Source organism: Pinus tabuliformis, chromosome 6 (assembly GCF_031772625.1).
Source record: "Pinus tabuliformis cultivar Carrire ecotype Pingquan chromosome 6, CPIR1, whole genome shotgun sequence".
Classification (NCBI taxonomy): domain Eukaryota; kingdom Viridiplantae; phylum Streptophyta; class Pinopsida; order Pinales; family Pinaceae; genus Pinus; species Pinus tabuliformis.
In genome coordinates, this window is record NC_142292.1 from 269,725,287 (window position 1) to 269,869,465 (window position 144,179).

Here is a 144,179-nt window from a genome sequence, read left to right on the forward strand (position 1 = left end):
AACTGCAAATAAACATTGTATACCTCCAGATCTTAAAAATGACGCAGCTAGGGCTACCGGAAACCTTTTCGCGTGAAACGAAAGGGGTTCCTCACTGGAACAGATGCTCCCAACACAACAGAGCAGTCCTCTCGGCCCGAAAGCAGTCAGAAACAGTAGATCTAGGAAACGGTAGTCAGATGCAGTTCTACCGGCTTCAGATTTGGATCACCAACAGACACAGCCCTCAAATAGCTCTGATACCATGTAGGAATTTACAGGGTAAGTTCCTCAGACAGAACACCAAAGGACACCGCTCACAAACAGATCACAATTCAATACACCAGTACTTTTGACGTGGTTAAAACCCTCAAAGAGGGAAACAGTCCACGGCCTGAGCCAACACAGCCACTTTAGGCATTTATTAATAAAAGAATGAAAATTTACATAAGCTTCTCTCATGAACGGTTAACCTACAAATGACCCTCCATGCTCTTTAAATAGAGGTCATGGACCAATCGGGTGTTAAGCCACGGATCAAGTGTCGATAATACCGAGGAGAGAATGGACCGTCGGATCACTACATATCGTGACCGTCTGATTGTAAGTTACAAAATGTACATAGTAAAGAAACACACTTTACCTAACTCTATACTAGACTAAGTTGTACTTAACTATTTCCTATGTGTCGGAATATCCTAACACTTCCAACTTATTTCAACAGTAGACACCTGACTAGGTTTGGATTATACCCAATACCACTATACTTTTACAATAACCTGAAATGACTGAAACATTCTCTATTTCATGACATAACCAAAGCTTAAATCATCCACTGCATGATATGATATTATTGATGCTAGTAGTCACAATTATTTTGCAAAGCAAATTTAAATAAATAAATAAAAACTGCTAACAAAAAAAAAAATTGTGAATTAACCTAAATAAATGTATAAACATTGATAGCATGAGATGTACTCATCTTAAAATCTAAAACCCACACAACATCATACATGAAAGAAAGTTACAATGAGCAAACTACACAAAAGAAAACCAGAGAGAAAACAAAAGTACAAATACTGTAGCAAGCCATACCTTCAATCAGTTGCACATATGCTACAAGTGTTCTTTCGTAACCAATTCCTACTACCTCTATTTTTCTGGTGATTTCGCTCAATGCCAGTTCTTCTACCTGCTACAAGAGTTCTTTAGCAACAGGTTCCTGCTACCTCTGTTCTTCTAGTGATTTCCATTAACAAAAGGTGGAAGAGTGTAAAGTCGATATGTATTTAATTACCGAATTGATTAAACCAGTGTACTGTCACAAAAAACAATATAGACAGATCTCCTCATAAATTCAATTGCTTCAAGGCATTAAAGCCGAGACAAGAAAGGAAGTAAGGGTGGGCTCCTTAATGAACATTACACTCGTTAATTAATGAATGCTCTGTAAAGTGTTTCCAAAGATGGGAAAGTTAGGCAGAAACTCAAGGAAAAATCAAATCAACGAAGCAGGCCAGAAAGGAAACGGAGGTTATGGAGGTTTGTAGTTGCTAGATGCAACCCACTTGGCTTTCGATCCTCCTCCCTACTTCAAAGGGTTCCAAATAAACCCCCAAGGTTCTTGCTCTTGATTCTACATGAAATTTTTTCTTCAACTTATAAATGTAGTCAAAACATAACCTGCATCTGAAATCCATCTGGATGCTTGAAACCTAACGATATGTTGGAATGACCCATACTATGTGGAATATTGGCCAAGGGGTCGCCTTCGGGGTTGCCACTATAAGAGATAGGTTGCAATTTGCAAGAAAGGTAATGTTAAATTCCCCTCGTATAAGAATGAGAAGATTTCTATGAGAATTAGGGCCTAGAATTCAAGGAGTGCTTACTATGGTTTTGATGGGGTGTATTGCTCAATTGACCTGGCTTCTTGAACCATAGTTGATGTAGCTTCAACGGGAATGTGCCCCACTAAGACCTAGAATTGGTAGAAATAGTCATGGTCTATTACATTTTCAGGGGTTTTCTGAGTGTTGGCGTTTGAACAAATTGATATGCATATAATTACAAAATTCATTACACTAGTGTATTTTCACAAGAAAATGATATAGACATATCACATCATAAATTCAATTGCTTCAGGGCATTATGCTGGCAATACATGCCCACGCATGGAGGAGCTTCACAATATATGGTGGCACGTCATTCCAAAGGATGGACGACAATGAGAATAGTGTTACAAAAGTTATGAATTAATTTACAATAACACGTCATGTCACCTATCATTTTCCACGTGATGCAAATAAGTTGTCATTATTTAATGAGAAATCTGAAATAATAATTACTAAATAAGAGTCCCTCTCTTTTGCACCAATCAGAAATTAAATAAATTTAATTCAATAATTATAAAAAGTAAATTATTTGTAAATTCTAACATCCACTTTATATATTTTTTATAAATTTTTGGTTAACATAAAATTAATTAAAAAGTCAACCTATTTTTGAATACCTTATACCTACCCTAACTTGAATAAGGGGATAACATCTTGGTTTATATTATTTTTAAAATTGTAAACGGGTTGAAGTAAGAGAATATACAAATTGATCGAAATTTGGAGCAGTATCATGGTATGGGTTTATATTATTTTCAAATTTGTAAACGGGTTGAAGTAAGAGAATATACAAATTGATCCAAAAAAGGGTCGGAGCAGTATCATGGTATTTGGATAATAAATGAACACAGTGGGTCGGATCACTATCAGTATTACCATTGCTCATTTAATGAACGTAATATAAGACCAACTGAGAGCCATTAATGGGAGGATTAATTTCTTATGAGACACTCAACTGAGAGCCATTAATTGGAGGATTAAATTTTTATGAGACGCTTCTGCAATAGAGTAAGGAAAGAAAAAATAAATTAAATTTAAAAGTTAAAATCATAATAAAATCTTCATTTTATATATAAAATAATTGAAATTCAATATTACTTTCACATGACTATAGTGTGACGACATTTTTATTTTTCTATAAATATAAAATGTATGATAATTTAATTACCAATTTCAGTTATAGAATTATTAGTAATTATTATATATCGATGTAATGTATGGACTTGTCATCAGAACTTAATGATTATTATATATCGATGTAATGTATGGACTTATCAGCAGAACTTAATGATTATTATATATCGATGTAATGTATGGGCTTATCATCAGAACTATTATAATAGTTAAACTAATTAGTTGCGATTCATGAGGAATAGACTTTCACTATCTAGACAAATAATATGCAATAAAAAATCTATTCTTTTAACATATTAGTGGATTTTTATGGGTGCTAGATGGTGAACATTAATAAGGAAAGAGCAGTCATCAGAAATTTATATAAATATTTCTCTATCATCTATTAATTAAATATTTTTCTTTCTCAACCATACAGATATCTATGATGTTGTAAAGATATCTATGATGTTGTAATTAATAGTAAAGTAATTAAAATTTTAATAATTAAATTATTAAAATAAAATAAAAACACAATAACACTCCACGTTATTTCCAAAAAGATGGATACATACCACTCCCTCAACAGCAAATGTAAGTGATCTTCCTCTGTTACCAAACAATATATCACATCTCAGATAACTAGAAATCACATTGAATCCAAGAAGCTGGTTTAGTATTATCGTGTTTGTCTGGGCAATCCATCTGTGGAAACCACTTCACCCGGAGCTCTGGATCTTTTAATATAGAGCTTTTAATTTTCGGTATATTTATGGTTTTTTTTTATATGGGACGATATTTAAATTGATCATGTATATCCTGTCAGATTTGCTGTTACATTAAAATCCTCAGGTGTTAGTAATTTACTGTTACATTAAAATCCGTAGGTGTTGGTAATTTGATAATTAAGATTTTTAAGATGGAAATTAAAAATTCCATAGAATTGATGTAATTCCTCAGACAAATTTTCAGAATGAAAACAACAACAATGTGAAGAAGCCAAACCCAATTTAGCAGTACACATTTTTGACAAAAAGAATCATGGATGGAAGGAGTGGATGAGTTTTGTTAACTCGTTTTTGTGCGAAGGATGAATGCTGCGCAGGAAGAGGAATGGCAAAAAGCACAGGAGATAGGCATCAGCGCAGATGTGGATCTCATCACTGCGGCGAAACAGCAACTACTGTTTCTTGGTTCAGTCGATCGGTATCGGTGCCTTTACGATGGACCAGCTTTACAGCGAGCCATTTACAGGTACATATTCCTTTTTCAAAACTTCAGCTTTTACAAATAACTTATTTGTTCCTTTTCAAATATAACTTCGTATATTAAATGTGATAAAAATGGCATTAACATAAAAACCAGACTCTGTGAATTTTCTTTTGTTGAATTTTTATATTAATTATTAAAGTTTGTATCGATTTTAAATTTTTGTTGTAACAATCCCCATATTTCTATGGAATTTGTAATTTCCATTCTCGGCATCCTAGTTACTGGTTTGGAATGTTTACCAATTTTGCTGGTTTTGGTGTAATGAAAACCTCTTCATGGTATCAGACCCTGGACCCAGGTTCAATTCCCCCAAATTGGATTTGAGGGGGTGTTGGAAGATTCATTGCACCTCTATAGAATCCGTAATTTCCACTAGTTTGAAAGCTTTACCAACACCTGCCAGTTTTAGTGTAACCAGAAACCTCTCCGATTTTATTTTGGAGAGTGAATTTTGTTTTATTAAATTTCAAAAAAAATCAATATAAATATTTTATTTAACACAAAAATTGTAGAGTGTGAAGTTTCTTTAGTTGAATTCTATATCATTCATCAGTTTTTCAGTCAATTTCAGTATTTGTTACATTCATCGCATTTTCTTTGATTGAGTTTTACACTAATTATGTTGTAAATTATAATTCAGATTTTCATATGTTTGACACTCAGTTTGAAATATTTGAAATTATAATATTTCTGTTTATTCAAAACTTGTCGCACATATTGAATTTTCTTTCGTTGAAATTATATTGTTATATGCTTGACACTTAAATCTGAGATTCGAAATTTTAATATTTTGAAAAGGATAACTTATCCTCTTTATCATTTTATCTTCATCACACTAATATACATATAATAATTATTATTATAATATATTTTATCTACATCACACTAATATACATATAATAATAATTATTATAATAACATTAATTTAATTTTGAAGTTACTAATTTTTAGCATATATCTAATATTTTAAAATATATATATTTTAAAATAAATTTATAATGTAATTATTTAACATATTTAAAATTAAAATTGAATTTTAATTTCTTAATATTATGTTATTTTATATATGTTATGTATATTAAATTTTAAACATAATAATTAAAATATATAATTTATCTTAATATTATATTTTTATTATTTATAAAGATTATTATATATTTATTAAATTTATATAGAATATCTTTACTAAGTTATTCAAAAAATAGCAATGATTCCAGGAAATTGGTATTGAGGGACAAGCTCATAAACATCTAATTACAGAAAAATGAAACTATTCCACATTACCTCTCCAGATTCACTCGGTGTCAAGATGAGATTAGAGGATTTGGAGAAAATTTTCCCTCATTCGAGTTAGTGAGCCTAGCTCTCCTCGGCCTTCGAAAATCCTGGCACAACTACTAGGAATTTGTAAGTGGGAGAGACAAGTTGCCAAATTGGGAGAGATGTTAGTCCATTTGGTGCAGGAACAAATTTGATCGAACACTGGAGATGGAATAACATCCAAAGCTAAGGAGGAAGATAATTTTTCTTTGGTTGGGAAGGGAAAGAAATCTAAGGGAGAGAAGGACCAACACAAGCCAAAGTCCAACCAGAACAATGGCAAGAAGAAGGACCTAAGCAAGATAAAATGTTTTCATTGCCATGAATATGAGCATTGTGCCACAGTGTCTACACAAGAAATATAACAATAAGCCTTCAGGTGGAGCAGGATGCAAATCAATTTCCCCACAATTTGAATTAGACTTCACCCTAATTGCATGTATGGCCATCACTGTAATGGGGAGTATGTGGTACCTAGATTCAAGTTCCTTGTTCCATATGAAAGGATGCAAAGAATGATTCATTAGCCTAGAAGAGAAAGATCTCTAGATGCACGTAGAACTTGGGGATGATGGGAGGTACAGTAACAAAGGAATTAGAACCACAACCTTTAAGAGAGATTCAGGTTCCCATCATCATCTAAAAGATGTCATGTATATACATGGGTTGAAGAAGAATTTGATATCTATATTTGTATTGGACGATAGAGGTTATGATGTTGTTTTTAGTAAGGGGAAAGCCTTTCTAAGACATGTAGTTGCCTAGAAAGTGAAATAGATTGGACTTAGAGTGAAAAATATATACAAACTTGAGGTGGAAACTTGCGCTACATTGATTAGCAAGGTAGAAAATGTGGAGAGTCGAGATGTTAGAGAACTTTGGCATAGGCACATGGGGCAGTTACACCACAGTGCTTTAAAAATCATGTTGTAGATTGCCACCGGTCTTTCTAAATGCACCCTTTACTAGCATGATGTTTGCAAGGGATGCACATTGGGGAAATATGTCAAATCCACCTTCCAAGGCCAAGATAACAGAGAGGCAACAACCCTGGAGTGAGTCCACTCTGAAGTATGTGGACCATTTTCTACAGCTCTACAATAAAACATAGGTATTATGTAATTTTTGTTGATGACTTTTCTCGAAAATACTAGATCTTTTTCATGAGGAAAAAGGATGAAGTGTTTTCAAAATTTGTTGAGTTCAAAGAATTCATTGAAAAGGATATTGGACAGAAATTGAAAGCCCTGATAAGTTATAATGGAGGAGAACTTGTTTCTAAAACCTTCAAGGAATTTCTGCCAAAGAAGGGATTAGAAGAGAACTGATAGCACTCAATAACCCACAACAAAATGGGGTGGATGAAAGGAAAAATAAAAGCACAGTGGGAGTAGCAAGAGCCATGTTGCATGATCAAGGGCTGTCATTACATCTATGGGAAAAATCATGCAACATTACAGTTTATTTGCAGAACAAGAGCCCTCACATAAATACTTGGCATGATCACACCCGAAAAAATCTTTCTCTGGGAGGAAGCTAGATGTATCTCATTTTTTAATTTTTGGAGCTACTTTGTATTGTCATGTCTCCATGGATAATGGGAAGAAATTGGAGCCTACAACTAAGATGGGAGTCTTTGTAGGATACACAGAGACTCCACATAGTTACCGGGTGTATTTTCCCTCACTCAGGGTGACACTAGTGAGGAGAGATGTCAAATTTAATAAGGAAAAGGCTATGAGATGCTCTCTAGAGCAAGAATTGAGTATCCCACCAGAGGAGGAGCTTTTGGCTCTAAAGGTGGAGCCTCATTCAGAGCTTCAGGATGTTATGCAGTAGCCACATATAAAGTAGCAGATAGGAGGCCAAGTGGAGGAACTTACTCAACCAAAACCTTCCAAAGAGGGGAGGTAGAGAACTACAGAAGCTTATAGATTGGTGCAAGATGCACAGGAGCATGTGGGAGCTCCTACATCTTTCGAAAGGCAAAGGAATTCACCAGACAGATACACTAGTTATATGGCTCTCATTATGGAACCCATTGAGTCAGGGCCTTCTTAATTTGAGGAAGTATTTTCCCAACCAGTGTGGGTTGATGTCATGGTGGAGGAGTATGAATCCACCGTGAAGAACAGTGTATGGGAGGTGGTGTCGAGGCTAGAGAAAAATTCAATGATTGGTTCTAGATGGATTTACAAAGTGAAGCATGCAGTTGATGGGAGAATCGAGAAGTGCAAGGCCATATTTATGGACAAAGGATTCTCACAAGTAGAGGGAGTGGACTATGAGAAAAAAATTCCTCAATGGCAAGATATTCCTTGATTAGAACCATTCTATCATTAGTTGCATAGATGATCAGGTGCTCAAAATTACGCTCAAAACTCAAAGTGGCATAATCTCGATAAACTTAGCTTCAGATCGAAGTGCTTGTCATCTTGATTCGAATAGTGTGAATGACACTCGAATCTGAGCTCATATGAAGAAGTTAGAGCAAGTCAAAGTTCAGGTTTGACTTGGACAGATGGTAGGAGAAGATGACGTGGCAAGACTCTTCAGCGAATGGGGAAGCACCAAGTGGCAGGCCACCATTGGCCCTTCATTTCGCAAATCGCATATCGCAGGTAGGTCAGCATTAAAGAATCAACCCCAAAACAAGTTGGGGTGCAATGTAATAATCGCAATCGCACATCGCATAAGAAGTACTAAAGAAACCAACCCCCAGTGTACCGAGTTGTGATGTGATAATCACAATCAAAGATCCCATAGTGAAGAGTCTTGTATATATCTTACCCCCTGACTCCACCGATTACAATTTGCGATGGATCTTGGATGCGATAAGATTATGGATTTCAGTTGATAATTTTGTCAGGTCCATCGTTTATTGCAATCGCATATCACCCACGCCGTGTTCCATAAGACCCATCGGTTCTCTTCGATTGTGATTTTCGATGGAGTTGTTGATGTCGATAATTTATGGCTTCCGCAAGGCCAAATTTTCGCCTGGTTAGCGCTTTTTGGAGAGAAATTGTAGGATCATGCCGGAAATGCTGCAATTTGTGGAGCGAATATTGGGAAAACTAGGAGAGGTCATAACTTCTTTAGTTTTCCACCAAATTGGATGGAAAAAGAGGCTAGGTAGCCATTTTTGGACATTTTGGACTCATTGGAGCATGTTTCGGAAGAATTTGAGCATTTTAAACACATCTTTTACATTTTTTAGCATAATAGAGAGGCCCAAGCCATTGGAAGTTGGACCAAGGAGACGTAGCCCAGGATGGGTGAACTCCTTTATCATGTTCCTATTGTAATGTGTTTTTGATGATGTTCTGTACATGTTTATGTTGTTGATCAGTCTCTTATTTATGTTTAATTATTCATAAAATTAACATAAAAACTTCATTTTTCACTTGCAAAAATTTATGAATCCATAAGCACAATGAAAACATTTTATAACTAATCTGAGGAGGATCTTAGCAGAGCAACCTAATATTCCAAATTAGATCATTTTGGTATCAGAGCACTAGGTTTTCTTTGTGAAAGAAGGATTTAACTGTTTGGAATTTTGTGTCATGCTTACAAGGTTAAAACTCAAAAGAGGAGAAGGGAAGCTGGGTGGAAGCCATGAAATTGGATCAAGGGGAAGGAGAGCAAGGTTTCCACAATCTCCAACACCAGTTCAACCTCAAGTTGTAATTGAGACTCCAGAGATCAGTTCTCATGAAGGAGAACCTACAAACATGACAGAAGATGAGAAGACCTTCAGAAAGGGTTTCTTTGATATGACAGAGATGGTGAATGTCGTCTATGAAGAGAGGAATACTAGGTTGCAAGGGGAAATTTCCAAACCTCCCAAAGGAGATGGTTCTTCAAGAGGAGGTAATGGAAATGGATACAAACTTCCACCCTCTCCACCATCTTCTTCATCTTCTTCCTCACAAGCATCTTCACCCTCTTCCACTAACACAACCCTTAATCATACTCGTCATCATACTTCAAAAGGAACTAGTAAATCACCTTTTTAAAACTTGATGTTAAATTTGAGCTGCCCATGTATAATGGTGAAGTGAATGCAAAGAAGCTTGATAATTGGATTCATCAATTAGAGGTTTTTTGTAGGATTCAAAACCTTCAAGAGGATGACATAAAGATTTTGTTAGCTTCCTTGAGAATGGAGGGTCTAACACTGGTATGGTGGGAATCAAATACCAAAGAGGAGATTCAAAAACATGATAAGATCTCAATTTCGTGGAATGATTTCATTGCCGCAATCAAAAGACAATTCTACCCTCTAGCTTATATACAGAAAGCCATCATGAATTGGCAGAACGTTAGACAACTTAAAGGTCAAAGTGTGCACGATCACACCTAATAATTCAGAAAAAAGGTCTTTGATGTTAGGTGTAGATTTGCAATCACAGGACACATTGCTGAAGTACATAGGGGGTTTACACAGTTACTTTAGGCATACTATCTTAATGTTTAATCCCAATAATCTAGATGATATGTGTGTGCAAGCCACTCATCTTGAGGCAAGAGGGAAAAACACCCTAGAAGAAGGTAGTAAAAAGCCATTTAAGAGTAAAGGAAAGGAAAATACTTTCGAAGGGAAGGCAAAGAAAAATCCATCTATCGAAAAAGAAGAGAGAAAGTTACATGCAAACATTGTTCCAGGGAGGGTCACAATGAAGCTGATTGTTGGAAGCTTCATTTTGAAATGAGACCAAAGGGAAAACAAAAGACAACGGAAACCACTCAACAGGATTTGGGATCAGATTCGAGTGATGAAACTAAAATCACAGCCATGGGGTTAAAAGGAAAAGAATCCATTGCTGGCACTAATTCTTCAAAATCACAAAATGAAACTCGAAATGAAAAGAGGAGAATATAACTTTTTCACATAATGGTGATCTCAAAACACAACAAGATTGATACACTTTTTGATAGTGGCTCTCAAGCTAACCTTATCTCTGAAAACATTATCAAAAGTTTAAACTTAGAAACTGTTCCACATCATAAACCATATCCACTTAGATGGGTGTGTGATAATGCGAAATTGCAGGTTACTAGAAAGTGTAAACTGAAATTCGCCATTACTGCAAATTCCATAAATGAAGTGGAGCTTGATGTTGTGCCAATAGATATTTGTGGCATATTTTTGGGCAGCCCATACCTTTATGACAGAAAATCTATCTTCCATAGGCATGAAAACAAATATCATTTATTCAAAGATGGAGTAGAATATATTGTGAGAGCTCATAGCAAGAAAATAAATATTTCACTTGTTAATGCAGGGCAGATGAAAAGACTAGTGAATTCGAGCAAGAATTTTGTTCTTCTAATGATCAAACCCAAGAATGATGTTGATAATGAAGATTTTAAAGGTTGTGATTCAAATTTGAACACTAAATTGGTTGACGTATTTAACCAATATGATGAGATGTTTCAGGAACCAAAGGGATTACCTCCAAGAGAGGAATCCAACATGAGATACAGTTGCAGCAAGATTGTCCTCTTCCTAACATTGGCATGTACATGATGTCACTGATGGAAAGGAAAAAAATTAAGAAGAAAATTTAAGAGTTTTTGAATAAATGGATCATCAGACCATCTTCCTCGTCATGTGATTCACCTATTGTCCTGGTGTAGAAATTCTGAAAATTCTCTACAAATCTCGCTCTGAGACCTATGTAGAAAATCTGACTGTAGATTAACTCGATAATGCAATATAACCAAAGCAAAATACTATAACCTACTTCTACTATCAATTTGCAGAAGCTTAAAATATTTGAGCAAGATCAAGTTGAACACATATAACCAAAAGAAGAATCAATGCACATGAAACGCGGAAAATACTCAGGGGAAAGCCTCAGCTAAAAACCCCACTATCTGTATTATCATACAAGTTGGAAATATATCAGAATTACACAAAGCCTTAGCTCTCACATCTAGCCATCTCTCAGTACAATCCTCACAGATTCTCACAGGCAAAATAGACTTCTCATAAGCCTTCTCCTCTTCCCTCCAAGCTCCTATTTTCTTGCGCAGTTTCTCCTGGGTGATCCTCCTATTACCAAGTGTAATACTGATCTCACACATTGCTCTAACACACTGTCAGAACTGCGCAATATTCAAGGAATGATGCCTTGACTGCATGCATGAGTTTTCTTTATAAGAGAACACATGCAAATGATAGTACATTTTCCCTATCTTTAATCTCAACTAGGTCTTTCTCATAATAGACATGCATGAGTTAATGATGAGAGAATATTCAGTTATCTGGAGTACACTAGTTGAGTGCATGCATGCATCAATTGACTGATAACTCACAATTAGTTCCTCAAACAGTTTGGAACTAATTTAACTGGACTTAACTCAATAAACTGAGCTAACTAATTACAACTCAAATATAACTCAATCTTATCTCCTTAATTAATGGATAATCTCCTTAATTTAAGGGACACTTGTTGCATGACTTCAGAAATAATTCTAACTTGAATTTGTCCAACTAATTAACTCAAGATGAATTAATTAATTATTTTTCAAGCTGCTTGTGAGACTAAATTTGAATTTTAATTCACAATTTTAATTCAAGGACAAATTAAAATTGGAATAGTCTTGTTGCCACATTTCAACACTCCCTCTCCACAAGAAAGGGATTATCTACCACCCTGATCCTGTCTCTATGGAACTCGAATTTACACTTTGACAATGCCTTTGTCAAAATGTTAGCATCTTGCTCCTCTATCAAAATATACTGCAGCAACATGATCCTCATCACTACATGTCTCTGAGATGATGATACCGGATATCGATGTGATTGGACCTATCATGAAATATAGGATTCTCAGAGAGTTTGATACAACTCTGATTATCACAATAGATCATAGTTGGATCCATCCTCTGATTAAACAAACCAACTAGGATCTTCCACATCCAGATGGCCTCACATGTTGCCTGACTTGCAGCCATGTATTCAGCCTCTACCGAGCTGAGTGCAACTGACCTCTGTTTCCTACTGTACCAAGAAATTTCAACTAACCTAAGGTTGAAAATCCCTCTTAATGTCCTCTTCCGATCTGATCGACTCCCTGCCCAATTTGCATCAGTGAAGCCCTGTTGCTTCACTCCCTTTGTCCTTTTGTATCATAATCCAAACTGAGATGTGCCTTTGAAGTATCTCAATACATGCTTTTCCGCCTTCCAAAACATCTTGGTAGGCTAAACCATCGCTTGACTCAGCTGGTTCACAACATAGCACAAATCTGGTCATGTGTTCACTAAGTACATCAGTAAACCCACAAGTTTTCTGTACATAGTAGCCTCTACAACTTCTCCTGAAGTAGCATCCTCCTTCCTCCAATTACCTGCTAGAGGAGTCTGCATGGGCTTGCACTTCTCCATGTGGAATCTCCTGAGTCTCTCATTGGCATACTTGCCCTAAGACACAAATAACTCCCCATCCTTCTGCCACACTTCCATGCCAAGGAAGTAATGCATGAGACCCATGTCCTTCATCTCGAATTCTCTTGCAAGATCCTCCTTGCAAGACATGATCAATTGATCATCACCTGTCAATATGAGATCATCAACATAAAGTACAATGATCAATGGATTACCTTTCACCATGATGTGGTATAGGTTTGCATCTGCTTCACTCTTTATGAAGCCCAACCTAGTGAAGTAGTTGTCTATCCTGGTGTAACAAGCATGAGGTGCTTGCTTTAGCCTGTACAAATCTCTCTTGAGTCGGCACATATGCAAATCACGATCAAAGGTCTCAAAACTTTCTGACTGCTCTATGTACACCTCTTCCTCAATCTTTCCATTGAGGAATGCAGTCTTCACATCCATATGATGAATATTCCAACCCATCTGTGCTAATAGTGCCAACATCGATCTGATAGATGAGTACCTTGCGACAGGAGCAAAAGTCTCATCATAGTCAATCCCCTCAACCTATGAAAATCCATGGGCAACAAATCTTGCCTTATGCTTCTCCACACTACCATCAACAGCTTGTTTTACCTCATAAAGCCAACAGAAACTCGCAACTAACTTGTTCTCCAGTCTCGGAACCACATCCCAAAAACTATTACGAACTATCGAGTCATACTCCTCCACCATAACATCAACCCAAATTGGTTGTTGCACTGCTTCGCCTCAAAGGAAGATGGCTTGGTCTCAACACATTGCCCAACAAGGGCCATGTATCATGTGTACCTCTCAGGTGGCCTCCTCTATCTGCACTGAGAAGATGGTGCTCCCACATTCTCTCTCGCATCCTCCAACAATCTATCATCTTCTCTTGTGCATTTCTATCCATCTCTGGAAGACTCTGCTTGAGTGGATGTCTCCACTCCTGGAACCTCTGCATGCTGCTGCTCCGCATCAGTGTGAGGCTCCTCCTCCTTAGGAACCAACAATTCCTCCATAGCCTGTAGTTGGAGCTCCCTCTCAAGGGAAACTCGCATGGCCTTTTGCTCATCAAACTTGAGATCTATGCGAACCATTGTCCTCCGACCATGGAAAATTTTAGGGGCTAATATTCGCAGGTGGGCTAATATTCCATGCTTTTTCCCAAAAAAGGATTCGCCAATTTCCATTTTTTATAAAAATGAATTCGCCTAATTTTTATAGTATCTTAAAAATTGCCAATATAATATATTGTCTAATATAAAATAATTAGAAATATAAACAATTTTACAAAATTATCATCAAACATATTAAAATTTGGATATTAGGGACTAGTAAGATTCGCCAAGATTGCTAAACTTTAAGATAAAGTTCCATCCTTAAAATTTTCCCTACCTCCGACTGGTAGGCAAGTACACCCGATAGTTGTGAGGTGTATCAGTGTACCCCACAAGTATCCCCAACTCTATTATTGGCTCAAGCTTCTTCCGTGCATCCTTTGTCACATGGCAATATACCGATGAGCTAAAGATCCTGAAGTGACCCACATCTGGTCTCTTACCAGAGAAAGCTTCCTTTGGTGTCTTCATCCCAAGTATGTGATGAAGGCTTCTATTCTGCAAATAGACCATTGTGTTGCATGCCTCATCCCACAAGTGAAGTGGTAGGCCTTGGTCATGCAGCATCAACCGTGCTGCCCCTACAATAGTTATGTTCTTCCTCTTGGCCACCCCCAACTGCTGTGGGTTATAAGGTGCCATTAACTCTCGTTTAATTCCTTCTGCTGCACAGAAGTCCTTAAACTCTTGAGAGACATATTCTCCACCTTTGTCACTTCTCAAGGCCTTGATCTTCTTCCCTAACTCTTTCTCGACCAAATCTTTGAACTCACAAAACTTTGTGAAGGTTTGGTCCTTCTTCTAAATGAAATAAATCCAGCATTTACGAGAAAAATCATCAGTGAAAATCACATAATACCTTTGCTTCACTATGGATGCCATCGAGAATGTTCCACACAAATCAGTATGAACTCGCTCTAAGATAGCCTCTGCTCGACTGTCTCGATCATGAAAAGAAGACTTTGTGTACTTTCCCAAGGTACAACTTTTGCATGTGTCAACTTGCTTAAGTTTACCTTTGGGAAGTCCTGTAGATATCTGATGCATTATCTTCAAAGCCCCATGATGCAAATGGCCCAACCGCTTGTGCCAAAACTCGCCAATATATTGGCTTTGCACAAATTCTGCTTTCGTACTCAATGCTACATAATCATCTACCTCTAGTTTATAGAGATTCTTCACCTGAATCCCTATCCTCTTGGTCTGGCCCATGGCTATGTGTCTTAGGAACGCCTTTCCTTTACTAAAGACAACATCATAGCCTTTGTCCTCCAACATCACAACCGATACCAAGTTCTTCTTCAGTCTAGGCACATACTTCACATCTATCAAGGTGAGAGGAGCTCCATGCTCCCTCTGAAAAGCAACCGTGCCCACTCCTAAAACACTATACTTTCCGTCATCACCCATCTCTATGCGCATCTTGAGGTCTTTCTCCTCCAAGGTACTAAATAAAATTTTATTTCCAGTCATGTGGAATGAGGCTCCACTGTCAAAATACCAAACACAACCCACCATCAATGACACCATGCATTCGATGAGGGTAAAGTCCATTTCGAATTGAGAGGCTAATGCCTCACCTTTCGATCCTTTTGTGGATCCCTTCTTGGACTTCTTCGATGGGCAATTAGTCACATAATGTCCCATCTCGTGACAATTAAAGAATCTCACTTTAGACGTGTCACCCTTCTTCCCTCCATGAGAAGCATTCGATTTGGAATGGGAAGCCTTCCCCTTTCCTTTTCTTGCCTTACTTGCTAAGGCCAGATTTTCTTCATCATCATTCTTTGAAGAAGAACCATCTCGTGTGCTCCTCCTGATTTCCTCCTACATAAGATCTGGCCATAGTCATTCCCAATCCGACAGTTTCTCCCTTCCATTCACAAAGTCCTGGTAGCTATTCCAGCTCTTTAGAAGGCTAAGGAGAGCGAGGCTCACCATATCATCATCGATAGTAGTTATTCCCACACTGCTAAGCTCATCTCTGCAGGTGGTGAGCTTGTTTAGATATGTAGAAATAGTATCACCCTTCTCCATCTTAATTCTTCGAAGATTATCCTTGAGTGCCAATTTCCTTTGGTTGCTACTATTCTGGTAGAGGTCCTTCAATGTCTTCCACATTGAAAATGGAGTATCCTTCCCATGGATTCTCGAGACAATATGGTCTCGAGTTCCCTCAAGGATGATCCATCTCGCCTTCACCACACACTTCTTCCACTCAGCCAACTCTTGTGCATTAGTTGAAGCTAGCTTTTGGATTTCTTGATCAATGAATTCCTTCAAGCTGTTGTCCTCTAATACAACCTCCATGCGCTCTTTCCATGCTATGTAATTCGAGCTACCATCCAAGGCATACTCAAGTCTCAAGCCATTGAACGCCATTGGCCAACCTGAAGTATGATATGAATTCGATTTGCACCTGCAACCCTGAACTTCAAACTTCACATTCTCTTCTTAGTATATTGTTCACAACTTTGATAAACTTGGCTCCAATACCATGTAGAAATTCTGCAAATTCTCTACAAATCTCGCTCTCAGACCTATGTAGAAAATCTGAGTGTAGATTAAATTGATAATGCAATATAACCAAAGTAAAATACTATGACCTACTTCTACTATCAATTTGTGGAAGCTTAAAATATTTGAGCATGATCAAGCTGAACACATATAACCAGAAGAAGAATGAATGCACATGAAACACAGAAAATACTTAGGGGAAAGCCTCAACTAAAAACCCCACTATCTGTATTATAATACAAGTTGGAAATATATCAGAATTACACAAAGCCTTAGATCTCACAGCTAGCCAGCTCTCAGTAAAATCCTCACAGATGCTCACAGGAAAAATAGACTTCTCATAAGCATTCTCCTCTGCCCTCCAAGCTCCTATTTCCTTGTGCATTTTCTCTTGGGTGATCCTCCTGTTACCAAGTGTAACACTGATCTCACACATTGCTCTAACACACTGTCAGAACTGCGCAATCTTCAAGAAATGTTGCCTTGATTGCATGCATGAGTTTTCTTTATAAGAGAACACATGCAACTAATAGTACATTGTCCTTATATTTAATCTCAACTGGGTCTTTCTCAGAATAGACATGCATGAGTTAATGATGAGAGAATCTTCAGTTATCTGGAGTACACTAGTTGAGTGCATGCATGCATCAACTGACTGATAACTTACAATTAGTTCCTCAAATAGTTTGGAACTAATTTAACTAGACCTAACTCAGTAAACGAAGCTAACTAATTACAACTCAAATATAACTCAACCTTATCTCCTTAATTGAGGGATAATATCCTTAATTTAAGGGATAACTGTTGCATGACTTTAGAAAGACTTCTAATTTGAATTTCTTCAACTAATTAACTCAAGATGAATTAATTAATTATTTTTCAAGCAGCTGGTAAGACTAAATTCAAATTTTAATTCACAATTTTAATTCAAGGACAAATTAAAATTGGAATATTCTTGTTGCCACATTTCAACACTTGGTTCCAAAGAAGGATGAAATATGGCACATGTGTGTGGACTTTCGTGCATTAAACAAACTTATGGTAAAGAACTGTTACCCACTGCCTAGAATAGATGATTTACTTGATCAATTGAAAGATCCAAAGTATTTTACTAAGCTAGACTTGAGATTTGGCTGCCGTCAAATTAGAATAGTTGAAAGAGACATTTGGAAGACAACATTCAAAACAAAACAAGGTTTGCTTGAATGGCTAGTTATGTCTTTTGGTTTATGTAATGCTCCCGCTACATTCATGTGTGTGATGAATGATGTGTTGAAGCCATTTCTTGATGAGTTTGCCATAGTATGCTTAGATGGCATCTTGATTTTTAGTAAATCTCATGATGAACATGTCATGCATGTAACAAAAGTACTTGATGTCTTGAAAAAAGAAAGTTGTATCTTAAGATGTCAAAGTGCGAGTTTGGAAAAACTTCTTTAGTTTACTTGGGTCATATTATTGGAGGAGGTGAGTTGAAAATATATCCCTCCAAGGCTGATGTCATTGTGAATTGACCAAGGCACATGACAGTTTCTGAGGTAAGAATTGTTTTGGGAGCAGCCCAATATTGGAGGAAATTCATTGCTAATTTTTCTCTTGTAGGAGGTCTTCCATTGTCAAAAGGAGGTCATGATTATTTGTATGTAGTTGTAGATAGGTTCAGCAAAATGTGTATTTTGATGCCATGTAAAAAGAAATTTACAGTTGAACAAATTGCTCAGTTATTATTTTAGAATGTTTGTGTGCATTTTGTATTGCCCACATCCATTGTTAGTGATCGATATTCTCGCTTTGTTGGGAATTTTTGGTCAAGCTTGTGGGGATTCATGGACACCAAATTGAAAAAGAGTACAACTTTTCATCCACAAACAGATGGTCAAACAGAAGTGGTGAACAAAACAGTGATACATCTTCTTCGTGGGTATTGCAGCAAGCATCCTAAGTTGTGGGATGAACATTTGCACTATATTCAGCATGCTTACAACTGAGCCAAGCACTCTTCAACTCAAACTTTTCCATTTGAGGCATGCTTGGGATACTTGCCTAAATCTCCTTTGGATTTTATTTTTGGCAAAGATGTTGCTATTGAAGTCATAATGAGATAGAAAAAGCAAGAAAGTTCATTGAACAAATCCAATTAGTACACCAAAAGGTTCAAGGACAGCTTAAGAAAATCCAAGGCAAGTACAAAGCAAGGCACAACAAGCATCATTAAGATCACAAGTTCCAAGTTGGTGACAAAGTTTGGCTTCACATTAACAAAGAGAGCTCCAAGGAGAAGGTAAAAATCTAAAACCAATTAGACATGGTTCATTCATAATTTTGGATAAGATTGGTAACAATGCCTTCAGGTTGGATTTGCCTTCATATATGAAAATTTATGTTATTGTTAATGTTGATAATTTAAGGTTGTATGAGCCTCCTTTGATTGAAGATAAAGAAGAGAATATTCAAATTCCATCTGTTGAAGAATTTTCTCTAGAATTCCTTGATGAGCTTCAACAAGACACTATACTTGACAAAATAACAAGGATATAAAAAAGAGAAAGTGTCAATTATCTTCGAGTGGGGCTCAAGGGTACAAATCCTTTAAAATATAAATGGATAAAGGTTGGAAAGGTGACGAAACTGTACCCTCACCTGTTGGACAAATGAAAGTAATATTTTGGGGTCCAAAAGGCTTCCAATGGGGAGGAGTGATCAGGTGCTCAAAATTAGGCTCAAAACTCAAATTGGTAGAATCTCGATAAACTTAGCTTCAGATCAAAGTTCTCATCATCCTGATTCCAATGGTGTGAATGGTACTCGAATCCGAGCTCATATGAAGAAGTTAGAGCAATTCAAAGTGCATGTTTGACTTGGACAAATGGCAAGAGAAGATGATGTGGCAGGACTCTTCAGCAAATGGGGAACTGTCAAGTGGTAGGCCACTATTGGCCCCGCATTTTTCAAATCGCATATCATAGGCAGGTCGGCGTTAAAGAATTGGCCCCAGAACAAGCCAGGGTACGATGCGATAATCGCGATCACACATCGTAGAAGGGAAGTACTGCAGAAATCAATCACCAACGTACCAAGTTGTGATGCGATAATTGCAATCATAGATCGCATAGTGTAGAGTCTTGTATATATGTTACCCCCTGACTCCACCAATTTTTATTTTGCGATGGATGCTAGATGCGATAATATTATGGGTTCCAGTTGATAGTTCTGTCAGGTCTGTTGCTTATCGCAATTGCATATCACCCACATCGTGTTCACAAAACATAAGACCCGTCGGTTCTCACCAATTTTGATTTGCGATGGAGCTATTGGTGTCGATAATTTATGGCCACTGTGTGGTGAACTTTTTTCCCAGTTAGCACTTTTTGGAGCGAAATTGTAGGATCATGCCAGAAATGGTGCAATTTGTGGAGAGAATATTGAGAAAACTAGGAGAGGTCATAAATTCTTCATTTTTCCACCAAATTGAATGGAAAAAGAGGCTAGGTATCCATTTTTGGATATTTTGGACTCATTGGAGTAGGTTTTAGAAGCATTTGAGCATTGTAAACACATATTTTTACACTTTTGAGCATAATAGAGAGGTCCAAGCCATTGGAAGTTGGACCAAGGAGACGTAGCTTAGGAGGGGTGAACTCCTTTATCATGTTCCTGTTGTAATTTGCTTTTGATGATGTTATGTACATGTTTATGATGTTGTTCAATCTCTTATTTATGTTTAATTGTTCATAAAATTAACATAAAAACTCATTTTTCACTTGCAAAAATTCATGAATCCTTAACCACAATGAAAGCATTGTATTTCTAATATGAGGAGGACCTTAGCACAACAATCTAATATTCTAAATTAGATCAATAGATGGGATGGAAGATCCATTAGATGGATGTGAAGACTGCCTTCCTCAATGGAATTGTTGAGGAAACGATTTACATAGAGCAACCAAAGGGATTTGAGACATATGATAGGGAGACAGATGTGCATACTTAGGAGAGCTCTGTACGGTCTCAAGCAGGCACCCTGAGCATGGTACACTTGGATTGATACATATCTTAGTGGATTGGGCTTCACCAAAAGTGAAGCATATGCTAATATCTATCACAATGTGGTAGATGGAAATTTTCTTATCTTTATATTGTATGTTGATGACTTGATACCCATATGGGATAAGTAGTTGATCAAATCTTGCAAGGAGGACCTTACAAGAGAAATCAAGATGAAAGACATCATCTTAATCCATTACTTCCTTGGGTTGGAAGTATGGCAAGGAGATGGACAGTTGTTTGTGATCCAAGGGAAGTATTCCTCTGAAATACTTCAAAGATTTCATATGGAGAACTGTAAGCCTATGGACACACCTCTAACTACAAACTAGAGGAAGGAGCATAGTTCTTCAGGAGACATTGTAGATGCTACCATCTATAGAAGGCTTGTGGGGTCCTTGATTTATATAGTTAACACAAGGCTTGACATATGTTATGAAGTTAATCAGTTGAGTCAAACCATGGTGAAGGCTACCAAGTTGTCTTGGAAGGCAATAAAGCATGTATTAAGATACCTCAGAGGCACAACGAAGAATGGTTTACGGTATAGGGGGATAGAGGGAGTGAAGCTCCAAGGCTTCACTAATGTGGATTGGGTAGGGAGTCCATTAGATAGGAAAAGTACTTCAGGTGATATCTTTAGTGTTGGGTCTACAGCTATTTCCTGGTATAGAAAAAAATAGAGGTTTGTGGCACTCAACTCAGTAGAGGCTAAATACATGGCAGCAAGTCATGCAGCATGTGAGGCCATATGGATGGGGAAAATACTTATGGGTATTTTCAATTAGGATATGGATCTGACAGTTATTTACTGTGATAATCAGAGTTGTATTAAACTCTCTTAGAATCCAGTATTTCATGACAGGTCCAAGCACATTAATATTAAGTACCATCACTTGTAGGTTTGTGTGTAGATGATAATTATGATGCTACAATACATTCCAACTTAGTAGAAGGATGCAGATATCTTGATAAAGGCATTGTTAAGGGGAAAATTCAAATTCCATCGGTGCAAGATAAGGGTGGTGCGAAATTCCTTTCTTGCTAAGAGGGATTGTTAGAAATTTTAGCAAGAAAGACTCAATTTGACTTGTGCCTTAATCAAATTGAGTAATTTTAATTTCCACATTAGTAGCAGGACTTGGATTGCAGTTAGCTAGAGTGACATGGCCTTGTCTTCTAGTCAATTCAGTAAATTCGAGTTATAAGTTTGGAGTAGATTTGTGCATGTAGTGATTGTTAAAATTTAGCAATCTAGTTCATTTATTTTTAGTTGAACTCAGTTAAATGAGCTCAAGTAATTAATTGAGTTAGTTGAATGTCATTTGAGTAGTAGAATTGTTGTTAACTCAATGATCTCTTAGTTAAACTAGTCAATTAGCTAAAAATATCCCAAACATGAATGGAATTTTAATTTCATAGCTAGAGTGGAGGAAAAGGCACATTGTAATATTCATCAAATACTAGTTGAGTGTACATGCTTAGAAATTAAGTAGGTGATAAATTCCTTGGGAATTTCACAAGGAAATAGGGAATTACCCTATTATTTAGGAGCTCAATTTCTCGTGAATTACTTAAGGAAATAGGAGGAAGTTGGAGGCTTTAGTTGGCTAAGTGTTGGCTAGAGAAGGATTGTCAGAAGGAGAACAGGTTTACAGTGTGGAGTGTGCTTCAGAGTTGAAGCAAGACATTGTAATAGTTTCTCATTCTCAACTGATTAATGGAAAACAACATAGGGGTTTTTCCTAGCTAGGATCCCCTGTAAATCATTGTGTTCTTGTGGTCTTCATGGTTGCATGTGTTTCTAAATTGTGATTTCCATTCCATGGAATAATAGAGGAAATTTATAATATCTTGATTTTAGTTTGAATTCATTGGTAGTAGAAAATTTCTGTTAATTTCTACAAAGTCCACAACTCCTAAAGTATTGAATAAAGTTGCACCACCTAATCGATCAGCATAGCCTGTTAACATGGAAAGTATCTATTATAATGTAGTCGATGATATGAAAATATCTCGAGCCAACATTTCAATCTTTGACCTCATAAATATAATGGGTTAGCGAGATCTGATTATCCATGCACTTTCATCTCACTCTTCTACAGGTAAAGAAGTTTATGCTTCTCAGGAAAGGTCTGGTAACTTTCGTGATATTATCAAATATGTATTCAATGTTGTCAATTTAAGTTCTCACACTCTCTACGCTCCATTTCTTTTAACTCTTGAAATATTTAATTATAATGTCCATAACTATTTGGTTGATTTCGTTGCATCCGCGAATGTTATGCCATTATCTATCACTAAGAAAATTAGCGCTAAATGGGATAAAATTGATGCATGAATCATACATATGGACAGATCATTTATCTATGGCATTGGTGAATAGCAATGTTATCATTCACTTTCATCTAACCATAGATTTCACCAGTGCATAAACATCATAATTTTGGACAGTCCTGAAACCTACAGTTTACTATTGACTGGAGATTGGTCCAACAAATTACAAGGGTACTTTTCAATACATTGGACACATTTGTGGCTTTTGTATAAGGGCATAAACAACCAAATTTAAGTTGAAAGTGAGACTTACATGAACCAATGTACTTTGCAGATGTGATTTTTGGAAATTATTTTTGGAAGTAGATCATGGATGTTATCTAGCACAACCTTAACCTATCCCGCCAGATACACAACTGGAACTCGTTCCTCAAAATCCAACTGGTTCCAATGACCTCTGTACAATATATGTAAATAGTATTAGTATAGGACATAGCCCTAGTATCACTAATATATGGATATTGTACTTTGATGGTTCAAAAACGCGAGAGAGATCTGGAGTTGGTTGCATTTTAATATACCTGCAACAGATAAAACATTTGATCTCTTTCCACTTGCAATTTGAGTGTACTAACAACATTTCCGAATACGAGGAACTCATTCAAGGTTTGAAGAAAACCATCGACCTAAAATTTGAAGTGCTCAAAGAAATAGGTGACTCAGAAATTATCGCACGATAGGTATAGAATACAATACATTGTTTTCCACCTAATCTCAAAAAACATCAGCAAGAGGTATTGCATTTGATTTTAAAATTCCAATCTTTCAATATTATTTATGTTACTTGAATTCGCAATGTTGTTGCTGATATGTTAGAAAATGTTGTTGCTAGGTTGTCACCTCTAAAGGATAGATTTTCTTTTGAAATTATTCATAGTCCGTATGTTCCTAATAATATTACTATATTTCTTGTTTTTAATGACAAACAACAGATATAGGACTTTATGGTGAATGCTCATGTATTCAAGGATGCAACTATTTATGAATATGAGCACCAAAACACATTTCATGGGTCAACACGAGCAAGCAAAGGAAATCCCATGCCCAACCATGTGGTATCACTTGAAAAGTTGTATGACCTGCAGAATCACTTCAAGGGACCAGTCAACGCAAAGACACATAGCTCCACTCTCTTGTATGAACAAGTAAATATTTCCACAAAATAAAACCCAAAGTTTGTGAATCTTGGTACTTGTTGTACACCTCAAGAGCGGCAAGCTTTTATCTGCCTCTTTGATCAGTACCAATATGTTTTCACATGGACGCACGATGATCTTAAGACTTATGATACACAAATAATCTAGCAAGTTATTCATATTAAGTATGGGGGAAATTCTTTTCAACATAAACTATGGAAAGTTCATCCTACTCTTGAGACCTTCATTTGGAATGAGCTTAGAAGAGTACTAGATGCTTAGATCATATTTAAAGTTTGTCATTCAACATGGGTCTCCAATTTGGTTCCAATAAGGAAGAAGTCTAGGGAGATACGACTATGTGTCCATTTTCACAATTTTAATAATGGTTTGTACAAAGATAACTATCCAGTGTCATCAATGGAATAGATCTTACAAATAGTACCGAAGTCTGAAATGTTTCCATTGATGGATAACTTCTCAAGACACAACTAGGTTCTAGTGGCAAAACTCGATTAGCACAAAACTACATTTACAACCAAGTGGGGTACATTATCCTTCAAAAGAATTCCATTTTGACTTATCAATGTAGGTGCTACTTTTCAACATGCTATGGACATGCATTCCATTGTTTAAATGGACAAATCATAGTGGTTTACATAGATGATGTGACTATGCTTTTCTAAGAAGAGGGTTGATCATTTGCGTCATCTAAAGCAAATTTTCGAGTGATGTCACAAATACGGTATATCTCTTAATCCTAAGAAGAGAATTTTCGCAGTGTCAGAGGGAAATATCTTGGGACCATATCATCACAAAGGATGGGATTAAAGTGGGCCCTAAATGGGTTGAAACTATCACTCAGATTCCCTTCCTAGTGGACAAGAATGTTATGCCATTCTTCTTAGGGAAAATCAATTTCCTTCACAATTTCATCTTAGACTACACACAAATAGTGAAACTGTTACAGGAGATGATAAATAAGGATGAAACCTACAAGTGGGATAAAATGGAAAAGGATGCCTTCACTTATATTAAGCAAGAAATTGTAGAAGCTCCAACACTATACAGTCCAAAATTCAACAAAGATTTCACGTTGCACACTTTCGCTTATGATACTTATATTGTTGTTGTTCTTATGCAAAAGGATGATAAAGATAATGAATGGCCTATATCAATCATGAGTTTCTTCTTGCAAGGACCTGAAATAAAATATCATGCTATTGATAAAAAATCTTATGTAGTGTACAAGGCGGTGAAATACTTCGTGCCTCACCCAACCATTAGATCATTGATTTTTCAACAAGTGCTAGGTGAAATAAGAGCAAACTATATGATAAGTTTGCAAGAGTACGATCTTGAGTTTGAACTAGTTCACATGATAAAATGCCATGGTATATGCTAGCTAGTAGCAGAAGCGATAATTTCACCAGAAGATGACTCTTCTGGATGGGAGCAAGATATTGAAATTTATAACATCGAACAAACTCCCCCAATTTCGCATCCACCTCTTGGTACATATATGTGCAATAGTATCTTGAGCATGGTACCTTTCCCTCAATCAGTTGGTACACAAAGTGCTTTTCAAGAAGCACCATAATGGTGTCCTTCTTATATGCATGTAAACACTTGATTCAGAAAGGGTATTGCATGACCTCCATGATGGACCAATCGGAAGGAATTTCGCGTGTGACACTACTATGCACAAGATTATGTAGTTTGAATTCTATTGTCCCAGGGTTTTCAAGGATGACCATGCTTATGCCTGCAAATTTCCAATGTGTCATAAATGAGTTGCCTAAGATAAAAAGTCAGTTTCCCCATTGCAACCTATTGTTGTCAAATAACCTTTTCAACAATGGGGATTGGACGTCATCGATGAAATTTTTCCTCTCTCATCAAAACAACACCACTACATCCTCACTACTACAGATTACTTCACATGGTGGACAGAATTAGTTCCTCTCAAGCTAGTGAATGATCAGAAAGTCATCAATTTCCTTAAACAAAATATCATTACCAGGTCTGGCATTCCAACATCACTTGTTTTCGATAATACAAATTAATTCTGATCATTCAAACTATATGATTTTGCACTATAAAATAGTATTGTATTTAAACAATCATCTAACTATTATCCACAAGGTAACAGTCTTGGTGAGTCAACCAATAAAAATTTTATCCACATTATCAAGAAAACTGTGTACTCTGAACAAAGGAATTGGCACAATGATTTGGTGAATGCTTTATGGTCTGACTGAGTTACGCATAAACCGTCTATGAGAACCTCCCCTTACTTTCTAGTGTATGGAAAAGAAGCCATCGTATCTTTGAACATTTACCTACCCGCCCTTCAACTTTCACAAGAATCTCAGTGTAAGCCTTGTCTTTTCGTTCAGACTAGGATAGATACCCTCTTGAAGTTACAAGAAGAAAGGAGGAAATAAATATAAAAAAATTCTTCATCGAAACCATATCAAGAGATGGTTTGACAAGAATTATATGGGGAGGAAGGACTTTAGTGTGGGAGACCTGGTTTTGAAGTGGGATAAAGCCCACGAAGAGAAGGGGAAACACACTAAGTTCCAATCCTTATGGATTGGACCCTATCTTGTTTATGAGAAACTTCACAACCACACCTATCATCTCCAACCTTCAGATGGGAAGATGGATTCACTTCCTATCAATGGCCAAGATATTAAACAATAATTCCAATATCGGTTTAGGGTTGCGCCCTACCCTATGTATATAGACTTTCTTCTTTGCCTTTTTTTTCATGTTGATTATTTTCCATTGTCTTTTCATTCTTGCCAATAAGCCTCGTGTGAAAGCGTGTATTTAGTTCCAATGTATGTGGAAAAATGGAAAAGGGCCTTGTGACACTTATAAAATTTAGCTAACCTTTTTCCCTTCTTCTTTGTCTTGGTTCATATCTTTTGGTCGATGATGTTTGGATGGAAAATACAATCCTTACATAAGGAGATATTTTTGTATAACCATGATACCTGTATCTGTTCTAGGAACTTAATTCCTATGCTTGATTCTTTGTGTTTCGGTGTTTTGCACTCTAATCCAATGAAGTAACGAAGGACAAGGGGAAAATATTAACGAGCATGCTAATATATATATATATATATATATTCTTCTATGAAGGAACAACCTCTTATGCTCTCAATAAGTCAGGATCCCCCTTCCACCCCATGAAATAAATAAGTGCCTTTTCACAGTTATATAAATAAAAGAATAAAAAAAGGTGAAAGAAGAGAAAGGATTCTTACAGAGAGAGGTGAAGCAAGTAATTTTTGAGGTACTTACCAGGATCGCTGGTGTTGGGCCGTACAATGGGTATAAGTTTACTCTTGATTACATTGTCTTTTTCCTTCTTTCTTTATACATTTGTGCCCTGATATAGTAAGATGTCGATAAAATTTCAATGAGAAATGAATAAAATCAATTTTGATACGATTCGACTAAGAAAAGCTAAATTTTGTTGTTTTTATGCAAAAATTGGCAAAGGGAACAATTGTTGTTCAAAAGATGGAACAACAAATACTAAACAAAATAAAAGGATCGCGTCTTATGCGGAAGAATCAAGGAATAGATCAAGAGGATCAGCGCAAGTTAAAATGTTATCTGATAATAACATTTAGTTGCAAATCCCTCAGGATCTCCTGATCCCGAGGGATCACATTTATCTCTTTTACTTCTTGATTATAAAAGGAAATTCTCGCCCTTTTGAAGGGGAGTAATTTCATATATACAAAGTGTAATTTTGAAGAAGACAATGCATTGTAATGACATTTGAATTCGATGATTAATACATGAATTGAGTTGTTGTTCCCTCGTGATATTCTGAAGTAGTTAAGCAGTATTCACTAGCGGCCTGGGCTTGGTCACTGGTGGATTCCACTATTGTTCCCTGTGTTTTTATTTTTCCTTTACCACAACTTTAATTACTTTTCTTTACAGTTTTACAGACAATTTACTTTCATTAGTGTGGAATTCATGTATGTATTTCATTGCTTCTTAATTCTGCCAATCGATTTCATTTACTTATGTTGTGGATTGAATTAATCATTAGGAGAGGGTTATTTCCAGTTCATTAAAAGATATAAGCATTATTGATTGAATTGAATGCTTTATTCTTCCACAATAGTTTAGAATCAGCTAGAAGAGCTCTGTTATTGCTACAGGCACTCAGTTGATGCGATTGTAATTAGAATCTCTTGATTAAGATTGAGTCTTGTTTTTTATTAAGGTTGAGTTTTGATGCTTAGATAGATTATTTTTCCTGAAGTTACAAGCTTGAGATTTATGATTTAATCCGTTTACTCTTGTATTGAATTTAATAAATTATCTCAATTCATTACTCTCCATAGATATAGCATTTGCACATATTGTGTACACTCTTGGAATAGAAAGATGTACTCAGGTTGATGATTAATGTGAGGAAATTAGGAGTTTTTAAAGACACCTTATAGCACCCAACATTTTGGCATCGTTGCCAGGGAGAGTGTTGCCATTTCACAGAAGAGTGATGTATGTTTGATAGTTGGTGTTGGGAAATAATTGGGTATTAAAAACAGAAGGTAAGAACTTGCATACGAGTAACTAAAATACTTGCTCCCTCGCCTGCTTTTCAGCACAATTAGCTAGGAATTGAAAGTAGATATAGAAATTTGATGTTATTTGCTATGAAAGAATTAGGTATTAAAAATGGAAGGTAAGAACCTGCGTACGAGTAAGTAAATTTCTTGCTCCCTTTCCTGCTTTTTAGCAAAAATTGCTTAGGAATTCAAGTAGAAATGAATTTTTTTATTTTTTTATGAATGACTAAGAAGAAAAGAGTAGAAAAAAGATATAATTCCTCCATCCAAATCCAAAAAATTCAAGGGACCAATGACCCTTGGATGATCAACCTTCATTGACGAAATCATAAGAAAAGCTGAGTCTCAGTCATCAATAGGACCCCGAATCGTTTCCACCAAAAATCCTACTGTAACCCTTCAGGCCGCAGGATCACCATCTGCAGCTAATGCTGAGATTCACAACAAAACTAAAGGGTCTGAACAGAGTTTTCATAATACTGAAAATTTGCAGTTTAGCCCTTTACAAGAAGGGAATTCTTGCAACCTCCGTGAAGGAGGAGGAGAAACAAGTAGTACTAAATTATCAGAACCCAAATCTCCTCAAACAGTGGTTGAACGAAGGACCCCAAGTATTCTGGACCAAGGAAGTGCTGTTAAAATCATTTTACATGTCTCTTCTAGCCCTCCCAGGAACAAATCTCTAGCTCTAGAAATCCCTGAAGAGTATTGACATATTTTTTACCAAATGGCCAATAATCAGCGATAGCCTCAAACCTATACACTACAATATCCTATCGTTGGCACAACTGTCAATGTTCCCATGAAAGCCATCCCGCTATAGAATATTCCTACCTTTCATGGGCTAACTTCAAAGGATCCCAATGCATTCCTTTTTGAATTCAATGTTTTATGTAGAGGTTATGATTACACTATTGACCCCCAGAAACTGAAGTTGCTACCTTATACTCTGAAGGGAGAAATTTTGCATTGGTTTATGGGGCTTGGTGGAGGTACCATTAACAACTGGGAACAAATGAAAACAACCTTTCTGAAAAAATACCAAGATTTTTGCCGAAGTAGAGAACTGAAGGATGAAATCTTTCAAATGGTAGCTAAGACTAACGAGACTCTTGAAGAATATGTAGAATGTTTTCAATATAATCTGCAAAGATCTCCTTATGCAAATCTACCCCCTGAAGTTCTTAAAACCACAATGATTAAAGGTATGAAAGACCAATGGGTAGAAACATTAAACTTAATGGGGAAAGGGGATATTTATCAAGAGGATTTTGACAATATTGTACAATTGTGTATCAAGTGTTCCAGAGGCAGTACAAGGCTGAAACCAACCGGGCGCGATGCGATCACTAGAGATAATAGAACCTCAGAAGGGAGCATTACACGAGTTGAAATTGGTAATTTGCTCGAAGATTTCAAGACTGATATCTTGGGGACCCTGACAACACAATTGGATATCATGCAAGCCAAACAGAAGTAGGCCGAAGCAGAATAGAACCTGGCTATTTTCTGTCCACGATGTAGGAAGAAACACCATCATAGAGAATGTTCGCTAGATATGATACAGACATGTGCCATTTTCACTAAGGATCATACTACAGAAAGTTGTCCATCACTTCTTGGGTTAAAAGCAGTCTTCAAGGAAGCCGAGGAGGAAGTGGAACTAGTATATCTGATGAACCAGTGCCGTCAATGGCAAGCACGACCAACAGGTATGCCTACAGACCCTTCTTCGTTCTTTCCTCCCTCACAATATAATTCTTAGCAGTATCCAGGGACAACATGGTAAAACCAACCACCCTTCTCTAATTTTCCACCTCAAGCCTTTTCTATGCCATCATGGCCCAATCAATCAAATTGGTCAAATCCCTCTTATCCTCCACCATTCTATTAGAGTAACCCCTATCCCTCATAATGGTCCCCTTCTACCTCGCAAAATCAGAACTAGCAACCGAATTGGAAACGATACACAAACCAGCCTACTGGAATAGCTCCTCCATCTCAACCAACCTTACCAACACGTTACACATTGCAGCAAAATCCTCAATCTAATATACTCCCACAACTCCCAGCCCAACTGAATCCAAATCCTAACAACAGACCCATCTAGTCCATACAAATTATTGAGAGTCTTGACCCTAAAGTTGAGACGAGAGAATGAAATGAACTTAAGTTAAGATTTGGATCCATAATTACCCCAAACGAGGATAAAAGTCTGCAACCTAAAACCAAAGAGACATCCGGGTAAGCCTTCAACTCTAGATAGCCAGCAAATAATGCAGGGAGAAGATACAGTCAGGCAGAAGGATCCCAAGCAAATGGTAACTTATTCTCCCCCATTCCCAAAAAGATTGATAATACCTCGACCAGTTGAATATCTTGATTTTGATCTTCTGGGTGAACTCAAGAATATCTGTATAAAAATACCCCTCCTCCAAGCTATTCAAGACATTCCAATGTATGCCAAAACTTTTAAAGAATTGTGTATAAAGAAGTCTGTGAGGAAAACAAAAATAACCCCGACTGTCCATGTTTTCGGGACATTATCTGATTTATTACTAAGCAAATAGACACCTGTAAAATATGAAGACCCAGGAAACTCCATTGTCACAATCCAAATAAATGGTTGTTCTTTTCCCAATGCTTTAGTTGATTTAGGGGCAGCCATTAACATTCTCACAAAAACAACTTGCGAAATGCTTGGCATCACAGCTTTGGAACCAACAACTAACTTGCTGGAACTTGTCGACCGCTCAGTCATTAAGACAGAAGGAACATTACTGGATGTGATGGTTTTTGTAGACATTTGGGAATATCCAGCAGATTTTTTTATTATTAACCCTAGGAACCAGCTAGATGGACATCCATTAATATTAGGAAGGCCTTGGCTAGAAACTGCTTATGCTTATATCAGCTGTCGGACAAGCAGTATGACCATAACCTGAGGAAATGATGTAAAGAATCTAGTCTTATACCCTCCTTCTTAGCCAAGCCTAACCATTACTTGGAAACAACCTGTAACATATTCAACAGAAAATATTCGTTCACCATTGACTATGGCAGATGCCCTTGAATTCAAAAACCAAACAGAAGACGATGTCATTAATACTTTTATCAATCACCCTGCTACAGTGTCTAATTTGAGATGTCACATGATTAAAATAGTCCTTGACAATGAAATTGAAGAAGATTCCCTGAGAAGTATCAATGACCAACCAATACCAACAACCATTGTCTATAATAGAAAACCTATCGAAATCAAGCCAGGGAAGATCATGAACATGAACAGTAATCTGAGTAGTGACCAGCAACAGAAAATTATCCAAGTCCTTAAGAAATACAAAGGGAATTTTGCATGGGACTACCCAGACATGAAAGGGATTAACCCTCAATTATGCATGCACCACATCTACAGTAAAGAGGATACAAGACCCATTTGAAAACCGGAGCGTAGATTAAATCCTCATCTAAAGGATATTATGAAAGAAGAACTTCAAAAATTATTATATGTCAATTTTATTTATCCTCTATCTAACAGTAAATGGGTCTCACCATTAGTCGTTGTCCCCAAAAAGAATGGAAAATGGAGGATATGCGTTGACTACAGAGAACTCAACAAAGCAACACAAAAAGACCATTTTCTCCTTCCATTTATTGATCAGGTCCTAGATACACTGGTAGGGAAGAAATTCCTCTCTTTCCTGGATGGCTTCAGCGGCTACAACCAAATTCATATTGCCCCTGAATACTAGGATAAAACTACTTTTACCTGCCCGTGGGGAACATTTGCTTACAGAGTATTTCCTTTTCGATTATGCAACGCACCTACTACATTCCAAAGAGCCATACTCAGTATTTTTGTATTCTTGATAAATGAAGGATTGGAGGTGTACATGGATGATTTTACACCCTACGAGGATGACTTTGATCAGGCATTACAGACATTGGAGAAAGTCCTAGGATGGTGTATTGCTACTAGGCTATGCTTGAGTCATGAGAAATGTCATATGATGATGACAGAGGGCCTAATTCTAGGTCATTACATTTCAGCAGCTGGAATTCAGATAGATCCAGCAAAGATATAGGTAATCCTTTTATTAGCTACTCCCTACACTCAAACAAAGGTACGTAGGTTTTCTGAATTTGTTGGATATTATCGTAGATTTATAAAGAATTTTTTGCAAATTGTTGCACCTTTATATGTCTTGATAGGGAATGTTGATTTTATATGGACTGATAAATGTGACACTGCATTCGCAGATCTTAAATGGGTAGTATCTACAGCGCCAATAATACAAGGGCCGAACTAGGATATACCTTTCCAAATTTCATCAAACACATCAGATACAGCTATTGGATTTTTTCTTGGCCAAGAAAAGGACAAGAAACCCTACGCTATATATTACATTAGAAAAAAACCCATCTCCTGCTGAGTTGAACTATACAGTTAAGAAAAAGAATTTCTAGTTGTTATTTATGCTATAAACAAATTTAGACACTATATAACTAGATATCCTATCTTTCTGTATACTGACCACTCTGCTATTAAATATTTAGCCAAAAAACCTATCACAAATGCAAGAGTGACACGTTGGTTACTACTTTTGCAGGAATTTGACATAACTATAAGGGATCGACCAGGGAAGGAGAACCTTGTGGCAGACTTCCTCTCCTGAGTACCAAGAACAGACGATACAGTGACGATGGAGGATCAGCTCCCCGATGAACATTTGTTTATTGTGGCCGTAAAAACAACATGGTATGCAGATGTGGTGAATTACTTAGCAGTGGGAAAATTGCCTAAACCTCTGACATCCAGAGAAAGGAAATTGATTATGCAACGCAACACTTGTTTCTCCTGGATTGGGGGATATCTTTTCCACATAGGAGCTGACATGCACATCCGCAGGTGCATCAGAGAGGACGAAATTTATGGTATCTTAAAAGCATTCCATGAAGGACCTTGTGGTGGACACTTTGCAGACCGCGGAACTGGAGATAAAATTCTACAAATGGGCTACTACTGGCCCACTATTTTTAAGGATGCTAAGAAATTTGTTCAGGCATACGATAGTTTTCAAAGGATGGGCCGCCCTGGGCAATCTGATGAAATGCCCCTACATCCACAGCTGGTGATAGAACCTTTTGAGCATTGGGCATTAGATTTCATTGGGTTGATCAAACCATCATCCAATCAAAAATCATATATATTGGTTGCAATAGAATATGTAACTAAGTGGGTGGAAGCAGTGGTGTTACCAAGAGCAACAGAGCAAAGTGTTATTAGCTTTCTTTTCGAATTTTTTGTGCAATATGGTTTATCCATAGAAGTGATTACTAATGGGGGGCCACAATTTGTGGGTCATAAGATTGCTGCTACACTAAAAAATCATCACATTACACATAGAATTACCGCTCCGTATCACCCGCAGGCAATCGGGCAGGTAGAGAGCACCAACAAAGTTATCGAAGTTATTTTAACAAAGACAGTCTCATCACATAGATTCAACTGGACTGCTCGACTGTCAGAGGCCTTGTGGGTGTATTTCACTACTTGGAGAAACACTACTGGATACTCTCCATATCAACTGGTATTTGGTAAGGAACCCATTTTCCCCATAGAATTTGAACTACAAACACTAAGGACAACCTAGGACGTAGGGCTGGACTTAACTAAAGCCCAAGTTAATAGGTTACAGTAAATGACCGAATTGGATGAAATTCGATTATTGGCTCTATAGCATACTGCACTTATTCAACAGAAAAGAGCTAAATGGCTGATGCCCTTATTAAGAAAAGGACATTTCATGAGGGCAACTGGGCACTTCTATATGATTCCAGGTTCAAAGACTTCCTAGGCAAGCTGCAGACTAGATGGCTAGGCCCTTACGAAATAAAGAAAGTACATGACAATGGCACCCTTACGTTGGCCACCATTGATGGGTCTGGCTCTTATTTTAAAGCAAATGGGCATTGGGTATGTCTCTACCAAAAACCACTTACTAGAGAATCTTTCTACCAGCAGATATGTGAGGACACCACCATGCAAGTTTTAGCTGAAGAGGGCAATCCCTCAGCAGCCTCATAATGATAAAAGTTATTCTTCATTATAAAATATGTAAATATGATTGTTGATTTGATTTGATTTTCTTTCTTTTTCTTTTTTTCTTTTTCTGTTGTTCAAACTTTTGAACAGCACTTTATTCCGTGTGTTGCTATTCAAACTTTTGAACAACACTTTTTGCGCATTTTTTTTGTTCAAACTTTCGAACAGTTGTTGTTCAAACTTTTTAACGACACTTTTTTCCACGTTTTTTACTATTCAAACTTTCGAACAACAATTTTTTCCGCATTTTTTCTATTCAAACTTTTGAACGACACTTTCTTTTGTGTGTAGCTGTTCAAACTTTTGAACAGCACTCTTTGCGAATTTTTGCTTTTCAAACTTTTGAACAACACTTTTTTCCGCATTTTTGTTGTTCAAACTTTTGAACAACACTTTTCTTCGTGTTTTTGCTAGTCAAACTTTTGAACAGCTGTTGTTCAAACTTTTGAACAACACTTTTTCCCGCATTTCTATTATTCAAACTTTTGAACAACACTTTTTCCCGCATTTTTATTATTCAATCTTTTGAACAACACTTTTTCTCGTGTTTTTACTGTTCAAACTTTTGAACATCACTTTTTTTCGCATTCTTGTTGTTCAAACTTTTGAACAGCTTTTGTTCAAACTTTTGAACAGCACTTTTTTCTGCATTTTTCTATTCAAACTTTTGAACAACACTTTTCTTCGAGTTTTTTGTTTTTCAAACTTTTGAACAGCGACTTTTCGCGCATTTTTTTGTTGTTCAAACTTTTGAACAACACTTTTCTCCGTGTCTTTGTTGTTCAAACTTTTGAACAGTTGTTTTTCAAACCTTTGAACATCACTTTTTGTGTGTTTAGCTGTTGTTCAAACTTTTGAACAACACTTTTTTGTTGTTCAAACTTTTGAAAAGCACCTTTTTTCGCGTATTTTTGTTGTTCAAGCTTTTGAACAGCACTTTCTTCCGTGTGTTGTTGTTCAAACTTTTGAACAGCACCTTTTTATTTTTGTTGTTAAACAATACTTTTTGTGTATTTGGCACTGTTGTTCAAACTTTTGAACAACACTTCTTTTCCTTTTGATTGCTCTTAGCTTATCTCAGCCCCATTTTGTTTTCTTTTCATGGCAGGAAGTACACTACTTTCATGAGGGCAAGAAGTATGGATCCTATTGAAGGGAGTTAATACTATTAATGTTATGATCTTTAACAGGACAACCTCTTGATGATAGATTCTTTTCAAGAAAAGGGACATGGTTATTTATATACTACTATACTGCATTCTTCTGTTGTACTTGATATTGATAGATCATCTTGAATACCATGTTGGTTCTACTTCTCCTGGTTATAAATTTCTCTTTCTATAATAAATAAGACTATGGGCATATTTTTTTCTATTGACATATTCAACTTTTTCCACTATCCCTGCTCTTAAGGAGTATTGAGCCTCCCTCTATCTATCATAAAAATATGTAACAATAGAAAAATTTTGTTTGCAGATAGAGGATAGGGGGTCTCATTAAGAGCCAACCTACCATGTTCATAAGGATGTAGCAAAGTGGCATTCCCACTATGGCCACCACACCAGGGTTATGATCCATTGGACAACTAGAATATCCTTGGAACAGGAGGTCTCATCAAGAGCTGGCCTAAGCACTTTTGCTACATCCCAGTGAATGGCAGTGTGGTCATCTGGTTACCATGCCAGCACACTGATCTCTTCTGTAGAATAGAAATGGAATTTTCCACTTATAAATTGAGGATCCTGGCTCATAAGGGTTAAAAGGCAACCCTACCAAGGCTATGGATGCCTGTTGGAAGAAGAGGCTCTACTTATGCCATTTAAGTGATATTTTAACGTCAGTAATCATTATAATACCCTCTTCTTATTCTTTATTTTTCAGAGAAATTATTTCCTTAATTTTCTTTTAAAACATTTATGCATGAGATAATGTTTTTTTGATCAATCATATCATTCCTAGCTAAGATACTGTTAGCAGAGCATATTTTTGCCATATTGATGTCCTTTTTCGCTAACCTATCATCAACCCAAAGCGTCTTATCTTTTATTTCATAACTACCTTTCTACACTCCACTCTCATTATAACCATACCTCTTGTCGTCCCGTCATTGATATTTGTACTCTGTCTCATTTACTGTCATACCCTTCACCCTCTTGCCTTGCCGTCAGAACAGCACATCCCTGTCTATTCGGTCGTAGGCGACCTCTCACTTGAAGGAGGGGGAGGACTCTGATTACACCCTTGCATGCGCTATATTTATTTTATTGGATTTCATATGTTGCTACAGTATCCCATGATTAAACGGCATGTGGCAATATGATATTCCTCGAATTAATAATATTAATTTTCATGGAAATGCCGCTTAATGAAACTTAGCCATTACATCTGCTTGTTGTTCTATCTCACCATTGTTATTCTCTATTGTATGTTTCTTACTATTGTTGTTCTCTGCTGTGTTTTTCTTGCCCGCTAATATTTTTGAAATTGTAGGAAGAATTCAAGCATTATGGGTGGAAAATCAGTGCGTCGAGAACCTTTAGTGTTGGAAATTTCGAACAGAACCAAGGAGATTCTGGTATGCACAGGTTGGATGTCATACTTCACTAGGCTTCAGGCCCCTAACAGTGAAGTTGCTATCGAATTCTTACAGCATTTAGAGAATGGATAGTCCATGGTGAAAGGAGGGAGAATCATAGTATCAGAAACTGTGATCGCTGAAGTATCTGGGCTTCTGGCAGAAGGAACTGTATGGCCTAAAAAACACGTAATGTTGCAAGACGTGGTGGAGATTTTCAGAGATGCAGGAGAGGAATTAACTAGAAAAGGCAAGGGCATCCAATCGTCTTCTCTAGGAGAACCATGGCGTGAGTTGGCAAGTGTTGTCCAGAGGTACATTACCTGTGATGGATGACGAGATGTGGTAATACCATGACAACTCAAACTCTTAGCTATTTTAAAACAAAAGCTCATTGCTAATCTGCCATCTTTCTTGAATTCATTGTTGCATGATACCGCTGATAGAATAAGACGGGCTAGGCACCCTGAAACCATAGTTAGCCACCATGGTTTGATTAGATTAATTGTTAGCCATGATCTTGTTCAACAAAACTTAACTTGGCATGGTCTCATAGTGCCCCTAGAGATTAGTCAAGACCCTGTAATCCAAAATTCTGCAATCTTGGAGATGAGCAAACAGAACCCAATTCCAAAGAGGAAAAGTATTGCTCACTCAAAAATTGAACCCCATAAGCACAGGCGGTCTGCAAGGTTAAAACTAGCCTAGAAGATGTCTGTAAATCCTTAGGGTAGCGTCGAAAAACCTGCGGAGCAATCCATAACAATTAGTATACAGGACTCTAAGTCAACATTAGAGGAACAATGAAATTCTAAGCCAAAACCAGAAGAAAAGGATAATTCAGAGCCTGAGCCCGAGGAAGAGTACAATTCTGAACCTGAATAGGGGATAGAATGTCATTCTAAATCAGAACCTAAAGAAGAAGCCAATTCAGAACAAGAACTCGAGGAAGAACATAAGTCAGACTCAGAACAAGAGGGAGTACAACATTTTGATGATGAACCAAGTCATGAAGCAGGACCTCCTAGGACACCACCTATGAACCCCCAAGATGATCTTTTGCAGGATTTTGAGGAAGGGATGGCACAGGTCCTGGCAAATTTGAATGCATACATGCAACCTGGAAGATCAGTTGATCCTAACCTTATGGAAGCTCAATCCTCAGGAGATTTTGGTCATACAGAAATTTTTCCTTCTCCAAAAGTTGCAGACCAAGAAGAGGGACCGAGCATTGAAATTATTCACGAATCCGATAACCAGTCTAGCGACACAATTATATTGTAGCACAACCATGACAAGCACCAGGAACCCTTAGATACAGAGGGTATTGACAAACCCGTTCTTTCAAAGAAGGCACCTCAGAAAAAGTGGGTAGCTGAAACAAAACTAAAGTAGTTGAGGAAGAAATACCAAAAGCTCCATAACACAGTTAGAAGGATACATCAGAAATTGAACAAAACTGCAAATAGAGAATCCCAGAGCACTTCTCCTGAGGTAGTCATGGTGGCCACACAAATAGAAATATGTGAGGGCAGGGCAACTGAAACCCAGACCGAGCCTATTTTTACTCAAATGGTAGCCACTCAAACAAATTTGCATGTAGACTTAATGGATACATCTGTTCAAACAGAAGGTTGGTCCTCCCACAATAAAAGAACTCAAACAGAGGGTTGGTCCTCCCATAATAAGAGAATTCAGATCGAGAGAATACCCTCTCATAGCACAAGCACCTAAACTAAAGAAAAATGTAAGGACACCCCTTCAAGCAATGATCCTACTCTTTGGAGGTTACAGGAGGAACTGGTACAAGCCCAACTTGCTTTAAAGTAATATAGGAATGAGACAGTTCCTCTGCAGAATTATCAGGAGTTGCAAAAGAGATTCAGACAGCTGACTATAATAGCGGATGAAACTTTTGCTAGGTTTAGATAGGTGGAAGAAGGATTGAAGAAGGTAAAGACTAAGCTGGACAAGGTCATGGATCAGATTGACACCATTTGCTTGCTATATTCGGATGTCTTATCTTGCAGGTCACCTGCTACAAACTATGCCCTGTTTCTATTGGAAAGATACTTATTATTGAATATTAAAGCCGTAAAGGCTGGCAAACCAATAAAATTAAAAACAACTGAAGAATTTATAAGTTGTTGTAAAGAACATGGGGTAAAAGTTCAGCGACTTCTTTGTGAATTTTATTTACAGAATTTTGTATTAGAAGAAGAGGTAGAAAAGAATCCTAGCCTTTTTTTTGGGGACGTCTAGTTTCAAGCTTTTATTTCCTTCACAGTTAATCAACTTAAGTGGTTTATGACACAAGAGGGTGTAATTAAAACTTTGGGGCCTATACATAAGGAAATCATGCAAACTGGAAGAACATATTTCCTCTCCATTCAGGAAAGATTTTTGATTGCATCCAAGATGAGATGGACAATCTCAACTAATAGTGTCAAGAAAAGAGAACCATTTAACTACAGGAACTTCAAAGATGCTACAAGTCATTTGGTCACATACAGCAATATTATCCTAAGAGAAGGACCATATTGGTTGAGATGTCGATACAGGAGCCCTATTATTTGGTACCCTCCTGAAGGATGTCCTTCTGACAATGAGTTGCCTGAAGGATAGGAAGAAATAGCCTTTGCCAATTTGATACAATAGCACAATTTTAGGTCTGATAAAGAAATAGGTTTTCTAGCTTACTCTCTAACTGCACTACATAGGAACTACTTGTTTTTCATGAGGACATGAAACAAGGTAAGCAAGGGAGTATGTTGAACCGTACAATGGATATAAGTTTACTCTTGATTACACTGTCTTTTTCCTTCTTTCTTTATGAATTTGTGCCCTGATATAGTAAGATGTCGATAAAACTTCGATGAGAAATGAATAAAATCGCTTTTGATACGGTTCAACTAAGCAAAGATAACTATTGTTTTTTTATGAAGAAATTGGCAAAGGGAACAGCTGTTGTTCAGAAGATGGAACATCAAATGCTAAACAGAGGAAAAGGAGTGCATCTTATGCAAACGAATCAAGGAATAGATCAAAAGGATTAGTGCAAGTTGAAATGTTGTCTGATAATAACTTTTAGTTGTGAATCCCTCAAGATCTCCTGATCCTGAGAGATCACATTTATCTCTTTTACTTCTTGATGTAGAAATTCCCACTATAGATCAACAGATTATGCAATATACTAAAGCAAAATACAAGATCTACTTCTACAACAAACTTGCGGAAGCTTAATTGAATATAATCAAGATCAAATAAAACACATATAACTGAGAATGAGAAAGCAATCACACATGAACATAGAAGAATACTCTAGGGAAAGCCTCAGCTAAAAAACCCCGATCTCTGTATTATCATAAAAGTGGAAATATGTTCAGATGACATAAAGAATCAGCTCACAAGCTATATTGCTCTCAATGCAATAAAACAATACAGCTCACAGACTGAATAGACACAAGATATGTCTTCCTCCAATCCTCCAAGCCTCCTATTTCCTTGCGCATTTTTCCTTGGGGTCCAATGATGCCTCCTGTGTGAATTGGCCTCATCACACACTCACCAAACCCAAAAGTAACTGTGCAATCTCCAAGGAAATAATTCCTTATGCATGCAAGAGATATCCTCTATGGAATATTCCTACAACTGATAGTACATTGTCCCATCATCTGATCTCAACTAGGTCTCTATTTGAACTGACATGCATGAGTTACTTATGAGAGAATATTCAGTTATCTGAAGTGCAAGAGTTACATGCATGCATGCATTAACTAACTGAACTCACAATTAGTCCAACAAACTATTTGAACTAATCTAACTAGACTTAACTCAGTTAACTGAGCTAAGTAATTACAACTCAAATTACAACTCATCCTTATCTCTTTAACTAAGGTATAAATTCCTCAATCAATGGGATAATTGTTGCATGTCCTCACATAGACTTCATGTTTGATTTTCACTAACTAATTAACTCAATATGAATTAATTAATTATTAATCAAACGGCTGCTAAGAACAAATTCGAATTTTACTTCTCTATTTTAGTTCAGGGACTAACTAAAATAGGAAGGTATCCTGAAATGCTATTTATGGAAGTGCTATTTTTAGCACTTATATATTTAGCATTTCTTGTTTCTATTTTCAACACTTCCTCTCAACAAGAAAGGGATTATCAGTAACCCCAATTCTGTCTCTGTGGAACTCGAACTTGTATTTTAGTCAAAATATTTACATCATGTTCCTCAGTCGAAACATACAGCAACAACATGATCCTCTTGACCACACAGTCTCGAAGATGGTGATACTGGATATCAATGTGCTTGGACCTGTCATGAAAAACTAGATTCTCAGAGAGTTTGATACAACTCTTATTATCCCAGTAGATCACAGTTGGATCCATCCTCTGACCAAACAATCCCACTAGAATCTTCTGCATCCAAATGGTCTCACATGCAGCCTGACTAGCAGCCATGTATTTAGCCTCTGCTAAGCTAAGTGCAACTAACCTCTATTTCCTACTGTACCAAGAAATTGCAGTTGAACCAAGGTTGAAGATTCCTCCAAAAGTGCTCTTCTGGTCTGATGGACTCCCTGCCCAATCCACATGTGTGAATCCCTTAACCTTCATTCCCTTTGTCCGTCTGTACCACAATCCAAATTGAGGTGTGCCTCTGAGGTATCTCGACACATGCTTCACTGCCTTCCAAAACAGCTTGGTAGCCTGAACCATAGCTTGACTCAGCTGGTTCACCACAAAGCATAAGTCTGGTCATGTGTTCACTACATACATAAGTGAACCCACAAGCTGTCGATAAACAGTAGCAGCTACTACCTCACCTGAAGTAGCATCCTCCTTCCTCCAATTCCCAGCTAGAGGAGTCTACATGGGCTTGCACTTCTCCATGTGGAAGCGCCTGAGTATCTCATTAGCATACTTTCCTTGAGACACAAATACTTCCCCATCTTTTTGCCACACCTCCATGCCTAGAAAGTAGTGCATAAGACCCATGTCTTTCATCTTGAACTCTCCTGCAAGGTCCTCCTTGCAAGACTTGATCAACTGATCATCACCTGTCAAAATTAGATCATCCACATAAAGAACAATGATCAATGGCTTACCTTCTACCATGATGTGGTAAAGGTTCGTCTGCTTCACTCTTGGTGAATCCTAGCCCAGTGAAATAACTGTCGATCCTGGTGTACCAAGCATGAGGTGCTTGTTTCAGCCCATAAAAATCCCTCTTGATTTGGCACACATGCAACTCACGATCGAAGGTCTCGAAACCTTCTGGTTGCTCAATGTACACCTCCTCCTCAATCTTCCCATTAAGGAACACGAACTTCACAACCATCTGATGGATCTTCCAACCCATCTAAGCTGATAGTGCCAACATCAATCTGATAGATGAGTACCTTGGTACAGGAGCAAAGGTCTCATCATAGTCAATCCCCTAGACCTGTGAGAAATCATGGGCAACAAACCTTGCCTTATGTTTCTCAACACTGCCATCAGCTACCTACTTTACCTTATAAAGCGGTCTGGAACTCACCACAGACTTGTCCTGAGGTCTTGGGACAACATCCCACACACTGTTTCGAATGATAGAGTTGTACTCCTCTACCATTGCATCAACCCAGACGGGTTGCTGCACTGCCTCCTCGAATGAAGAAGGTTCGGGCTCTACACACTCCCCAACTAGGTCCATGTACCTAATGTACTGCTCAGGTGACCTCCTTTGTCTGCGCTAAGAAGATGGTTGTCCCACATTCTCTCATGCATCCAGCATCAAAATATCAGCTTCCCTTGATCGTTTCCACCCGTCTCTAGAAGACTTAGCATGAGTGGATGTCTCCACTCCCAAATCCTCTGCATGTTGCTGCTCCACATCAATCTGAGGCTCCTCCTCCTTAGGAACTAAAAGCTCCTCCTTTGCATGCAACGTGAGATCCCTCTCAAGTGATACTCGCATGGATTTCTTCTCGTCGAACTTCAGATCTCTACATACCACTGTCCTCTGACTGGTAGGCAGGGACACCCAATAGTTGTGGGGTGTATCAGCGTACCCTACAAGTATCCCCAACTCAGTTGTTGGATCTAGCTTCTTCCAGGCATCTTTGGTCACATGGAAATAAATCGATGATCCAAAGATTCGGAAGTGACTCACATCTGGTCGCTTCCTGGAAAAGGCCTCCATAGGTGTCTTCATCCCCAATATACGATGCGGGCTTCTATTCTGCAAGTATACTTTTGTATTGCATGCCTCAGCCCACAAATGCAGCAGTAGGCTTTGATCATGCAACATCACTCCAGTTGCTCCCACAATTGATCTGTTCTTCCTTTCAGCCACCCCATTTTGTTGTGGGTTATGGGTTGCCGTCAACTCTCGTTTAATTCCTTCTACAGTGCAGAAGTCCTTAAACTATTGGGAGACATACTCTCCACCATTATCGCTACGCAAGGATTTTATTTTCTCTCCAGATTTTTTCTCTACCAAGGCTTTAAACTCACAAAACCTCAAGAAGGTTTGATCCTTCTTTTGCATAAAGTAGATCCAACATCTACAGGAAAAATCATCAATAAAAATAACATAGTACCTTTGTTTAGCAATGGACGCTGTAGAGAATGGTCCACAAACATCTGTGTGAACTCGCTCCAGGATTTCTCTAGCTCTATTGTCTCAATCCCAAAAGAAAGATTTCGCATACTTACCCTGTACAACCTTTGCATGTATCCGTCTACTCCATTTTTCCATTGGGAAGTCCGGTAGAAATCTGTTGCATGATCTTCAGGGCTCCACGGTGCAAGTGGCCCAATCTTCTATGCCATAGCTCACCAACATCTTGGCTCTACACCATCTCAACTTTGGAACTCAAGGCAACACACTCATCTACCTCCAGCTTGTAGAGATTCTTTACTCGAATCCCAATCCTCTTGGTCTGTCCAGTGCCGATATGCTTCAGGAATACCTTTCCTTTACTAAATGCTGCATCATAGCCTTTGTCTTCTAGCATAGCAATGAACACAAGATTCTTCTTTAGACCTGGTACATACTTTACATCAGTCAGGGTGAGGGGAGCTCCATGCTCCCTCTAAAACACAACCATACCTTCACCTAAAACACGGTACTTTCCATCATCACCCATCTCGATCCGCATCTAGAGATCCTTCTCATCCAGGGTACTAAAAATATTCTTGTCGTCGGACATGTGGAATGAAGCTCCACTGTCCAGGCACCAAAAACATCCCACCATGGATGAAACCATGCATGTGATAAGAGAGAAATCCAACTCAAACTATGAGGCCAATGCCTCACCATCAAATCCCTTCGAGGATCCCTTCTTGGAATTCTGTGGAAAATTCATAGCATAATGGCCCACTTCATGACAATGAAAGCATCACACTTTCAATCTCTCAAACTTCTTCCCACCATTGGAAGAACTGGATTTGGGATGGGATGCCTTCCCTTAGGAAGACCAAGGAGTGAAAGACTCACCATTTCATCATTGGTAGTCGTAATCCCTACACTTCCAAGCTCATCCCTGTAGGTGGTGAGCTTGTTAAGATATGTAAAGATTGTGTCGCCCTTTTCACACTTGATTTTCTGAAGCTTGTCTTTCAGTGCCAGCTTCCTCTAATAACTGTTGTTCTGATATAGATCCTTCAATGTTTTCCACATTGAAAACGGTGTCTCCTTCCCATGGAGGCTCGAGACAATGTGGTCTCGAACTCCCTCTAGGAGGATTCTCCTTGCTCTAGCCACACATTTCTTCCATTCCGCCAATTCTGAAGCATTAGCTGCTGCCGCCTTGGGGACTTCTTTATCAACGAATTCCTTTAGATTGTTTTCCTATAATACTGCTTCCATACGATCCTTCTATCAAGGGCATACTCGAGTCTTAAACCGTTGAACACCATTGGTGAAATTGAGATGTGATAAGAACTCGATTTCTATAATCAGGAACTTGAAACTTTGAACTTCTCCCTTATTTGTATATTATTCTTCGCTTTGATCACCTTTGCTCTGATACCATGTAGAAATTCCCACTGTAGATCAATAGATTATGCAATATACTAAAGCAAAATACAAGATCTACTTCTACAACAAACTTGTAGAATCTTAATCGAATATGAGCAAGATCAAATAGAACACATATAACCGAGAATGAGAAATCAATCACACATGAACACAAAAGAATACTATGGGGAAAGCCTTAGCTAAAAAACCCTGATCTTTGTATTATCATACAAGTGGAAATATGTTCAGATTAAACAAAGAATCAACTCACAAGCTATCACGCTCTCAGTACAATCGAACAATACAGCTCACAGGCTAAATAGACACAAGATATGTCTTCCTCCAATCCTCCAACCCTCCTATTTCCTTGTGCAGTTTTCTGGGCCCAATGCTGCCACCCGTGTGAATTGGCCTCATCACACACTCACCAAACCCAAAAGTAATTGCAATCTCCAAGGAAATAATTCCTTGTGCATGTAAGAGATATCCTCCATGGAATATTCCTACAACTAATAGTACACTGTCCCATCATCCGATCTCAACTAGGTCTTTGTTTGAACTGACATGCATGAGTTATTTATGAGAGAATATTCAAGTATCTGAAGTGCAACAGTTATGTGCATCCATGCATTAACTAACTAAACTCACAATTAGTTCAACAAACTATTTGAACTAATCTAACTGGACTTAACTCAGTTAACTGAGCTAACTAATTACAACTCAAATTGCAACTCATCCTTATCTCTTTAACTAAGGGATAAATTCCTCAATCAATGGGTTAACTGTTGCATGTCCTCACATAGACTTCATGTTTGATTTTCACCAACTAATTAACTCAAGATGAATTAATTAATTATTAATCAAACAACTGCTAAGAACAAATTCGAATTTTACTTCTCTATTTTAGTTCAGGGACTAACTAAAATAGGAAGGTATCCCGAAATGTTATTTATGGCAGTGCTATTTTTAGCACTTCTATATTTAGCATTTCTTGTTGCTATTTTCAACACTTGATTATAAAAGGGAACTTCTCGCCCTTTTGAAGGGGAGTAATTTCGTATATACAAAGTGTAATTTTGAAGAATACAACACATTGTAATGCCATTTGAATTTGATGATTAATACATGAATTGAGTTGTCGTTCCCTCGTGATATTCTGAAGTAGTTAAGTAGTATTCGTTAGTGGCTTGGGCCCGGTCACTAGTGGATTCCACTATTGTTCCCCATGTCTTTATTTTTTCTTTACCACAAGTTTAATTACTCTGCTTTACAGTTTTACAGGCAATTTACTTTCATTGGTGTGGAATTCATGTATGTATTTCGTTGCTTCTTAATTCTGCCAATCGATTTCATTTACTTATGTTGTGGATTGAATTAATCATTAGGAAGGGTTATTTCCATTTCATTAAAAGATAGAAGCATTATTGATTGAATTGAATTTTATTCTTCAGCAATAGTTTAGAATCAACTAGAAGAGCTCTATTATTGCTACAGCAACTCAGTTGATGTGATTGTAATTAGAATCTCTTGACTAATATTGAGTCTAGTTTCTGATTAAGGTTGAGTTTTGATGCTTAGATAGATTATTTTTCATGAAGTTACAAGCTTGAGATTTATGATTTAATCCATTTACTCTTGTATTGAATTTAATAAATTATCTCAATTCATTACACTCCATAGATATAGCATTTTCACATATTGTGTACACTCTTGGAACAGAAAGATGTACCCAGGTTGATGATTAATGTGAGGAAATTAGGATTTTTTATAGACACCTTATAGCACCCAACAGCTGGAAGAAAAGAAATGCTTGTGTTCCTGTAGTGACTCTTTCATAGTATTGTCGAGGCCTACAAGTAGTAGATCAACATGAGAGATGAAAACTAAGACTTTGAATATCTAAAGCTTGCAAAATATATTACCCTTATCCTAAATCGAAACAATGGTGATATGTATGGCCTTATGAATGCTTTTAGTCGAGACTGAGATAAAGGAGACTATATATATAACTAGGTTAAGTGGGGAAACTAGATCAATCCATACAATGAACCAATACTTCTTGAAGAACTAGACCCTACATAAAAGTGGGGACTAAGGCAGAGAAGTGGGAGTCCTTCCAATGTGTCTCCAAGTTTTTTCGTTGTTACAACACCCTCTAAAATGTTTGCCTACATTCAAATTATGGAACCTACTTTAACCTTTCATGTTGTCATTTCTAGTAGTAATAGTCATTCCATGTACATTCTCTAAGTTTTCAATTCCTTTTTGGAAGAAAACAAAAGTGTTACCTTTTCGCATGGGAAGTATTGCACATCGCATAAACAGATTTATGGTTCATCTCAAGAGGCAAATTTGATGTCGATGGGTCCTATTTATCATATAGATATGCATTAGTTCCATTCCCAAATTTTTATGCACTATCGCACAAGTGCCATCACTATTGTCGCAAAGTGTATCTTAAGTTTTGTATTGTCATTGCATTAACGGGATCATGTTGTTCTTGTGTACTGAGTGATTCAATGTTGTGTCATCAATTTTTCTTAGTGTGTGTGATCATTCACAAGATCAATGCCGGATTCACTTCTACCTTATTAATCCCACACTTAATCAAATTCTAGAAAGTTCTTGTCCAGTCAACTTGACCTCGCTCGGCCCTCTATAATTTCCCATTGTGCAGTGTCAAATCTCAAGCTAATCCCTTGCCTCCAGGAACTACACAATGCACAACTCATTTCTCTAAGGACTACACATTGCGCAGTCTCGGTGCTCAACCCTAGCCCCTTTACCTCCACAATCATGAAGTTCACCCTCCGAGTCAGCTCCTTCTACGTACTGTGCAATGGCAAGCCTCAAGTTGTCATCCTACTCCTTGATCTATGTTGTTGCAAAATAGCTAGGCCTTTCTCTATCCTATATTGTACATTGGGAAACTTCAAGGCTCAAGTCTACCTCACTGAGTGTATAAATTAATAGAATTTTCTACTACTAATGAATTCAAACTGAAAACAAGAGATTACAAATTTCCTCTACAATTCTGCATAATGAAAATCACAATTTAGAAACACGTGCAATGGCATGCAACAATAAAAATCATGAGAACAAAATGATTTATAGGGGAACCCCATTAGGAAAAACCCCTCCACTTATTTTCATTAATTAGATGAATGATAGACTATTACAATGTCTTTCTTTGATCTTGAAGCACACTGTGCACTATAAACTTGTTCTCCTGCTGACATTCCTACCTTGGCCAACACTTAGCCAATTCAAGATCCCCACATTTCTCCTATTCCCTTGCACAATCATGGAGGAAAATAGCTCCTAAAAGATAGGAATTTTCTTCTATTTTCTTGTGCAATTCCCAAGGAATGATTAACCTACTTAATGCCAAGATCTGTACACTCAACTAGTATACAATTGATAATTACAATGTGCCTTTTCCTCCACTTCAGCTAGGAAATTCGAATTCCATGCATGTATGGGCTATCTTTAGTTGATTTACTAGTTTAAATGAGAGATCACTGAGTTAACAAGAGTTCTACTACTCAATTGACCTTCAACTAACTCAACTAGTTGCTTGAACTCAGTGAACTGAGTCAAACTGAAAATAACTGAAGTAGATTGCTAAATTTTAGCAATCACTACATGCACAACTCTACTCCAAGCTTAAAAACTTGAATTTTATAATCTAACTAGGTGACAAGGCCATGCCACTCAAGCTAACTACAATCCAAGTCATCCTGCTAAGGTGAAAAAACGAATTACTCAATTTCACTAAGGCACAAGTCAAATTGAGCCTTTCTTGTTACAATTTCTAACACTCCCTCTTCGTAAGAAAGGGATTTTGCACCACCCCTATCTTGCACCTATGGAATTTGAATTTTCCTCTTGATAATGCCTTTGTTAAGATATATGTATCATGCTCCTTAGTTGGAATGTACTGTAGCATCATGATTCTCCTATGCACACAATCCCGCAAGTGATGGTACCTAATATCAATATGCTTGGACTTGTCATGAAATAATGGATTCTCAGAGTTTAATACAACTATGATTATCACAATAAATCACTATCGGATCCATCTCCTAACTAAAAATATCCACAAGTATTTTCCTCATCCATATGGCCTCACATGTTGCTTGACTTGCAACCATGTATTTAGCTTATGTTGAGTTGAGTGCCATAGACCTTTGTTTCCCGCTATACCAAGAAATAGTTACAAACCCAACACTGAAGATAACACCTAACGTACTTTTCCTATCTACATCAGTGAAGCCTTGGAGCTTCACTCCCTCTGTCGTCCTATACCATAACCCGTACTATATTGTGCCTCTGAGGTATCTTAACACATGCTTTGTTGCCTTCCAATACAACTTGATAGGGTTCACCATGGCTTGACTCAACTGATTAATTGCATGGCATATGTCGAGCCTTGTTTTCACTATATACATCAAGGATCCTACAAGATTCATGTAGATGGTAGCATCTATTGCCTCTCCTAAAGAGGCATTTTCCTTCCTCCAGTTTTTAGCTAGAGGTGTGTCCATAAGCTTGCAGATCTACATATTAAATCTTTGAAGTATTTCAAAGGAATACTTCCCCTGACTCATAAATAACTCACCATCACACTACTATTCTCCTTGCCCAAGAAATTAATGCATCAATCCAATGTTCTTCGTCTTGAATTCTCTTGCAAGGTCCCCCCTTCAAGAGTGGATCAACTTCTCATCCCTTGTATAAATTCATCAACATAGAATACCAAGATAAGAAACTTTCCATCTACCATAATGTGATAGAGATTAGAATCTACCTCACTTTTTATAAAGCTCAATCCACTGAGATATGTGTTAATATGAGTGTACCATGCTTGGGGCACCTATTTTAGACCATACAGGGCTCTTCTGAGTCTACACACATGTGTCTCCCTATCATAAGTCTAAAATCCCTCTGGCTGCTCTATGTAAATTTCTTCCTCAACAACACCATTGAGAAAGGTGGTATTCACATACATTTGATGGATCTTCCACCTCATCTATAGATTTAATGCTAGAATGGATCTGATTGGGGAACATAATCCACTCCCTCCACTTGAGATAAACCTTTGGACACAAATATGTCCTTTACTTCTTTATGCTCCTATAAGTTGAATGCTTCAATTTGTAAATCCATCTAGAACCAACCATTGAATTGTTCTCTGGTCTCAGCACCACCTCCCATACATTGTTCTTCATGATGGATTCATACTCCTCCACCATGGCATCAACCCACACTGGTTGAGAAACTGCTTCCTCAAATGAAGAAGGCTCTAACTCAATGAGATCTGTCATGAGTGCCCTATACCCAATGTACCTATCTAGTTACCTCCTATTCCTGTGTTGTGATGTAGGAGCTCCCACATGCTCTCATTCATCCTATACGAATATGTCAGCTTCTTTGGTTCTCTTCATCCCCTCTCTTGAAGATTTTGGTTGAGTGGGTTCCTCCACTCGACCTCCTGCCTTATCCTCCATTTGTGGCTGCTCCACAACATCCTAAAGCTTTCCATGAGGATCATACTTTGGAGCTAGAAGCTCCTCCTCTAATGGAATACTCAACTCTCACTCTAGAGAGCATCTCATAGCTTTTTCCTCATCAAATTTGACATCTCGCCTCACTACTATCACCCTAAGTGAGGGAAAACACACCCAGTAATTATATGGTGTCTTTGTGCATCCTACAAAGACTCACATTTTAGTTGTAGGCTCAAGTCTCTTCCTGCTATCCTTGGAGACATGAAAATAAATGTATCTCAAAAATTTAAAAATGAGATACACCAAGCTTCCTCCCAGAGAAATCTTCTTCGAGTGTGATCATGCTAAGAATTCTATGAGGGCTCATGTTCTACAGATAAATTGTGGAGTTGCATGCTTCTACCCATAGGTGTAATGGTAGCCCCTAATCATGCAACATGGATCTTTTTGCTCCCACTATGCTTCTGTTCTTCCTTCCAAAAACCCCATTTTTTTGTGGGTTATGGGGTGTTATCAGTTCTCTTCTAATACCCCCTTTGGCACAAAAGTCCTTGAAGTTGATAGAAACATATTCTCCTCCATTATCACTTATCAGGGCTTTCAATTTCTAACTAGTATCATTTTCAACCAATGCTTTGAATTCAACAATTTTTTAGGAAACTTCATCCTTCTTCCTCATGAAGAAAATCCAACCTTTTTTAGAAAAGTCATTAGCAAAAATCACAGAATACCTATGTTTTGTTGTAGAGGTTGTAGAAAATAGTCCACGGGCATCAAAGTGGAATCACTACAAGATTTATCCAACTCTACTATCTTAGCCTGAAAGGTGGATTTGACATGTTTCCCCAATATGTATCCCTTGCAGACATTATGCTGGTCAAGGTTGAATTTTGGGAGACCAATGGGAATTTAGTGCATGATTTTTAAGGCCCCATGGTGTAAGTGTCCCATGCATCTGTGCTAGAGTTATCCAACATCTTGACTCTGCACTTTTTTTACCTTTCTACTCAATGCAGCACAAGCCTCCACCTCAATTTTGTAGATATTTTTCACTCTAACTCTAATATATTTCACTTGTCTGATATATACATTTCTCAAAAAGGATTTCCCCTTACTAAAAAAAATACCATAACCTTTATCCTCCAATAAAACTACCAAGATCAAATTCTTCTTCAGCCCAAGTACATACATAACATCGCTCAGATGAGGATGGGAACTTGACTCCCTCTTAAAATTTACAGTTCCAATTCTTTGGGTATTGTACCCCCCATCATCCCCAAGTTCTATGTGTATTTGGAGATCCTTCTCCTCTATGCTACTAAAGAATTCTTTGCATCATGTCATATGGAATGAGGCACCTGAATCTAGGTACCACACACTCCCCATTACAATGTTGGCCATGCATGAAATTAGGGTGAAGTCTAATTCGAATTGTGAGGCAAGTGCTTCACCTCCTGCTCCTCCTAAAGGCTTCTTGTTAGACTTCTTGTGTAAACACTTTGTTGCATAATGCCCATATTCGTGGTAGTGAAAACATTTTATCTTACTAAGGTATTTCTTCTTGCCATTATTCCAGCTAGGCTCAAGCTTGAATTGGGCATTCTTTCCCTTTGGCCTTCTTTCCCTTGTCTTCCAAGGAAAACATTTCTTCCTCCTCAGCATTGGATGTTACTCCATCTATGGTGTTCCTTCGAATTTATCACAGCACCAAATCAGACCAAAGTCTCTCCCAATTTGGCAATTTGCCCCTTCCATCTACAAAGTCTCGTTAGTTGTGCCAGGATTTTAGAAGGCCTAGGAGAGCTAGGCTCACTATCTCAGAAGATGGAACATTTTCTTCTACTCCTACAAGTTCATCTCAAACCTGAGTGAATCTGGAGAGGTAATGTGGAATGGTTTCATTTTTCTACAATTGAATGTTTTTGAGCTTGTCCCTTAATGCCAATTTCTTGGCATCACTACTGTTTTCAAATAAATCAGTGAGGGTATTCCACATAGCATATGGAGTTTCCTTGCCATGTAAAATTGAGACTATGTAGTCTCTCACACCCTCCAGGATGATCCTCCTAGATTTTTCATTATCCTTCTTCCACTGGACTAACTTTTGTGCATCTGATTTTGTTGGTTTTGGAATGTCAGTTTTGGTGTACTCAAACACTCCATTATCATCGAGTATAGATTCCATCTCGTCCTTCCATGCTAATGAAATTTGAAGTTCCCTTCAGGGAATACTCCAATCCCAATCCATTGAAAGACATTTACCCGCACAGAAGGAAATTGCTTCACTAAATCTGTAAATCAAAATTTTTGAGGGAGAATATCTATTGGTTGGTTTCTATTTTGTTTTCAAGCTCTAATACCATGTATAAATTAATATAAATTAACTACTACTAATGAATTCAAACTGAAAACAAGAGATTAAAAATTTCCTCTACAGTTCTACGAAATGAAAATCACAATTTAGAAACACATGCAATGGCATGCAACAATCAAAATCATGAGAACACAATGATTTATAGGGGAAACCCACTAGGAAAAACCCCTCCACTTATTTTCATTAATCAGATGAAACGATAAACTATTACAATGTCTTTCTTTGATCTTGAAGCATTGTGCATTGTAAACCTATTTTGCTGCTGACTGTCCTGCCTTGGCCAACACTTAGCCAATTCAAGATCCCCACATTTCTCCTATTCCCTTGCACAATCATGGAGGAAATTAGCTCCTAAAAGATAGGGGAATTTCCTATTTCCTTGCGCAATTCCCAAAGAATTGATCCCCTGCTTAATGCCAAGATCTGTACACTCAACTAGTATACAATTGATAATTACAATGTGCCTTTCCCTCCACTCCAACTAGTAAATTCAAATTCCATGCATGTATGGGATATTTTTAGTTGATTGACTAGTTTAGCTAAGAGATCAGTTAGTTAACAACAATTATGCTACTCAACTGACCTTCAACTAGCTCAACTAATTGCTTGAGCTCAGTTAACTATGTCAAACTAAAAATGATTGAACTATATTGCTACATTTTAGCAATCGCTACATGCACAACTCTACTCCAATCCTACAAAATTTAATTTAGCAATCTAACTAAGTTACAAGGTCATGTCACTCAAGCTAATTGAAATCCAAGTTATCCTACTGATGTGGAAAATCAAATTACTCAATTTGACTAAGGCACAAGTCAAACTGATCCTTTCTTGTTACAATTTCCAACACTAAGATCCTCAATTGTGCATTCATCTTGCTCGGGCCACCAGAATTGCACATTGCATAGTCTCAAGCTTCATTCCATCACTCTTGACCTCTGGAACTATGCACTCTGCAATCCCTAAGTCTGTCTCTTAGTCCAGCACCTTGTTCCAACTCAGCTAGTGATTTTCATGAAACATGTTAGACTGGGAGTTTTTCGGGCTGATGTCGTCTTTTCATGGGTGTTTTCCACTTTCAAAGACTATATTTTCACATGTCAGGATGATGATTGAAAGGAAAGAGAAGGAAACTCTATTAGAAGACACTTATGAATTTGCAAATACAAGTTCATCATTGAACTAGAAGATTAAGGGACACCATATTGCAATAACAGCTGGAGATCAAGATCATAGTGAAGACTTCCTACCTTCAAGCCTTATGGGGAGGAAGAGGAAGATCATGTACCATCATTCAAGAAGACATAAATATAAAAGAAGAAAGAGTGTCTTGACATTGTAACATCATCATTTCATCCATGTCATCAATTTCATGTCATGTCGTGTGAAGATGTCATGTCAAGGTGTCATATGAGTCATCATTTTCCACATCATTTGTGTATGTAATTATGTAATTTTTAATAATATGAGAAATGTAATGTAAAGTGGAAGTCCAAGGGTCACCTATAGAATTTGAAAGGTCATGTAGAAGTCAAAGAGTCATGAGGGAAGTCCAACAGTCACAAGGGAGGTGAAGAGTCACCCCATTTTTTATATATACACCCTGATAGTTCAAGAAAAGACTTTTCACCTTGGCTCCTCCCACTAGACATTAAACAGGAAGATATTTCTTTTGGAGGAGAAAGTGGTAGCTTTAATGCTCCACTATTCGAGCTAGTGGTGTTCATTGTACCGATGTATCTTGAAACTTTTTCTTAATACTTAAAGCTTGTTGAGCCAACACACTTTCATGTGTATTTTGTAAATGTTGTAATACTATTCTTTGAATGTTTACAATATATGTGGTTTTCATCTGTACTAAAGAAATTGAACTATTTTGGTGGCTTTGGTGCTTATCTTGTTGAAGGTGTGTTGTACTTGTTTTAAGAATCAACATTACTTCTATGTGAACTATTTCGCTAGTTGATTAATGTTTCTTTCATATATATGATCATGCATCTTTATTAGATTAGTATTATTACTCTTTGATTAAAGGCTCACTTTTATTCCCCCTACAATGAAAGAACCTTGATACATTCTACAACTGAACATTCCACAAGGCATACTCACTTGTTCATTCAAAAGTTCATGTACATTTCTCTCTCATACTAACCATCATAGTTGTTGAGTCCCAAACTTGCATCTTCCCTCTACACCCTTTTAGCCTTCTTTTCCAGTTACATGACCCACCAAGCTATCAAATCATTGCATATTAGTTTAAAAAGAGCTTATAAAATGGTTTCCTAACTATGTCTTGTGAAAGCTGTTTGATCTAGATTTTTGTTCAATCAGCTGCGGAAACTTGTCACTTTCCGCAGCCAGCTCAAGTTTCCGCAGCCATTTTGTTGAAGTCTTTGTTACAGGTGTCTACTGGAGAATTCGGCCACATGGGCAAGCTGCAAATGATGTGTACATGGAGCGTGTCCCCTTGGTTCAACCGAATCACTCACAAACAACCATGGTCAAGGGCAGTCAAAGCAGTGGTCAACCTAAGAGTTTTGCGGTGGCACGACTCTGTTTTTCACTACGTGAAGACCTGCGTGGAAAATTCCTTAATCTCTGGAGGTGTGCTAACACCTGTGGACCGCTCCGTGAACCAAATCGAATAGCCACCACTCCTTAGATTTAATTGTCACAGCTACCATACTACTAGATCTCAGGACGTGGTTATTCACGTGTCTGTTTGGCAGCGCAGAATTTAGGAATTAGTTGTAGCATCCTCAGTTATAAATAACGCGTTATCATATGCTTGATAGCTAGATTTTTATATGTAATCTTGACTGTTTTACGAGTCCACTGTGCCGTGCTTTATTTTCATGTTTTGACTACATTCTAATATATGAAAAGACAGTGTTCTTAAATTTCAGTTTGTGACTGATTGTTCATTGGCCGAGGTTGCAGAGGGCCCCTGTACACCAAGGCTCTGTAACTACTGTATATTTTCTTGCTTTCCTTCGTTATGTTATTGTTTCCATAATCATTTTCTTGTACATATATTACACTGTTCTGATATTCATATTAACTGTGTTCATACTTTCTTTTATGCTTTCTCACTATTGTTAACTGATCAGTGTTTCTCTTTCAGGTTCTTGTAGACAGCCCGGGCAATTTCACATAGTTTTTAAATGACATGAAATCATCTTGTCCTTCTGTTGATTTATTTTCTGAGTTTTAATTCCAGTATTGTCATTTCTTTTAGTTCTATTTTGATCATTTACCTTCATGCAATTTAGACATCATATTACTCCATTTGTTTAGTATTACCTCCTATAGCCAAAGCGACTCAAATAGTGAGGGATCAGAATATAAGTTGATGTAGTATGATTTAGCTTACTTTTCTACAAGTTAGTGATTAGACTACTCATGTCATTTTCAGGGATTGAAGTATGAAAGCGTAGTTTAATCTTAGTTTCATTTTATGCAATTTCATTTCATGCAATTTAGATATCAGATTACTCAATTTGTTCATGATTACCTCCTATAGCCAGAGCGAGTCAAATGGTGAGGGGTCAGAATATGAGTTGAAGTAGTATGATTTAGTTTACTTTGCTTACAACTTTTGAATTGCTTTAAGTTTAGTTTTTTTCTCTTTTTATACAGCAGCAAGGATACTGGGCTTCATTGTCACTAGCTCACTGTTTTGGTACATTTTTATTTTCTCTTAGGAATTGATTTCATCACAGCAAGTTTTGAAACCTTTTTGAGAACTTTAAAGTTTGGAAAATCATTGTAGAAGTCACCATTGCCATCCATACTTGACTTTCAATTCTACCATCTCACATTAGGGAATCAACAGAAGATAAACCCAAAAACAAACCAAAAACTCAAAAACGACAAAGAAATAAGAAATCGGTTATCTTGCATATACAGTGCACTTCACTTCAGCAGTTTATGACTCTCGGATTGACATTTTAAATAGCAATTTAGGACACACTAAATTGACCAAACATTTTGGTGCCGTTGCCGGGGAAGTGAAACTAGGTAGCCAATTTCTTAAAAAAAAAAACAAGAAAATTTCAAGGAAGGTAAAAATTGATAACTTCTCAAAGTATGCTCTCCTCTTGCACCTAGTGTGATCTGGAGGATCAGAAAAGAGAGTTATTGGTTTAATAATTTCTTGAGTATGCTCTCTTCTTGCACCTAGAGTGACCTGGAAGATCAGAAAGAGAATTATTAGCCCGACTTGAAGAAAAATAAAAAAAATGACATGCATAGAGCAAGAGATTCTAGGGGAAGGTTTTTAGCTAGGGCCAAGAGTTCGATTTTTACAACTCCATCTACTTCAAGGTATAGACAAGATACACCTCCATCATCTCCAACTCACACTCCTAGCCTTAGGATCCCTGGAATTCAAGAGGCAGTAGCTGAATTAGGAGACTCTCTCACACTATCCACCGAATCTGAGTTAGGAAAATACCCTTTCTTTACTTCTATAGGAAAACACATTGTAATTGAGGAAGTAGAATCGCCTGAAGAAGAAGAAGGAGAAATTCCTCCTCGTTCACCATTAGTAGAAGAACCAAAGGATTCTGAAGTCTCTGAGGAAACTATCATGGTAGAGGAAGTAGTAAACGGGTTTGGAGGAGGTATAGGTAGAGGTAGAGGAGGAGGAGGAAACAATGGAGGAGGTAGAGGTAACAATGGGGGAAATAGGGATGGAGATAACTCATTTGGATTTTCCATAGTTGATGAGTAATCTCGAACAACAATGAAAAACATCTCACCTTCTATCCTCCCAAACATTCATGGGTTGCGAAGTGAGGATCCTGAAACATTTCTATTTGAGTTTGAAGTTGTGTGTCAAACTTATGATTATATGGAAGACTCTCAAAAACTCAAATTGTTTCCTTCAACATTGAAGGGAGCTGCTTTAAAATGGTTCATGGGATTAGTCACTCAATCCATTAGGACTTGGAATGATATGAAACAAACATTTTTGGATGGATACCTGGACTATTGTATGCCCACCAATCACAAGGATGAGGTATTCAAAATGGTGCAAAAATAAGATGAAAACTTGGAGGATTTACTTGAAAGATTTCAATACAATCTGAAAAGAGCAAAAATGAATAACTTAGATGAGGAAACCTTGAAAGCCTTTCTATTAAAAGCCATTAGAGATGAATGGATAGATATTTTGAACATGATGGGAAAAGGAGATATATCTCAACTTCCACTTCATGATATAGCAGAGCTATGTGTCCATCTCTCAAGGGGAAAATCTGAAACTGGGAAAGGGCCTAGAGATCCTTCTCTTATTAGAGCAAACAAATCTGCAACTGGATCAGTAAGTAGGGCTGAGATTGGCAACATGCTTGATGAGTTCAAAACTGACATTTTAGGAGGTCTTAGTGAGCAACTAGACACCCTCAAGATACAAAACAAGCAGAAAGTGGAAGCTGAAGCTTTGGCCATTTTTTGTCTGAAATGTAGAAAGAAACATGCTCTAAGGGAATGTCCCTTGGATGCAAAAGTTGTAGAAACATGTGTGATTTGTTCAGAAAACCATGAGACCAAGGATTGTCCTTCAATTCCTGGGCTCAAAGTTGTCTTTCAAGAAGATCCAAATTCAATTGAGTCTCTCTGTTTTGTTTCAAGGAGACCTTTGCAGGGGCAACAAAATCAAGGGTTTAACAACCCTATGAACTTTCAACCCCCACTAAATTGGAATCCTTGGCAAAAACCTTGGTCCCAACCTCAAAATCCATTTCAATCATGGGTACAAGGTATGCAAAATCCTTATGGGAGATTTGCTCAATTTTATCAATATCCTCCATCTTTTCAAAACCAACAAGCTCCACAACTTCCAAATCAAAATCCACAACTTTCATTACCATTTCCACAACAACAACAACCTTCTCAACAAAATCCAAATTCCCAACTCTTGCTTCCATTCCAACAGAAGACAAATCAACTACCTTCCCAGCCATTGCCAAATCCCAATAATAAAAACCCTCAAAATGCTTACATGGTAGAAGGACAACAATTTCCTACCTATATGATTGTTCCTCTCAATGATGTACAACTCAAATCTGGTAGAGTTTTAGACAAGCCTTCTATAGATGGTCAAAAGTAAAGCATTTCTGAGGAAGATTCTCTTGAAGCCAATAAAGGTTCTGAAGCACCTCTTCAAAACCCAAGCACTCAAAAAGAAAAAGAAAAAGAGTCAAACCCCACAACTCCTATAGTTGAGCAACCTGCATCTTCATCTACACCTCCTTTTCCTGAAAGATTACAAATTGACAAAGGCGTGGAAAAACAAATCTTGTTGCCTGATTATGATTTTCTAGATGAATTAAAGAATGTCTGTATCAAGATTCCCTTGTTACAAGCCATTAGAGAGATTCCTATTCTAGAAAAAACAATAAAGGAGTTGAGTCTCAAAAGACCAGGAAGGAAACCAAGAGATACAAGAAGAATCCACCTCGTAGGAAAAATTGCAGATATCATGATGGGAAAAATTACCATGCAGAAGTATGTAGATCTCGGTAGTCCAATTGTCAAAACACATATCAATGGGATAGAAATTCCAAATACTTTGATTGATTTAGGGGCTGCTATCAACATTATAAGTAGACAGACTATCAAACAGCTAAAACTTCCTAATCTTCTTTTTACACCTACTTCACTGCAACTTGCAGATCGATCAATTATCAAACCAGATGTTGTATTAGAAGACATTTCAGTCTCCTTAGATTCTTGGGAATATCCAGTAGATTTCATGATTTTTAACTCCCAAGAGTAATCTAGGGGGGCACCCACTCATCTTAGGAAGACCGTGGCTAGCCACAGCTGATGCTTTTGTCAGTTGTAGATCTGGGGATATGTATATTTCCGATGGTAATTCGACAAAGAAATTCGATTTGTATCCTCCAGCAAAAGCAATTACAGAAGTAGGAGATAATGAATGAGTTGATGATGAGGACACTATACAACCTGTCTTTACCATTTCCGAAATCAGTGAAGATAGTCAAATTCTGAACACATTAGAAAACTTCGAAACATCTTCAGAATATGACCACACACAATTTCAGTTAGATTCTGACATTGAGTATCTATCATCTAGAAAAATGTCTCTTTACTCTATGGAAGATTTTGGTAGTTCTTCCATTGAGATCTTTCCAGGTAAAACATTGAATATCAACAAAAACTTGGAAAAATCACAACAGGGAGAGCTAACCAAAATCTTGCAAAAACATTCTATTGCATTTGCATGAGAGTATACTAATATGAAAGGTATTGACCCTAAGACTTGCATTCATCACATCTACATTGAGGAAAACAGTAGACCAATCAGACAACCTCAGAGAAGGATGAATCCAAACCTTAGGGAGATAGTGAAAGAAGAGCTCCAAAAACTACTCAATGTAAACTTCATTTATCCAATTTCAGATAGCCGATGGGTTTCTCCTTTGGTTATAGTACCTAAAAAGAATGGTAAATGGAGGGTATGCATTGATTACAGGGAATTGAACAAAGCAACTTTGAAGGATCACTTTCCTTTACCCTTTATCGATCAGGTATTAGATGCTCTAGCAGGCAAAAAGTACTTTTCATTTTTGGATGGTTTTAGTGGCTATAATCAGATTCAGGTAGCACCTAAAGATCAAGATAAGACCACATTTACCTGTCCATGGGGAACTTTTGCCTACGGTGTACTTCCTTTTGGATTATGTAATGCACCCGCAACATTTTAAAGGGCAGTACTAGGAATCTTTTCTGATCTAATCCATGATTGTGTAGAGGTTTATATGGATGATTTTACAGTTTATGGTGATTCATTTGAAGAGGCATTAGAGAATTTGGAAAAAGTCCTTATAAGATGTAAAGAAACAAACCTTTCATCGAGTCATGAAAAATTCTTTATGATTTTTACTGAAGGTATTGTTTTGGGACATCATATTTCAGGGGATGGAATTAAAGTTGATAGATCAAAAGTTGAAGTCATCTCCAAGTTGCCTATTCCAAATTGTCAAAAAGATGTTAGAAGTTTTCTGGCATTTACTGGGTACTATAGAAGATTTATAGAAAACTTTACCAAAATAGCATCTCCCCTCTTCAAATTACTTACAAAAGACTGTGAATTCAAATGGGATCCTGATTGTCAATCAGCATTTAAAACTTTGAAAACAAGAATATCTGAAACACCCATTTTGAGAGGACCAAATTGGAAACTTCCTTTCCATATTTCTACAGATGCTTCAGATACAACTCTAGGAGCTGTGTTGGGTCAAAAGGATTCAGTTCCTTATGCCATTTACTATACCAATAAAAATTTGACTCCCACTGAGTTGAACTATATTGTGACTGAAAAAGAGTTCTTAGCTGTTGTTCATGCAATCAATAAGTTTAGACATTATATAACAGGCTATGAAACTTTTGGCCATACTGATCATTCTGCAATTAGATATCTAATGAACAAACCTGTTACTAATGGCAGAGTTACAAGATGGCTCTTACTTTTACAAGAATTCAATATTACTGTGTTGGATAGACCAGGGAAACAAAATACAGTAGCTGATTTCTTGTATAGGATCCAAAATTCTAACGAAGATTCTCCTGTAGAGGATAAGTTTCTAGATGAATATTTATTTGCAGTAACTACTAAGACTCCTTGGTATGCAGATATTGCTAACTATTTGGTTACAGGGAAGCTACCTCCACATTTATTTCCTAGTGAAAAAAGAAGAATTATTCAGGAGAGTTCAAATTATTCATGGATTTCTAACGAATTGTTTAAAACATGGCTAGATTGTGTGATCAGAAGATGTGTTCGGGAAGATGAAATTCCTGACATCCTCAAGGCATGTCATGATGAACCATGCGGTGGACACTTTGCTGACAAAAGGACGGCCTATAAAATCCTTTCTTTAGGATATTATTGGCCTTCCCTCTTCAAAGATACAAAACAATATGTCAAAAGGTGTGACAGCTGCCAAAGAGTAGGGAAACCGACTCTTTCAAATGAAATTCCATTACAACCACAGGTACTCATCGAACCCTTTGAAAAATGGGCTTTAGATTTCATTGGACTCATTAATCCACCATCTAAACAGAAGAAGTATATATTGGTATGCACTGATTATGTCACTAAATGGGTAGAAGCCAAAGCATTACTTTCTGATACTAAAAATTCAGTCATTAATTTTCTTTATGAGGATATTTTTACTCATTTTGGTGTCCCAAGAGAAATTGTGACAGATCAGGGAAGCCAATTTACATCCAACATGATGGAGAAGCTGATGGAAGAATAAAAAATCAAGCACAGAAAATCTACTCCTTACCATCCACAAGCAAATGGTCAAGTGGAGTCTACAAACAAGTTTATTTAAAGCATCATCACCAAAATTGTTCATCTACACAGAAGAGATTGGGCAAAAAGGCTTCCTGAAGCCTTGTGGGCCTACAGAACTACATGGAGGAATACAACAAGACATTCTCCCTATGAACTTGTTTATGGGAAAGAAGTCCTGCTCCCCATTGAGTTTCAAGTCAAAACTTTCAAGATGGCAGTTCAGTTGGGGATGGATCTATCAGAAGCTCAAAAGCACAGAATGGAGCAGTTGAATGAGCTAGATGATATCAGACAAGAAGCAATCCTAAGAACTGATCTAGTTCAATATCAAAGAGCTAAGTGGCATGACAGATACATCAAAGAGAAAAAGTTTCAAGAGGGAGATTGGGCACTACTGTTTGATTCCAAGTTTAAAGACTTCAAAGGTAAATTTCAAACCCATTGGCTTGGGCCATATGAGATTGACAAAGTCTTTAGCAATGGAGCGGTGAGAATCAAGACCATTGATGAATTTCAAACTCCTCTTATTGTGAATGGCCACAGATTGAAAATTTATCATAAGCCACTTTCAAAAGAGGAATTTGTCAAAATGTTCCAAGAGAATTCTGCAATAAGGCTGGTGAAGAAGAATCCTTCTTCCCCACTAGCCTAGCCTTTGTTCAAAAAAAAAAAAAAAAAAAAAATTGTATAAGCCTGAAAACCAATCATTGATTGGCGGTCTTATACAGAAAATGTAGAGTGAAAATCAGGGACACCTGACACTCTATATTTTCCAAAAAAAAATCTCTCCTTCTTTCTCATTTTCACTCCACTTCATTTGCCATCCCACTCCATCTCCATTTCATTTTTATTTCACTTCACTCCACTTCATCTCACTCCATCTCATTCATTTCATTCCATTTCATCAATAAATGTCTCTTTCAGGACCATTTCCACTCAATTAGTTATTATCTAACTGTCTTTGTTCAGCCAAGTGGGTGTTGTGTCAGTTTCCACAGCTGGAAGCAACTTCTGCAGCCAGAAGCAGTTTCTGCAGCCACCACTCTGTTTTTCAAGTTTACAGTCAAAATGTTAGTGCAATAATCATAAAAATGCAGGTGTGACTGAGCATATGCTATGAAGACATGGAGCATCTCCAATCATCAATAAAGAGTAGTTGAATAAAGGCTAATGGACAACAAATGACAAGGATTCTAAAGGTATGAGCAAAAATTTCTTTCAAATAGCAATTAAAGGCACAATTTTGCATAGTTGTCAAACCATAAGAGCTCTACTACGTGCAATGATTATCACGATAGCTCCATTACCCATTACCATCCCACGACATTATTCCCTAAACCATGCATTTACTCCTTAACGGTCTCATGATTGATTTTCGAATTTAACTCATAGTCGACTGCACTTTCATACTCCACTTGTAATCATGAGATGTGACCTATTCCATTACGGCTCCTCTCCACCACATTTTTCGCGGACATTCATTAAACGTGTAACATTTCGCACGCAGCCATTCAATTCAAAATCCCGACTTCACTCCATTTCCTTACCATTCTGTTAAGACCATATTCTTCACATGCGTCCGCACTTCATTTTGTGAACTCACCTCGGCTGCTCATCCTCTGTTTCCGCTTGCAGTTATGGAACACTCCCGTTACCTGTTATCCTCCAATTGCAACCACTGTATTTTTGCCATAAACCCTGCAATCGAGCCACCTTACCTCTGCTAAACCCTCACACACAATTGAATTTTCAGTTGAATTTTAAAACAGAGGAAAGAATGGGACGATTACTAAGGGCAGAACCGAAAGGACCTAAATATTTAGAAGGTTACCCCCAAGTAAAAGATTTGTTGAAGAAAGCAAAATGGCTACGCTTCATTCAAAAATTTAAGGGCCATAACAAGGAGGTAACGAAAGCCTTTTCACGATCTTTCGACGGCCAGATGGTGGAAATTGGAGAATTAAAGCTCACGGTCACTGAAGCCTCAGTAGCAGCTGCCACAGACTTGCCCCAGGAAGGTGAGCGTTGGTCTAAAAACAAAAGTGTGGACGAGCATGCATGGAGAATCATGTTACGTAACCCAGGTATGGATGTTACTGTATTTACAAAAGGAATTCTTGTTCATGCATTGAAAGAAGAATGGGCCAGCTTACTGTTAATCATCCAAAAGTTTATCACTTGCAAAGGACGCTTTGGAGCAATGTACATGTATCATGCTAGGTTATTGATGAACTTCTTAGAGAGTCAAACTCTTAATCTGCCTTATTTCTTACTGTTGAGTTTGAAAAAGATGAGTACCACAGTCCAAAAGAACATAGGAAATATAGAACCTCACTTATATCATCATGGACTTGTAAGGATTCTCATTGAAGACCAACTGAAGAAAAACAAAGATACCTGGGAACGGTTCTTAGTAAGAAATTACTTTCAAGAGCCATCTGAGGCACCTGAAAGCAGTACACCTAAGACACCAAGAAAGAGTAGGAGAAAAGAAAAGAGTGCCATAATCCAAGACTCTCCTATTACCAAAACTCAAGAAGTTGGTCAAAAAGAAAAGGAGAAAGGAACTAAGGACAGAAAACAGAGGAAACTGAAAGGAAAAAGGAACATAGAAGAAGTCTACCAATCACCAGAGCCATCTATAGAGGAAGACTATCAAACATTGTCTGAGAGACTAGTGCATCTTCAAAAACAAGCTGCTACAGCAAAGAAGAAGGAAAAAGGAAAACAGAGCATAGAAGAAGGGAGTACTAGCCCACAATATTTAAGAAGAAGCACCAGGCTTAAAGGAAGGGAGAGGAAAAAACAAGTAAAAGGACCCCACTTCATCGACTTGGGTGGGGAAACACCCGAGAAACCTCCAGAAAGTCGTAGTCCACCTCATCCTCAGCTAAGTATTGAAACTAGTCCTCCACATGTTGATGAAAGCCCTTCTCGGCCAGAGCTAGAAAGCAGTCCTCCTCCTCAACAAGAATTTGAAGTCAGTCCAAGAAAAACACCCGAAATAGATCCAAGTCAATAGGAGGTGTATGATTACCTCGAATCTTTAGAAAAGATAGCTGCATGCCCAAGTACATCAACCACTCTGCCCCACATGACACAAGATGCACAAGTCAAATCCTTAAAGCAAGAAGTGTTTGAATTAGAGGTTCTAAACAGGCATATTAAGTAAGAAAATGAGGCACTTAAGGAGCAGAGCAAAGTGGACAAAATTATTCATGATAATACTATGCTTCATTTGGGACTATGGCAAAAGAAGAACAAGAAACTGAAGAAAAAGTGCAGAAAGTTGAGTAGAGAATTAATCAATCTCAAATTCAGATGTCTAATAAGGAAACCAGGATGGTGGTAGCACCAAGAAAGAAGAGAAGAGGACTGGATGTACTAGCAGAGGCTTCAAGACATATGGATTAAAGGGGAATGACTAAAATTTTGGTTGTATGAGGACATGCAACACCTTCACAGTAGGGGTATGTTGAGTCCCAAACTTGCATCTTCCCTCTACACCTTTTCAGACTTCTTTCTTAGTTACTTGACCCACCAAGCTGTCAAATCATTGCATATTAGTTTAAAAAGAGCTTATAAAATGGTTTCCTAACTATGTCTTGTGACTGCTATTTGATCTAGATTTTTGTTTAATCAGCTGCGGAAACTTGTCAGTTTCCGCAGCCATTTTGTTGAAGTCTATGTTACAAGTGTCTACTGGAGAATCCAGCCACATGGGAAAGCTTCAAATGATGTGTACATGGAGCGTGTCCCCTTGGTTCAGCCGAATCACTCACAAACAGCCATGGTCAAGGGCAGTCAAAGCAGTGGTCAACCTAAGAGTTTTGTGGTGGCATGACTCTGTTTTTCACCATGTGAAGACCTGCGTGGCAAATTCCTTAATCTCCAGAGATGTGCTAACACCTATGGACCGTTCCGTGAACCAAATCGAACAGCCACCACTCCTTAGATTTAATTGTCACGGCTACCATACTGCTAGATCTCAGGACGTGGTTATTCACGTGTCTGTTTGGCAGCGCAGAATTTAGGAATTAGTTGTAGCATCCTCAGTTATAAATAACGCGTTATCATACGCTTGATAGCTAGCTTTTTATATGTAATCTTGACTATTTTACGAGCCCACTGTGCCGTGCTCTATTTTCATGTTTTGACCACATTCTAATATATGAGAAGACAGTGTTCTTAAAGTTCATTTTGTGACTGATTGTTCATTGGCCGAGGTTGCAGAAGGCCCCTATACACCAAGGCTCTATAACTACTGTATATTTTCTTGCTTTCCTTCGTTATGTTATTGTTTCCATAATCATTTGCTTCTACATATATTACACTGTTCTAATATTCGTATTAACTGTTGCCCATACTTTCTTTTATGCTTTCTCATGATTGTTAACTGATCAGTGTTTTTCTTTCAGGTTCTTGTAGACAGCCCGGGCAATTTCACATAGTTTTTAATGACTAATGACATGAAATCATCTTGTCCTTCGGCTGATTTATTTTCTAAGTTTTAATTCCAGCATTGTCATTTCTTTTAGTTCTGTTTTGATCATTTACCTTCATGCAATTTAGACATCATATTACTCCATTTGTTTATGATTACCTCCTATAGCTAGAGCGACTCAAATAGTGAGGGATCAGAATATAAGTTGATGTAGTATGATTTAGCTTACTTTTCTACAAGTTAGTGATTAGACTACTCATGTCATTTTCAGGGATTGAAGTATGAAAGCGTAGTTTAATCTTAGTTTCATTTTATGCAGTTTCATTTCATGCAATTTAGATATCAGATTACTCAATTTGTTCATGATTACCTCTTATAGCCAGAGCGAGTCGAATGGTGAGGGGTCAGAATATGAGTTGAAGTAGTATGATTTAGTTTACTTTGCTTACAATTTTTGAATTGCTTTAAGTTCAGTTTTTTTCTCTTTTTATATAGCAGCAAGGATACTGGGCTTCATTGTCACTAGCTCACTGTTTTGGTACATTTTTATTTTCTCTTAGGAATTGATTTCATCACAGCAAGTTTTGAAACCTTTTTTAGAACTTTAAAGTTTGGAAAATCATTGTAGAAGTCACCATTGCCATCATACTTGACTTTCAATTCTGTCATCTCACATTAGGGAATCAACAGAAGATAAACCCGAAAACAAACCAAAAACTCAAAAACGACAAAGAACTAAGAAATCGGTTATCTTGCATATACAGTGCACTTCACTTCAGCAGTTTACGACTCTCGGATTGACATTTTAAATAGCAATTTAGGACACACTAAATTGACCAAACACTAGCCAAGGAAAATATCTAATAAAAATGGCAATTGTGCCTTATTTCTAGAAGGGCTCTTGTTATTGTCAATCAATTTTTCCTGTCACAAGTGATGAAATATGCTTTTACCAAGTTTTGTTATGGGTCTCAAGTCAAATTTTATCATTTCATTAGATTTCAAAATAAAATTTGGTCACTGGTTGTTGTGTCTAGGTCACTGCTTCTCCCTTCACTTACTCATGGTATTCATCACTCATCATGGTCATTATCTTCTTTGAGGTATCATATCTTCATTCAAGTGTCTTGGGTCATGAAATGGTTAAATTTCTCATTTTAGGTCATGGTCTAAGGTTTCACTCCATGTGTCATCTTGATACCATATGTCAAAACAAAAAACATGTCCATCATGTGATTCAGTGAGTAAAGGGAGTTAGCAGCTTAGGGAAAGAAAAATAAAGGTAAAGGTAATTTTTTATTTCAAATAAGACAATGTTGTAGTACACTACCTCGTCTCATCATTTCTCAAAGGGACATATGATGTCATGCCACTACCAAACAAAAGATCAACTTTCAAGCGACAAGGACCGTCCAAAGCATAAAAAGGGTTTCATTTCAGCATTCATAGGTTTAATCATCTCCTTGAAAACTAAGTAAACATATGTCACCTCGTATGCATCCTTCATTTTGAAAAACTCAGTAAAACTATGTCTCCTAGGGTTTCATTGTGCTTTTGGTCTCCAAATGATTTTGCTTCATTGCAATGAGAAAAATCCTAGTTTTATGTTCCATAACCCCCACACATACCTTATATACCCTCCCAACCATTTCCCATACCCATTCCCTTCATTTCCCCTCATTTTCCCTAAACCCTAGCTCAATGTTGTGTTTTTGCAAATTTCTAGGCTAGCACTGTGTTTTGGACTTTTTCACACATGTCCCTTACTCTTTTCAAGAAATTCCACCTCCCTACACTCCCCGACATCTATCCCTACCCCAAAAAAATTCCCAAGAATTTAGACACCCTTAAACCCCTTCGTCTCCCTCCATTTGCAAAAAAGTCCCTTTTCTCTTTGAAGCCATTTGCTACACATAGGGATAGTTTTGTTTCAAAATATTTTTCTGACCAAATGGAGAATAATTTTACAAAAGTGAAAGAATTTTTTGTCAATAATAGGCCAAGTAACAAAAACCTCCTTAATTTTATGCAAAAGTGTTATTATTTGAGAGAAATGCCCAAAATACACTTGCTACGGGAGAGTTTCTCAGTATTTTTGTGACCAACTAAAAACTTGGATTCTGAACAAATGGGAAGTTATTTTTGAAAACGAGAGGAGTTTTTTGTTCAAAACATGCAAAATAACAAAAATTTCTCTCATATTTTCAAAATTATTTATGGTTAAAGAGATATCTCCCCACCTTTCAGCCCTATTTTCGTAGAAATTTGGCAATTTTTGCCACAATCACCCTGCCAAAAGTGTAGCGTGGGCCACGCTGCACTTTTTCTAGAGGGCTATAAATGCCATAAAATTTACGAGGTTAGATATATCTTGACTTATACATCAGATTTGGACACCTGGAAACCCAATTCATCAGCTTTTGCAGGGTGAAAATAGCCCAAAACCACCTAAAAAATACTTTTTTACCCTGTTTTTGGAGGCCACACTATGCTTTTTGACTAGTCTTGGGAGAATTTAGTTTTGAGGGGCTATACATGATCATTTTTAGTGCTTGAGGATTCCAATCTGTAGTAGACAGAAAGATATTTCCAATGATCTATCATGATCCCAATTTGGAGTTCAAGAAGGCCTCCAAAAGTGGCTTGTAATCTCACGCTACACTTTTTGCAATCCACGCTGTGTTTTTTCTAGATTTGCTACGCTTTTTTCAGGAGGCTAGTTTCTTCATCAGTTTGACCTAGTTTGAATTTTTCACTTATGTAAATGATGTAATTGAGTAATCCTAGTGTAAATATGATTAGACTTTGTAAGTGGTTTTGATGTAAATTTGGTCTCATTTATGAGAGTGGTTAGAGTCAAAGTTAAATGGAGAAGTTTTTTTAAACCTCCCTAGACATTAGGGTTTGGTTAGAACACCTCACGGATCAGTTCCTAGAGTCATGGATTCAACCCATGAGAGTGGGGAGATGTTTTTTTGGTATTTATGTATCATTTTCTCAGTGATAGAACAATTTGGACATCGGAGGAGAGAACTATTGTAGCTTGTACTTGGATATTTTCTAGAAATCAAAGGATACAGTTTGTAACTATTATCTAGGAATTCATGTGCATTAAGTTTGTGATGTTGTTTTTTCAATATTATAGCTTTATATGAAAGATATGCATCTTCTATTTCCATTCATCAATTCTTCAATGGTTTTCCTTACAGTTTATAAACATAATTCTTTGCATAAAGCTCTGTTTTGATGGAAATATCATTGTGTGTTACTTTCTTTCTTGCTTAATGAATTCATGTTTCATGCTAATTAATACCTTTTGCTTCTTCTAAAAACTATATTACACTGAAAAACCCTAATATCCATCACAAAATTATTTCTACCTTGCTCCTTATATCTTTTCCGTTGTAACCCTTTGATCCTCTAACCTAGCTACCTAGTTTTTCTCCCTTATACAGCATCAAAACCTTAAATTTTCAAAACCTACCTAAGCCTAGCATATCTAGCCTAAAATCCTTTTATATTCTAGTCAATTCTTTGGTTGTGATATCGTAGAGAGATCCATCTCTGGTTTGATAGGGCTAGCTACCAAACTGAAAGCTTGGTTTGTGGTTACCTCCATCAATCTCCTCATCAACCTAGGACATTATGGAGGATAACAACTCCTACACTAAATGATGTGAATTCTAATTGGGAGATTTTATTGGGGAGACCCCCTTTCATATTTGCAAGATCCAACACTGTCAACGGACTTGAGGGACTCTTATCTCAACCCATAACCTCCAAGAACCCAAGTTTTTACATGACTCCAAAGAACTACCATATCAACTCATAGCCTCCAAGGAACCCAAGTTGTTCCAGGGCTTCAAATATTAGATCCCAACCCACAACCATAGGGAACCTGAGAACTGACCATAAATATAAATGGGGAACCCACTGCATCATGACTATCTAGGAAATGACAAGGCAAGGCTAAAACCACCATCAATCTAGGGAAATCTCATGCCAATGACAATAAATAGCCAAAGACCACATGCAAATACCATGCATCCAAATCTCAATAAAGAAAACACACATGCCACCTCTTACCTGCAATGTATCCATGTTGTAGTTGTTGATCCAATCTTCTTTTTGCTTCCCATTAATTCCTTGCTTGTTCTTTGGTTGCTTTCTCTAATTCCAACTGAATGCTAGGATGCTCAAAAAAATTTCTAAGTGTGCAAGAGTGTAAGAGTGTGGAAGGAGAGAACCAAAACTAAACTGACAAAATTTGCAATCACCAAAAGATATGAATTGTTTCTTTGATTCCTTTTATAATTGATGTCTAGTATATTCCTTTCCTTTTTTCTTTTTCTTTTTTTACTTCCCTTCACTTTCTCTCTAATTTCCCTTGAATGCATATTTGTGTCTCTTCATCTTCCTTTTCTCCTATCATCTTATTTCCTTAATTAAATGACATTCATTGCCTCTTTGCATTTTCCAATTGCTTTGCCAATTTTCATAGTCATTAATAGACCACAAGTGATGCCCACTATAATGTTTTTCCCACAATTAAACTTGGAATAAGTCCCATGACCTTGGTCTTATTTTATTTACATGGAAAATCAACCAGGGGTTATTACAAACCCATCCCCCTTGGGGGAACAACATCCTCGATGTTTTATGATGGTTGTAACCAGCAAAATATATTTCCTATGGAGCTTTATAACACAACTTGATGTAGTATTTACAACATACCAAATTTCTTAAAACATGACCACCATACTGCTTATTGGAGCTTTATAATATAGCTTGATGCAATATTTACAACATATTGCTTATTGGAGCTTTATAACACAACTCATTTCAATATTTACAATATACATATGCATATATAAATATATATAATCAAAACATTTTTACCAAACACATTTTCTCAACCAAAAAATAAGGAAGGATACAAGGCCTACATCTGATCAACCATCAACCGTGTAGATTCTTCGAGACCAAAGTGATTCCACTACACTTAAAGCTGTGTTATTGCTCGGTTCTGGAGCATGGGATGTTTCTACTACAAAAAGCATTATGACTATGGCTAGAATTATCCCTTTGGTTCCACCTGCAACAAAGACCAATCAATCACATGATCAACATCTTGCACATACCCCTTAAGCAATGAAACATGGAAAACATTATGGAGTTTCATTATTGGTGGTAGTGCAAGTTTGTAGGTCACTAGTCCAATCCTCTCAAGGATCTCAAAAGGCCCACAATACTGAGGTGTTATCTTGGCACATGACCTGATTCTCAAGGATCTCCTCTTTAGCTTAACGCACAAGTACACATGCTCTCCAACTTGAAAATCCTTTAATTCTTTATGCTTATTTTCATAACTCTTTTATTCGTCCTGTGTTACCTTCAAATTCCTTCTAATAACTTGCATCTCCTGCTCCATATCAACCAACATATTTGGTTCAATCAACACCTTGTTCATTGGATCACTCCAACTGGTAGGAGTATTACAACTCTGCCCATAGAGAGCCTCAAATGAACTCATCCTCAAGGATTCCTGATACCCATTATTATATGAAAACTCTACTAGTTGCAGATACTCCTCCCACTTCTTATGTTTATGCATGATATACATCCTCAACGTATCCTCAAGGATAATGTTAACATTCTCTATCTGTCCATCTATCCGCAGATGACAAGTTGTACTAAAAGCTGACTATCCACAAGCTTACAAAAAACTCATTCCAAAACATGGAAGTGAGCTTAGCATATTTTTCTGATACAATCTTCTTGGGAACTCCATGCAACCTCACTATCTCCTAATGAAGATTACATCCACCTCACTAGATGAATTTGTAGACTTCACTGCAATGATGTGAGATACCTTGCTCAACCTATCAACCAAAACCATAATGGAATCATGTTGTCTCGATTTCCTTGGCAAACCTATAATGAATTCCATGGAAATGACCTCCCATTTCCATTTTGGAATCGAAATACGCTGCAACAAACTAGCTGGATGCTTACATTTTGCTTTACATGCTGAAAATCCAAACATCTTGCTACAAACTCAACCACCTCTTTCTTCAAGTTCGGCCAATGATAGAACTTCTTAACAACTATCAAAGTCTTCTGGTATTTTGAGTGGTCTGAATATAGCTTAACATGAAACTCCCTCGAGATAAGCTAATTTAACTCATTTCTATCTAGTACATAGATCATGTTTCTGAATTTGACCAAGCTATCTACTATGAGGTGATACTCGAGTCCTCTTCTTTATCACCTTTACCCTACTACTGCAATATCTGCTTCAACTACTAGTACTTATCATCATGTTTCCCTACATGCAAGATCCGCTCCTATAAATCTGTCCCATAAGAGCTCACAACTGAAATATGATTCACCTAGATTCTTATACTAAAAGCATATGCAACCCTATTCTCCTTTCCCTTAATGTACCTGATCTCAAAGTCAAACTCACTAAGGTTAACCAACAACTAGCTTGCCTAGCACTCAGATTGGGTTGGTCAAACAAGTACCTCAGTCCACTATGATCACTTGTTAGAACAAACCTCCTTCCAAGGATATAATGTCTCCACATCTTCAATACATTAATGATAATTTCCAACTCAATATCATGAGTCACATAGTTCCACTCGTGCTCATTCAGTTTCCTTGATTCATAGCATATCACATGTCCTTCGTACGTCAAGAATCCACCAAGTCCTTCCTTGCAAGAATTTGTGCAAACCACAAACTCCTTGTCAAGATCTGCAATCTTCAAAATTGGACAATTTGTAAGAAAATGCTTCAACTACTAAAAACTAGTTTCGCACTCCTCCGTTCATTCAAAATTATTTCCTTTGCTCCGCAAGGATGTAATAGGATAACCAATATTTGAGAAGTTTTTGATGAACCACCTATAATAACCTACTAGTCCCATGAATGATTTGATCTCATCCACATTCCTAGGAGTTGGCCACTCCATGATGGATTTAATCATTTCTGAGTCCATTGTTATCCCTTCCTTGGAAACAACATGTCCCAAGTAGTGAATCTAAGACTGAAAGAAACTGCACTTGTTGAGCTTGGAATACAACTTATGCTCTCTCAATGATCTCAATGTTGTTGCCAAGTGCTCTGCATGCTCTTCCTAATTCATCGAATATACCAATATATCATCAACAAATATTATCCCAAACTTGTTCAGAGAAGGAAACAACACAATTTTCATCAAACATATGAAGGTGGTTGGAACATTAGTAATACCAAAAGGAGCCACTACGAAATCATAATGCCCATACCTTGTATAGAATGCAAGCCTGTAGATGTCTTATTCTTTGATGCACACCTAATGATATCCTGATTTCAAATCAATCTTCGAAAACATTGTTGCTCCCTTCAACTGATCAAATAAGTCATCGATCTGCAACAATGGATACCTTTTCTTCATAGTCACTTTATTCAACTACCTATAATCAATACATAATATGAGAGTACCATCCTAATTCCTTACAAACAACATTAGTGCAACCCAAGATGACACGCTTGGTCTTATGTATGCTTTATCAAGAACTTCTTTAAGTTGCAACTTCAGTTCCACCAACTCCGAAGTGCTCATCCTTTACAGTGCCTTACATGTTAGTGTGCTCCCGACATCAACTCAATACAAAATTCAACTTCCCTATGAGGCAGTAACTCTAGAATCTATATAGGAAACACATCTTGAAACTATTGCAAGATAGAATACCTCTTCAGGACTTCATCATCCTCAACATCATTCCCTTTAACACTAGAAATATGCACTGCAAAAAATAAACATCGTTTCTTGTTGTTGCACTTTTCTTGCATAGTTTTAACCATTCTCACTAATGCTAGGATTCTTTTTTCCTTGTAAGATTCTCCTTCCCCATCTCATCTAGGCACTCAATTGCCTTGTCATTGCATTTTTCCTTGGTCTTGTGAATGAAAAACTAGTCCATGCCCAAAATCATACTATATGAATCCAAAAGAAGCAAATTTAGATGTGATAATGTAAGCATGCCATTAAGATCAAATTCATAAGATCTCACCCAATAATAAACTCTTATCTTTCTCTTGGTAGCCAACTATACCAACCAAGATTTTACATGCACTTCTTTGTTCAAGCAACACTTTTCCACTAGGTCGGTACTACTATAACTATAATTCGATCCAAAATCAATCAAAATAGAAACGTCTTGATCACAAAGCTTACCTTCCATCTTAATGATGGATGCCTGATGATCTCCCTGCTTGTTATCCACTTCTACATAAATTCAAGGAATACTCTGACGAGCATCCCCAATTGTATGTGCCTCTTGAGCATTGTAAATATGAGGTTTTCCACCCTGATGCGATGGGAACTCACTCTTGCAATTCTCTCCACCATAAGTCCAACACCCCAAAGGATTTTTTCCACACCTTTATTCAACTCCTCAGGTTGAGACCCATATACTCTCTCAACTACATTGAACTTTTTATAAGGTGCTACATTTTCCTTGTCACTTACATCTTCAGGTCTTCCTCACTTCTTAGGTTATTTTCCTTTATAATTTTATTCCCTTTCTAGTCACGCTTGAACTCAGGCTTGCACTCTGACTTCTCATAACAATTCTTGAGATTTCTGATGGCTTCTTCCAGTGACCGAGGCTCATCAAACTCAATTTGGTGTTTGGATTTTATTGGAAACCCACTAATGAACCTTTGAATATTCACTTTCTCATCCTTAATATAAGCCACATACCTCAATAGATCCATAAATTTACTTGTGTACTCATCATCTATCATAGAACCCATCTTCAACTCATATAATTCCTTGGCCTTTTCATCATAGTATCTTTCAGACAAGTGATTCTTCTTGAAGAGTCTCTCAAACTAATCCCAAATCAACTCCCCTTCTCTAATGCCTCTGACATGATTCACGTATTCCCACTAGATGTTTGATTTCCCCTTGAGACTAAAGGTAGTTATCTTGGCTTTCATGTTCTCTGAATACTCATGCAATCTGAAGAAATTCTTCATCCCAAGCAGCCATGCTTCTACATCTTTTGATTTCTTAATTTTTGCATCAAAATTAGGAGTTTTGACCTAATATTGAACTCTTCTGGAAAATATCCCTTCTCACTCCTCCTATATGGATGATAGTAGTGATTTTGATGATGTCTCTCGAAACCAGAACTAGAATGAAATCCATAGGTACTACCCCTACTATCAGGTGTATCCAAATATCTACCACCTCTCACTGTACCATCTCTATCCATATTGTGTCTTCTCTAAAACCTACTTCCATATGCCCCATTAGTCTCTTCTTCATGTCCATGAATGATCCCCATCTGTCCCTACTTCTATAGATCTGAAAGACTCTGAAGAATCACCGCATTGACTTTTGCTTTCTTTTCTTGAGCCCTTACAAGTCTTTCCTGTGCCTCAATTAACATGTTATTATCTACCTTGCAACTTCTAATATTTTCCCTCAGAGTCCTCAATGTATCTATGAGATCAAGAGAATACTCTTCTACTTGTTTCTCAACTAACCTTTCTAATTCCATTGAATTCACCTCAGGCCTATAAAGGGAGTCATGCAAACTTTAGTCCACCAATATTCTCTTCATCTATGATCTTCTATTTCCTACAATCATACAATGTTAGATAAACCAAATAGAAGACAATCAAAATCATACCTCAGTGTATCTTAGGGGAGGTTATCACATCTGTATAAGTCAGTTCAAATTAGTACGACACAATATCAAGAGTATACCAACTCATACATGAATATCATAACCATAACCATAACAATGCATGCATAGTAAACATGTAGACAACTGACATGCATGCATAAAAATCACATTCACCCTGAGGTCAAGTGTTGCAATCTTGTTGTAATAAAAATCTATAACACGGGTATCAGGAAAGGTTGGAGGGAACGAAACCTACTCTGATACCACTCTGTGGTATCAGATATCACCAAAAGAGAATGAAACCCTCTTTGATACCACTCTATAACACCTCCTCCCACATTTACTCACTTTTACAAGATCTCCAGGGTAACATGAGTTGAGTGTTAGTATGAGATGACCCAACCTCCAAGTTCCATTTATGGACGAGGCCTACAAACTAGAAGCTCACTGACATTTCTCAAAAACACCAAATCACCCAAAAGTCATCCAATAACTTATAATGTTCAGATCCTAAGCCAGAACTTATTTTCGCAAGCTTAACACCCCAACCACGTCCTTTCCAAGTTGTGCATGCAGTTGAAAGGCTCCAACCGCATGCATAAGCCTACCTCCATGCATTTATAACCAAAATTTCTCTATTTTGTGCATGCGGTTATGAGATTTGTGCCACTTTTTCAAGGTTGGCCTACATGCCACTGCCCAGAATTTTCCAGATTCATGTCTAAGGTGATAACAAGTCTAAAAATCCAATACTCAAGCAAGATCTTAACCAATACATGCCAATACATGATACAAATTTTTTCAAATAAATATTAAACATAAAAGCTACAAGTCATTAATGCATATTTGATTATAAATTTCTGAACTTCATCGGAGAATTATCAAGAAGGTCCAATGAGCTCTGGATATAGTTACAACAACACTTGTGATCATATGCATTCATCAACCATTCAATCACTTATCAAATCACAAAAAAGATCCATAGCTAGAGGACATCATAGAACCATGCATATAACCAGCAATAACCAGAATAGAAACCATGACAAATCAGCCATAAGATTGACACAATAACCAGTACATACAATCATCAATCACAATAAGAGAATATCTCATATTAACATATGCAAAAACCAACGAAGTCAAGGAATTCCACATACCACCCGACCATAGATTGAGTTGAACCAAATATCTCTTTCAGTCAATCACCCCTATGCTATATTCCAAGCATGAATGTGGGATCATATGGGTTAAGCCAAAATAGAACCAACAAGGGCTTCCAGAGGCCAAACCACCTCAACCCTAAACCACAATGATTTCACCTAAACGATCCAGAAATCACTAATACCAAACCAAATCGGTCTCTTCCCAAGTTTTCCAAAGCTTCAAGGACTCATATATTAACCCACAGCCTCCAGGTACCCAATTTGTTATAGTTCTCTATATAACTACCATCTCAACCCAAAACATCTAGGAAACGCAAGTTATTCTAGGCCTCTAGAGATTCTATTCCAACCCACAACCATAGGGAACCTAATAACCAATTAGTAATCCAAATGGGGGACCCACTGCATCATGGCTATCTAGGAAATGGCAAGGCAAGGTTGAAACCACTGTCAATCTAGACAAATCACATGCCAATGAAAACAAATAACCAAAGAACAACATGCATATACCATACATCCAAACCTTGACAAGGAAATCACACATGCAACCTATTACTTGCAATGTATTCATGTTGTATTTGTTGATCCAATCTTCTTTTTAACTACCCACCAATTCCTTGCTTGTCCTTTGCTTAATTTCTCCAAGTCCAAGTGAATGCCAGGATGCTCCAAAAATGCTATAAGTGTGCAAGAGTGTAATAGTGTGGAAGGAGAGAACCAAAATTGAACTAACAAAAGTTGTGACTTGTTTCTCTGATACCTTTTTATCATTGATGTCTAGTCTCTTCCTTTCCTTTTTCCTTTTTTCTTTCATTTTTCTTCATTCTCTCTTTAATTTCCCTTGCATGCATATTTGTGTCTCTTCATGTTCCTTTTCTCCTATTTTCCTTTATTTCCTTAATTAAATGCCATTTATTGCCTCTTTGTCTTTGCCAATGCCTTTGCCAATTTCCATAGCCATTAATAAACTGCAAGTGATGCTCATTATAACTTTTTACCCATCATTCAACTTGGAATATGTGTCCCATGACCATAAAATTAAACAATCAATCCTCCTTTGACATATCCTTGATATCCAACATGATCCCTGAGAACCCTTTGATGTAGGACCAAATGCCTCCTATTTGTTTTAGACTCCTCGGCCTATTCCTTGCGATCCATGATTGATTCTCTAGTACAAACTATACATACGAAGCTTCCTTCTTTTTTTACCATATAGTGATACTATGAGAACTATATCCAGTTGTCAAGTCTTCCATCCTAGATCCCCACCAAATATTTTTTGTCCTTGCCAAATATGTAGCAACAATTCCAACTTGCACTTTGTCTAAGCATCCACTCATTTAACACAAATACTGATTTGTATCCCAACAAAAATTTCCTTGTACCTTCATATGTCTTTGGTTCTTTGGCCTTCACTCTAATTGAAGTGTTGGAAGAGTTCTTCCCCAAAAGATTCTTGAATAATATAATTGTCTCATATTGCTCATTGACCAAAGAATCAAGATCATTCACCTTCTCTTCAAGTTGATCCATCATCTCTCCATAAACCTAGTTCCATTCTAACAATTGAGGGATGAGATCAAGAAAATATTTCATTAATGCATTAAGGTAACATTGCTCTCAACATCTGAACCATCCATCTTTTTTAGCTATAGAAAACCAAGTCACAAACCTTGTACAAATGCCTGTGATAACCAATCCCAATAAAAATAGAAGCAAACCTAATATTATCCTTATGGAAATTGATCACAGATATACCCTGATCACCCCACATAGAAAAAATCCTCCAACCTACAATCCCTATAAATCACTTCCTCAAATGATACAATGACCACTAGATAATCCCGCTCAAACACTATCTCACTGATATTCTCTATGTTGGCTCATTATCAAACTTGTCACAGGTTGAACTCTGCAATCCATCTCCACAACAAGTTATGATATGCCACCTCCCTTGGTGGTGTGGATCCCACCACAAAAAAATATCCAATAACACTAGTCATGCCCTCAGAGCATTCCCATGAGTCATGGTGCACTATGACCTCTAAGCTTGTGGCACTAGTGTGGTTCCTTGGCAATGACATGACCAACTTGTGAGTACTACACTTAGACTAATTCTCCACGATTATACTTTTGTCTATGTGATTAGTTATTAATGTGTGCATAATAAACGTGTAACCATTCACACAAATACAATTGCACATTCACTTCATCATTATATGCATAAATCATTTAACCATAATTCATGAATTTACGCATATACACAACCATCCAACATTAAAAAAGATATAGGGTGGAGGGTCATAACCTCCAATACTTATATTACAACCCAAATATACAAGTATTCAATGTTACAACGACAAGGAGGAGGCTTGGGTTGCTCCCTACCCACCTCTCTAAATGCAAGAAAAGAACCGCTCTTAGAAATACACCCTTGGTTCCACCTTGGGTCACTTCAGGTCATTTTTAGTAACCTCGAGTTGCACTGACCCTACTCGTCTACTTGGCAAGTTACAACATCTACCCACGCCCTAAAAACCCTCAGACTTGCAACTTTTCTCGGATATAACCTTGGACACACCTCAAACTATACCGAAGACCATTCCACTTAATTGTCTCAACTCTTCATCAAAACCCTCACCCAACCCTACACCTGGTAGGGTGGACTTCACCCTGTGTGACCTCGATTAGACCTTGGATTTCCAAATCCTAAACCCCTCTTGGTTCTGCCCTACTCCTTTAGTTGGACATGTTCATTGCTTCTTGGTTGTCTTGTCCATTGTTTTTTTGTTGTGTCCTTGTTGTATGTTTTCCCCTCTCTGAGTCTCCGTTCATTTATATCTGTCCATGCATGAGGGTAGTTGACAGGTTGCAAACCCTCGGCTACTCAGCCCAACTCACAGACCATTGTAACTCCATAACAAATACTCATGCAATCTTGTTAGCTAAACGTATTTGTTCCACCTCTCATCTTAGCTGACCTACCTCGTCACCAAATCTTCGATTAAATTTGAAAGCATGCAGTCCCTTCATGCTGCTTTATGCAGTATGGGTGCATCCCTTAGGCACACTCATCAACTTATTCCAACACATTCAGTCCATTGTGACGCGCTTGGCTCATTAGTACCCATGTCGCCTAACTTCCTTCTCGACACTCTCTCTTGCACGACAGGTGAGTTGCCCCTATGTTTGGGTAGAAATCCAAAAACATCACTCTTTCAGCACATTTATTACGATGGGGATTCCACCATGGTCACCATCTTGATGTCACTTGAGGCACACGTGGGCACTCATCTATGAAGGTCTCACACATAGCCTTCTTTTTTGTTTGAATTTTCCTTAATGACTTGGTGGCTCTTTACTTGAGTACCCAACACAAAGAGAACCAACAATTCAAAACTTCCATGTTTCAAAAAGGGTATGAGCAGAACCCTGCCAGACTTTGACTATGCTCGTCTCTTTATTCTAAGTACATTCTATTCACAAACACTCAAGAACAACTTTATTCTCACTTATACTAATCTATTCCAAACTACTCTAAAGAGAACTTCAAAGGACTACATCTCACACGCTCCGTTGTCTCGGTAAATCCTCTCTACGAACAAAGACTATCCCTCTAGCCCAATGAGTGGATCTAGAAACCGAAGTGACAATCTACTAGACACTTTCCTAAGTTGCAATTTAGAGACGAAGAATATGGCCTACCTTGTTCTGGTGCTATTTCGATCTTCTTTGTTGAAGACCTTGGATTACTTACGTCACGGGCTCGTTCTTGCTGCACTCAGCATTTATGCACCTCCACAAGATATCAAGACACAACAAAGCATGCAAATACAAATAGAATATTCAAAACAACCTACTTAATAGATCAAGGAACGTTAAGCTAAATGATACATGAGCATACACATTTAGGGAAAATGAATGAGTAGTTGTATATTAATAGAAAATAAGGGGAAGCATACAACCAAGCCTTGATGTTGATAGGCTCTCTTTGAATGAATATCCAAGTCCAAGCTAAGCTCTCCTTCTCCAAGCCAAATGAGTGGCATATAGGCGCAATCTTAGCATAAGGGTGAAAATAGACATAGACCAACCAACCTCCAAACCATTTGGGAATGGGAGAGGATGAATATATAGGCTAGGAAAGGGAGTTAGGATGTCTCCAAAGATAGCAGTAGGCCCTCATCTCAAGGAGCTAGCTCATAGAGATAAGACCAAGAGGCCAAGTTGGGAGAATTTGATCTCATCTATGCCAAACAACCTCCAACTTGCCGCTTTAGAAGCTTCTCATCCTCTTTAGGAAAATTGCCTTTTTGGGATCATCATGGGTATATGAGCAAACAGAGCGATGCCATCGCGGGTCTAGTATAGTGCAACAGGCAACCATCGTGGTTTTTAGTCTCATAAGAGCGATGATTCTCAAATTAGGGTTTAAGAGTTATTTCCTTCAGGGGAGCTCAAGGCATTTTCCAATCAATGTCTTAGGAAGGATCTGAACTGCATATATGAATGAGTACACTGCATTATGGTCATGTTTCGGGCATTTTGGGGTATGTCACAAGGAAGTGCAAGAGGTGTAACAAAACACTATGTAACACATGCTCATTTGGCTCCACCATGGAGTTGGAGTTAAGTCTAGACCTGCATCTATACCGTGATAGAAAATGGGAAAACAAAAAAAAATCATATACTAAAAAAATGATATTAAACACCACTGATAAAATCATAATAGATCCATAATAGAAAATAAGAGAGTAGACAATAATTGCTTTAGTGTCTATTACAATTCTTCCGCAATGCTTTAATGTCTATTCCAATTCTAACACAATGTATAATAACACCTCTCTTTTATAAACGTTCCTTTGCTATTTCTATCCTCTTCTGGTATTTCTAAAGTTCATTTGCACCATCTAGCAACCATGTAAAATTTAATTTGTAAGGGATGGCTAGTAAAACAAAACAAAACTACGTAATCATTTTTTGTTTTGCATACTGTAATGGGCAAACTATTTTATTTTCGGAAAATAATTTGTTGATGTTAATCTTTTTTTCCTCCGGTTTATTAACAGGTACGAGCAGTGCTGGCTGCCATTGCTCGCTGAACACACAGTATGGGGCAATACAAAGTTTCAGCTTGTTGTTCCTCTCGATTGTGAATGGATCTGGCACTGCCACAGGCTCAATCCAGTATGATCAAGTCCTTGCTCTTGTCACTTTTAAGCATTGGAGTCTGATTTCAGGTTCTTAATCCCTTGATAAAATGCTGTCTGCAGGTCCAATATGGAAAAGATTGCAAGAAAATATATGGCAGAATACTGGACGCCTCTTTTGTGGAGTCATCTATCAAAGGGGCTGACAGAAAACAGACACAAGAGATATGGAAATACTCTTATCCGGAAGAGCCATATGAGCTTGATTTGAGCCATTCCATTCCAGGAAACTTTGCTGGAATGATATTTAAAAGTATTCTTAAAATCGAGTATGATCTTACAGAAGCAGTCCGGAGGCAAAGCTCATTTTTTCACCAGGTATTTAAATTATGTTCTGTTTCCTCCTGTATTTCAGTAATTTTATGTATAAGTTGTGCTCTGTATTAAAGAGTAATTTCCTGTTATCATCTTCGTATTTTAAACTAGATGATGTGGCCTCTGCAGGTGTCTAGGCCATGCATGTTCAATGATCAGTTCCTTAAAGGAGCTGAAGAAAGATACAAAGGGTTTCTGTACCTTATCAAGAAAAACAGGGACAATTCAGTCAACTGCTTCTGTGTTCCAACCTATGACATTGATTTAATCTGGCATTCTCACCAGCTGCAGCCGGTTGCCTATACGAGAGACATGTTAAATTTGCTCGGCAAAGTCGTGGCACATGATGACACGGAGTCTGACAGAAGCAAGGGTAAGAAACTCGACCTTGGATTTACAGAAACTAAAAGACAATGGGAAGACACTTACGGCAGGCGCTACTGGAGAGCCGGGGCTATGTACAGAGGGGATGTACCTTCGTCAGTTCCCGTTGCTCCTCTTTCATTGGAGAATTGTGATGGTAAGGACTCCGATTGTGCACGCGGGCCTCTGCTTCCGTCTGGTGAGAACTCTAATTGTGTACGGGAACCTCTGTTTCAGTCTAATAATGACCGGTATCAGACTCCGGTAAAGATTGTGGAGGTCGGTTTTGCAACATACTAGACCTATTTTCCCCTTTGGAGTTTCAAAATTTCATTCCTACCTGTAACTTTTCTGAAATGCTGATCGGCTCGGAGAAACAGAGTTTGAAACAGCGTGAACTCATAATTGTGCCTGTGGTTGATCATCTTGCAGGTGCTTTTGGAGGTGGTAGGTATCAGAGACATACCTAATGACCAAAAGGGTAATCTATCTGTCAGATTTTACAGGGATAACTGTCCCAGAATGGAGGCCAAGAAAATAGAAATAACCTCTGCATCCCAATCCAAACCAATCGCTTCCTTCCGGTGTACAGCCACTGGAAATTTCATCTTTGAGCTCAGATCTCGATCTTCTCGCAATGTAAAAAAGACTAGCAAAGTTCTGGGCCATGTATCGATTTCAATGCAGACTTTGTTGGATTCAACAACCTTATCAGTTGAAAACTGGTTTCCATTATCAAGAAATGGGCAGCCCGCTGGTTCCAATCTTATCAGCATGCACATTGCAGTTTCTACAACTCCTCCCACAACTGCTTCTTATATGCTCTGGTCTGTTAGGTCGCATTTCTCTGAAAAGAAATTCCCGTTTCTGGAACTTATCCGAAGAATTAAGGGAGCAACAACAGTGACGAGATATTTTGACCATGATGATAAAGAAGTTTTCACTGTTAAAACAAGGTAAAGCTTCGTAACCGAGAAATCTCTGCGCCTGCTTGCGGTCGAGGTGATTTGCTTTGTTTTTTGTCTCTCGCAGAACAACGGCAAAACCATATACGGGCTCTCTCCTTAGATCTGAGGAAGTAACTGTACGAAGCTCACTTGAGAAGAGGCGAATTGTCACTGTTTATGAAAGAAATCCGAATAAGTCGAGATCTTCCGGTAAGAAGCCGTTTCAGTTCCAGGAAAAAAATGTTAATGCTGAAAAAGTTTTACACTAGGAAAACATGGAATCAGAGAGGAAGCCCAGGTTTTCCACCATTCAAGCATACCAAGCTTCGATACGTGGTTGAGCTGAATTGCACATAACCACCCAAAAATAGGGCAGTATGGTGAACCCCCTTCTTCTCAGAGGACACTAGTAGTAATAAGCCTTGCGCTGGAAGCCTCTTTAACAAATAGAGTTAAATTGATAAGATTGACTTAATAAACTGAAATATCAAAGTGCTCCTGTCTGATAAATATGTTTATAAGATGTATCTACCTGGATAATCCAGGTTTCCAAAGTGATCAGACTTCATACGTCCCACCAACAGCCTCCTTACTGAACTCAAAGCTCCATTAATCTTGTAAACTCAAAATTGGAAGAGGCAAAACCTAGTTGACCCTTTACAGTCTTTTGCCTCTGAAACAAGTCACCGATATGCAAAACTTTGGGATGTAACTAAGCCTGTTGAACTCTCCATAAAAGATGAAATGACACATCACACAAGTCTCACAAATGCCACATTGTGTGTGAGAAATCGTGTAGTCTAACCGGCTTCAAATCCGATGTAAATTTTGTTACAATTTTATAAAATTTAGGGGAAACTTTTGGAAATCTAGGTTAGGTCAAATTTCAAAATTGTGGGTGTAAGATTTTTGATAATGCTGAATTTATTTTTATGGTCAAAAACAAAATTCAAACATTCCTGCCATCAAATTTTATGGAAAAAACACAAATTTTAACCATATTTAGCTATCCAGACAAATTTAACGCCTCGGTAGACAACGCCGTGAAAAATATGATACGCGATCTAGGAGAAGGAATGAGGATGATGCGTGGGCGTGGAGAGTTCGACTCTTCCGGATAGGCCTTCAGTTTTGCTATGGATATCATGTTACACTAATAAATCTCTCTGGTTTGCACACTAAAAACCTATGTTATCAGAAATGGGAAACTGAACGAGAAGATAACGGGACGAGAAACAGAGTTAGGAGACTTCGCATTCAAGAAACTAGGAGAAAGAAAAACAAGGAAAATATGAAAAAACATAAAACAAAGCTTTCAACATCAGCCATGAGTTAGGCTTAAGCCATGACGGCATCATTCATTCATCATCTGCATCTCTCCTCTGCTCGGATCTGTTATCTGCCTTGGCTAAGTTTGTTCTGCTCTGCAGTGCAGCGAAAATCTGCCTCAAAACTTGCCTTAAAGGCCGCCATGTTGCACAACCATTAGTTTGTATGCACACTGCACAGCTGGAAAACGAAACATGCAGTGAGTTTTTGGAACAGAAGTTAATAGGAGATTGCAGGAGTTGGGAACGGAACAGCGAAATGGAGGAGAAACAAGGAAAAAACGATTAGTTTCTTAAAAAATGACTTTCTCACACATAAAAACACAACGGGCGTCGAGAACGGTGTTTCCCATACCGTCTCGTTTCTCCAGTGTTTTTTTCCGGGAACGGTGGCTACCGTCCCGTTTCTGGTAACTAGGCTAAAAGCCACATTGTGCCACCTACACTAGATACTCTGACACAGTTTCCACACTTGCGATGGTTCAATGTATTGGGGTTTCCATTACACACAATACCAGCCAAACTCGGTCGTTTAGGGAGCTTTAGAAATCCTGGCCTTAGAGTTTCTGGACTTGCAGAACTCGACGTCCGAGGGTCCAATCCTGTAGACGTTGGGCAATCTTGCAACCGAATTTATATTATTGAATAATATATTTGTGTGGACTTAATTAGGTTGATAGGCTTTTCTTTTGAATAAATTAACCTGACAACTTCGTCAATTTCGTCTACCAATTTTACAAGCCTGTCACATCTACGCAATAGCTTTAGCTCAATTTTACAAGCCTGTCACATCTATGCAATAGCTTTAGCTCCATTTGGGTGATATCCAAGTGACATATGTCCTAAGTGTTTTCCACTCACTCCATTTTGGGAATCAAGTTAAAGCCGGTTTTTACACGATGAATTCTCCACGATCCCGGTACTTGCTCTTAATTCACCCTCACACCCATTTTCTTTTTCTGAAATGTTATGTTAAGAAGCTCTGTTTTTCTCTTATTTCTATGGGCAATCAATGAAGAATTCAGGCCAAGTCTATGTCTGTTACTGTTTACATCAATTGGCTCTTCAACTCTATGCATTTACAGCAATTTATTTCCTCGGCGTCATTCACACCCATTTTCTTTTTCTGAAATGTTATGTTAAGAAGCTCTGTTTTTCTCTTATTTCTATGGGCAATCAATGAAGAATTCAGGCCAAGTCTATGTCTGTTACTGTTTACATCAATTGGCTCTTCAACTCTATGCATTTACAGCAATTTATTTCCTCGGCGGCATTTACAGTAATTTATTTCATCAGCGTTTTACCAGAAACAATCAGTAATAACTCTGAGATGCCCTGAATAACTAGGGTTGTGTCTTAATAACAGTAATAATAATAATTCTTTGGCAAATTGAATTCAATTCAATTCTAAAATTTGCTTGGGAGTTATAAACCCTTATGTTGTATTGATTCGGAATTATCTTTGATGCTTTATTAAGTCTAGCAGGCTCTTCAAACTGACAAACCATCCAACCGGTCTTGGAAAAGTTTGTTTCAAGTCTTGGTCAAACAAACAGGGTTCGCAGTGCTGTTGATTAAGGTTCTTGTATTTATAACAGGGGGTTGAGTTTTTACCCTAATAACGGTTCAATTATAGCTGTGCCGTTTAAATTGTGAATACACAATCACAAAACTTAGAAATTCCATGGTTAGACAACATGTGTGCTGTTGGCAAGATCAAGGATTACATTCCAGCCTTTCGGCGGTGCTGTAGAGATAATTGTTGTGCAACAGCAGGATGGGACTTTAAGAGCACACCTTGGTATGTGAGTTTCGGCAAGCTCCAAGGTATTCCCAAACGCAGCGAGGCAATTGTTACTGTGATGGTCAATGGCGTGAAAGCGGATTTTCCCTGTATTTGGATAACACTGGCGCAGCTTATTTTTTAAAGGAAATGAAATCTGATGAACCAAGTAACCCAACCATCCTTAATAATAATTGGTGTTATTTAATTTTTTCCTCAACGATTATGTATGTATTTCGATGTGCAATTCAACGGTTATGTGCTGTTTGACTCCTTGACTTTGTTATACGGTTGGTTACATATACTAGAAGAATCAAAATAATGATGTCCCATTTTGGTGTTAAATTAATAAAGTCAATCAAATTCAAATTATATTGGTAATAAAGCTATTTTTATTTTAAATTAGGTTAATTTTGTATAATTATTATTGTACAACTGTAATGGTGGGTACAACCCTTACAATTTTTTTTGAAAAACATATTTTCATTTATTGCAGTGATCACGTATTTATAAGGTCTCACAAGTTGCAATCCCTGTTTTCGAGTTCTTATACTTTCCAGTTTTTATAGTAGTGTATTGCACTTGCTGCATGCGATTTCTAAATTTGATTTTTCAGTGATAGCTATTAATCTTTTCAAAATGTTGGATGAAGATTCATACATGTAGCTTTCCCATCCAATTTAGGTTTATTTATGTTTTTGCATCTGCAAGACTAGAAACAATCAACACCAACTTCATGTAAGGCCACTTCATGTAAAGGCTGTGGTGGTAGAGGAGTACTCTTATTATAGGCTCACCAAATAGAGGGCCTTCAAAACTCAAATGAAAAAAAAAAAAAATCTGCAACAAATATGTCAAACTGTCACACAACTGCCCTCCGAAATCCGCATCTATTTCCTTGCACATCTCACCGAGTTTAGGATCCCAATGTGCCAATACTACCCTGCCTCAGCCATATAGTTATGCATTAGTTTCTGTATCCGTCAGTTATCATAGGTTAGTCTAAGCAATGGTGACGTTTTAATTTTTTTTCTGAGCACAGTTTGAGATCTTCACATAAGAAAATCGGGAACAAGTTGGTAAATAGCAACTCAAAACCTTCTCCAACTGGTGAAGATAATGATGCAGAACCAAAGCTTCAGATGGCATCTAATAAAAGAGTGGATTCATCTTTTTCGCTGCCAGAAAATGCTGGGAACCAGCAAAATTCTTCTCTCAACAGTCCTTTTGCAGGAGAATTGGCAAATGGAAGTGGTACACAAAATTATTGTAATCACTCAAAGTCTTCAGTGATGAAGATTATCTCTAGTACTGTTGCAACGCTAGCTTCAACCACTCAAACTGAATACCAAGGTGGAGGTTCACACAATGGTTGGCATTCTTATAGAGAGGCTTCAGTGATCTCAGTGAAGGGAAGCTCAGGGACTTACGATGTCTCCGCAAAAAGTACCTCACAAGCTGATTATGAAAATATGAATCTTCCGCCTTTGGAAGATATTTCAGACTTCAGGAAAATTGGAAACGGTGATTCGGAGGTCATTTAATGAGTGTGGATTGTCATGTTATGACAAACACTATTTCATCATTTAAGCGTGTAGAGATGATGATACATTTATTTTATATATTATTAAAATAAGAGAGATTTATTTTTCAGGGAAGTAGGAATGATAGAAATAATTTTAGACTAGAAGGTTGAAAAATTATAATTAATTAGGAAACAAATTTAATATTTCTATTATTTAAAGCAGTAAAAAAAAATTCATGTCCATTAAATATCATTAACTAAAATATTAATTTTTACAGAATTTCAATTATATTTGAGTATTGTCAAAAAAATTTACATTACTGTCATTTATCAATTTCTATATTAATCACTATATTTTTATTTTATTTAATAAATAAAAATTTTAATTATAAATATTTTCATAATATTTATTATATAAACCTGATGTATAAAATCTAAATTTAATATAACAATTATTATTTCTGTTGAAACATTAATTTCCCCTGCCTTATCGCTGCATTAAACGGCAACTGAAAACCACTTCAGAAAACCATTGTCCCTTATAGCACCGCCTTTTGTCAAAGGCTGTTTTTCCCTGAAGGCATCCGACACAATTGGCTGCTGCCACGCGTCTGCTGTACGATTGTGATTTAGGTGTGCAAAAATCGTCGAAACAGGTCAACGCATATGGATTCGCTCCAACCTACCAGAACGTTATTTTTACTTTTACAGCCGGCTTTTATTTAATGCATTTAATGCTTAGTCATAATTTTAGGTAGAAACTTTAAATTTTAATGTTTTTATTGCTTACGGAGGTATGGGTAAGTCCTTTTTTATTTATTATTTGGTTGCATATTTATCATATACGATATATATGTTTTGGTGTGTGTTGACTTTGTAATTTGGGGAAAAACACACGGGAAGAAGTTGGTTGCATATTTATCATATACGATATATATGTTTTGGTGTGTGTTGACTTTGTAATTTGGGGAAAAACACACGCGAAGAAGAAAAGAGGGCTCACATCAGAGAATGAAAAACAGGGGATTCACACAGCAGTGAACCCATGTAAGAAAATTGCTTTTACAGCAGTAAATCAATGTAAAAATTTTTATTCTACAGCAGTAAATGTAAAACCCTTTTCACAGAAGTAAAAGTGTATGAAGATTTACACAGCAGTGTAAAAATCATTTGTAAACGAGGCAGAGTTTTTTTTTTTGTGAAAGTTTTGGTGAATCCCTCTGAGAGAGAGGAAGAAAGTTGTATCAAGCAGTTTATAAATTAATACAAGTTTATTTTGGCTAAGAAACTCTGCCTTGCTCAGAAATTTTTTTTGGGGCTTCCCTGCGCAAAAAAATCCTGTGGCAGAAACAGAGTATTTCCTCTGTTCAATATTTGTTTGAAATTACCAGAAATTTCCAACATGGTATCAGAGCAGATCCAGGCTCTTTGAAGGTGTAAAGAAGCTGAAGGAAGGTTCCTTTTGTTGCAGCAGTAAATCCTCTCCAGCAAAGTGAAGTCTCACGCAAAAGGATCCAGGTATTTCTGAGACAAGTTTTTGTGTTACTGCTGAAGAAACAGTGAGTTTTTTTTTAAATATACAGTCAAGGATTTAGAGGCATAGCTGAGAATGCAAGGAATGGCTAGCACAAGCATTAGCATGGGCATGTTTAATACTCAACTCCCACTGTTTAATGGGAAAAACTATGACTACTAGGCTATAACCATGAGAGCTCTGTTTGTCTCACAAGATCTATGGGAACTTGTTGAGGATGGTTTTGAAGAACCCGCAGATGAAAATCAGTTTAATAGATTAACTCAGGCAAAGAAGGATCTATTGAAGAGCAATAGGAAGAAGGATTCAAAAGCCCGTGTGTTTTTGTATCAAGCAGTGGACCAGAGTGTGTTTCCAAGGATAGCAGCAGCTAAGACATCCAAAGAAGCATGGCAAACCCTCAAGACAGCCTATCAAGGCATGGAGAAAGTGAAGACAGCAAAACTACAGTTGCTGAGGAAAGATTTTGAAAACCTGTGCATGAAGGAGTCAGACAATATTGACTCATTCTTCACACATGTGATTGGTCTAGTCACACAGATAAGGACTCATGGAGAAACTCTTGAAGAAAGGAGGATTGTGGAGAAAATATTGAGGGTTCTACCCTCAAAGTTTGATGTCATAGTTACCACCATAGAAGAGACAAAGGATCTCTCAAACTTTTCAGTTGATGAACTTCATGCATCACTGATAACACATGAGCAGAGGTTGAGCAGAAATGAAAACTCGTCACTAGAGCAAGCCTTCAAGACCTAGATGTCATTTGGAAGAGGAAGAGGTCAAGGTAGAGGAAACAAGAGAGGAAGAGGCAGAAGCCAGAACAAAGGTGGAAGGAACAGTCCAGCAAATGCTCAAGGAAGAGGCAGCAATCCAAATCAGAACCAAGGCCAAAGTAGCAGCCAACAAAGAGGACAACATCATGCTCAAGGACAAAGGTATGAAAAATCCAATGTCCAATGTTATTATTGTAAAAAATATGGGCATTATGCAAATGAATGTAGGAAGAAGCAGCATGATATGAGTAATAAACCAAATGCAAATGTCACTAGAGAAAACATCAGTCAAGATAATGTGTTGTTAGCTTGTAACATGGCTGAAACAAACAGTGAAGACATATGGTTTTTAGACTCAGGTTGCAGCAACCATATGACAGGAAACTTAGCCCTGTTTTCTGCCCTAGATAAAAATGTGAAATCAGAAGTCACACTAGGAACTGATAGCAAAATTTCTGTTATGGGAAAAGGAGAGGTAAAAATATTTACAAAGAAGGGTGAAAGGAAAACCATAACAGATGTCTACTATGTCCCTGGAATGAGATGTAACCTCTTGAGTATTGGACACCTTGTCCATAAGGGGTACAATGTTTTCTTTGAGAATGATGTATGCACCATCATGGATAGAGCACCCAGCAAACGACGCATTGTTGAAGTAAAGATGACAAGGAACAGGATGTTCCCTCTCAGAATAAGGGCAGATTTGAAAAACAAAGATGTAATTGCAGCAGTTACCCAAGAGGCTTTCCAAAGTGTGCCAAAGGATGAAAATTGGTTGTGGCACTTGAGATTTGGACATCTCAACTTTGGAGGTCTTAATTTGTTGAGCAGAAAAGGAATGGTAAGAGGATTACCATTGATAGAGAAACCAGACAGCCTTTGTGAAGGTTGCATATTGGGTAAACAACACACAGAAAGTTTTCCATCAGGGAAAAGCATAAGGGCAAAAGCACCCTTAAAGATTATCCACTCAGATTTATGTGGACCGATGCAAACTCCATCATTAGCAGGCAGCCAATATTTTCTAACATTCATTGATGATTTTACAAGAAAAACTTGGGTCTATTTCCTTAAGAACAAAAGTGAAGTGTTTAAAAAATTCCGGAATTTCAAAGCACTTGTAGAAAATCAAAGCGGGCTGCATATCAAAGTTTTGAGAACTGACAAAGGAGGTGAGTATATCTCCAAGGAGTTTCTACAGTTCTGTAGAGAAAATGGGATTCACAAGCAGTTTACAGCTAGGTACACTCCGCAGCAAAATGGAGTTGCTGAAAGGAAGAATAGGACCATCATGGATATGGCAATGAGCATGTTGAAGGCAAAGCATTTGCCAAATGATTATTGGGCTGAAGCTGTACATTGTGCAGTTTACATTTTGAATAGGTGTCCTACAAAAGCTGTGATGAACAAAGTGCCGGAAGAAGCATGGAGTGGGAGAAAGCAAGGAGTCACCCACATGAAAATTTTTGGATGTGTGGCCTATGCACACATTCCGGATCAGCTAAGGAGGAAGTTGGACAGCAAAGGGGAGAAATGTATTTTCATTGGATACAGTGAGGAATTCAAAGCTTACAGGTTGTATATCCCATCCACCAAGAAATTCTTTGTGAGCAGAGATGTTCAGTTCATTGACGAGGAAGCTTGGGATGGAAGCATAGAGAAAACAGTGAATGTTAAAAACTGTTTGTCTCATGATGAAGATGATGAGGAGGTGGCTGAAATACATCCCCAAACAGCAGCGCCAACATAAGGACAGCAAGGAACACTCTTGAGGATAAATGAAAGTGCTTCTCCAAGCACACCACAAGGAGGAAATTCAAGTGCATCTTCAAGCACTTGCACACTAAATGAAAGAGGTAAGAAATTCAGAAACTTAAGTGATATTTATGATGAAGGAATGAATTCATTGTTTGCCTTGTATTGTCATGTTGATGACTCTATTCATTTCGAAGATGTAATTAAAGATAAGAAATGGATAGAAGCTATGGATGAGGAGATGAATGCCATAGAAAGAAACAAGACATGGGATTTGGTTGAGCTACCAAAATGTAAAGAAGTCATTGGAGTTAAATGGGTCTACAAGACCAAGAGAAATGCTGAAGAAAAAATAGAAAGACACAAGGCAAGACTGGTTGTCAAGGGATACAAGCGGCAGTATGGAAGAGATTATGAGGAAACTTTCGCACCGGTTGCAAGAATGGAAACGGTGAGAGCAGTGTTGTCCATAGCAGCACAAAACAAGTGGAAAGTTTATCAAATGGATGTGAAGTCAGCATTCCTAAATGGAGTGTTAATGGAAGAGGTTTACATTGAACAGCCTCTAGGCTATGAAAAGAAAGGTGAAGAGCACAAAGTGTGCAGATTGAAGAAAGCTCTTTATGGGCTGAAGCAAGCGCCAAGAGCATGGTACAGTAGGATAGATTCCTATCTACTGGAGAATGGATTTGACAAATGTGAGGGAGAACCCACAGTCTACATCAAAGAAAAAGATGGTAAATTGCTAATTGTTGTATTATATGTTGATGATGTTATTTTTACAGGTAATGATGACTACCTCATTGAACAGTTCAAAACAGTCATGAAAGAGGAATTTGAAATGACTGACATGGGTTTGCTGAGATACTTCTTAGGAATAGAAGTAGATCAAAATGAAAATGGAATTTTTATCTCACAGGCAAAATATGTAAATGAAGTGTTGGAAAGATTCCATATGCAAGAGTGCAAGGCAGCAATCACTCCCAAAATAATAGGATTAAAACTCAGCAAAGAGGACAACAGCAAGGACTTTGATCCTAGTTTGTACAAGAGCATAGTTGGCAGCCTAATGTATTTAACTGCAACTAGGCCTGACATAATGTTTGCTGTTAGTTTAATTTCCAGATTCATGGAGAGGCCAAAGGAAGCACATTGGCAGGCAACAAAAAGAATTCTGAGGTATGTTAAAGGTACAAAAAGGTTTGGCATTTTATATACTGTCTCAGAACGTTCAGATTTAATTGGATACACTGATAGTGATTGGGCTGGAAGTGTAGATGATCGGAAAAGCACTTCCGGTTATGTTTTTCACATGGGTTCAGGAGCCATTTCATGGGCTTCTAAGAAGCAGTCCATTGTAGCACTGTCTACAGCAGAGGCAGAATATGTGGCATCTACAGCAACAACATGTCAAGCAGTTTGGATGAGAAGGATGTTGAGGAGCTTAGGCCAAGAGCAGGCAAAAGCAACGGTTATTTTTTGTGACAATAGCTCAGCTATTGCATTATCCAAGAATTCGGTGTTTCATAAGAGAACGAAACACATTGACACAAGGTTTCATTACATCAGGGAATTGGTGAGCAATGAGGAAATTGTTCTAGAACATTGCAGGACTCAGGAACAGGTAGCGGACATTCTGACCAAGCCACTAGATCAGAAAAGCTTCAAATTTTTGAGGAAGTGTTTGGGTATGACTGAATGCCCAGCAGCTGAAATTAAAGGGCAGTGTTGAAACATTAATTTCCCCTGCCGTACAGCTGCATTAAACGGCAACCGAAAACCACTTCAGAAAACCATTGTCTCTTATCGCACCACCTTTTGTCAAATGCTGTTTTTCCCTGGAGGCATCCGACACAATCAGCTGCTGCCACGCGTCTGCTGTACAAATCCAATACTGCCCTTCTCTCGGACGTTAAAAATCATTTGGTTTGTGTGATTTACGTGTGCGAAAATCGTCCGATTAGGTCAACGCATATGGATTCGCTCCAACCTACCAGAACGTTATTTTTACTTTTACCGCCGGCTTTTATTTAATGCATTTAATGCTTAGTCATAGTTTTAGGTAGAAACTTTAAATTTTAATGTTTTTATTGCTTAAGCAGGTATGGGTAAGTCCCTTTTTATTTATTATTTGGTTGCATATTTATCATATACGATATATATGTTTTGGTGTGTGTTGACTTTGTAATTTGGGGAAAAACACACGGGAAGAAGAAAAGAGGGCTCGCGACAGCGAATGAAAAAGAGGGGATTCACATAGCAGTGAAAACCGGGAGGATTATTCAAAGAATATGTAATGCAAAGTGGAATGCACAGCAGTGCTAATGTGAGGTGCAGTAAATGTAATTTTTTATGTAATTTTTTTTTTGTAATTTCAATATATGAAATGTAAAATGTAATATGCCCACCAGTACAAGAAGAAGAAGTTTTTTTTAGAGTGAAAAATATTGGCCGTGAATGAAAAGAGTAGAAAATATTTTTACAGCAGTAAACCCATGTAAGAAAATTGCTTTTACAACAGTAAATCAATGTAAAATTTTTTATTCTACAACAGTAAATGTAAAACCCTTTTCACAGAAGTAAAAGTGTATGAAGATTTACAGAGCAGTGTAAAAATCATTTGTAAATGAGGCAGAGTTTTTTTTTTGTGAAAGTTTTGGTGAATCCCTCTGAGAGAGAGGAAGAAAGTTGTATCAAGTAGTTTATAAATTAATACAAGTTTATTTTGGCTAAGAAACTCTGCCTTGCTCAGAATTTTTTTTTGGGGCTTCCCTGTGCAAAAGATCCTGTGGCAGAAACAGAGTATTTCCTCTTTTCAATATTTGTTTGAAATTACCAAAAATTTCCAACAATTTCAAACCAATTTATAATTCTTTAGATTATTTCAAACCAAAATATAATTCTTTCAGCCAAGTTTTTGGTGGTTTCGACAGCTATAAGCTATATTTTTAAAAACACTTTCGCCAAATTTTCTTATAATCTCGGCAGAATTCCTAATAAAATTGTGGACACTTATAGGACATGCGTTTTAGGCGCAGTAAAGAGTTTTTCTCAATAATTGGTCTTTCCTAATTTCAGGTCTGTCTTTATGCTGTGAATGTGACTGTTGCAAACAACATAAACGTGGTAAAAAATGTTGAAGAATATTTTCTGTAAATCTTAAGTTTTCACAGTTATCACCCATCGCAGGAGAAGCTGTGGCGACTGCCGAGGAACTGATTACAGTCGGGGGAACAGCACAATGGGCTCTAATGAATTATTCCTGGAATTTGTTGATTCGAAACATTGATAATTTTATCAAGGAAGAGCCCTTATTCGAGCTCAGAGGAAACCTGGGGAGCCCTGTAAGTTTTTTTTGGTTTGTCATCCATTTCCCTTTGTGCATATTATAAATCAGTTTAATATGTTCCGTAACATTCATGATTTTGATTATACAGCTGACGCTGCTGTCTGGTAAAAAGCTGCAGTATGAAGTTCAATGTGCTAACCCAGAGGTAGAGCACGAATTTGTGACCTTAGTCCGATACACTCCCGAAGCTCCATTCGGCCAAGCTACAGCTCTTTTCAACTGGAAGTCTGGAACTGTAGAGGTACCTTTTACTTTAAAAACACTCTTTCATGGGTCAATTTCCTCAATGTGGCATCCGTCCTGAACGTCAGAAATCTTTTGCTTTTCTACTTCAAAGCATTTCAATAGCCATGGTAGCCATTTTATAAATTTAGTAGCTCAGAGTGACTATAAGAGATGGTGGTGGCTATGGCGCAGGTTACTGCACAAGAGAGTGTCTTGTTGGTGGCGTTCCTATCAGAAGTCATTTCAGCATCTCTAAGAAAACACCACAAGCGATTGAAATACACTTCCAGTCTGGAGGCAGAGGCTAAGAAGGTCTTCGCCACAGGTGTGTATAGCAAAATGAAAACAGTTATTTGAATGGATCGAATAGAGAGATTTGTCAGAGAAGTATGAAAGCTCATCGTTTCCGGGTTTGCCGGGTTTACAGGCAGTGAAGGGAGCCATGGTCCGCGTGTCAAAGGCGGTGACCAGAAGATTAAAGGTGGAGGTAATCGGCGTCGGAGTGGATATGGAAATAGTCGTTGGGTTGGACGTGGTGGTGCTAATGGCATTGCTGGTACCAAAACTTCTAGGGCGGAATTGGCTTTACTCTTAATGGGGATAGATGACGAACGATATGTGCGCGCCGGTTGTGAAGGTGGCTGTGGAGGGTAGTGGTGGGTTACAGAACGATAAGCTTATTAAGCTTCTGAGAAAGGTTAAACATGACTTCATTGTGGGATATTTTGAAAATTATGATAGGTTAATAGTGGAAGACTCAAAAGCATTTGGCAAGAGTGAAAATATGTTTTTTTTAGAGATTACTAACAATAATTCCAGTGGTATGGTTTTCTTTGAATAACAGTGATGAATCAATCTGCATTAGTAGATAATAGACTGTCTCTAACTGATTTGACAATTATTAAAAAAAAATTCACTATAAAGAAAAAATTTTGATACAAGTCTCAAATTAAATCAGATTTAAACCACACTTAGTTATAAAAGTTTACTCTAAAAAACCTACAAATAATCCCTGAAAATAAGGGAAATTCCCAGATTATGACAAAAATTGGCAGAAATTTTTGAAAATCTAAATTACAGCTATCAAACTTCAGCGTTTTGGGTGCCCAAGAGTTCTTGATGGTACTGAATTCATTTCCACCATCAAAAAATTGATTCAAACACTCCAACATTCTAATTTTTTGAATTTTTTTTCTTAATTTTAATAAAAAAACTACAATCCAATAAATTTATAACCTAACCGGCTATAAATTCTGAAATATTCATGACAACCCAAACTAAAAGTCAGAAAAATTGACTTTACTCCTATTAGTCCTATCCATCCAATTTAAAAATACTCATAAAATCGAACTTTGAAATAAGGATGACTCATGTCGAGCGTCATTCCATGAGTAAGGTTTTCTGTTCATTATGAATAATAATTTATTTTATGTGACGATTTCCCTTTGTTATTAACTTCTTTGCAGTCTTGGTTTGTCACGATCTCAACTCAACTATGCCAACACATAAAAAAAAAATTTACTTGTTACCTAACTCCACCTTGAGTCATCGTGGTATAGGTGATACCCGGTCTATATGCGTAGTTAGTTTCTTAACATGATAATATATGTTTATGTTTAAAATCCCTTACATGGTATTATGAAACGTTGGTATCACATCTACCACCCGCACTTTTACTTAGCAGTATTAATGTTTGATTGAGGTGCATTAACTTAAATGCCACATGGTGAGCGGAGGTAATTCCAACTCACTGCTCCGTGGCCAGGTGGCTACGGGCCATGTGAACCCATGTGATCGCGCGGATGGATTGACCTTCGATATGAGAGCCACACTCCCGCTCAAACGAACGGTGGCGATCTCTTCCCCAAATCGGATGGCGCTGATCACTCCTAGGGTTTGGTTGACAATATATGTTTGCCGGGTTCTTCGGTCTTGGTTCATTTTCACCAATGCTTCTGCCGCTCCTCCGACAGTATCCCTCTCTCCGCAGCCCTGCTACTGGAGCAGGTATGAACTCTTTCAACTATGGCGAGCCTCCAAGGTTACCGCTAGCTGTTCGTGGTTTCGTTTTGGCTCTTGATATGCTCATTACCTGTCTGCACAGTTGCTAACAATGATAATTTCGCGCAGGAAGATTGGTCTCGGCGCTTGCTACTATCCGAAGAAGTTTCAGGTCAACCAGCATACCTTCCGGGTAAGTCTTCGTTGTTGGATGTATTACCCCTTAGGGTTTACTGTAGTGTAAAGTTGGCGGCTCCCTCTGGCCGAGACTAGGCTCATGCCTGTATTCATGTGTCTCAGGTCGGTTGCCCTTGCTCACAACTGGGTATGGCTTTACAGGCGGCGTTTCCAACCTGTTCTGTAAATCCATGGAACCCTGTGGTGTAATTACTTTCTGGTTACGCCCTCGGGCCCCAATGAGGGTTTGACTGCTGGTCGTTAAGTATTAAGTTTAGTTGTAAAGTGTATTATGCAATACCTTCTCCTCGTTTTGTATATTGTTACTATATTCGGGTTTTACCCAACCGACATGCTCTTCTCAGGTTTTGATACAGTTATTTATTAATGAACTTGTGGCCTTACCCTACGGCTCATTACAGTTCCTCAATCTAACATTGTTATTCATGTTTGTTGGCCCACGACTAGCGTCATTGTTTAATTCGCTTGATATATATAAAGTCATTTTACAGTGTAATAATAGAGTAGGGTTTACTTGTGAGTAACCCTTTCTGCTTCGCCTATGTTAATGTTTACCCTTTCAGCTATACGACTTCGTTGCTCTATTAGCAACCTAGTCCTGCAAGCTGAGTTCTTACAATCTTTCCATTTTAGCGAATAGCTCTCGGTGTTAAGCACGTTGCTACAACTATAGGTTAATTTAAGTTATATCTGTAGATACTGGTTCCTTTTTCTTGAATGCATTCGTATCTTTATGTGAACGCACCACTGTATTGTTTATTTGATACATCATACGGACACGGCCGCTTCAGGTGTAACCCTGCTCGACTTGTCTTTCATATCTGAATCTGTGTTTAATGGTTTATTCACCCAGAAACTGGGTTGTGAGATAACCTTGTTATCGGCTATGGTTGTTTATGCATTTCTGTCGAATGGCTATTTACTTATTCACTGTGACTGTTGTTATTTTGATAAAGAATCACTGTCATATATTTATATTACGTCAATCATTCTCTCAGTAACGAATAACATACACAGCTATTTAAAGTCTTCTGTATATTAGTAATCAGGGTGTCACAGTCCACAGTATATACGTAAGCTGTATTTTCTTGATGTTATGAAGGAAGCTTGACATTTACAATTTGTATATCAATATCTCTTACTTAATACAGAGGTTCATACATCTGCATTTACATAGTCATATTTCCTTATTTAATGAATGAAACTCAGACATTCGCATTTGCCTAAATATATTTCTTACTTTACTAAGGAAGTTAAACCACTGTATAAGTTTGTATGCCGACTTACCTGTTTCTCAATTAAAACTGTTAAAGGTGCATACCTGGTAATCTGCTACTGTTGCTTGACTTTCAGCTCCCACCTGCTGCAATATAGCTCTTAACCTCCCAACCTTGAGATCCACTGCACTGGATTCTCCCCCCGAGCCGTCTTGCAGGCCTGCAGCCTCCACAAGACTCATGCACCACTGTGCTGGGTTATCTGATCACAATCAGACTTAACCCCAATTTTCCACTCTGCCCTCCTTGGAATCTCCCCTCTGCCTGTTCATCAACAGCCCAGAGGTTTTCCTCCCCAGGACCTTTTCCTTGGGTGAGAGGCAGTTTCTTTTTCAGTTCCATAACTGATTTTATTTTCTTTTAATAGAAAATCCTCCTTTTGGAGGCTGCCAGCATTTCATCATTTCATCAATACACATGTGCAAAATAATCTCTTATATTTATTTCAAAACTAATAATGTCTTTAATAAAACAAATTACCACTCATATTGTTTTACCACAGTAACTATCTGGAATTACAAATTACCGAGTCATTACATCTTCCCCCCCTGGGATTGGACATCGTCCCGATGTCCATTCTCATTAAATAAATTCGGGTAGGCCTTTTTGAAAGGTTCCTCGTCTTCCCACGTAGCCTCCTCAGGGCCATAGTGCTGCCACAGCACTTTAATTTGGGTAATAACCCGTTTCCGCAGCCGCACTTCTCTCCGGTCGAGAATGCTCTGTGGTTCGACCAGGACCTCGCCTTCCGGTTCGACCTGCAAACAACCAGCACATAATCAATTTCCCATTGAATATAGCTGCATAATCGAAACAACCGGATTAATTCTTACCCGCACATCTTGCCATTGAATAACATGTTTGGGGTCATATACATATTTCTTTAGGACAGAAACATGGAACACATTGTGAATCCTAATATGACTGGGTAAAGCAAGTTGGTAGGCCACAGGCCCCATTCTAGCTAGAATCTGAAATGGTCCAAAGTATCGAGGAGCCAGCTTGGCGCAACCACTCCACTGCAGTGTGCTCCTTCGGGTTTGAATCCTTACAAACACATGGTCGCCAACATTGTACTCTGCGAATCTTCTTTTCCTATCTGCGAAGCTTTTCTGTCTGTCTTGTGCAGCCTTTAGATTTGCTCGCACTCTCTTCACCATTTCTTCCATATCTTTCAACATTTCCGGACCCAAACTCAGCTTATCCTCCAGTCCACTCCAACTTGAGGGTGTGCGGCACTTTCGCCCATATAGGACCTCAAAGGGACTTAGCTGAGTTGAAGTATGATACCCATTATTGTAGGCAAATTCAACCAAATGCAAATACTCTTCCCACTGACCAGGCTTTAGCATTACATTCGCTCGCAACATGTCTTCCAACACCTGATTGACTCGCTCAGTTTGGCCATCGGTCTGTGGGTGATAAGCCGTGCTAAAATTCAATCGAGTGCCTAACTCGGCAAACAATGTCCTCCAAAAGGTGGACGTGAATTTCACATCCCGGTCTGATATAATTACCTTTGGCATTCCATGCAAGCGGAACACATGTTGCATAAAGAGATGCGCGATTTGTACCGCCTTGTAAGTAGACTGCACCGGTATGAAGTGCGCTGCTTTACTCAATTTATCAACCACGACCATAATCGAATCATTGCCCTTCTTTGTTCGTGGTAGCCCGGTTATAAAATCCATAGAAATGGTTTCCCATTTCCATTCCGGAATAGGCAGAGGCTGTAACAGTCCCGCTGGGTGTTGATGTTCAGCCTTAATTTGCTGGCATTCCAGACATCTTGCCAAGTATTCCACTATCTGCTTTTTCATTCCTGGCCAGTAATACTCTTTCTTGAGTGCTGTGACCATCTTTTGGTACCCTGGGTGGCCAGTGTAGTGGCTGATGTGAAACTCGTCTAAAATCAGCTTCTTAAGGTCATTTGAATCAGGCACATACATTTTTTTATTAAAATACAGCAATCCAGCATTATCCAATGTGTACCCTTGCTGTAACTTTTCATTATCAGATTGCTGAACCTGCTGTTTTAAATGCTGATATTCAGAATCGTCATTGGCTGCTGTTCTTATCTGTTCAACCAGCGTACTTCGCCACTTACTGGCTGAAAGTTCACATAAGCAGTGAACCTTTCGACTTAAGGCATCTGCCACTCGATTTTCTTTGCCCTTCAAATGCTTTATTTCAAAGTCAAATCCACTTAGAAAATCTGCCCAACGACCTTGCCTTGCATTCAAGGTAGGTTGGCTGAAATAATGCGTCAAACTGTGATGATCTGTTAACAACAGAAATTTCTTTCCAAGAAGATAATGTCGCCACATCTTTAGTGCGTGAATCACAGCGGTTAACTCTAAATCGTAAGCAGAGTATCTTTGCTCATGCTCTTTTAGTTTCCTCGATTCATATGCTATTACTTTTCCTTCCTGCATTAGTACTCCTCCCACGCCCTCCTTACTTGCATCGGTGCATACCACGTAGTCCTTACTAGGATCAGCGATCCTCAGAATGGGTGCGGTGGTGAGAAGATGCTTTAAACGGTCAAAACTCTGTTGACACTCTGCTGTCCATTTGAATATCTTTCCTTTCTTTTGCAATGAGGTGATAGGATAGGCTATCCTAGAAAAGCCTTCCACAAATCTCCGGTAGTAGCCAGCTAACCCCATAAAGGATCTGATATCAGCAACGTCTTTGGGTATAGGCCACTCCATAATAGATTTTATCTTCTCAGGGTCGACCGCAATTCCCTCTTTCGTAATCACGTGGCCCAAGTACTGAATTTCTTCTTTGAAGAAATCGCATTTGCTAAACTTAGCATATAGCTGATGCTCCCGGAGTGTTTGTAACACCAATCTAAGGTGCTCCTCATGTTCCTGTTGGGAACGAGAATATATCAATATGTCGTCAATGAATATCAGTACAAACTTGTCCAAAAATCTGTGAAACACGCTATTCATCATGCACATAAAAGTAGCAGGTGCATTGGTCAGCCCAAAAGGTAGCACTACAAATTCGTAGTGCCCATAGCGTGTCCGAAAAGCAGTTTTGGCAATGTCCTCATCCTTAATCCTGATCTGATGGTAACCAGATCGCAGGTCAATTTTGGAAAACACTTTTGCCCCTTTCACTTGGTCAAAGAGTTCATCTATTCTGGGTAAAGGGTACTTGTTTTTGACCGTAAGCTTATTCAGCTGCCGATAATCTATGCACATGCGCAGAGTCCCGTCCTTCTTTTTTACGAACAATACTGGTGCTCCCCAGGGTGACACACTGGGTCGAATGTACTGTTTCTCCAACAGCTCCTGGAGCTGCATTTTCAACTCTGTTAACTCTGGTATGCTCATCCGGTATGGTGCTCGCGATACTGGTGCCGCCCCCGGTATCAACTCTATGGTGAAGTCTATGTCCCTTCTTGGAGGCAAACCCGGTACCTCTTCAGGAAAGACATCTGTAAATTCCTGTACCACAGGAATGTCATCTATTGCAGACATCTTATTCTTCTGATTCGCATAGCCCACTTGTATGGCATAGACCTGACATTTCTTCCGAATGCATTTAGCTAGCTGAGTTGCAGTGATAGGTCGAATCTGAACAGGATGTTTAATTCCCTGCAATTCCTGTTGCTGCCCCAAATCATCTTTATAGTATATGGTCTTGGTTTTGCAATTTACCAACGACCAGTGCTTTTCCAACCAATCCATACCAATAAGAATGTCGTAGGAGCCTAACGGAAGTACATTCAAGTCTGCCGTTACAGGCTGTCCAGCTATGCTGAAAGAACAGTTATTGACTTTAGCTAAAACCCGCCTTTTGGCTCCCGTAGCTAACTGGACCAACCATGGGTTTTTGAACTTTTCTGGTGGTAGCTTACAGTTTTCCACTACTTTTGGACTAACATAACTTAAAGTAGCTCCTGGATCAATAAGTACAGCTACAGAAAGGTTGGAAATCTTACCTTCGAATTCCACCATGGAAGGTTGGTATTCCGCCTGCCGGTCTTCTAATGCTGCGTTGATCCTTGGTACGCTGCGCGCCACATCCCCAACAGTTGAAGCTTCATGAACTTGAGATATTTGCTCAGTTCTTTTACGCTGTGGACAATTTCTAGCATAATGTGGTCCCTCACATACCCAGCACTGAACTGGAGGTCTGGTCCCTTCACCCTCCGATTTAGCAGGGGGTTCACTGATCCTGCTCTCGCTTGGCTTAGGCCGGAAGGTACCCTTGTTTGTGCTTCTGTTAAATTGCCCCTTTCCAGCTCCTTTACCACCATCTCTGCGGCTGCCTTTGTTGTTTCCAGCAATTCTGCTACCTTTTCTTTCATTCCATTTTCTGTTTGGAACTTCTCCCTTTAGTTTGTTCTGCTGGTAGCAAATTCTAGCCTTCCGAATTGCCTCATCCATAGTCCGGGGATTGTCAAATTCAATCCGTTCCCTTATATAGGCCGGTAGACTACTCACGAACCTCTGCACCTTAGCCTTCTCCTCTTTAATGTAAGGCACATAACGAAGCAGAGAGGTGAAACGATTTATAAATTCGTCCATGGACTGCTGTCCTAGGCGTAAGTCATGGAATTCTCGCGCCTTCTCATCGTAAAAGCGCTCAGTTAAATACCTTTCCTTAAAATATTTCTGGAATTTCTCCCAGGTTATGCTTTGCTCACTTACTCCCTTCACGATTTTAATCTCTTCCCACCATAAGGTGGCCTTGCCTTGCAACTGAAAGATAGCCAGCCGCGCCTTCAGATTTTGGTCATATTCGTAAAGTTGAAAATATTTATTAATATTAATCAACCAGGCTTCCGCTGCTTCTTCCTGCTCTCCATCGAAGAGTGGAGGTTTGATTTTTCGGAATTCCCCTTGTAACTCCACTTTCTGCCTCTTGAAGGTTTGTTGTTCTTGTACATTATCAGAATGGTCTTCCTGCTCTTCAGAAAGCCCAGGTGCGTAATCCCGTTCCTCAGTGCCCCTTTGCTGTTCTGCACTAGGGCTGGCCAAGGGTGGGTTTTGTTTATCTGACAAGCTCTTTAGTATTCTTTCTTGTTCCATAGTTAATCGCGCATTATCCTCTCGTAGACGTGCCATCTCCCCTTTCAGCTCCTGAACAGTTTGCAATATTGCCTGATTGGTACTGCGTGTCTCAGCACCAAGCTGTACCCACAACCCTGCATTTTCCGGAGGGCTGCCGCCAGCTCCCGGCATTTCTTCCATCTTCTATTAACTGTTAACAGGTAACTGTCTTTATTTGGTTCTCCTGGTAGTACACAAGAAAGACAATTAATTGCTTGTTACTATATAAACTTTTCAAATACTTTTTGCTGTTCCAGAGGCCACAGTTTTGAAACCTTGGCTCTGATACCACATTGTCACGATCTCAACTCAACTATGCCAACACATAAAAAAAAAATTTACTTGTTACCTAACTCCACCTTGAGTCATCGTGGTATAGGTGATACCCGGTCTATATGCGTAGTTAGTTTCTTAACATGATAATATATGTTTATGTTTAAAATCCCTTACATGGTATTATGAAACGTTGGTATCACATCTACCACCCGCACTTTTACTTAGCAGTATTAATGTTTGATTGAGGTGCATTAACTTAAATGCCACATGGTGAGCGGAGGTAATTCCAACTCACTGCTCCGTGGCCAGGTGGCTACGGGCCATGTGAACCCATGTGATCGCGCGGATGGATTGACCTTCGATATGAGAGCCACACTCCCGCTCAAACGAACGGTGGCGATCTCTTCCCCAAATCGGATGGCGCTGATCACTCCTAGGGTTTGGTTGACAATATATGTTTGCCGGGTTCTTCGGTCTTGGTTCATTTTCACCAATGCTTCTGCCGCTCCTCCGACAGTATCCCTCTCTCCGCAGCCCTGCTACTGGAGCAGGTATGAACTCTTTCAACTATGGCGAGCCTCCAAGGTTACCGCTAGCTGTTCGTGGTTTTGTTTTGGCTCTTGATATGCTCATTACCTGTCTGCACAGTTGCTAACAATGATAATTTCGCGCAGGAAGATTGGTCTCGGCGTCTGCTACTATCCGAAGAAGTTTCAGGTCAACCAGCATACCTTCCGGGTAAGTCTTCGTTGTTGGATGTATTACCCCTTAGGGTTTACTGTAGTGTAAAGTTGGCGGCTCCCTCTGGCCGAGACTAGGCTCATGCCTGTATTCATGTGTCTCAGGTCGGTTGCCCTTGCTCACAACTGGGTATGGCTTTACAGGCGGCGTTTCCAACCTGTTCTGTAAATCCATGGAACCCTGTGGTGTAGTTACTTTCTGGTTACGCCCTCGGGCCCCAATGAGGGTTTGACTGTTGGTCGTTAAGTATTAAGTTCAGTTGTAAAGTGTATTATGCAATACCTTCTCCTCGTTTTGTATATTGTTACTATATTCGGGTTTTACCCAACCGACATGCTCTTCTCAGGTTTTGATACAGTTATTTATTAATGAACTTGTGGCCTTACCCTACGGCTCATTACAGTTCCTCAATCTAACATTGTTATTCATGTTTGTTGGCCCGCGACTAGCATCATTGTTTAATTCGCTTGATATATATAAAGTCATTTTACAGTGTAATAATAGAGTAGGGTTTACCTGTGAGTAACCCTTTCTGCTTCGCCTATGTTAATGTTTACCCTTTCAGCTATACGACTTCGTTGCTCTATTAGCAACCTAGTCCTGCAAGCTGAGTTCTTACAATCTTTCCATTTTAGCGAATAGCTCTCGGTGTTAAGCACGTTGCTACAACTATAGGTTAATTTAAGTTATATCTGTAGATACTGGTTCCTTTTTCTTGAATGCATTCGTATCTTTATGTGAACGCACCACTGTATTGTTTATTTGATACATCATACGGACACGGCCGCTTCAGGTGTAACCCTGCTCGACTTGTCTTTCATATCTGAATCTGTGTTTAATGGTTTATTCACCCAGAAACTGGGTTGTGAGATAACCTTGTTATCGGCTATGGTTGTTTATGCATTTCTGTTGAATGGCTATTTACTTATTCACTGTGACTGTTGTTATTTTGATAAAGAATCACTGTCATATATTTATATTACGTCAATCATTCTCTCAGTAACGAATAACATACACAGCTATTTAAAGTCTTCTGTATATTAGTAATCAGGGTGTCACAGTCCACAGTATATACGTAAGTTGTATTTTCTTGATGTTATGAAGGAAGCTTGACATTTACAATTTGTATATCAATATCTCTTACTTAATACAGAGGTTCATACATCTGCATTTACATAGTCATATTTCCTTATTTAATGAATGAAACTCAGACATTCGCATTTGCCTAAATATATTTCTTACTTTACTAAGGAAGTTAAACCACTGTATAAGTTTGTATGCCGACTTACCTGTTTCTCAATTAAAACTGTTAAAGGTGCATACCTGGTAATCTGCTACTGTTGCTTGACTTTCAGCTCCCACCTACTGCAATATAGCTCTTAACCTCCCAACCTTGAGATCCACTGCGCTGGATTCTCCCCCCGAGCCGTCTTGTAGGCCTGCAGCCTCCACAAGACTCATGCACCACTGTGCTGGGTTATCTGATCACAATCAGACTTAACCCCAATTTTCCACTCTCCCCTCCTTGGAATCTCCCCTCTGCCTGTTCATCAACAGCCCAGAGGTTTTCCTCCCCAGGACCTTTTCCTTGGGTGAGAGGCAGTTTCTTTTTCAGTTCCATAACTGATTTTATTTTCTTTTAATAGAAAATCCTCCTTTTGGAGGCTGCCAGCATTTCATCATTTCATCAATACACATGTGCAAAATAATCTCTTATATTTATTTCAAAACTAATAATGTCTTTAATAAAACAAATTACCACTCATATTGTTTTACCACAGTAACTATCTGGAATTACAAATTACCGAGTCATTACAGTTTGCCGGTGTATGTTGTGTTACTTTGCATTCTTGGTTGGTTTGTGTATCCTTATTACTTTGCAGTTTTGGTTCGGTGGTGTTTTTTATTATTACTATAAATTAATAGTATATATTTATTTTAATTTTACATTTATTTTGTGTGGATATAGAAAATAATTAAATTTATTGGAATGTAATTATTTTTATTGTTAAATTTGAAAAAGTTTTACAAATCTAGATATCAAGATATTTGATCTTTCTTAGTATTTATAAATCTCTATAACATACATTTATACTGATTTTATATATAAAAATTATGAGTCAACTTCATATTGAGCATAAAAGGAATTACACATCTCATATACTAATAAAATGTTTAAAATATTAAAAAAAAAAATCCATTTACTGTTAAACACACATGGATAGGAAAACAATAGGAAAGATAAATCATTCAGTGAGTTTTTTATTACCATACGATATACATTTATAGTACAACATATGTGACTCTTGGGATTCAGATCCCAAAGTCTCTTGGACTGCTTTGTCCATTCGGCTTCCACACTAACCCTTTAGGATTAGGTGTCCAACATTCCCCCCCTTAATCCGAAGGGTTATGTATGAGTCCAAGAAGAGAGCTGTAATACAAAATGTGCAAAAAATGCATGGCAGCACTAGGCTGAATGTGCTCTATGAAATGTTGGTAAAAAGGGCGGTGGTTTAAGGTTGACCACCAACACTGGAACGCTTAGTGCAGTTCCCGGAACTCTTCCAAAACTGGCAAGAAACTGAAGTTTTCTGCTAGAGGAAGTGATCCTATTGTTTTAAAGAGGGAAACCTTCAACCATAAAAGGGAGGTCTCACCCCGCATAAAAGGTAAAACTTCAACCTGAAAAGGGAAGTCTCAACCTGTGATGGTTTAAGGATAACCAACAACTCTGGAATGCTTAATGCAATTCCTGAACTCTTCCAAAACTGGCAAGAAGCTGAAGTCTTCTGCTAGAGGAAGTGTTCTCAATCCAACTGAAGTCATGTTCACGGGCATCTTTGTCTCTGGCTGCAACTCTGAAACTGGTGTGGCAGGTTGTGGCTCAGGCTCGCTTGATGTGACTTTGAAGCTTGTAGATGACTATCATTTCCCCCCCTGTCAGGTACAAGGTGAGAAGATGGAGAAAACTCAACTGCAAGACTGTTCAATACTTTGGAACAAGTTCTGATATGTGTTTGAAATATCTTCTTGGCTGTTGATGCCCATTGCCAAGAAGCGATCCATCCAAGATGAATCTTTGTTCTTGCAGGACGTTTGTTTTTGAAGCACCTGTGTGAAGAATGGCTGGTTTTATGACAGTGCTCACATGGATGAAGATCAAAACAGTGATCTTTCAGATGGCCAACTCGGTCACAGTGTTGGCATTTCACGATCTGTTGTTTTTGTTGTTGTTGTTGCTGTGGAAGAGGGGCAGATTCTGGAACAGCTGAAGCTGAACTGTCATGAGAAGCAAGTGAACTGTCATCAATGAATCCAGCACTCTGAAACTGAATGGGCTTTGAGTAGTCTGGAATATGAAAGGACAAGTCCTTGTCATATCCAAGACCAGTTCTGTGCTTGTTGTGGACAAGCTGTTCCCAAGGTCTGATGATGGGCTTGGGAAGTGCAGACTGAACCTCTGCATCTGTATGTAACTTTGCTGCTTTATCTGAATGAACTGTAACATTATTGTTTTGCTGTTTATGGGAATCTATTTCAATCTTCTGAACAGAAACAGGTTCAGAATGATGACTCCACTGCTGTAATTCTTCCTGCTGTAGCTTTGTCTCAAGCTGCAAAAACTCAATATCTTCTTGTACATTATGCAAACAGGTTCTAATGTCAACAAGAGAAGCTTTGCTTATTCTTACTGTACCATGATCAGAGGAATGTATCAAAGTTTTTAAGAACTCCAATATTTCACCAATTTTAGTCATTTCTGGATATCTTTACTAAACAAAAAAATATATCTAGATGCAAAAGTTCAGCAAATCTCTCTCTGAAAATTAGTCCAAGCAGAACAAAAGCTTCTTCCTTCCCTCCAAATTTACAAAATCAATAGGTTTTCTCTGTCAACAGCAAAACTCTTCGCATGGCAGCCAAAGTTTAACCAAACTATGATTAGAGAATGAAAGAAACAGCATCCTCAAAGCATCAACTCATAATCTCCTTGAATAAACTCATTCTTGTCAGCACTTATTGCTCAGTCTTTACCAAGATGAGCTTTAACAGAAAAATAAAATTTCTAAAATTACCAAGTGCAATACAGGACTGATATCAACTGAACCATGGCTTCACCAGTTCATTGAGAAGAATAAATGATGTCCCTATTGGAAACATTCATGAATAACCCTGTGAACAATCTTGACTTAAGGAAATGAGCGTCAGAAGTAAATACTCAAAACTAAAGCAGGCCAGCAGAAGGCCCCATCTTTGAAAACCTTGGAACCGAACAACCTCCTATACCTGTGCAATAATCTGCTTCCCTAAACCTTCCAAACCTCAAAAATTTCAACCAATATCGATCAATTCAACCACAGAACTACCAAATATAATGCCGGTCGATATATATATATGCAGCGTTCAATATGCTGGTCGAAATATATAATGCAGTGTTCAATCCTTCAAAACGTTCAAGCGCTGAGCGGAGAGGGCATCCAATTGTCTTCTGAGCTTTAACTGCTACTCTACAAGCGGCTACCTATTAAAATGGGCGGCTTCCTGAACTGATCCTAGCAAGAGTTTCGACCAAGGATTTTTATCTTTTCGACCCTCTCTTTAACTGATACCATGAGCTTCACGTTAGTGCACAGAGTTTAGAGGTGAGAGTCCCACCATGATCGCCAAGAGTATGTCAGCTCAAAGAAATGCAGAGCGAAGGTATGCAAGCTCAGACCAATGGTGTGAGTCGCACCATTTCGCACCTCTCATTCCAGATTCAACACTGTAGGCCCGTATGTGTTCACCTCCACGTCTGTTGTGAGACCAACAGCGTTATAGCATTCAACGTAAATGTATTAGAGGATTGTGTATGGAGGAGGGCCGTGGAGGAGGGCCAACGCATGTATTAAAAATGATGTATTGAAAACCACAACAGTGTATTAAAACGAGAAGGGGAGCGGTATTATATGGTGGATTATGGCAGTACATGTATGGGGAGCGCAGTATTGTTAAAAGCCAACGTTCAGACAACGACCAACGTAGGTTTGAATCGGTGGAGGAGAGGTATTATATGACTGTTATGTAGTGGATTTAAAACCGAAAGGACTATTCAAACACTGAGCCATGCAACATAAAAAATTGGGATTGAATGTTATTCCGCTGCGCCATTCACTTAACTCAGATATTCATGATTCTCTCGCCAATCAACCATGATGGATGTTGTCAACAATTCACCGACCAATCTCAAACTCGGGCGTGTAGAATTTCAACACGTTCTCAACGACCTTATGCAAGAGTTCCTCATTTGATGCCTCTGACCGGGCGTGCCAATCGCTCTATAATCCTCGGTTTTCAAAGGATATTATGTCAGGCCATACAGTCACGACTGTAGAAGAAGAATCGACGCATACCCGACGTTATTGAATATACCCTATTGTGGCGGAAAGAGAAGCACTTGAGACCTCCATCGGTTCAGTGCCCGCTTTCAAATCAGAATAACCGGATCAGAATTTGTGAAACCAATCAATACCCAATTCAAAATTACAAGACTCGCATAAGAATTTGTGAAGAAACTCAGTCCCCCATTCAAATCATGCCACCCTATTCAAAAGGCTTGAGCGCCTGATACAATTCGTGAAAACACCTCAATGCCCACTATGTTTTGGCATTGAACTCTAGATGCACACAAAGGCCTTCAGAGGAGTAAAGGAAAATATCAATGGAGGATAATGAAATTTCAATGCTTCGGAGTGGTTTTCCTTCAAATTTTAATACGAAGGTTTCCCAGATAAATTCGGTTGGCCTATGTAACTAAATCCCTCGCTCTCTTTTAATCAAATTCACAATAGTTTGTATAACTACGAGGCGGCAAAAAACAGTGGCGGCAAACGAACCAGAGGCAAACAAAGGGAAAAAACAACCCACCAGAGGGGAATGGAAGCTGAAAAATGTTTTTAAGTCTGGACGATCTCTGGATGCTCAAGAGTGGGATGTTATTGTATTCGGCGATGGTGCAGACGACTATGTGAAGACAATGATGCGCGAGATACTCATAACTTGCTCCAGAATGTCAATCAATTGTTTTGGGAATGACGATGGCGAAGGGAGGGACTATGATCTGCGTATCCAGACCTCCGATTGCGAATCCCCTGATACATTGGAAACAGCTCTCACAACACATCCAGAAACATACGAAACATCAGGAACATCCGAACAGGCTAGCCAAAATTCGCTTCGTCTTCTGTATCTTCCACAAAAATCTTCCAGGACCTGCGTACAACGCAGTGAAGCGTGTATGCGTTGTTGGAGTATGTCTGGCGGATTGTTGACAAGAATAATTCGTTTTCCTGTAGATGAAACGGAAGGACTGGAGGCTGCAGATGAATGAAGGATTTCAGCAGAGGATGAAGCCGTCGGTGTATACAACGTTCAGAAAAACGCAGAAGGTGTCAGTTCTGCCATATCAGAACATCAAACGTTTATGAACAGTCGCCTTCTGGCAGACAGAGAGCGCAGGTAAAAGAGTCAGGACTGTAAAAGACAGAGGGCACAGGTAAAGTATGGCACAAATATCGCTGAGTGAAGGAGAGATTCTCTGCGCATCAATGAAATAGGAGCAGACATGGACCAGAGGCGTTATAATTTCAGTTTAAAAATAGCCAGGAACAGCAAGGTGGCTCTCCAGCTTCTCGTTGATAGGATGGCGGATGCGTTGCGTTTGTAGACAGAAATGGCAGAATGAAGATAGTGCAACGTTTTGAATATGGAGTGGCTGGCAGTGCCTCAGATTTGGGCGCATTGATTTTCCAAGATTTAAGCTTCATTAAGACATAGAAGCGTTGGTTTACACAGGTCACAAGTGGCTCAAATATGAGCAGGACCAGAATTCGCCGGCTCTGATACCATGTTAAACACACATGGATAGGAAAACAATAGGAAAGATAAATCATTCAGTGAGTTTTTTATTACCATACGATATACATTTATAGTACAACATATGTGACTCTTGGGATTCAGATCCCAAAGTCTCTTGGACTGCTTTGTCCATTCGGCTTCCACACTAACCCTTTAGGATTAGGTGTCCAACATTTACTTTATATATACACTTAACATTGAAATATTTTATTTATAATTTAGGTACACATTAAAACGTTAAGTACATATTCTCTTCATATTAAACATTAAAGGAATTACAAGTCTCTCTCACAAAACACCTATAAATAAAATTGGAAAACACTTGTAATATTTTTTTACTATTTTTTTTAACTAACTTTTCATTACAACAATCAACATTTCACTACAACATCTCTGCTATCTTAAACTTAAACTGTAAAACATTTTTCTAACACAACCGAAATCATTTAAATAAAAAAAATTAAAAATAAAAATAAATATATATATTTTTAATGATGAAATTTATATTTTTACTATTTTTTTAATGTAACTTTTCATTACAACATTTAACCCTTCACTACAACATCTTCGCTTTCTTAAACTTAAACCGTAAAACATTTTTTAACCTAGCGAAATCATTTTGGTAAAGAAGAAAATTAATTTTGATTTTTAATGATGAAATTCAAATTTTATATGTATAAGTCGCTCAACACGGTACCATCAAGTTCACGTCCTGAAATTCGAACATAGATGAATGAAAATTAAAACTCTCACGTTATCAAGTGAGCTATCCCATAGAAACCCAAATTTACTTTCATATTCAAATTTTGACCATCGAGAGACCAAAGACCAAGTACTATTGTTTCCCCTTCAAATGATATCATTCAATGTTGAGAGCATTGGCTCAGTACCACGAGACTGATTTGCCTTTCATCCATCTCTAAGATGTTTATGTTACCTGAGTAAATTATTCAACCCCTACTAACCAGTAGGTTAGATTGCGTTTCAATTTTTCCTCTAAGAAAACTTACGTGCACTTATATTCCATTTCTATAAAAAGAGACTTTGCTGGAAAACTATAGTACATCATCTTTTATGGAAAGGTACCTTGAGACTGATTTGACTTTCATCCATCTCTAAGATTTTTCTGTTAACCGACTAAATTATTCGACCCCTGCTAACCAGTATGTTAGATTGCTTTTCATTTTTTCCTCCATCAAAACTTACGTGCATTTATATTCCATTTCTATAAAAAGAGACTTTGCCTGCAAACTACAATACATCATCTTTTACGGAAAAGTTGATGGGACCGAGTTTGCTGAAAGGTATAAGCACTAAAACATTATCTGAAAAGACATTCAACTGAATTTAGGAATGGACATGACAAAAATGAGAAAGATTTGAATCTTTAACTATGTCGCTATATTATAATCTCTCTTACTAAGAGGAGCTGAGAAAACTGGATGATACTAGAAAATATAGGTGGAAAAGTTGAGCTTCCCCCAAAAAAAAGGCACGGGGTGGGTGGACTAGGCTACTGCCGTCTTACGAGATATATTTTTGGAGGATGTGGCAGCACATTTCCTATGAGTTTGTCATCGCATACAAGTTGTCAAGTCCTTCAATGCATGTCATATATTTTTGCCATTAAACTTATTTCTGTCAACGATGCAACTCACATTACACTCCATTGTCTAATCCACTATTGCACAACACTACTCGCTCACACCACTTATCATGTCCCTTGTAACATTGATGGTGTTTCTACGTCAACACCTATTTTTGCATTTAGTTTGGCACCAACTTTCATACTCTCATTTTTTCTTGCCTATGTGTGAAGCTTTAGACTTCTCTACTTCTTCGGCTTGGCCATATTGATTTGGGTTCTTCCAATCTCTAGGCTTACCACTCCAAGTCATGATGGTTTAAGATTATTTTTGTGTGGTTAGTCAATGGCAGGAAAGTTGGGACTTATCTCTACATTGATGGAAAATCATAACTCTTAACCTAGCTTTCCTCATCATGCATCGCTTATCCATAGAGAACTACACTCTCTAGGTCAACAATTACACGACGTTCAAGAGGGAAAGGAACAACTATGCAGTGCAAGTTGGGTCTCTTTCTCTTTGTATGAGGAACTTGCCATTACAAAACACCAACCTTTGAATCTTCTTCTTAGATTTTTGGTCCTCTCTCCTAGTAAATCATTCTTTGTTCTTTCTGGCTTTCTACTCCGGTGTCTTGGTTGGCTCACCTTTTTCAATAGGATAACACTCTTAGGATCGTGGTCACGTCACTGGGGACTAGCTCAACCTATGCGGTTTTGGGATCCTACGATTATAGAGTGGCATTCCTCCCTCTGTTTCTTTGCATTAGTCATTATGAACCCAATTCTAGTGGATCATCTCATTCTATATGTGGGACTCCCTACACCTTCCAGCCAAGTCATCCCTTTCTCCCAACTCCAGAAGTCAACCATGCCACACATGGCCACGAGTATGACAATGTTCAACCTATTATCATAATAGAGGGAGAACGCAGGCTCAACTACAAGTTGAAAGCTCTGCTTCCAGGTAATGGGACCTCACTCCACAACCAATTCACGATGAACTTACCTAGGTGGAATGGAAATTGGCTAAGGAATGGCACATACTCATAGATTTTGAAATACTAGTAGATGTAGTAGAATGGGTACCTAATGCAAGCCACACTCAAGGTAGATATAGCTAGTACATGTAACTAGTTGACATTTACTAGCATATCAAACTTATTCTTGGCAGGGCACTCATGGACCACAACACTACTAAAGGTGACATATTAATTTCCTTGAATCGCATGCAATGGAAATTGGCGTATATGGACAGATGGCTAGACAAAATTGAAAGACAATTAGGCATTCCTCCAAACCTAGGATGCTCTCTTGGCAACAACAAGGAACTCGTTCAATTTGAGGCTACCAATTATGATCCCACCTACTGAAAATTTCAGTTACTTTCTCTCTAGTTTTATGTGTATGCCTGTGAATTTAAAAACCCACAAGGTCTCAGATGCTAATATTAGGCTTCCAATTTAGCCAACAAGTTTATATTTTGGACAAGATTGATTAAAAAAAATGTATATTTCATATTTGGTCAGGACTATATAATGACATACTACTCAAATTCTAAGTTGTAGCCCTTGTTTGCAAGCAATACAAAATTAAATACTTTACCAAAAAAAAACATTGAACGTGTGATGAAGATATTTTAATGTATGGCACACTTTAAGGAAGTAGAAACTCAAATTGTGCCCCATTTTAATAGAGAAGCTTCATTTTGAGTGCAGAAGTTTCTCATAGCCATTCTTATTATTTCCATTGTAAATTTCAGAAATATTGTACAAATAGTGGATAGGTTAAACAATTGACTTTATCACAAATAACTTAACTAATTCAAATATATTTATAGTTACAGTGCAATCCACTAACTTTACTTTAACTTTTATTTTTAATATTTAAATAAAATGTGAATTTATAAATTATATAGATATAAAATTTTAAAATATAAGATATATAAATAAAATAAAATATAAAATATATATATATATATAGACGCCCTATTAAGTCATCTTAAAGGTACATTGTGAGAAGCTTGGATACAAAATGATTTTGGCCTCATTCCTACCAGACTTGTTGGCCAAAAGATAGTGGAAAAAACAAAATGACAACAACAAGAGAAAGATAAGAAACCTCATGTAGATTGCCCAAACAAATCGGAAGAGTCCCAAAAGCCAAAAACAACCAACAAACATCCTTAATTAGCAGCATTACCCGGTATAGGAATATTCAGCTCATTGTCAAGCAACAGAGGAGAATGAAAGGCTTTGTGCATGTGAGCTTCCATATGTACCAACTTGCCTTAAAGTCAGTCATGCCTATCTTGGATCCTTTTCTGTTTGTGATGGAGTGAAACTAGCCTATCCATCATGTGGCACTAATTGTGCTAAAGATCAATCATAATAGCAATGACCTCGTTGCGGTCATCGTGCCAATCATGAGCTAGTTGCTCCACCAAAAGTGTGACCTAACGCAACTAATCTTCCAAAGAGTCGAATGGACGAGGTAAATCTAATTTGAGGGGAGAATTAGCAAGTTGTTTTTCCACCTCCTCACTAATATCTCGGTGTTCCACATGATGAACAACGCCTTGACCTCGAGGACCGATGCCCTTGCAAACACATCCCCTTTAGCATTGCATCATTTTCCAACTTACCCACTCACCCAATTCAGCATAGACTCACACCAAGAAGATGAAATACTATGAGTGGCCCTATAAACCCCTTATGGAAAAATGCTAACCCAGTATCTACAAGTCAAGGCAATAGAAAAATTCCCACGACATAAATGACCCTCTGTCAATCGCCAAACTAGGTGAAATCCATTGTTTCCCACACCATACCACCTCAATTCAGGACAGAACAACCACCCGTCTTCCTTGCATGAAAGGAAATTCCTAGACCTTTTGACCAAGAGCCACCACCATATGACACTTGACCTGCCACTGCACTAATTCCTCAGGGGCGAAATTCAACTGGGGTGGTTTCCACACATCTCAGAAGGGTTTCCACCACCTCTTGCGGTCACAACAACAAACATTGGGCACCTAACAACACCCACTAAGAGAACAAAACCATACCTCTCAATGATTATCTAAAGAAAACCAGAAACGACCGGATTGGAAAAATTTACCTAAGAGACAAAGAAGTCGGGGACCTAGAGAGAAAGCATTGTAGTGACCCTCTCTACATGAATTCCAGCGCACCAAAACTATAGGAATTACCACCTTCCAATTCCAATCACAATAAATCAGGGTCCCAAATGACTATACCCTATACCACCACCTGGATTGAAGAAGCATCATGCTCCCTAAACACGTAGAATAACTTAGTAGTCTTCAAGCAAGAGGCAAGGAATGGCTTGGACAAGAAGCCACCCTACACACCTAAAAATCAACAGAGAATTGAACAAAATCACACTCAAGAATAGGTATCCCTGTCCTAGATGGATGGTCTGTTGGATCAGTTGCGAGAAGTGAAATACTTCACCAAGTTGGACTTAAACTCTAAATATCACTAGGTTCGAGTTAAAGAAGAAGATACCTGGAAGACCACCTTCAAAACCAGGCAAGGCTTGTATGAGTGGTTAGTTAGTCTATGCAATGAACAACTACATTTATGAGGTTAATGAACAATATATTGTGCCCTTTTATAGATTCATTTGTTATTGTCTATTTGGATGATATACTGGTATAAAGTGCTACTTGGGAGGAGCACATTGTAACAACCCTGGTAAAATTTCCATGTAATAAAATTTAATAAAGGAAAAATAATAACCACGGTTGATGGGACACTTATTCCAAGCTAAATTTTGGGCAAGACATCCTAGTGTGGGTGTTCATTGGTTTATTATGGCTAAGGAAATTGGCAAAGGCAATGGATAAAGCATTAAAAAGGAAAAAATATATTTTGGCACATTTATTTATGAAAATAAAGGAAAATAGGAGAAAAGGATGGTGAAAGGTCACAGGTTGCATGTAAGGAGGAAAATGAAGGAAAATAATGGAAAATGAAGAAAATAGAGGCCTAATTGATAAAAAAGTTTAAGAGGATCAGTTTGTAACTTTATATCAGTTCAGTTTTGGAGCTCTCTCATTATTCTCTATCTCTCTCTCTCACTCTTGGACACTTAGAGTTTTCTAGGAGCACTTTGGCATTGGATCAAGAAAGGAAAAGAAGACAAGAGGAAGGAAGGATCAAGAAAGGAAGAGAAGGATCAAGCAACTACAACAAGATTCTTTGCAGGTATCTATTTGCATGTGTGTTTTCCTTGCTAGATTTGGCATGCATGGTATTGCATGTGGTTTTGTAGAAAATCATGTAGATTCACAAGCTCATGCAATGTACTAAAGCACATAACAAGAATCTACTTCTACTTTCAACTAGCGGAAGCCAACAGATTGATAAAAAAAATATGAACAAGAAGAAGATAAATCAATGCCACATAACACAAGATGTATTTGGGGAAAGCCACTGCTCAAAATCCCACTATCTGTATTGCATATATCAGAAATATGAGTGAAGATACAAAGCGTGTTCTCACTAGAACAATTCCGCACAAGTATGCTTAACTCTCTCAGCTCAAGTCAAATCCTTAGCCTATTCAGTAGCTCTCCAAGCCCCTAATCTCTTGCGTAATTCCTAGGATGAATAGCTTGTATTTAAAGGTAATTCATGCTTCCAAAACTATGCAATCCAAACATAGGATCAATCTCTGATGCATTCATGATACTTACACTCTAGTAAATAATACAACTAATAGTACATTGTCCTTGCACTCTAGTCTCAACTGGGTTTGTTTTATCTCCCATAGACAGCCTTGGATTGCTTCAAGACCAGTGCCTGGGCACATCTAAAATGGTCTGTGTTGGGTGTGGGATCCCCCAAGGGCAATTTTGGGGCTAAGAGCCCAGATTTTGGTCCAACTTTGTAATTACAATGTAAAGACTCCGCATTTTGTGGGCGCAGAGCGCGTAGTTATTAAAGAGTCATAAGGTTGTCCACCCTTATTTTTATAATGTAATGTCAGCTGTAGAAGATCTACCCATGGTCTGTAGACCATGAAATTGTATAAATAGAGTGAAGCTCTAAGTAGTCAAAGCATCTAAGATTTAATAATACAGATATGGAATAAGGATGTATGCGAGATAGCTCTGGAGTAGAAGTCTAAGTTTGGGTTGTAGCATAGGTAGAGGCTCTGCAGCTGAGTGCGCAGAGGCCTAGTAGTCCGTAGCTGAGTGCGCGAACCCCTGCAGCTGAGTGCCCAGGGCGAGTCGAGTCTGTAATCATCAGGAAGTATTAATAAAGATAAGTTTCTATCAATTCTGCATCTTTATTTCATGTTTTATGCATCTGTTATATTGGGTATGAATTTCACTTCTAATGCTTATATGATGCGGGAATGTGTATAACTGTATTGGATAAGTGAATTCAAGTTAGAATATCTTCTTACACGAAGATAATTAAGATCTATCAATAAGATAAGTAAGATACTTAGTCTAATTTGGGAAATAGCGCAGTTTGCTGCCCTAGCAGCGTGAGAGCATCTCAGCCCTGGCTAGGGTTGCGCAAAAGCCAATGGTAATAGATCGCAGAGGTACTGAAGGTTAGAACAGATCATGAAACGACCTGCGTGAAGGAAAGGTCTGGTTGGAATAAACTGACATCACAATCATCTCAAGGGTGTGGAAACTTGGTTCCAGCATCCCCCCATACTGCTTCAGGTGATACTTTAGTCTGCGCTTTACGAGCTGATGCCGAAAGGGCCAGTAGTGTAGGGATTTGTTTGGCTAAATAACCCTGAACTTGGGTCAGGCCCCCATAAGCTAACAAGTGGTTTTGTTGTCGGGACCGGAATCTATATAGATATGTGTGATGTCGTATCACTGGAATCCAACTAAGAAAGAAATCGAAGGTTGGTTGGATAAAAGAATTCATGAGTTTGCAGCACATGAGAACATAAACCTGGGATTGTCAAAAGAAGAGTGGCTAGATAGCTACCTGTATACGGATATCCATGAAACCTTTTTCGCGTCCTTCCCTACTGAGATATATGAGTGGATCGCGAAGCTAGCATATAGCTAAGGAAGGTGGAAACTTGACGGTCCTATTGTGCAGACCCCAAAGCTAGTGTGAATATTGGAAGCATCGGAGGATAAGATCACGCACACCGTCGATCATTGGCTCGATCTTATTATAGGAGGATTTGTTACTGAGTTCATGGGCGACACCTCAATCATCTATAGCGAGGCAAAGTGACACTTTCTCAAAGGACCGCGAGGTAAGTATGTAAAGTCTTTGAATACTTGGATTAAAATGTTGTTGTGCAAAAAGCGGGTTATGCAGTTACCTTGATGTTTGGGGCTACGCAAAGTGGAAAGGTTTACAGGAACGAAGGAGATAAAGGTCCAGAGAATAGCCCCTTGATTTCACCTCCGTGAGGGGATGAGGAAGTGCTCGTGAAGGTCTCTCTGCGAAGTGCTATTCAGCTGATAAGACAAAGAATTCCACGAATACCACCTCCTCCCACACCACCACCGGCTTCACTGCCATCACCTCCATCTTCACCCTTACCAACTCCACCACCACCACGATTCAGGATGGAAAAAACAGTAAAGTTGCCTGTGTTAAAGGTTTGGGAAATGAGGATCCCAACCAATTTTGGTTCGTTGTAAGGGCTCTATGGGAAGCGCAAGGTGTTACAGATGACCATATAAAGAAAGCAACACTGGTTAGCATGCTGCAGGATTGCGTGTTGATCTGGTATATTAAGTATTCCAATGATAACATGAATGCGAGAGTTGTGGATATCCAAACAATGCTAAATAGAGAATTTAGAAAGCATAAATCTGAAGCGCAGTTGATCATGGGATTCAAAGAGATCACGATGCTACCAAGCGAGACTCCTTGGGAACTAGATCAGAGGCTAAAATGTATGATTCGTGAAGCCAATATGAATCTGACATATGGACAACATCGTGAGTGGTTTGTAGCTTCGCTACTACCACATTTAAGGAGTGCGTTATTGTAGCAAAATATAACAACTCAGGCAGAGGCCTTAGAGATTGCTATGAGGCTACATGAGACCCTGATGCAAGATCCTAACCTAGGAGTTTAGCAGATCCATGCACAGCTGAAGAATTTGTGCCTTGAGATGCAGAGTTTGAAACAGGACAGGATGGTTCAACCAGAAGTGCGTGAAGAAGTGTGGTGCGTAAAATGCAAGAGTCAAGGTCATGACAAAGACCACTACCTGGTCTTTACAAATTACCTCGCAGGAGGAGGACTGATGCCTTTAAGGCCAAAAGCTCAAGCAGGACCTAGCGTGGCACTTGCTTTATGGTGCGCGATCTGTCAAATAGCAGGAAAACATGCCACGGACAATTGTCACTTGTTACAGAAGTATACGCAAACTTCGCAACAATTGTTCTGCAACTTTTGTAGGTTGGTGGGACATGACGAGCGTACTTGCAAAAGTTATGAATTGATGATGGATAGAACTCCCACCTATAGAGTTCAGGCTGAAATGGGCCCCCTTGACCAGAATGCAAGAATGGCGCGGACAAGATTTCAGGGGCACGAATGAGGCCAAGGCGGAGGAGGACCTGGTAGAGGTCGCGGACAGTTGATTTTCTACAATTGCGGAGGGCTAGGACACTATGCCCGCAATTGCATAAATCCAATGCATCGTCATGCAAGTATTGCACACTGTTTGATCATGAGGCAGAAGATTATCCTACACTGATAGCTAGGATACGTGACAAAGGAGCGCTACCCCCTCCCCTGACTCAGAACCTGCAGATGATGAGGTCTAAGCCACGCGAGGAAGATCCGAACGTAAATATTGTGGTCCGAAGTGGAATCGCGATGGGAGATGACAAGGGGAAATAGTGGGAAGATAGTACCTAGGTTCGCAAAGCCCCGACGAAAGAAGCTAAGTTTTATTTGGAGCGTGTTCGAGAAACCTTCATGGAAGCTAAGAAGGGCTTCACTGAGGCCTGCACGTCAGGGAGCAATGATCAGCCGGAGCTGGAGACTGACCCATCCATGCTCATAACTTTCCTGGAAACTTGTATGAAGTTACTACGCGACAATAAGGATGTGAAAGGGTTACAAGAGCTCATCAATAGATGCACTGGGACCACACTAAGAGAACTGCTTGTAGTCCGAAAGATCAGAAAGCATAAGACAAGGACAGGCCGTGAAATGAGACTTACCGCGCAAATCAGAGAATATGAGATGGATCAAGTCATTCTGGATTTGGGATTAGATGTGAATGTTCTACCGAAACAGACATGGGAACGAATGGGGAGACCCGCGCTGCAATGGTCTCCAATTCAGCTAAGGATGGCAAATCAACATAAAGTAATACCCATGGGGCGATTGCAGGGAATAACTGTGGATATTGAGGGAGCGAGCGCGCTGGCAGATTTTGAAGTAATAGAGATTATTGATGACAACAATCCCTACCCTGCGCTCTTGGGAATTGACTAGGACACTGATATGAATGAGGTAATTAATCTAAAAAAGCGAAAAATCATCTTTGAGAAGAAGTCACTATGTGTAATTATACCCCTGGACCTTGCTGAAGGATCGCGCTATACGGAGCCGGTCCGCGACTATGAAAGTGATGATGATCTGGACTGTATCTACAAGATAACAACGCGAGACCAAGACTGGGTAAATCCCACCATGGATGGGCATATTACATGGGAGCGCGAGAGCTCCTGCACTTCGGATTCTGATGAGGAAATAGAACGATGGCAGAATCGGTTACACGAAGTAACTACGCTAAATTGCAATATGATGACCAGGTCGCTGCACTGCGTGTCGACAAAAGTAAGAGATCTACCTACTTATGATGGTCTAAATGAGGTAGATACCTTCTTGGATGCATTTGAAAGGGAGGTGTCGGAAAGGCAACGTTTCCATGCCTTGGACTAGGTACTGCTCGCTATGCCCACAATATGGTGGGGTACGCACAAAGGAAGCTTTAATTATTGGCGCGAATGTAGGAGAATGATGTGGACACGATTTGGGAAGCTTAAGATGTGACTCACAGACAAGTATGATGGACAGGATGATCCACGTGCGCATCTGGCCAAGTGGACGTAGCCCTATGGAGAAATGCCACAACTTGAGTGGGTGCACCTGTTCTGTCATACCCTAGATGTTATAACAATGAAATGGTATATAGAAACATAGCTCCACCATGGGACAGGTGAATGGGATATCCTGCGCGAAGGGTTCATGATGACCTTCAGTTTTGAAGATGGGTGGGATAGTATTGATGAAGCGCTACAAGAGGTAAAATCAGCCATCTTTAGGATACCACAGGAATCGGTAGACTTGATTTAGCTTGAATGGGCTACTCAACTGAGTCCCGTGCTGGAATGTTATAATGTAACAGTTGAAGAGGAGGATGAGGATCCGTGGGATATTGACATTCCATAAACAAAAGGCCACTGCGAGGTTCATGAACCACAGATTGAGAATCCTGATGTAACTGCACTGGTGAAAACTAAGCAGGTAAACATTGGTATGGAGGCAGAACCCAAATTTGCGAAGATCGGAGACTACTGGGATGATGCGACGGTGGATAAGGTCACTGAATTACTCTGTGAATATTAGAACTTATTCCCGACCAAGTTTACAGATTTGAAAGGGATAATCAGAGATCTAGGAGTGATGAAGATCACATTAAAGCCCGACGTGAAGCCAGTTAAGCAGAGGCCTTATGGCTTAAATCTAAAATACAAGGAGAAGGTTCGCGTAGAACTAGACAAAATTCTCACGATAGACATCATTGAGGCAGTGGAAGAATACGATTGGGTAAGCCCAATGGTGGTGCAAGAGAAGAAGCAGAAGGACGAGATAAAGATATGCATGGATCTCAAAAAATTGAATGATGTTTGTGTGCATGATCCATTCCCAACTCTGTTCACGAATGAAGTGTTGGATAATGTAGGTGGTTAGGAAGAATATTCTTTCACTAATGGGTTCTCTGGCTACCACCAAATAAAAATCGCGCCGGAGGATAGGAGCAAGACAACCTTCGCGACTAAGTGGGGTTTCTTTCAATATATTGTATTTCCGTTTGGATTGAAGAATGCGTCGGCTATCTTTTTGCACGTGGTTGTTGCGGCATTCAAGGAATATATTCATAAGTTCTTGGAGGTCTATTTTGATGACTGGATTGTATTTGGGCTAGTTAAGTGACATGTAGCGAGCTTGCGCTTAATGCTGGATACCTGTCGAAGATACCAAATCGTGCTCAACCTCAAGAAGTGTGTGTTGCTTGTTCCTTTTGGGAACATATTGGGGCATGTGGTTTGCACACAAGGGCTGATGGTAGACCCTGTGAAGATCGTGGTGATTCTGAACTTGGAAGCACCAACAAGTGTGAAAGATTTGTGCGCTACTCTGGGACATATGGGGTAATACAAAAATTTTACCAAAGGTTATGCCCAGATCACTGCACCAATGAAAAAATTGTTGAAGAAGGATGTCACGTTCTGCTGGAACGATGACTGTAAGAAAAGCCCGGATATATTGAAAGAAAATATGGTTACTACAATGATTCTAGTCTTCTTGAACTGGAAGAAAGAGTTCCATGTACATGTCGATGTGTCGTGTATAGCACTGGGAGCAGTACTGACGCAGGATGGTGGAGAAGGCTTGGATCACCCTGTCATGTTTGCAAGTCTCAGATTATCCAAAGCAGAGACGAATTATTCCACCACTGAGCACGAGGGACTAGCTATGGTATATGCACTCCAGAAGTATCAACACTACTTGCTAGGAGGCCACTTTAAGATGTATACAGATCACTCCGTGCTAAAGTACCTGGTTAATAAGCCTGTGTTGGGGAGCACATTTGCAAATGGCTTTTATTGTTCCAATAATACGATTTTGAAGTGGTTGTGAAGCCTGGGCGATTGAACGCAAGACCAGATCACCTATCGCACATCAAGACAAGGGAGGAACCTACTAGTTTGGAGGAAGGGTTACTCGACGTGCAGCTATTTGTTGCATGCGTAGAGAATGGACATTTTGAAGATATAATACACTTTCTAACAACTGGAACTACGCCGGAAGAATACTCTGTCGAGCAAAAGAAGGGATTAGTGGTGTGCGCAACAGATTTCTCTATCATTGTTGGGCATCTATAAAAGATGGGGAATGATGAAATACTGTGAAGGTATGTACCTGAATTTGAACGAAGTAGTATCCTCGCGGATGCTCATGGAGGCACTGTAGGAGGACATTATGTAGGAAGAGCAACCGTGCAGAAGATTCTATGCACAGAAGAATTCAACCAAGTACTAGAAACCGCGTTGACCATGGTATGCAATGCGCAGCGAAGTGATTGGGACCTACGCATACCAGCAGCGTTATGTGTTTATCGGACGACATGCAAGAAACTGGTGGGACAGACACCTTTTAGGCTTGTCTATGGAGTGGAAGTTGTAATGCCTATGGAATACATCGTGCGTAGTCTACGCATAGCAATGCTCACAGGTATGATGGATCGCGGAGCCCTGGAGGAGAGGCTCGCACAGCTGGAAGAGCTCGAAGAAGAATGATTTTTGGCTGGATTCCACCACTAGGTCCAAAAGCAGCGCAAAAAGGCATGGCACGACCAACACACCAAGCTGCACACATTCAAGGTAAATGATCTGGTTTTTTGTATGATAGTAAGTTTGATAAATTCCCAGGAAAATTCAGAATGCATTGGTTAGGGCCGTATATTATTAATGATATTACAAATGCTGGTGTGGTATAGTTGGCAAAGTTGAATGGTGATCCCTTCTTAAGAAAAGTGAATGGCAGTCATTTGAAGCCATACATAGGTGGCTCACCCACCTGACTAGCCAACCGAAGCACAGTCTTAGTGCTCCAAGCAGCTGAAAGGAGGCATGGGACTATAAAGTACTCTGCCTAGGAACTGCACGATGTTAGGACTGCGTGCAGTAGCGAAGTGTCACAGTGTTCGCGACAATGCGAAGACAGCTGCGCTAGTGCGCAGGTCTACCAGAAAGTGACTGTTACAATCACTATTCATGATGTGATGCTTGGTTTCAGGCCAAATGGAGCGGGTAGCAGGCATTTAAGGCTAACTTTATGGGCTAGATTCTTGAAATCTGCCGCCAATATAGCATTAACGGACTGAATGTGGGGGGAATGGTCGAATTCAAATTCAAAAGGTGCTATAAATTACAAGTGGTTGTCCAACAAATAACACTTGGCTATTTGAGAACTGAGTTGTTGTGCGTTCAGGTATTCTGAACTGAAACTTATTCGATATTCTGAAAGCAAATTCGTTGTTTGAACAATTACCAAAGACACTGAGAGAACTATGGAATAGCACTATGTCAGCACCTGAAGAAGCCATGGACATAGGAGTAGTGACAGCCGAGGAAGCCACGCAGGAAATTGCAGAAGTAGAAGCCCTAGAGAGTGCTGGAATAATCGTTGAGGTCCCTAAATCACCGCGCACACCGAGACCTAAGAAGGACAAGCAGGCCATGATACTAGTGCACGTCTCGCCCAGAAATCCACTAAGGACCAAGCTCACACTAGAGGAAAAGGGGAAGGCCATTAATTTGGAGGTCGATGAGGAGGAAGAGTTTGAAGAAATCCTGGTGGAGGAGGAGGATGTAGAGATGGAAGTCAAAACCTAAGGTGTAGACCTTATCACGAGGCTGTCGGAATATGTTCCTTCGTGAAAGGGTAAAGTTAAGGTTCCCAAGGATATAGATGAGAGCAAGAGCTCTCTACAAACCCCACTGCTCCCAGATGATATTATTTTTTAGGGCACGCACTTGGGACGGGTTCCCGTGCTGAAATTTGAAGATTGGGACCTCGCGGACCACGAGAAGTTCCCGCATTTAGCAACTACGAAGCTAATGTGCCAGAAGATAGACGTGCCGGCTAGAATGGTAGAGTTGGAGCCGCACAAATGGCTCAGAGGTGTTGAGAAAGCAAAGTTGTTAAACCTGCTCTGGGTGCCACATTACCACCGCGCCCTAGTAACTATTTTCATCCCCACGCAGCTTCTTTGCTTGGTGCATGATGGGTGCTTGTGGCTAGAGGAGCCCATCCCCATTACAGACCATCTGATTAACTGGATTACATGACTCCCTTGTGCAGGGGAGGACCCAACAAACATTTCAAAGTGAAGAAGTGACGATTTTTCCATTGCAGAGGCAATGAAAAAGAAGTTTAAGTTGGAGAAGAAGAAGCAAGGGTATGCTATCTCTAGCATCAACAACCCTGCAGTCAAGGTTGCAACATAGATATTGGCAGGGAAGGTGATGTGGAAGTGTTGCACGGATAAGGTACTTGCGCCAGTGGTTGCACTAGCAGCGCAATGCGCAGAAGGGTTCTAGTTCAATTGGGAAAACCATGTATGCGGTGAGTTCCTTGCAAACTGACGCGAGGCACAAGAGCAGGGAAAAGCATTTCATTACACATGACTCCTCTTATCGATAGTATTGGTGGCATGGGAGTTGCCCAAAGATAGTTAGTTCCCATCGGTTGTGCAGGACCTTCTAGAGGTAGCGAAGTATGCTTCACTGTGGGCAACCAGGGACGCACTGAGGATAAGGGAGTAATCCACGGTTATCGCCCACAGTCTACAACAGTCTATAGAGCTTTGTAGAATTCAAAGCAGACTTCCACCATGTCTTCATCAGGGCGTGAAAGGACCCTATGAAGACGTGGCATGAGTTACCATACTTAGCGAATGACGATGTAATTTTTGCGGTCCTTGTGTCTTGGTCGCCGGAGTAGCGCGCTCCAGTTGACTCCATATTGGAAGCAGAAAAGTTCGTCGCGTAGCGGAAGAAGGAAGAGACAAAACTGCAGATGGAATAGCTGGTGAAAAAGTGCAGGAAAGAAGAAGCGGCGGCTAAGGCCCAGGTGGTGCGCGACGTTGTGAAGTTAGCAGAACAACAGCAGAAAACAATAGAAGAAATGCGTGAAGGATAGAAGTCACCTTCGCCCGAACCAAAGACCGATACAGAACAAGGTGGTGTGGATCCACATACGACATCCACCCAGCAAAAATGTCCGCGACCACGAGAACAGGTAGGGCCACGAAAGAAAACGAAGGCCTCGAAGACATCTTTTGACCCGATCACCCTTACTGAAGGGGACTTACATGATACGGCGAAACGGTGAGGGATGTCATCACAGAGGTCCTCCAGTAGTTTGAGCAACACCAGTTGGTATTGGGGTCTCTCTGGGCACAAATACAAGAGTTGCAGGTGCGCACTCCACAGGCTGGCACAGTGTCCACCAGCCTCGCAGTCGGAAGCTCAGCTGCCAAGGAAATGTTGTGCACCAAGATGACCAACACAATAGTGCTACCAGATGGAGCACTCATCATAGAGAATGAGGCCGATAGGCCTATGGTCAGCAGTTTGAAAGGGGTCAGGTTAAACATGGTTGCGCTCCCTCGGGAGACGCTCTATCTTTTGCAGGATGGAGTCAGCGTAGAACTTTGAGCCAGGGAGAGTCGCGCTCTATAGGTAATGAGTGAGCATCGCATCAACATTGAGAAGTTGAGCCTGCAACACGATGAGGTAGTGAAGTAGAACAAACAGATAGTGTAGGTTGTGGAGGAAGCCTGCCAAATGGTCCCGAAGTTGGCCATTCAAGCAGAGGAACTGGTGGAGGCACGTGTCTGAAAGTTAGCCATAAGGGTGTGTGACGCAAGAGCAGAAATGGCTAGGGTTCAACTAGAGCTAAACCTACAAATAGCAGAACCGAAGTTGAAGGCTCAACCTTCAACTCTGCTAGAGGTTAGAGAACAACGTACCACCGCTGTCACAACAGTGATGGAAGCGATTGACAGTGCAGTGACAGACTACATGAAGCTATTCAAGGATTCATTCGAGGCCCTCACCACCCTACACGAGGACTCAAACATAGAGCACCTAGAGATAGAGGTGCACGAACTGCAACAGAGATACTATGAGATAAAAGGAACCACGCATATGGTTGCCCTTACACATAAGCTTGCAAGGATGCAGCAAGAAAAGGTGCTCAAGGAGCAGGTGGATGCCACTCAGCATAAAGAGGCAGTTTTAAAAGTGCACCTACAGCCATGGATCGATGAGGTGTATACAATTATAGCATCCATTGAAGCAAAGCTCACGCAACTGCAAGCAACTCAGGAGAGGATTCAAGGCAGTAGTTCAATAGTAGCGATCACTGAACAACACGTAGAGGAAGTCCAGCAGGCAGCCGCTCAGAGTGTTGCCAAACTTGCAGTGATCCAATCAGAGTTGGGAGGTCTTCACGCTAAGATCTCTGCACTTGCAGAGTGACTCAAGGGCGAGTCACGATGTTTGTGTTGGGGCCTATTGGGCGCGGGATCCCCCAAGGGTAGTTTTGGGGCTAAGAGCCCAGATTTTGGTCCAACTTTGTAATGACATTGTAAAGACTCCACATTTTGCGGGTGCAGAGCGCGTAGTTGTGTTGTGGCCACAACCACCACCATATCAAAACTTGCCTTGACAACAATTTTGGATGGGTCCCCGAGAAGTTAATCTTGCATCTCTCTGAATGATCTGTTTTACCTAAGGGATTTAGCTCTCTAGAGAGTCAAATCTTCCATTCACAAATGGTTTAAGCCCCTTAATAAATCCCTCGCATATAACCTTGTTTAAGCCCTTCATTCATATGCTCATCGAGATTTATTTAACTCACAAAACCTCCCATCACATCATTATTCCTGTCATAGCTCCTTATAGTGGAAATGCTCAAAAAACATGCGTAAAACCCTTTTCTGCCTATCACAATTAACACTAAGACTTAGTGTTCACCATTACCTTCCGGACCCGACGGTAGTATCAACCAAAATTCATATATTTCGGGTCCGGAAGCTATATCGCATATCGCTCTCGGTGGGGTCCCAGGGTTTATATATATATATATATATATATATATATATATATATATCATACCCTCCAGACCCGACGGAATTACTAACCGCATTATATACATTATCAGGTTTGGTTCCCCAATCACATATCACATATTGGCGGAGCCCGGGCCTTATACACAATGTGCGCGGCGATATGGCGGACCCGCCGAGCTTATCAAATATGATATATATATTTTTGGGTTCGAAGCCCCGTCACATATCGCAATCGGCGGAGCCCCAGGCTTGTGCATATTGCGATATGTGATATGTCGGACCTGATGATATTTATAGGCCCCGATACATAAAATTTGAGGTCTAGCCTAAGTGATCAGAGCTGGATTTTCTTTGTATTCTCGTGTTTTCCAAAATTCCCGATATAACAAAGGGAGCGGGATTTTAGTGTAAAAGGCGCGCCTGTGTAGTCCTGATAGTGTAATCGCACATCGAGGAAGTGGAAGGCATGGGTACTGGGACCCGCGGAGGGGCCAATATCTGATTGTGATTGAGTGAAACCCTCGAAAACCGTGCCAAGCCTATGGATTAAGCGGGAAAATTGTGTGCTACATGTGTTTTGTGCATAAATCCTTTTCTTTCACACTTGTTTCCCGTAGTTTTATAAAAGTTAATGAAGGCAGCATTTATATTTTGTTTGAACATCTCTGCTATATTTTTCACAATGATGAAGCTAATGATAACTATCTCTGCAGGTAAGAAGTAAAGGATGCAGGAGTGGATTCGAAGATTCATGTATGCAGAAGCGTTGTGTTTAAAGATCCGGCCTTAGGCGTTCCAAGTCGAAATCCCACGCGTTTCCTGTGCATTCTGAAAGCAAAGTTGTCCTGGTTTTCATCATGGGGAGGCAACACATAGTCATCCTTTTATCAACATCTGTTCACCTCCTCAGGAAAGGAGGCGCTCTAGCAGATATGCTTTCTATGTGTCAATGGTTACACTGACGATCCTATCTCTGTATACTCGATTTGTATATCGAAAACAGTGCGAGGAGATGAAGAGGCAGGGAAGACCGAGAGTCAGGGGTTTTTGCATAAGTATTACCTCCGAAGATGAGAAGGGGCTTTTCGTTGGATAAGAACAATTTTGATTTATTGTGAATAAAGAGGAATGTTTGGTTCAAGAAGGAGCCTGTAGTTTCTGATTTATTTTCCTTTGCTTTTATGTGTTTTGAAGCAGAGTGTTGCCGCTGGCATAAATATAAATGTGATTTGTGTTTGTGCATATTGATGGCATACTGTTCATGATTAGTCTTGTTTATTTGAATATGATTCAATTGCTTGGTTAACTTATGAGCGATCACTGATTTAAAAGCATATTAAACACCAATTGCAGGTTTATTTGTGCAGAAAGGCATGTGTATTCCTGTATGAGTAATCTGATTGCAATCAAAATCTAATATAGCCTTGTTCATCTATGAACTCAGTAATTGATTCTTTGGACTTGGAATTTATTTATGGTGTTTAATCTCTTTTATTATGCTCCTGCAGGATAGACTAGAATAGTTAAGTTTAGCATAGGAAAGTAGAAGTAGTGTAGATAGGATTTGATACATATAGGTTAGCTATTCCTTTTTTTAATTTAATTGAAGCCTTCTGCCCAGAAGCAATCTCTCAACTCATTTAACAGTTTACAGGGTCCCTTAAAACCCGTTGGAACTAGCCATTCCAAACGAAAGCAAGTCTAATTGGGGCTTGCGATCAGGTTAGTTCCCCTTGTTGGTATAGCGAACATTCGTCATGTCAACAAATTGGCGCTAGAAGGAGGGCCTGAACCGCCATCCATAGCTTTTCAAGATTTCATCTATAAGTGCCTCGCATGGATTCAAGAAGATTAATACATGGATTGTGAAGGTCGAAAAGACCCCTCCTCTCATTCGGAAAAGCCTCATTCGAAGAAGAGACATTGTGGGAGTATCCTGTCATTCAGGAACAACCATTCATAAGACTTACTCAGGCTTACGCTCATTCCCTATCACAACTCCCTATCTTTCAGTCATTACCTCCAATATAAAAAAGAAAGCCAAGGGTCTATCACATAAACGAAGAAACGTCTGCAGCCCCTTCTCTTGAAGATATTGTGCTTGATTCTTTGCAAAGTGTCAATTCTCCTTGGGAGGAAATCCCTGAGGATTCCCCGTCTGAAGGAAATCCCTGGCCTAATTTGGACAATCCTAATGAAGAATCCCTCAACCAGAACATTCCTATCCTTAATATGGCTAATATTCCTCCACCGGTTGGAAACCAACTCCCACCTCCTCCGGGAGCACTGCCTCCCTGGCTCGCTCAGGATGTCGTGGCGATACGTGGGCAACAACATCCCTTATCCTAGAATGCAGAAAATGTACTTCCTAAATTCGACCCTGAGTGGGGAGACACCGCTGGAAACCATATCAATTCGTTCTTCCTGGCCGTGCGCATGCTGGGGGTAGCTGATGAAGATATAGTCTGTCGCCTATTCCATTTTACCCTGACTGGTGCAGCTTCCACATGGTATTTTAACTTGAGAAACTGATCGATCACCTCGTGGGTTGCCTTTCAACAAGCCTTTTTAGACAAGTATGGCGATGACAAAATCCCTGCTGCCTTAGTCCTAGAACTATCCCGTTTGAAGATGGAAACTAAAGAAAAAGTTAAGGATTTCAATATCTGGTTCAACACCTTGTTCAACAGAATCCCAGCCACCATCAGAACTATAGAAGAGGTGCTCATGGAATTCTACATCACTGCTCTCCATGTCCCTACTGCGATGTGGGTCAAAAGGAGTAACGCACAGACCTTACAAGGTGCTATCGATGAAGCAGTAAAAGTCGAGAATGAAATGCTCAGTCTCACAGCATGCCACCCTACAACCGGAGAAAATAAAACCTCTCAAGCATCCAAGAAGAATAATGGGAGTGATAACAAAGCGGCTGAAACTAAGGAAAATGATACCACAAATGTAGAAGTTTTGCATCGGATCATTAAGAAGCTGACAAATACAGTCATGATATGAAAAGGAATTGTGGAGAGAGTACAAGCGGGAGTGGAGGAGAGTATAACAACAGAAAACCCTTCAAACCTTTCTATCGTAAGAAGACAAATGGCAGTCATGGTCTACTTGCATTGCTTGCTCCACCCAATTAAGGGAATTTAAACACAGAAGAGTTGGCTCTTATCGGATCGCTCCTCAATCAAGAAGAACCTATAGTGGAGCTAGAGCTAGAACAAGAAGATGAGGAAGAATACCAAGTAGAAGAGCCCTTGGAAGAAGAATCCCAAATCAACATACTGTGGGATTTCTATACAAATGAGAATGATGATGACCAAGGAGACAGTATGGTAGAAATCCACACTAATGAAATCCACACACAAAGCAAAGGGCCACTTGCAGGTGTGATGAAGCCTGTAGATCAGACCAAGAAAGATGTCCACCTTGTGAAGACACCTGCTCCCAAAGTTCCTGTTGAGAAGAGTAGACCCAGTGGTCAATCCAAGAATACCCCTATTGCAAACCATCCAGAGAAAGAAAATGCATCTCCCACTGCAATGAAGGCTACTCAAGATGGTAAACCCCCACCTAAGAATGGAAAAACTAGTATGTTTACTCTGCCCTATCCTGTTTATAACATTGATTACAACATTGTGGATGATCTTAAGAAATCTAGGGCTAATATCACATACTTTGATTTGTTGAAATTAACGTAGCAAAGAGATTTTCTCTTGAAAGCTATGAATGAGAGAAATTCCAAAACTCCCACCGTCCCAAGCAGCCAAACCAAGAAGTCAGTGTCCAAACCTGTCAACACCTCCATTGCAGCCCAAATGCCATCAGCTATGGAAGCCACTATGTCCAAAATGAATCGAAAACCCCAAGATGTCAGTGCAGCCATGATAGGGAGAAAATCAAAATCCATGACCCCACCTTTCCTTATCACATTTGAAATCCTCAACATGAACGTACACAATTGCCTGGTAGATTCCGATGCCTCATCCACTATGATGCCTTATGCTGTTGCTAAAAGACTACATTCAATACCTGAGAAAACCGAGACTTGAATTATGCAATTGGACAGGACAAATGTGAAAGTAATTGGAGAATCGAAAGATGTGTTGATTCAGATGGCTACTAAACCACAGTACACACAAGTCATTGATATAATGGTAGTCGATATATCTGAGGCCCATGGAATGCTGCTTAGTAGGGATTGGTTAGCAAAACTCAATGGGTATTTCTCAATTGATTGGTCCCATCTCTTGTTGCCTTAGAAGGGAAAAGGTGATATGCTGAGAGTTGATCGAGAAAGATACATGAAGTATGTGGTAACAGAACTAAATGGTCCCAATGAGCCTGTAATGTTTACCAACTCCATCCTTGGGAATTATAGTTTCAGTATTTGTTCCACATAAACCTGTTTTGGAGAATTCCATGAAGAAACAATTGAAGAAACTTTGACATACACACAGTTGGAAATTCCCTCCCATAATCCAACTAATGAACTGTCCTGTATTATAGTAGATGATAGGACTAATTTCTTAGATAGTACTTCAATTGATGTAACATTAGATTCTATATTATAGACACTCTATTTTGATGGCTCTAACTGCCTTGAAGGTGCAGGTGCTGGGAGTATTCTCATTGGCCCACAGCAGAACCATTATTTAATGGCCAGCCGGTTGGAGTTTGCATGCACCAAAAATATAGCAGAATATGAAGGCTTGCTGCAAGGCCTAAAGAAAGCCATTGATATGAATGTAAAAAATCTTAAAGTTTTTGGTGACTCATAGATAATCGTGGATCAGGTAAGGAAAAGGATACATTGCAATTCACCACACCTGGTAAGGTACCAGCATGAGGTATGGAACTTAATTGACAGTTTTGATTCTTTTAATATCACATACATACCTCAAGGGAAAAACCAAGATGCTGATCTGATGGCTAGTATGGTTGCTAAACTTTTGCCTGATTTTAGATTGAAGAAAAATAAATGTTCTGTTGAATTGATTTTCAGACCATCCATGCCTGATAACATCTCAAATTGGCAAGTGTTCAAAGATGATGAGAAAATCCTTGAGTTCTTTCACTACGAGAAGACATTCAAGAATGTAGTCATTGATGAAAAGGAGCATGACAAGCTTATGAATGAGAGGGAAGGTGAGGAAAAGGGTCAACCCAATGTGATTCCCAAGTCAGTTGTTAAGATGGAGCACTTGTATGACTTGCATGATAAATTCAAGAAGCTGACTAACTGAAAAACGCATAGCTCATCCATGAAGTATGAATTGGTCAACCTTGGGACCAAAGAAGACCCAAAAAATGTCAATCTGGGCTTGGGGTGCTCTCCACAGGAAAAGGCTGCATTTGTCAAGCTATTTAAAGAATACAAGGATGTCTTTGCGTGGATGTATGAAGACCTAAAGACCTTCGATACCAGTGTTATGTAGCATGTAATCCCTTTGGAAAAAGAGGCCAGGCCCTACCAACAAAAGCTACGTAAGATGCATCCAAGCCTAGAACCATTGGTGAAGAAAGAACTAAACAAGATGTTGGATGCTAAAATCATCTTCCCGGTCAAACACACCTGCTGGGTAGCCAATATCGTGCTAGTAAGAAAGAAAAATGGATACATCAAGCTGTGTATTGATTTCAAAAACCTGAACAAAGCATCTCAAAAGGATAACTATCCTGTCCCTTCTATGGAACACATCCTTCAATGCGTTTCTGGGTCTGAAATGTTTTCCCTATTAGATGGGTTTTTGGGATATAATCAAGTATTGGTATCTCATGGGGATCAACTTAAGACAACCTTCAACACTAAATGGGGCACTTACATAATATTGTAAAATGCCTTTTGGACTCATTAACGCGGGTGCCACATTCCAGAGAGCTATGGACATAGCTTTCCGTGGGTTGATTAACAGATTAGTAATGGTTTACATGGATGACATCATTGTGTATTCATATCACAGAAGGGATCATGTTTATCACCTGAGATAGATTTTTGAAAGATGCCGAAGGTATGGAATTTCTTTGAATCCCAAGAAGAGCATATTTGCAGTCACAGAGGGGAAACTACTGGGTCATATCCTCTCTAAAGAAGGGATTGTTATTGATCTTGAAAGAATAGAGACCATCATGAGAATACAACCCCTTGCCGATAAAAAATCCATGCAATCTTTCTTCGAGAGGATTAATTTCATTAGAAAATTTGTCTCAAGCTTCGCGGAAATAGTGCGCCCCATGGAGCTGATGATGAAGAAAGACGTTGTGTATAAATGGAGCGATGAAGCCAAGAAAGCGTTTCGGTGAATCAAGGAAGCCATCGCTGAAGCTCCTACATTGGTCAGCCCCGATTTCAGCAAGGAGTTCTTCTTGTACACTTTTGCTTCTGATGTTTCATATGCTGTAATACTCACTTAGAAAAACAACAAAGGCAACGAAGTCCCTATTTCTTATATGAGCTCTAATCTCCAAGGGGCAAAACTCAACTACCCAGACGTGGAGAAACAGGGCTATGCAGTTTTTGTTGAAAAATGTGCAACAAGAAATGCTAAATTTAGAAAGTGATAAAAATAGAACTGCTAAAATAGCACTTCTAAAAATAGCAGTTTGGTCAATGAGCATTTTGGCCACCTTGGGTGAGAGGTGAAATTGCTAAAAATAGCATCTTATAAAAATAGCATTATGGGGTCCCTTCCTATTTATAGCAGTCCCCGATCTATCTATAGGAAGTAAATTCGAATTTGGTTTTACCAGCAGTTTGGAATATTAATTAATTAATTCTCCATGAGTTAATTAGTTAAGGAAAAGAAAACTTGAAGTCTTTGTGAGAACATGAAATTATTTCTCCACTAATTGGGGAATGTGTCCTTGATTTGCTCCATTGATTGAGGAATTAAGGATGAGTTCTATATTGAGAGGATCAGTTGACTTAGTTTAACTTAGTCAAGTTCAGTTAGATTAATTTAACAAGTTGTTAAATTAATGAGATATAGTTTGTTGATGCTTGCATGCATGTGAAAACTATTATTTTCAGATAACTGTGTATTCACTCATGGATAACTGATGCATGTCAGTTCTGTCAGAGACCCAGTTGAGATCAGATGTGGAACAATGTACTATCAGATGCTAGGATATTTCTAGTGAGTATTCCTTGCATGGGGAAGGAAATAGGAGCTTGGACCTGAGGTGTAGCCTTTATATACAGGGCTAGGTAGTCCATGAGCTTTATCATCAGAGTACAGAGAGAGCACGATAGCTTTTGAGCTGATTCTTTTATATGTTGTTGAGGATTTTCACATGATTTATAATACAGAGATGGGGTTTTAGGTTGATGCTTTTCCTGGATAAATTCTTTTGTGTTGTGTGTGATTGATTCCTTATTATCAGTCATATGTGTTCATGCTTTATTTTTCTCATGTTCAATTAAGCTTCTGCAAAGTTTATGGTAGATGTAGATCTAGTATTATGCTTTAGTACATTGCATATATCAGTTGGATCTGTAGGTGAAATTTCTACATGATATCAGTGAGCTAGCTGATTTGTAGAGAAAATTCTACATGGTATCAGAGCACAGGTGATCAAGGATGAACAATATACAAGAAGGAATTTGAAGTTTATTATTCGGGATATAGATCTCAAGTTCTTACCACATCTATTTCACCGATTGCATTCTATGGTTTGAGACTTGAGTATGCCCTTGACAGCAGCTCAAACTATATAGCTTGGAAGGATCACATGGAGGTAGTATTGGAAGATAATGGCCTTAAGGACTTCATTGATCAAGAAGTCCCTAAGCCTATTGATGCTACTCAACTGGCGGAATGGAAGAAGTGTGTGGCTAGAGCTAGGAGAATTCTCTTGGAGGGAGTGCGAGATCACATTGTCTCGAGCCTCCATGGGAAGGAGACTCCGTTTGCAATGTGGAAAACATTGAAAGATTTATATCAGAATAGCAGTGATCAGAGGAAGCTAGCACTGAAGGACAAACTTTGAAAGATCAAGTGTGAAAAGGATGAGACGATCTCTATGTATCTGACCAAGCTCATCACATGCAGGGATGAGCTTGCAAGTGTAGGGGTCGTGATAGCTGATGATGATATGGTGAGTCTAGCACTCCTTGGCCTTCCTAAGAGCTAGCATAGCTACCAGGACTCGGTTAATGGAAGGGAGAAACTGCCAGATTGGGAACGACTATGGTCGGATTTGATGCAGGAGGAGATCAGACAGAGCACTAGAGACGGTTCTTCATCCATGGAGGATGAGGAGAACTGTGCCTTAGTGAGTAAGGCAAAGAAGGGGAAGGAGAAGGTTTCTCTTTCAGAATCCAATTATTCTAATGGTGGGAAGAAGGTTGACAAATTGAAAGTGTGATGCTTTCATTGTCATGAGGTGGGCCATTATGATACAAATTGTCCACAGAGGAAATCCAAGAAGGGGTCTGGGGAAGCATCTGAAGGTGAGGCACTTGCTTCACAGTTTGAGTTGGATTTCACACTCTTCACATGCATGGTTTCATCCATGGTGGGAAGTGGTTGGTTTCTTGATAGTGGAGCTTCTTTCCACATGACTGACAACAAGAATTTTTTCAGTACTTTGGAGGAGAAAGATCTCCAGATACTCATAGCGATGGGTAATGATGAGAAGTATAGTGTCTCAGGTGTAGGCACGGTTATTTTTCAGAGGGAGCATGGAGCTCGCCTTACCTTGACCGATGTCAAGTATGTACCAGGACTGAAGAGAAACTTGGTGTCGATCACGATGCTGGAAGACAGAGGTTATGATGTTGTCTTCAGTAAGGGAAACGTTTTCCTTAGACAAATCATCACTAGATAGGTGAAGCAGATTGGTTCACGGGTCAAGAAACTGTATGCTTTTGAGGTTCAAGATGCATGCAAAGCCTTGAGCAGCAAAGCAACTAATGGAGACTTGGTGGTTGAAAGGGATGGTATGTTACCTCTCAACATACAGCGCCAGAAGAAGTCTCAGACAATTGTGGAGGAGCCACGATTGGTGCAGCAACTTCAGGAGGTTGTGGAGTAGCCACAATAGAGGAAGCTGAGTGGAGATTGAGTAGAGACATCTACTCATATAGAGACCTCCAGTAGGGGGAAACTTCGAGCCAGGTGGGTAGAGGGATCACATGCAGCCATACCTCCAGGTAGGAGGTGGGGCAATATAGAGTGATCGTCCCAAGGAGGAGGGGCAGGATCCTTGAGGTACCCAACCTCTTGGATGAGACCTTGATATGGGAGCCCCGATGTGGAGTAGCAGGAACTGACTGATTAGGTAGAGACAGATGCGGATGGAGCGGTAGAGAGAGCTATAGTGCAAGGAATCAGAGGACAACGCAGAGGATGCAGGCTGTGGCAATGCGAGAGGCACAAGTGTGTTGCACAGTGCAGGGTAGCACAAAGAAGGGTGCAACGGTGCGAGATGCATGGAGATGTTGTAGTAGCGCAGAGGTCAGAGAGGGAGCACTTGTCAGCAGAGGATAGAGCTTCAACATCAGAGTATGTTTCTAGTCCAACAGAGTGGTCAGTTGGGAGCTTTTTTTTGTTTCGAGTGTTGCTGGAGCAACCACACTTGGTAGATGTGTTGCATGCAGAACACTCCAGAGTTACAAGATCGGGTTCAAGAGGAAGCCTTTCTTGTTGAGAGGGAGTGTTGAAAAATGTGCAACAAGAAATGCTAAATTTAGAAAGTGCTAAAAATAGAACTGCTAAAAATAGCACTTCTAAAAATAGCAGTTTGGCCAATGTGCATTTTGGCCACTTTGGGTGAGAGGTGAAACTGCTAAAAATAGCATTTATGGGTCCCTTCCTATTTATAGCAGTCCCTGGTCTATCTATAGGAATTAAATTTGAATTTGGTCTTACCAGCAGTTTGGAATATTAATTAATTAATTCTCCAAGTTAATTAGTTAAGGAAAAGCAAACTTGAAGTCTTTGTGAGAACATGCAATTATTTCTCCACTAATTGGGGAATGTGTCCTTGATTTGCTCCACTGATTGAGGAATTAAGGATGATTTCTATATTGAGAGGATCAGTTGACTTAATTTAACTTATTCAAGTTCAGTTAGATTAATTTAACAAGTTGTTAAATTAATGAGATATAGTTTGTTGATGCTTGCATGCATGTGACAACTATTATTTTCAGATAACTGTGTATTCACTCATGGATAACTGATGCATGTTAGTTCTGTCAGAGACCTAGTTGAGATCAGATGTGGGATAGTGTACTATCAGATGCTAGGATATTTCTAGTAAGTATTCCTTGCATGGGGAAGGAAATAGGAGCTTGGACCTGAGGTGTAGCATTTATATACAGGGCTAGGTAGTCCATGATCTTTATCATTAGAGTACAGAGAGAGCAGGATAGCTTTTGAGTTGATTCTTTTTGTATGTTGTTGAGGATTTCCACTTGATTGGTAATACAGAGATGGGGTTTTAGGCTGGTGCTTTTCCCGGAGAAATTATTCTGTGTTATGTGTGATTGATTCCTTCTTATCAATTATATGTGTTCATGCTTGATGTTGCTCATGTTCAATTAAGCTTCCGCAAAGTTTATGGTAGACGTAGATCTAGTATTATGCTTTAGTACATTGCATATATCAGTTGGATCTGCAGGTGAAATTTCTACATGATATCAGTGAGCTAGCTGATTTGTAGAGAAAATTCTACAGTTTTCAAGGCCGTAAAACATTTCCGCCCTCATTTACTAAAGGCCAAGACCAAAGTCATCGTTCCCCATCCTGCTGTAAGAGCCCTCTTTGTGCAGAAGGAAATGGGTGAACAAAGAGGGAACTGGATAACCGCCCTTCAAGAGTTCAACCTTGAGGTAAAGCCGGCACAGATAGTTCGAGGGCAGGGACTTTGCAGGCTAGCGGTAGAAGCCTTGGCGGACAAAGAAGGGGGGGCATTCGAAGAACCAGAAATGCTGAGCATGCAATATGCACAAATGGAACTTAGGGAAGAGCCCTTATGGATTAATGAAGCACTGATGCATGAGCGAGAGATGTCGAAAGCCCTTTTGGACCTTGAGTCATGGTACTACAATATACGCTTCTATCTGGTGCGGGGATCGTGTCCTGAACACATGGATGCATGATAGAGGAGAACACTCAGATTGAAATCCAATCAATATCATTTGGCCAACAGCATCTTATACAGAAAAAATCATGATGGAATCTGGCTGAGGTGTTTGGAGAAGGATGATGTCGACCATGTATTGAAAGAAATGCACGACGATCCAGCAGGTGGTCACTACGGAAGAGAGGCCACTACTCACAAAATATTAAGAGCTAGGTATTATTGGCCCACAGTGTTCAGAGACTCACATACCTACGCTCACAAATGCAAGGTGTGTCAAACCGCCGTAGGACGAGAAAGAAAGCTTGTTTTTCTCCTCAGGCCTGTTATGATTTATTGACCGTTCCAACAGTGGGGCCTAGACGTCATAGGCGAGATCACTCCAAACTCTTCACAGCAACATAAATATATACTCACGGCAACTGATTACTTCACCAGATGGACCGAAGCCATCTCGCTTCGGAAGGTGAACGAAGATGAGGTAATATCATTCATTGAGAAATTCATTATCAATAAGTATGGCATCCCTGACGCTCTCATATTTGATAACGTTTCTTACTTTTCATCACTAAAATTAATGAGTTTGCTATTGATAAATCAATCCACATAAGGTATGTAGAAAACTATTACCCCCAGGAAAACGGAGTCGCAGAGTCTTCGAATAAAAACCTTATTTGCATAATCCACAAGTCTATTGCTAACAACCAGAGGAACTGGAACAACGCCCTAACAAATGCCCTTTGGGCCGATAGAGTCACCCCTAAAGTGGCCTTAGGAAACTCCCCATACTTTCTCGTCTATGGACAGGAAGCCATCTTGCCTCAAAATGTTACCCTTCCCTCCTTACAACTCTCCCAAGCTTCAAGAGGAACCCCTTCAGCCTTGCTTCAAGAAAGGATCAACAAACTGATAAGGCTGGAGGAATTAAGAGATAAAGTCAGAATTAAATTCAAAAATCACAAAATGATTGTAAAAAATGGTTTGATCATCATCTGGAAGGAGATAAAGATTTCCAAATAGGGGAGCTAGTCCTGAAATGGGACAAGCTGAGTGAGCCAAAAGGCAAACACACGAAATTCCAACACTTATGGCTGGGCCCATTCCAAGTTGTTGAAAAAATTGGTCAAGGAACTTACAGGTTGAAAATGTTACAGGGAGAGACTGAAAAGCTCCCTATTAATGGCCAGCATCTAAAGAGATACTTCAGGTAACCACTACATGGTGGTTACCTCCTGAGTAGGTTAGAGTTCATTTCACTTTGATGTTAGTTTAGTTGTATTTCTGTCCTTTCCTTTTGTTTTTTGCAAAGTTTATTTTCCTAATGTTTTGAATCACAGTCCTTTCTTAGCCAACTGATTTTAGTCCTCCAACCTTTTTTTACCTCTTAGATTTTCCCTCATTCACCACATTCAACCTTTCCCTCCCTCATCAACCTGCGAATAATTCTACTGTTTCTAAGCCCATCATTACCTTGCAAATCAAATAAATTTTCAATTAGCCCATGAGAACTTGAAAATCAGCTGGGGAGTTCAAACCAAAGCCACTCATTGGCATCTGTTGAGAACTAGGTAAGATCCGTTGATAACTTGGATATCTGGAGCATGCAGGGGCATCTTTATAAAAAAAAAATGTGTAACTACAGCTGGACTGGCATGGAGGAACGTTGCATTTTTAATAAATCCTAGTCAAACCTAGCCTATACTTACCTGTAAGGTTTGCAATTATTCTCCATTGGTCCCATCCACCACACTAAATTCTCCAATACCTTTCATCTACAAGTATACCTCCTTTCATGGGCTAAGCTCAATGTCATACACCCTGTGGCAAATCCAATTGCGCTCTAGTCCTTGTGCCTGAAACTAGAAGGACTTATTTAAAAGAAAATGAAATGTCAAGTTCTTGTGCCAATCTGGAAGGACAGGTTGTTTGGGAAGCCGGTTAGAGTAGGGACTGTTGCTGGGCTCAGAGTACCGGTTGACTCAGCAATCCCAACCTTGCTTAAGCGATTTAAAAATATGCATGATCCATGACTGCACCCCATTCAATCATATGG

General features: G+C 38.8%; 1 protein-coding gene across 1 annotated transcript; it reads left to right on the plus strand.

Annotated features, from left to right (window-relative positions):
• Positions 1-4,068: 4,068 nt before the first annotated feature.
• LOC149258402 (glycine-rich domain-containing protein 2-like) lies at positions 4,069-97,786 on the plus strand. Its single transcript, XM_089415287.1, has 10 exons — positions 4,069-4,241; positions 83,036-83,153; positions 83,240-83,494; positions 83,621-84,133; positions 84,287-84,810; positions 84,887-85,011; positions 96,689-96,843; positions 96,937-97,089; positions 97,266-97,398; positions 97,501-97,786. The coding sequence occupies exons 1-10, from the start codon at positions 4,078-4,080 to the stop codon at positions 97,725-97,727; spliced, it is 2,367 nt and encodes a 788-aa protein (XP_089271413.1). The 5' UTR covers positions 4,069-4,077; the 3' UTR covers positions 97,728-97,786.
• Positions 97,787-144,179: the final 46,393 nt, after the last annotated feature.

Excerpts from the sequence above, each read along its gene's own strand:
- LOC149258402 (XM_089415287.1), top strand. The coding sequence starts at position 4,078 with ATGAATGCTGCGCAGGAAGAGGAATGGCAAAAAGCACAGGAGATAGGC. Across the intron at positions 84,134-84,286 it reads CTCCGGTAAAGATTGTGGAG|GTGCTTTTGGAGGTGGTAGG; the intron begins GTCGGTTTTGCA and ends ATCATCTTGCAG. Across the intron at positions 97,090-97,265 it reads GGAAGTCTGGAACTGTAGAG|GTTACTGCACAAGAGAGTGT; the intron begins GTACCTTTTACT and ends GCTATGGCGCAG.